Source organism: Ambystoma mexicanum, chromosome 2q (assembly GCF_040938575.1).
Source record: "Ambystoma mexicanum isolate Mex_15411 chromosome 2q, UKY_AmexF1_1, whole genome shotgun sequence".
In the NCBI taxonomy this organism is placed as follows: Eukaryota; Metazoa; Chordata; class Amphibia; order Caudata; family Ambystomatidae; genus Ambystoma; species Ambystoma mexicanum.
Genome location: NC_090924.1, coordinates 939,190,274 through 939,334,452, shown reverse-complemented (window position 1 = coordinate 939,334,452; position 144,179 = coordinate 939,190,274).

Here is a 144,179-nt window from a genome sequence, read left to right as displayed (position 1 = left end):
GTTACAACAGCTTAAAGCAAACTCTGTGCCAGAACCGGATCCTAAAGGTTTTGGATTTTTCAAAAGAGTTTCTATTACAAACGGATGCCTCTCTTACAGGGTTAGGAGCAGTTGTGTCATAAGTTTGTGATGGCTTAGAAAACCCTATCCTATTCACTGGTCGAAAGCTCTTCCCACATGAAAAAAAACGACTCTGTGTTAGAATTAAATGGCATCAATTGGGTCATCGCCCATCTGAGATACTAACTCCTAGGAAGAAAGTTCACTCTCATCATAGTTCACGCTCCATTAGTATGGATGAGCCAACAAAAGAACTCTAACCCTCGAGTCATGCGATGACTCCTAGACCTGCAACCCTACTGTTTCTCTGTGGAGCACTGAAAAGGTAAATACCAGAGGAACGTTGATTTCCTTTCCCGGTTTCCCTGAGAAACCGATGCAGCTACATCACATAGGGGAAGAGCATGTAAGAAACCAGAAGGTGTCTCACCCACTAGTCCCCTGGGATCTATAATCCAGGTGGCCAGGACACGGCCATCGCTCTTGGATCCAGTTCCTGGTGGTGGACCAGTATGGGAGGCTCACTTTGGTGCGGGGTCTTCGGGGAGTCAGAGTGGGAAACTGGATTGTGCGACGCAGTATCCCCTTCCCTGTAACACTTTAACCCCATCTTAGCTGGTAGGATATTTAGGAACTCTACACTCCACCCCTTTTTACAACATGAACACGTTCTCACTGACAGCCCTCTCTGAGGGAAAACAAACAACCACCTGAGCCATCTACCTGACATGTCCCAATAATATGGTCAGGCAAGGTCAGGCAATTATCGACAATCACTCACACTCAATCCATTACACTTCCCCACATGGATAAAAGGCGGAGCAGGAGAGCACACTCTAAGCTAAGCAAAGCACATGAGGAAATAGTTCCAAGATGGCAGTTTAACGAGAGAAGAAAGATGCCAAGATAGAAGGAGGTCACAAGGAGGGAAGTTCCCTTGACATATTCAACAAGGAACCGTTACTTCCACAAAACCTAAAGAGAAAGTTTTGGAGGTACCCAGAGCCCTCCACATCAGTAATCGAGGCAGGGAGAATCTCCAGTCACCGTGGTACTTTCCCTGGCTCCAAGAACAAAGCTGCTTCAGTGAAAGCAATGCAGCTGGTGATTTGGGGAGACCGATACAAGTCCAGTCTGTGCTGAAGCCAAGGTTGCAAGCAGCAACATTGTATGACCAGCACTGGAACGACCATTGTCTTAACGTATGTGATAAGAGACGCAAATTAAGTTAAACTGCTGATGAGTGATTGAACTTAAAAGCAAGCTACAATACCTTTGACAGAGTGGTCCAGCACCACGTGGATGCTCAATCAAAGGTCTCTGTAAGGTACCCAGCTGAGAAGTGATAAAAGTTGAGAAAGTTTGTCCGAGCCCGGCGGAGGGAGGTTGTTAAGATGGATTACTGAACTCTGTCCTGGAGGGGCAGAGGTTCAGAAGGCCATCCTAGTTTCTTGGAACAGGGTAACCTCTGGACAAGCCAGACTAATCAGGGTAGCGATGGAGGCGGTCAAGACTAGGTCTCAAGAGGGGTGAGGGTGACTGAAAGCCCGCAATGAGCACAAAAGCAAGGACGCTTACAAATTACTCCAGACAGATGTTATATTAAAAATATAGACACATTTATTACAAGGCCTTTGTAACATCAACCATAGTAAAGAATCACAATAAAACTCCAATAAACCAACACATCACAAGCAATACAATATATATACAAGACCAAGGGGTCTAAAGAGTTTGAAGCACGAAATATGCAGACTACCTAGATGGGGAGGAAAACAGGCAGTTTAAGTAATCGTTAGACCCAGTTCGACATCAGAGGCCACCTAACTAGAAGGAAGTCTGAGCCCTACAAAGAGTGGAGCCTTGTGCTCAAAAGTACCTGCACACGTGGGTGCCGACGGACAATGGAGAGTCTCTTCAGGGAGATCAGGGAGTTCAGAGAGGTGAACAAAACGATGATGAACAATTCCCCGCTACTCAAGCGTGGCCTCCACTTGTGGGCATAAGCAGGGCGCGAGTGCGGGAAAGGGTTACTGTTTACGACAGTGGTGGAGAGCCACAGGCTCCTGCGGGAGGGCAACCGGTTAGGGTATTGACTACTCACCGGTCCCCGAGGCAGGCAGACCCAGGCTTCTCCGGTTCCATTTCGGTACTGGCAGGTTCAGATGCGATCAGCAGGATGTCTCGACGCTGTGTAGATTCCGCGACAGCAGGAGTCAGGGTAGAGGGTGTCCCAAATGCAGGGAACACGCACAGGTTTGTTACCACAGCAGGGCAACTCGGCAACTGCATTTATTCCGGTCCCAAAGCACACGTCTCACTTCAGGCCTGGGAACGCCAAGTGTACGAATCGTGTGAGAGTGCCGAGGACACGGGATTAGCAGTAAGCCAGACGGCGGTGACAGAGCAAGGTTCCTGTGTAGGCTGGTCAGTCCACTGGATGGCCCAGGGACGCTTCCGACGGCTTACGTACAGGATTTGTTGAAGATGCCGAGAATAGTTGTTCCCACTATTCTAAAGGGTCGAAGCACCAGTACAGGCCTTCTCGTTCGATGAGAGGCAGAGGGGTCTAACAGGACGACAGCAGTGCAGGGTGCCAAACCTTCAGCGGATCACCAGCGATTCCTTGACTCAGCTTCTTAGTTGCAGGATAATTGGCTCCTTATCCTTTGTTCGTGAGAACTCAGGAGATCGACATGGTAGTGGTTTTTCCAGCCTCCTCTTATCCAGAGTTCCCTTCGCGCCAAAACGGAGAGGACCCAATGGGAGATCTGCTCGCAAAACACTCACACCATATGTGGACCTATCATGGACCATGGTGGTCCCAGGCATTCAAGACACTCTAGACTCTCTGGCACCCAGGATGTGCATTGGGAACAGACATCGCAGCCCACATCCTGGAGGCACACACAAGGCATGCAGAAGCCTGCGAAAGCGCTGTGTTTCGTGGGAAAGTGCATGACCAAATAAGGACTGCCCCGGGTCGGCTCGACCTGGGGGAAGGTGAAGGGGCAAGATGGTCAGCGGACAGGACAAAGAACCTTGTGGCATGGCCATTTTGGAGACCAGGCCACCCATTTGGGCCAAACGCGGGAAGCGCGATTAACATGGCAAAAACGGGTTCAAAACACAAAGAAACGATAGCTTCCACCAGTCCCCTCCGTGACACACTTGCACATTTCATGATAAGACCAGCGAGAGTTTCTAGGGCCATTGGAATGACTAGAGACCCAAGAGCGCGGTAATGTAAGTTACGGTGCACTCTTGTTTCATGTTGCTCAAAAGCTGCAACATGAGGAAAGGACTAAGGGAAACAAAGTCTCCCAGTACTGACTGTCTTAAGGGCTTGTCAGTTTCCCCGTAAGAATGGAGCGAAAGGCCAGAGGAGTGCGGTGGAAGGATGCACTTATCCGGCAAAGTCTAGATCAGAGAGTAAAACAACAGCAAAAAGTTTGGGGGTTGCCACATGGAAGGAAAATTACCTACAATTATGAAATCTTTCCTAGCACTCGCCCCTCCCAGACTCAGGACAGGGGGAACTAATTCACCCCTGGATGAGTTTCTTGTTCAGGTTGGTTAAACATTCTGGACAACCCATCAGCATTGCTATGTTGGACACCTGGCCTATGCTCAATAGTGAAGTCAAAGCCTTGCAGACTTATGGACTTATGGACCACCTAAGCAACTTTGGATTCTCTCCCTTCATGTTCATTAGCCACTTTAAGGGCTTATGGTCAGTTTGCACAGTGAGGTGGGTCCCATAGAGGTAGGGGTTCAGCTTCCGTAGGGCCCACACAACAGAGAAACATTCTTTCTCTACTGTGGACCATCTGAGCTCTCTGTCCTTAAGATGGCGACTAATGAAACCAATAGGGTGTTCCTTACCCTTCTCATCTACTTGTGATAGTACAGCTACTATCCCAGTGTCAGAGGCATCTGTCTGCACAATAAAAGGTCTTTGGTAATCAGGGGCCCTGAGAACAGGGGCTTGGCACAAATAGTCTTTTAAGTCGTTGAAGGCCTTCACATACTCGTCGGTCCAAGTTACCTTCTTGGGTTTCTTCAGAGTAGTGAGGGCAGTCAGAGGGGTAGCTATGGTACCATAGTCTGCCATGAAGTTGCGGTAATACCCCGTGAGTGCTAAGAAGGCTCTCACTTGGTTCTGTGTAGTGGGGTAGGCCAGTCTTGTGCTGCTTGTACTTTACTGGGTAGAGGCTGCATCATCCCTCCACCTACTTCATGTCCAAGGTAAACCACTGAGCCTTGTCCAATCTGGCATTTACTAGCCTTTATGGTCAAGTGTGCTTTCTGAAGAGCCTGTAGCACAATTCCGAGGTTTTTCACATGGTCTTTCCAGGTGGAGCTGAAAACTGCTATATCATCCAGATATGCAAGACAGAATTCATCCAACCCATTCAACACATGATTCACAAGCCTCTGAAAAGTGGCAGGTGCATTCTTCAACCCGAACAGCATTACCCTGAATTGATAAAGACCGTCTGAAGTGGAAAACGCTGTCTTCTCCTTGGCATGTTCTGCTAAGGCTGTTTGCCAATAGCCAGCAGTGAGGTCAAACGTACTGAGGTACTTGGAGGCACCCAAGGTATCCACCAGCTCATCTGTTCGAGGCTAGGGGTGTGCATCTGTCTTGGTGACAGCATTCAGAGCCCTGTAATCCACGCAGAACCTCAGTTCAGAAGTGCCTGCTTTTGGAACCAAAACCACAGGGCTGGACCAAGGACTACTAGAGGGTTCAATCATTTTGTTGACCACCGTCTTAATGTAAGACCGACTTTGTCTGACATTCTGTATCCTCTACTTTTGGTAGGTACGCTGTCTCCTGTGTCTATGTTATGTTTGCACCAAGGTGTCAAACCAGGGGACTGCGAAAACAGGGGGGAAAATTGCCTAAGCAAACTTTTCACCTCAGCTTGCTGATCAGAAGTCAGGTCAGGGGCCACTCGGACACCCTCAAAGGAGCTATCTGAAGGACCGCTTTGGAACAGGTCAGGGAGAGGTTCAGACTCCTCTTCCTCAACATCTGAAGCCAGTAGCAGTGCTGCAATTTCGACCCTTGGGACGAAAGCCTTCAGCCTATTTACATGGAACACTTTTGGAGCCTGTCCAGGCCTTCCAAGGTCCACTAAATAGTTGACCTCACCCAGGGGCTCCACCACTGTGTAAGGGCCTGATCATTTGTCCTATGAAGCTCTAGGCCTTATGGGATTCATGATCAATTTTGTTCAATTTTGATTGTAGTACAGTTAAGTCTTCTATATCTTCTTCATAGTGACACATGGGGGCCGATTCATGGAACAAACGTGCGCCGAAAATCCATGCGCAAGCAGGCGCAAGGGAGCGCAAGCGTGAGAAACGCAGTGCACGCGTGCGATTCCCGCTGTCCGTGCGCCCAATCCAGCCATGGCGCACGCAGGCATACACGGCGTGCACTATGCGCACAGCAAAAGCGCACATAGCGCGGCGCACACAACCAAAGTGGGCGGAACAGTGGGCGTAACACGCAGAATGGGGAACAATGCGTGAAAAAGAAGGCGTAACTGGGGAAGTACTGCAGGGAACTACACGGAACGCCCACACGCACGCGAACAACCCGTATTCATGGATCCGAATACGGGAAACCCACGCACGGCAAAAGACGCACACAGGCATCAACGCGTCCGCCACACGAAGGAAGGCGGAAGCATCCCCACGCACAGTACAAAAGTGCGCTCAAACAACAAACAAGTATATACAGCTACGATGAATGCCCCATTTGACGCAGAACTGATCGTGGGACACCGCAGGAGGAGGAGAATAGCCAGGGCACGCATTTTCGCACCACGGACAAGCCTTTTTAGGATGCCTGACGACCAGGTCTATGGCAGGTATAGGTTTCCACCCCATATCATCCTAGACCTGGTCAGGGAGTGGGAAGATGACCTTACATCCCCCACCCTTTGCTCCCAAGCATTGAGCCCCTTGGAGAAGCTGCTCAATGTCCTGCAATTTTTGGCCACTGGGTCATTTCAGCGGACTACTGCCATAGTGGGGGGGTCTCACAGGCCACGCAGTCACGCTGCCTACACCAGGTACTGGCAATAATGACAGCGCGCCCCTCAGTCCGCAGGCACATATACATGCCCAGAACACCCGCAGAAAGGCAGGCCGTTGTCCTGGATTTTTTCAGGGTGGCACACTTCCCCAAAGTGCTCGGTGCCATAGATTGCACCCATGTGGCCCTACGTCCACCTAGGGCCACTGAGCACATCTACCGAAACTGCAAGCATTGGCATTCCATCAACATACAGGTGGTATGCAATGCAAAGGGAATCAACACCTCTGTCTATGCAAACTACCCTGGCTCCACCCATGACAGTTTCATATACAGAATGTCCGCCCTGAGCCGGGCCCTGTAAGCTGGGCAGCATGGCAACACATGGCTCCTAGGTGAGTACAAATGCCCTTGCACATGCATGCAAGTCACACACAGACAAATACCCAAACCCAAATAATCTCAACTATTATCACCTCCCCAGGGGACAGTGCCTACCCTCTGAGCAACCACATGATGACTCCAATCCGGAACCCCACCACACCACCCCAGGTAAGATACAACGCCACCCATATTGCAACCAGGGCCATAGTGGAGCGCACATTCGGAGTGCTCAAGTCATGTTTCCGCTCCCTTGACCGCTCTGGCGGGCAACTACTCTATGCACCACCAGTAGTGTGCAGGATCATTGAGGCAGCATGTGTCCTGCACAATGTTGCAACACGGCAGGGCATCCCGGTGGACATGGTGGTGCCCCCACATCCCCAAACACAGGCACAGGCGCTGCCCATGGGAGGGGACAGGGCACGTGGTGAGGAAGCCCGGACCCTGCTTGTGGCCACATTTATCACCTAAACTCCCACCCCTGCGGAGTGCACACAGGCCTGGCACATACCAGGTGACAATCGATGGTGACAAAGAGACAGTCAACTGTCACAACCCTACCACCCTGAGACAGTTGCCATGGAAGTGCCACATCGTCTGCATCCCTAGCTACTTAAACACAATGGGCCTCATTACGACCCAGGCGGTAAGTTACCGCCTGGGCCGTGACTTTACCACCATGGCGTAAACTACGTTTACGCCATGGTGGTTGGCGGACTTACCGCCCCATTCCGACCTTGGCGGGGCGGTAAGTCCCCAATCCCCATTTACCCTTCCCCATTCCCATTTTTGCCCCATAGGGCATAATGGGAGTGGGGAAGGCGTTAATTACGCCACCGTAAATTACGGTGGCGTAATTAACTCCATGGTCCCTTAGCGCCATGGATTTTAACACCTGCTAAAAGCAGGTGTTAAAAGCACCATGGCGCTAGGGGACCTCGTAATTGGCGGTAAGGGGTCGGCGCAGCTAACGCTGGCGTTAACCCCTTACCGCCAGGGTCGTAATGAGGCCCAATCTATCCTGTGTGACCAAAAGGCACACATATGACATATGAAATGATATGGCCTATACACAAGTATTTCAAGGTGCGATGATGCAGGGTGGGGGGAACAAGGGAAGACAGACAATGGTACTACTAGGCCAGGTGTCATTTAGATTGTGCAAGTGCAGGGGTAGGGGGAAGGGAAAAGTGCAAGGGGAAGGGGTGGGGGGGGGTGTGCAGTACAGGGGAAGTAGACCAAAAAACAAATACATAGGTCGGCTGGTGGCAACTGCAAAGGTAAGTGCAGACAAGTGCTGGGAAATGGGGGCTGTAGGGATAGAGAGACAGTCCCGCAGTGCAGGGGGTGCCAGGGAGGCAGTGCAAGTGGAGAGTGGCTGGGCCAGGGACCGAGGTCGGTGAGAGTGGCCCAGTTGCAGCTCCAGTGCAGTTCCAGTGAAGAATTCCGCAAGGGAGAGGCAGAGAGAAAGCAGAAGCAAAGAGGAAGGTCTTGAGGTGCTTCCCGAACCGGAGATGGTTCCCCTCAAGTTCAAGTGAGGCAGGAAGGCTGTTCCAGAGGGAGGGCCCTGCTGCGGAGAGAGATCTACCCCCAGCTAGTTGCTCTGAGAAGCGGATGACCCTGACATGCAAGGTGTGCATCACACACACCTGCAAAACAGGCCATGGCCATCACTGTCATGTCACTCAAACCCTCCCAAACCACAACATGACATGGCAAGCAATACCCATACACCAACACAGTAACAATAAGGTACACATTGCCATGTGCAAAATCTACAGTGGCATCAGACAATGATGCCTAACCAGGAATCAGATGAAATGACAGACCAACAACCTCCCACCCAAAATAAGTCATTTCAAAATGCATTACAAGAGTTGTAGATGTAACATAACAATGAATGCTTGTATACATGCACATTGTGCATTGCAAAATCAACACTGCAGCTTCTGTGTGCTGTGTCCTACTCCTGCAACACACTGCTCAGCGCACAGCACAGTGAACAGCCATTGTGTGTGATGCACACCCTGAGCATCACATCTAAGTGCCAGACCACATCAAAAGGCTAATTAAGCATGTACAGGATCCATAATTGGTCACAGAACATGTGCTGCAGGGACACAGTGGCCACCAGAAGGAAAACAGTGTACACGTGGATATGCAAGGGTGGGAGTACATGTAGTGCATCAGAGTGCAAGTGTGTGGTTCTGCAAGGACATGCACTCCACATAAGCATGTGCACTCAAGTGACCATCAGTGTTCTCTACACATCACATGTGAACATTCACCATGTGTACACCCCAGCATGTCAAACCACAACTATCCCCTCACACCTGAAAGGTAAACACAACACATGAACAGGCATTGATCAGCAGAACACAACATGTACATAGGATACCACCATTACAATGTCAGAGTTCCCATCACACTGCAGGGCAAGGCAACTATCAACAACAACCCCCCCCCTCCTCCCTCACAAATGACCATGACCCACTGAACAACTGCACCTGGGTCATGGAGCCTTAAAACCCTTTGTCACCATCTCCCACCTTGTGTGTAAAAAGGTGCCTGCACCCTCAGAATCCACACTCATTTCCAAAATGACAAAATCCAAGCCAGAAAAACGAACCAGAACACCCTCCAGTAGATGACTTGATGTAGCAGTACCTCACAAAGGCCAAGCACTACCACAATGATGCAACAACCAAGGTAGCACAGTAAAACAATGTCACAACAGGATGTGAACCATGTGTGGTACATGACATAGGATGATGCACCATGAACGGATGAGTACTGTCACAGGTCCCGTGTACAGGCCCAGGAGTGTCACGAAACAACCACCCCCACCGTGTCCCGGGTGCCTGCAAGGTCAAACTCACACAGGCCCCTGAGACCCTGGTGGGGAAGGAGGTTCAGGGATATGCAGTCGGACAGGTGTTGACACACTGGATGACTGGAATGAGTGGCAGGAGAGGGGAGGAGGAATGACACATGAAACCAGGGAATGCACGGAAATGTACTACCTGCATGAAAACATACACAATCCAAACAAACTTGGACATCATTGTCATGGCCTTCTGTAGTCCAGGCTTAGGAGTGGTATGAACCAACCACCCCCTCTAGGGTTTTGGCGCCTGCAAGTTTGGGGCTTACACAGGCATCTGCAACCCCAGCGGGGAAAGAAGGTTAGGGAACGTTGCCTGGATAGGTACGGGAAGCAGGAACACCGGGTAGAGGGTACAGGGTTCAAAATTGCATAGGATTCCGGGTGATTAGGGGGAAAAAAAATACCAAATTGAACCACACATACATCCATGCATTAGTACACTCCCCAGCAAGCCTATGCAGAGCAGTTTGAAAGAAAAACAACAAGACACTGGTTTTGAGTGCTGGCCTCCTGCCTGCGCACTCTCAGGTCCGGTTACAGGAGCATTGCAATGCTGCAAAGAGAGCCACAGTCAACAACCTGTACGTGCCAATTACACAAAAACACAACACCAAACATGCCCCATAGCAACAAACTACTCTCCAAACAGACAATCTGGTGTAGATGCTTCGTACCCATATATAACATTACCCCTGTGACGGGTCATACACAGTCAATGCAGTAAGTCAGCCGCCGGTGGGTGCGTGGCAAATGGATCAACAATGTGTCACAATTCACACAACATGCAATGTTCCCTGGGTAAGCAGACAGACCCATATAGCAAGCCATGACTTCTGAGCAAGTTGCGTACCACCATGACCGAAACAAAGTTGGCAGTGCATTTATCATAAAGTACATGGAAATGATATGCACTGCACCCGAGTATGTCCCTTGCTGTATGTCCCTGTGAGCTGCCCCTTTCCATGTCTCGGAAGGCTACATGGTTGATACAAGTGCCTCAATGGACCTTGGTGTACCGGAGGGTATGTGCCACTGCCCCTGCACGTGTCCCAGATAACCTTACAATCAACAGCCATCAGTCCACCAACACATGTGAGCTGCATTGTGTGCTTTAACACCAATATTCGTCTAAGCTCACCCTCAGTGCTGTGACTAAGCCTGCATGTGCAACTCGCCTGGTGCAAGCTTTTCTGTGTTCTGGCCCCCCTGTGCTGCTCACCTTGCCTGGAGTTCCTTGGAACACGTCAGCAGGTCTAGGATGTAAGTCTGCAATCGCTGTGCCTCTGTTTGTGCACCAACAAACGTGTCCAGAATTCCGTCGTCCAATGGGCCATGTCTGCTGGCAAAGGTGCTCTGGAGGCTCATCCCCCTGCAGAAAGGGCATGAAACACATGATTAATGCTTCAAAGTCGTCTGTGTGTGTCTCATCAGGCATCTCATTACTTGACCATGTCAGAGAGTCACATCATAAATCACACCATCAGTCCATCTTCCACATCCAAAGTGTGGAACACTATCTACAGCATGAATTGCAACAAGCACGTGTACAGTAAAGATAAGAAACATACTACACAATGCATAGCAATTAATGTACACATTAATCATGACACACCCCATCTAGCAAACGCTGCACAGTGGACAATAACACCAAAATCATCCCCACTAGGGGTGTAAACACAAGTCACACAGCACCAGACATGCCACAGATATGACAGTCCAAAGCCCTTGTGTAAAAGTCTGTGACACCGAACCATCCTTGCGAGCCCATGGATAAGGGAGCAGGAGTGGCATATGTGAGTCAAGGACCCCAAGCAGCAAACACATACACAAGACAAGCCTGAAGGGCCCAGCTGGAACAGACAGTGGATGCCTTCAAAAGCCACAAAGCACCGCACCGTCACATGAAAGCACAATAGACAAGCAATTTTAAACTAAATCAACTATTAACTAATTACACTAACAATGGAAAACCTACATTACCTAATTAAACTAACTATCAAACAGAAACTTAACTAACTAAACTAAAAGAAAAATCAAAAATGGCCACATACGACCTGGGGGGAGGGGAGGCACCCAGGAGGGGGGAGGTACAGGGTGCTGCTCAACATCCACATGCGGTGATGCTGAGCCAAAAAAAAAACCTCCATGGGCTCAACGCCTGCACAGCCCGACCTATGTGGGAGATAGATGGTCGTCCGAGTCTGGCTCATCCTGGAAAGGAGGACGTGGCACAGTAGCCTGGCCACGCCTAGCCGCAGCTTGCCCCTCGTCGGCAGCAAGTCTGCCGGACGGGTGAGCCTGGTTCTGTGTGGCGATGTGACGTAGGTCTGCATGCAGAACCTCACGTGATACACGTGCTTCCTCTTGCAAGGTAGCACGTGTAACACGGAGTTCCTCCTGAAAGGCCTGGATGGACAACCGCTGCACCTCCCGGCAAGCCTGTAGCTCAGCCGAGATGGTACTCTCAAGCTGTGCAAACCTCTCCTCTGCATGCTGCCTCTGGGACATCATAAGGACACCCAGAGTGGATCTGAGGGAAGCATACTCCTCCCTCAGGGCATCCATGTGCGCCTCTGCGTGAGCAGCAATTGCTTGACGCAGAGACGACATTTCAGCCTGGCGTGCCCTGTCTGAGGCCGCCATGCCCAGCCTGAGCGAGCGGGCCGTGGACCGTGCCGCCTGCTGCTGGAGAAGCACCTGCCTAGCAGGGAGGAGCACAGATCGGGCCACGCACTCCATGCTCTCAGCGATGTTCTCCATTGCTGCCCCCTGCCGTTTGGAATTGGCAGTCATGTCTTGCTCCCACTCAGTATACTGTGGTTGCACGCGGCGACCGCGTTGCCGGGCTTGACCCCTGCGGGACCCAAGGACCGGGGGTCTTCGCTGTGTTGGCACCGCCCACGGCTGCACGACTACATGCCCCCGTCGACATGATGTCCCAGGCACATCAGTGAATGGTGTGGATGGTCACCCTGCGGCCCGATCCACCACGGGCGGAGGAACCAAGACTGTCTGATCCCTCAGTGCAGGGGTCGCAGACAGAGGAGTGTCCACATTAGAATCACTCACCCCTGACACATGGACTTGATGCTCATCCAACTCAACATGGACGTCAGAGTCGTCATCAAGGCTGGACTCATAGGCAGCCAGAGACAAGATGGACTGCAGCACTTGGGGGTTTTCGTGGCCTACCACCCCACGACCCCCACTAGTGCCGGGTTGATGTGGTGGTAACAACCCTGTGTCTGACATGACAACACCATCCTCCACCTCCATTGCGTCATCACCTGAAAAATAGAGAGAAAAAAGGTCACTACACATGTCAGAAGCACACAACACACACACACACACCGACAGCAAACGCATCCGGCAGACATGTGACACACAACACATAACCTGGCATGCATGCTGGGTCAACTTTGAATAGCTTCTGTGATCAGACCTGTTTAAAGGCGGCAGTTTCCATGGAAGTGGGTCTATGCAGTGCAGAAAATGTGTACGCCACTCACTACCTACATGTACAAGGAATCCATAGTGTGTGCCAGGAAATGTGAAGTCAGTGCATTGTCAAATTCAGACATCACTTGCATTGTGCATTCAATGTGTACCATATCTAGAAGCCAAGCACCCCTCCACCCCAGTACCAAAGCAGGGATGCCTAGAATGGTATCAAAAGGCTCACCATACACCTGTGTATTGACAGGCAGTGTTGACTGGCATCAACAGCTTAATGTGATTCAAGTGACAACACTGCAAATGATGCTGGGACAGTAAGCAGGACACATGATGAAAACTCTGGATTCCGCCCATGTGCGACGAAGACACAACAACAGTTGGACAGAGTCATTGGCCATTGAACAGGCTGAGGCCTGTGAGCCACACAGATTGTCACACCCTAAACATGTGTGCAACGCAGGACTGAGCCACAGTTGACATGGGAAGGCTGATGAGATGGCAGGCAATGTATGTAACCAAGGACTTGTATTACAGTGATCATCCAGTCAAGGACACATAGGGGCATTCGTGCAATGCACATGGAGCATGAATGGGCGCTCATGTCCCTGCGGGACATCTGTCCTATGCACAGTACAAGTGAGATACCCTGCATCGAGTACTAAGGCTGTACCACACGGCATATGTCTGGCAGATTCTACGCTGGAAGTTAGCATCTACACAGGACACATGAACAAGAAAGTACACATTGGCAAGATTGAAGCAGACCAGTGCAAAGGTGGAACTGGGGTGCAGAGTGGCGGAGGAGGAGCAAGGGAGCATGCCTACATGGAGTCCCCGCATGCAGGCAGAGGAGACATGCATGACGAAGCATTGCATTACTTACACATCAGAACCATGTACACGTCACATGTAGCGGCAATCATGCACAACACATCCCACAAGTGAAACACACACGTCCTCAACAACACGCATCAACACTCTCTGGACTGCGCATCAAAGTCCAGCATCTCTCCCACTCCTTCGACCAATTCAGGTGGTATGAACTCCGCAACAAGAGCATCATGCAGAGTGAGCTCTTCCTCCTCTGGTGCAGGCCCACCGCCAGTCACCAGAGTCAAGTTGTAATTAGAGGCACGCTTAGCCTTAGTGCTGCGTTTGATGTCATTCCAACGCTTTTTGCACTCTTGCACTGTGCGCACCTCATGGCCGAATGAACTGACATGTTCCGCAACATGCTTCCAGTGGGTGTCACGTTGGGCAGCCGTAGTCTGACTATTGGCTCCCACTAGCACGGCTGTGGCCCCGCACGCAGTCCACGAGGAAGTCCAGTTCCTGCTTACAGAAAGGCTTCTTCCTCGACGTGCAGGAGGTCGTGGCTGTGTGTGGGGTCCCAGCCTGTGCTGCAGGTGCAACCTTCCTCCTCTTGGACTGTGGCGCAGACCCTGGCTGGCTAATGCCGCCCTGACCAGTATGGCCAGTGGGTTCGGTGGATTGAGCCAAGGGAGTGGCAGGTGGAGCGATGACCAAAGGCCTGACTTGTGTCAGTGGCAGCTGGGTGCCCACTAATGGACCCTGCGCAGTAACATCAGCTGTGGCAGGGTCATTGACCGCAATGGTCCTGGTTGGCAGACTCACAACCGGGGTGCTGTTGGGTGCATCTGCCCCTGCACATGCCAACACCCGGCTGTTCGGGGCAGCAGATGACATGACTGCCCCAGGGACCCGTGATTTGGTCTGAGCAGCCTGGCCTGCCCCTATGGTTTCCCCCTTGGCCTGTTAGAGATCTACCAAGGGCTTTTCAAGTGCCAACGCAGCCTGCGCTGGCAGACCCTGAGCCTGGGTGGCGATGTCCACAGCTGCACCTGCAGCTACCACTATCCTTGGGCCCGTGGCAGTCGATGGAACGGACTGCCGGGTCAAATGGGTGCCAGTGCTGGATGCAGGAGCTGCATCCCCCGGAACCACAGGGGGTGATGGCATGACTGCGCCGACACATGGCACAACATTGTGCTCAAGTGGTGCACCCCTGCCTCTTCCCCCTCTGTGGCCGCCCTGGACACCCTGGAGTCCCCCTACTCCCTGGTCACCACGGCCACGTCCCCGACCACGCCCGCCATGAGGAGGACGCCCAGCTGAGGCGCCCCTCACCTTTGGTGGCCTCCCAACCATGGCACTGATGTAGTACCGCTGGCACAGATGGAGTGGTGCCAATGGGAGGTGTACACCACAATTGACCTAGGCAATTGGGGTGAAGGGGGTGGGAAGCAAGATGTTAATAGCCCCCCTGCACCTGCAAGGCTGTATGTGACCCCGGTGATGTGGTGACGGGTCACGCAACGCTCAGGCACCCCAAAACTGCAGTAAAACCGTGCACGCAACCCTGCAGCCTACGTGCGTGGATTCAATCTCCCGCAGTACGCGGTGGCACCCAGTAATACAAATAACGCGTACGCGTGGGACACGCAGGCTACTATGACATCGAAAATGGGTGCGATACACAGCGGAACGCGGAGTGGGAAAAAGAGCGTGTGCAGGGGGCCTTCTGTCCAATGAAATTGCGTATGCATGCAGACGCGCTTACGCGCTAAGGGCCTTTCCTCGAATTACACGCTGACGTGCCGAATTTTCACGTGCCAAATCACTCCGTATCAAGCTGGCCACGCGTAAGCACACGGAAGACCACGCTCCTGCCCAGAAGGCCCAACTACTGCCCCCCAGAGCCCCGAGCACGCTCCCATCTGCCATCTGCTGCTGCCTGACTGCCTGCTGCCCACGTGCCCTGCCATTTGCTGCCTGCACATCAGCCAGGGGTGCTGTTGCTGTGACCACCCCTGCTGGAACCGAAGACTACCGACTGGGATTCCATCGCTCCACAGCCCAGCCCCAGGACCCAGTTGCCCACCCACTTCTGCCTCTGGGGTTGTCATGTCAGGCACTGCAACATCTGGCACCACTGACAACCCCGGCCAGAGAGGCAGAGGGGCACCAGCTTCAGTGCCACCGAAGTTGGTGTCCTGGTGGAGCAAGTCCTGGGGCAGTATGATGCCCTCTTCGGAAGTTCCCGCGCCGACAAGGAAGGACGGACTCGGATCTGGACTGACATCGTAACTGCCATCAACGCCGAGGGGGTGGCAGTCCGCGACTTCCAACATGTCAAGAGGCGCTGGGAGGACTTCGGGTCCAGGACCCTGAACAAGGCCTGGCGCCTCTTGAAGGCAGCGGATGCCAAGGGGCGCCGGGGCCACTTGTCGGAAGATCAGATGAGGGTCCTGGAACGCATATCCCCAGCACTCCACGTCCAGGTCCTTGAGAGGCAGACCCGTCTGGAGTCGAGCGGTAAGTGTACATGCATCCTGATTGTGAGCTGTGCGTGTGGTGATGTTTCAGTAGTGTGCAGGTTGCACATCTGTTTGTATGGGGTCGAGTATGGGTGGGGGTGTACAGGGCCGTGGGGCTAACACATGCGAGGGCTGTAATGTGTGAGACATGGATGGTGCTTGTGTGTGTAGGCTTGCATGCCAAATGCAGTTGTGTGGGCATACATGTTTGGATGAATGTGTATGTAAGTAGACATCTCCGTGATGTCACGCATGTATGTTGTTTTCAGCTGCATGTATCAGCACTGTGTACATGTGCATTTGTGTGTATTTGACAAGGGTGCAACAGTGATGCAACATGGATGCATGTGACAGCCGGATGTGGAATCCTGATTGGCAGTTGTGACATGGATGCCCATCTGAACACTGCGACACTTGGCAGAGGTGTACACATGCATGCAAGTGTGGTGTTGTGTGTCCATGTGTGGTGCACTTCCTGTGTTGCATGTGATGTCCGGCTCAGCTTTGCCTGCTCATGCTGTTGTATGGGTATGGATGGTGCTGGCAGTTGCGATATGGCTGTGGTATGGCTCATGTGTGCGAGTTGAAATGACATGTGTGTTGGGGATTGTGATGGCATGTCTGAGGTTTGCCAATGCCACTCATGTACAACTGTCATGTGTGTATGTGTCCATTGTACAGTGCCCTGATGCCTGTGTTTTATTTTTCCCTGTCTGCAGCGTCAACTGATGAAGAGGGCGGAGAAGGTGCTGTGGAGCACAGCGGCGGGGATCCCACCGTCAGCCGGAGACGCAAGGCCCGACTCCCCTCCCATGTTGTCATCTCATCGGGGAGTGAGGAGTCCGGTGCCGCGTCCCAGGCTCCAGCTGCCGGGGAGAGGTCCAAGAGGCGGAGGTTGGAGTTAGACTCCTCGGCAGCAGAAGGGGCAGCTGGGACCCCACAGGGCCCAACGGGGGAAGATGGCACGGAGTCATCCAGGTTGGTGGGAGGTTTGGTGGAGGAGGAGGCCGTGCAAGCAACAGAGACGGGGTCTGGAGGTGGGGATCCCACTGGTGGTAGTGGTGCAGTGCAGGACCAGGGACAGGAGGCAGCACAGGCCGCCGTGGAGGTGCCTGTGTGCAATCCTGTCCCTGATCCTGGCCCTGCATCATCTTGCACCAGCAGGGATGCCTACGTCCAGACCCGTTTTCAGGCAGGGGATGAGCAAACGACAACTGGCCTTCCTCTGCCTGCGGACGTGGCTATCCGGGTCCGGGTTGAGCCTGTCCTGATTGGTGTGGCGTTGCTTCAACAGGCCATGCGAGGTGACCTGTAGTCTTTTCATGAGGAGACTACACGACATCTCGAATGGCTCGTTGACCACGTCAGCCTGCTGGGACAGGTCACCCAGTCCGGATTCCTCCGTTTGCTGGGGCTTGCTACGACCCCCTCCTCAACTGAACCCCCTGCGCACCAGTCGTCCTCCGTGCCATCTTCCCACCCATCAGTCACCTGGGTGCCCTGTGGAGCTGCCTCTGACGGTGCGGCCAGGCTGGTGGAGGAGGCATCCCTGCCACAGTCGGGAGTCGGACGTCCAGCAGGGGTGGCCCCATCAACGACTGCACCCCAGCCGGCGGAGGATGTGCAGACAGCAGGTGGCAGTGCACGGGCAGAGGCACAGCAGCAACGTGGTGGGAGCCATGAAGGCTCGGGGCCTTCAACATCGGAGGGGCAGGCATCGGCCGGAGGGCAGGAGGACCCAGGACAGAGAGTGTCTTCCGTGTGGCAGCGGTTGGGCCACGCCATAGATGCGGAGCAGCAGGGGGCAGAAGAGGCACGGCTCACAATGGTCAGGGCGGAGAACTCCATGCGGAGGGCCCTGAGGCCGGCTGAGTGCCTCGAGGCAATCCGCAGGGGGTTGGAGGTGGACATGGCGACGGCCCTGCGGACCCTCGGGGCCATGGAGGAGGACCGCCTCCGGGACATTGAGCAGGAGTTCGATGATGCCCTGGCCCGGGACATCCAAAAGTGAGCCGCCAGACTAGCTCGCTGCCCTTGTACATAGTTATGTAGGTAGTGTTAGGTTTCCTTTGTTTTTTGCTTTATTTTGGATCTTTTGGACATTGGCCACATTTTTGTATATAGTTTATTTTATTAGTTAGTGTAGTTAGATAGGTTTCATTTCTTTTGTTGGGATAATGGACCCTGGCTTGTTCGTCTGTACATAGTTCACTGTTGGATTTTACTTTTCTTTCACAATTTACCCATGGAGCAATGGCTTTCAATTATTATTTCCCATTGGATTTTCTTCTGTGGACAGTGACTTTGGATACCATTACTTTGGATTATGATTTTTGGTTTTGCTTTTTTTCACGGACATGCTTCTTTTCATTTTTGTACATTCCCATTTCTGTTTCTTTATTTTTGATTCTATTTATGTTTCCTTTAATACATATTTTTTATTGAACTTCAATGTGTAGTAACATCTCATTGGTTTCATGCATATCATGATATGGGTTTTGAGATTCACTGACACAAATTGGGTCTATGTGAGGGATATGTGTTTGTTTCGAAACTTGCAATTGGTTTTCTGTCATGTAATTGCCAATTATGAGTGGGTGGATGCAATACTCGGGTGGGTGTTTTGCATTTGGAGGCTGACCATAGGGACCAGGGATCTAGATTGTGATGACATGTTGGCTGGGGAACATGAGTTGGGGCCTGCTGGCAGGTGCCCCACAGTGCTGGGGGGTGGGAGTGGTGGGAGACATGGGTGGGGGCCTGGTGGAGGGTGCCCCTGCACTGCTGGGGGGTGGGGGTGGTGGGAGACATGGGTGGGGGCCTGGTGGAGGGTGCCCCTGCACTGCTGGGGGGTGGGGGTGGTGGGAGACATGGGTGGGGGCCTGGTGGAGGGTGCCCCTGCACTGCTGGGGGGTGGGGGTGGTGGGAGGGTACCCCTGCACTGCTGGGGGGTGGGGGTGGTGGGAGACATGAGTTGGACATGGGTGGGGGCCTGGTGGAGGGTGCCCCACAGTGCTGGGGGGTGGAGGTGGTGGGAGACATGGGTGGGGGCCTGGTGGAGGGTGACCCTGCACTGCTGGGGGGTGGGGTGGTGGGAGACATGGGTGGGGGCCTGGTGGAGGGTGACCCTGCACTGCTGGGCGGTGGGGGTGGTGGGAGACATGGGTGGGGGCCTGGTGGAGGGTGCCCCTGCACTGCTGGGGGGTGGGGGTGGTGGGAGACATGGGTGGGGGCCTGGTGGAGGGTGCCCCTGCACTGCTGGGGGGTGGGGGTGGTGGGAGACATGGGTGGGGGCCTGGTGGAGGGTGCCCCTGCACTGCTGGGAGGTGGGGGTGGTGGGAGACATGGGTGGGGGCCTGCTGGCAGGTGCCCCACAGTGCTGGGGGGTGGAGGGGGTGGGAGACATGAGTTGGACATGGGTGGGGGCCTGGTGGAGGGTGCCCCTGCACTGCTGGGGGGTGGGGGTGGTGGGGAAAATGAGTTGGACATGGGTGGGGGCCTGCTGGCAGGTGCCCCACAGTGCTGGGGGGTGGGAGTGGTAGGGAACATGAGTTGGACATGGATGGGGGCCTGCTGGCAGGTGCCCCACAGTGCTGGGGGTGGGGGTGGTGGGGAACATGAGTTGGACATGGGTGGGGGCCTGCTGGCAGGTGCCCCACAGTGCTGGGGGGTGGGGGTGGTGGGAGACATGGGTGGGGGCCTGGTGGAGGGTGCCCCTGCACTGCTGGGGGGTGGGGGTGGTGGGAGACATGGGTGGGGGCCTGCTGGCAGGTGCCCCACAGTGCTGAGGGGTGGGGGGGGTGGGGAACATGAGTTGGACATGGGTGGGGACCTGCTGGCAGGTGCCCCACAGTGCTGGGGGGTGGGGGTCGTGGGAGACATGAGTTGGACATGGTGGGGGCCTGGTGGAGGGTGCCCCTGCACTTCTGGGGGGTGGGGGTTGTGGGGAACATGAGTTGGACATGGGTGGGGGCCTGCTGGCAGGTGCCCCACAGTGCTGGGGGGTGGGGGTGGTGGGGAACATGAGTTGGACATGGGTGGGGGCCTGCTGGCAGGTGCCCCACAGTGCTGGGGGTTGGGGGTGGTGGGGAACATGAGTTGGACATGGGTGGGGGCCTGCTGGCAGGTTCCCCACAGTGCTGGGGGGTGAGGGTGGTGGGAGACATGGGTGGGGGCCTGGTGGAGGGTGCCCCTGCACTGCTGGGGGGTGGGGGTGGTGGGAGACATGAGTTGGACATGGGTGGGGGCCTGGTGGAGGGTACCCCTGCACTGCTGGGGGGTGGGGGTGGTGGGAGACATGGGTGGGGGCCTGCTGGCAGGTGCCCCACAGTGCTGGGGGGTGGAGGGGGTGGGAGACATGAGTTGGACATGGGTGGGGGCCTGGTGGAGGGTGCCCCTGCACTGCTGGGGGGTGGGGGTGGCGGGGAAAATGAGTTGGACATGGGTGGGAGCCTGCTGGCAGGTGCCCCACAGTGCTGGGGGGTGGGAGTGGTAGGGAACATGAGTTGGACATGGATGGGGGCCTGCTGGCAGGTGCCCCACAGTGCTGGGGGTGGGGGTGGTGGGGAACATGAGTTGGACATGGGTGGGGGCCTGCTGGCAGGTGCCCCACAGTGCTGTGGGGTGGGGGTGGTGGGAGACATGGGTGGGGGCCTGGTGGAGGGTGCCCCTGCACTGCTGGGGGGTGGGGGTGGGGGGAGACATGGGTGGGGGCCTGCTGGCAGGTGCCCCACAGTGCTGAGGGGTGGGGGGGTGGGTAACATGAGTTGGACATGGGTGGGGACCTGCTGGCAGGTGCCCCACAGTGCTGGGGGGTGGGGGTCGTGGGAGACATGAGTTGGACATGGTGGGGGCCTGGTGGAGGGTGCCCCTGCACTTCTGGGGGGTGGGGGTTGTGGGGAACATGAGTTGGACATGGGTGGGGGCCTGCTGGCAGGTGCCCCACAGTGCTAGGGGGTGGGGGTGGTGGGGAACATGAGTTGGACATGGGTGGGGGCCTGCTGGCAGGTTCCCCACAGTGCTGGGGGTTGGGGGTGGTGGGGAACATGAGTTGGACATGGGTGGGGGCCTGCTAGCAGGTGCCCCACAGTGCTGGGGGGTGAGGATGGTGGGAGACATGGGTGGGGGCCTGGTGGAGGGTGCCCCTGCACTGCTGGGGGGTGGGGGTGGTGGGAGACATGAGTTGGACATGGGTGGGGGCCTGGTGGAGGGTACCCCTGCACTGCTGGGGGGTGGGGGTGGTGGGAGACATGGGTGGGGGCCTGGTGGAGGGTGCCCCTGCACTGCTGGGGGGTGGGGGTGGTGGGAGACATGAGTTGGACATTGGCGGGGGCCTGCTGGCAGGTGCCCCGCAGTGCTGGGGGGTGGGGGTGGTGGGAGACATGAGTTGGACATGGGTGGGGGCCTGCTGGCAGGTGCCCCACAGTGCTGGGGGGTGAGGGGGTGGGGAACATGAGTTGGACATGGGTGGGAGCCTGCTGGCAGGTGCCCCCACAGTGCTGGGGGTGGTGGTGCAGGGAGACAGGAGTGGGGGCCTGGTGGAGGGTGCCCCTGACTGCTGGGGGGTGGGGGTGCAGGGAGACATGCATTGTTGATCAGTAGTGCAAGGTGACATGTGGCTTGGCTGGGGGGCATGCCCATGGTGGATGGTCTGCCTGCGGGACATGAGCAGGGGTGCAGGGTAGTCCCTCGTGGTGTGGGCTGCCTGCAGGGGCCGTGGAGGTTGTAGAGCGAACACCTGAGAGGACCCACACGGCCAATTCACGTTTAGTACTCCCCAGGACCCCTGAAATACACGTACCCTGATGGAATCGCGTGTGGAACTTCCCGCGCACCCCTGAAATACAGGTACCCTGCTGAAATCGCATGTGGAACTTCCCGCGCACCCCTGAAATACACGTAGCCTGCTGAAATCGTGTGTGGAACTTCCCGCGCACCCCTGAAATACACATACCCTGCTGAAATCACGTGTGGAACTTCCCACGCACCCCTGAAATACACGTACTCTGCTGAAATCGCGTGTGGAACTTCCCGCGCACCCCTGAAATACACGTACCCTGCTGAAATCGCATGTGGAACTTCCCGTGCACCCCTGATATACACGTACCCTGCTGAAATCGCATGTGGGACTTCCCGCACACCCCTGAAATACACGTACCCTGATGGAATCGCGTGTGGAACTTCCCGCGCACCCCTGAAATACACGTACCCTGCTGAAATTGCATGTGGAACTTCCCGCGACCCCTGAAATACACGTACCCTGCTGAAATCGCGTGTGGAACTTCCTGCGCACCCTTGAAATACACGTACCCTGCTGAAATCACGTGTGGAACTTCCCGCGCACCCCTGAAATATGCGTACCCTGCTCGCACGGGGCCAATCGCATGTGGAACTTCCCGCGCACCCCTGAAATACACGTACCCGGCTGAAATAGCGTGTGGAACTTCCTGCGCACCCCTGAAATACACGTACCCTGCTGAAATCGCGTGTGAAACTTCCCCGCACCCCTGAAATACACATACCCTGCTAAAATTGCGTGTGGAACTTCCCGCGCACCCCAGTGATACACATAGCCTGCTTCCCGTGCTGGTACAGGGTTAGCGCAGCCCTTTGCGCTGGATTGGGGATTTTGATGGCTTTTCCCTGCACGAGAGGCGTTCTTGGGGGTGTAACTGTCGCTGATGCAGGGTCGCTGCGCCACTGTGCGCCACGGCTGGTTTTGGTAGCTGGAATCCATGAATACGCTGTGTGCGGAAATGGATTTTAGAGCATGCGGCTGGTGCAGGGATTCGCACGCGCACACTGTGCGCCAGCCGCGTGCGCCACTTGTGCGCTGATTTCTATGAATTACCCCCATGGTGTTTTCTACTTCTGTCATAGCTAATTCTGCCTCATTTACTATTAGTGGCTCTCACAGTGGTTCTTGGCTTCCTGTTACAGAAGGTTGACTACTGTCGGGAGAGAACTCTTTTTCTAGATTTAGCAGGACCAAGACTTAGCCATACTATATTTTCAGATTTTCCATACAAAGGAGTACCGGTTAAACGATCTGCAGCTTCATAGTAGCCACATTCTCTATGAGAGAGCATTTTTATGCCTAAGCTGTACAATTTCTGAGACAGTGTTTTGTCTGATGACAGGTCATTCCAGAGGTCTTGAAGCTCTGTTTTTTCTGCTTTTGCTAAGTAGGCTGTAACATATTGTGCAACTACAGTGTAATTGTCTGCAATGTACTGCACATCTATGTTTACATTGCATAAGAGGGCAATGATTGCATTGTAATCATTGATATATTTTGCTTCTTCTCTTTTTTTATGTTACATGTGTTATTAGGTGATTTACCTTTAACACTATGTCTAACTGAAGACATGAAGTTGTTCACTTCACCTGTTTCTGTAACTGGTCTAGGGAAACCAAAGCGGCATTTGGTGTAGTATTTCCCTTTGTTTTTGTATTTGCGACGACAATATTTGCCACATTTGTGTTTTTAAAAATGTAACAATTTGTGCATGAAGATCACTATTTGTTGCTTCTGATGGAATTTCACAAGTGACATATTTTTCGATAAACTGCAAAACAGTGGCATCACTGTCTTGATCAAATTTAGGAGCATCTTTAATCCATAAAAGCATGTGGATATGTGGTTCTCCTCTGGCTTGGTATTCTTTTCTCCAAAAGAAGTGTTGCACTTCTCAGAGGGGAGGAACAGTTTTATAACAAATAAAGTGTATCATAGCAATGAAACGATGATGGAAATATCTTGAAACATTTACAGGATCTAGAGAGCAAAGTTCTCCAGGTGTTAGTATATCTATGCTTGTTTTGTTTTTGTTTGATATGCGTAAGAAATCATGTAAATCTTCCCATGCATATTCTGCACAACTTAATGTAACAAACCTAGTGGGTGGGCCAAGGTTTCTTATCATACAACGTACATCTCCGTGACATCGGAACCAGTACTCTTTAGTACCACACATGTTTGCTAATAGATTTGTAATGCTTGATTGTAAAACCTCATCTTTTTCTTGCACTTTTTGTAGTAATTGCATAGCTGACATATTTTGAAAGTGGGTTCCTGATTTCAATATGTGTGCAACTCCGTAACATAGAGTTGCTCTTTCACTTTCAGAGAGAAGGTGGAATATGTATTCCACATTTTGTCTAAATCTGCGATCTTCAGAATACATTCGTAATGAGCGGTATTCCGATGCTGTTATCTGAATAGGTCTATCATCGTATCTTCCTCCTTTGCCAGTAGGAAAGAGTAGAGGAAAAGCATGTGCTTCTATACTTTTTTCCCCATATGCTGATTGGTGACCCTTTGGTTTGTCGCATTTGGTACGTTTGTAGTGCATCATCTATGGTGTCATTAGAGTGTAATGGATGAATTGTATAATGGTCTAAAATATTGAATACTGTAGCAGGGTCTAGAAGTACTAATTGACCAGTTTCTGGTGACTCTTGAATTATTTCCGTTGTTTCCCTTAAGTTTTCTTCAATATTTATTTCTTTGTAGTATTCATTATTGTCTTTTAGATATTTCAAGGCTTGCCTAACTTTATGTAAGTCTACGAGTTATTGCCAATTGTTTTTGTCTTTTGTAGTTACTGTTATACGAGGCGTCACGAGAGCTTGAGTTACCTTTCTTTCCTGGAGAGCGCTGAGCTGAGGCTGCCAGTATGTCGATGAATCACAACCGAGGAAAGAGCAACGCTAGGAACCGACCCAACCCCCTCCTGGCGATAAACGACAGGATGGATCTGAACCAGCTCCCAACGCCACGAGGAGCTCTTCTCTGTATTAACGTGACGTTGGGACAGTGTAACCACTGACAGAGAAGGCCAAGCTGAGTCCAGTATGGTGTTCCAGAAACGGGTCTTCAGTGCTCCCATGGAGATTATTGGCACGGGTACCGGCAGGGCACAACACAAGCAGGAGGAGGCAGGACAGGTTCACAAGAAAAGAGAGTAGGAGGGATGAGTAACCCACCCAGGGAAGGTTCCCTCCAAGTAGTACGAGCAGGGCAAGATAGTAGCCCAGGCTGGCCAGTAAAACCCAGCAACTTGATCAGGGGGCAGGCAAGGGCTAAGGAGCAGGGCAGAGGGCAGGAAGTACTGGGACCCAAGGGAGGAAGCAAGTAGGCAGGGCGAGGTCTGGCAAGCAGAAACAGGAAGGGGACTGGAGGCAGAGACAAGCAAGGCTCCAGCAGCGCATACACGGGAAACCACGTTGAGACGCCATGTTCCCGTGTATGCAGAGCCTCTTTATAGTCCGGGGCCAAAGCGAGGCCTGGAACGCATGCTCCCGCTACTGCGCATGCGCAGAACGTCGGATTCTGACGATCCACGCATGCGCAGAACATTCAAGATGGCCGTCCCCATGGAGCCGGCCCGGACCGCGGGACGTCGCGAGGAAAGACGCCAGCGCGGATACAGTCTCCATGAGGGAGACCTCCACGGCCGAGGAACCGGGACCCCAGAACAGGTAAGTGGTGCGCGTGCGCGCAGCGTGACAGTTACAGCATTTACTAAGACAATTAAAGATTGCTCTATTGGATGTTGCACTCCCAGAGTGTGCACATTTTCTTTTAGATCTAATGGTAAATAAACTGCTTTGCCACGAATGCCTTTCACCAATTCAGAGGGAGGTAATTTTGCTGTTTTTGGTTGAAGACGTATTATTGCTTGAAATGGGTTCACTGTTTGAATTATGATGCTCTCATATAAATTCAGTTTTTGCAGGGGTTTCAGTGGGAATAATTCCAAATTATTTGTGATAGCACTTGAAGGAGTTTGATTGTTGTCAAGTTTTGTAGTCCAGTATCTGCAAAGTATTAAGGGGTCAGTTATTTCGTATTTGTTTTCTGCTATAAGGTAGAGAGCTAATTCAAACCATTTGGAATCTTCATTGTTTTCTATTTTGTATGTTACATCAATAGTTTTTGTGTTACTTTTATAAAAAGTTCTGCAGCAACACACACATGGTTTGGTGCTTCAGCAGATGTACTTTTAAATTTCTTTTTTGTATGTGTGTACTAGAAGGTTGCCATCTGTACAATTGTTGCAAGGCTGTTGTAAAGCTACTGCATTTTGTAAGTGGCTTTCACTTCCAAAATATTTTTTCTGGATATGCTCTATTTCTTCGAGTAGGTCTTTGGCTGTACGATGTAGAAGATTGTTATTTAAATTTGCTAGTGCAAAAGCAGGACTTTTAGCATAGTAAGTTCATAGACTAGATTTCTTATAGTTGAATGATGTGTTGATATCATTTTGGTATGATGGAAGGTGCTTTTGCAAATTGGTCCTGAAATGCAGGCTAATGAATGTCCTTGTAGTCCTGTGTATTTGCGTACTGGACAGGTATCCATATTTTGTAGCAGTTTCATTTTGATTTTGTCTTTGCCTTTCACATACTGATTGAGGAACTGGCGTAAAGATTTGAAAGATTTTTTTACAATGTTACACATTGACGTGCATGGCCATTTGTATACTGGATGTTCTGGTTCAGTCGAATGAGAGGTTTGCTAGGATTATATGTAATAGCACTTGGGGATGTCTAAAGTTTTAGCTGATGTAAAATGCGTAAAAGAATATAACCGTCTACATTTACAGTATGCTTCTCACCAACACTTTCTCACTGACAGTCCGTTTTTAAGGGAAAACAGACCAACACCCGAGTCATGTACCTGGCATGTCCCAATACTATGGTCAGGCAATTATCCACAATCACTCACAACTGACTTCCATAACACTTGGAGAAAAGGGGGAGTACGAGAGCACAATCTGAGTGAGGCAAAGCACATGAGGAAATAGCAGTTCCAAGAGGGCAGTTTAACGAGAGAAGAAAAATGGCAAGACTGAAGGGTTTGCAAGGAGGGAAGTTCTCTTGACCTTTTCAACAAGGGACCGTTACTTCCACGAAACCTCGAGAGAAAGAGTAAGACCAGGCAATCAGGCTAAAGAGTCCTGCATTGTGTGTCAGAGGTACCCGGATCCCACCCGTGTAAGTAATCAAGGTGGGGAGAATATCCAGCCTCTGTAGTACTGTCCTTGGCTCCAAGAACATAGCTGTTTCAGTGAAAGCAACACATCCAGTGAATTTGTGAGACCGATAGGAGACTGGCCCGTGTTGAAGCCAAGGTTACAAGCAGCAACATTGTTATGCAAGCGCTGGAACAGACATTGTTAAAACGTGTGTGAAAAGAGACATGAATTAAGTTAAACTGCTGATGATTGATTGATCTTTAAAGCACGCTACAATATCTTTGACAGAGTGGTCTGGCACCGAGTGGGTGCTCAATTGAAGGTCTTTGTAAGGTACCCAGCTGAGAAGTGAAAAAAGTAGATAACGATGGTCCAAGCCTGTAGAAGGGAGATCAATTGAATAAATGTGAATCCAAGAGGTCCTGCTACGGGTCAAGTCAAATCCCACGCACAATTGAAAGTCTTTGATTTCGATGAAGTAGAGAAAGTTTGGAAAAGTACATGGATTTGGTCCGAGCCCAACAGAGGGAGATCAATTGACAGCAGTGTGTTGAGGTGGGTCTGAACCTGGCATAGAGGGGGGCCCGGGGTGAATCAAAAATCACCCAAGAAGTTTTACATGAGAATCCTAAGGAGAAAGGAACATTTGAATGTTTGTTTGTTGCATCAGGCCCTCTGACATAAGAGACTTTCAATGGCAAAGAGACTTTGGCCTAGAAGGCCCTAATACTGAGATTTGAACTGCAGCCTTGTGCTAGAGAAGCCACAGACTATGCTAAACTCGAGTTGGCCGCCTTGTCCCGTGCTGAAAACATGGGAAAGGAGTCCAGTGGCTTGAATATCCTGCCATATCATTTCTTGAACACTTTCTTTTTTCATAACATTGTTTCCCACAATATTTGTATTTAGAAGTAAGGATTGGCAATAGGTGTATCAGTATAGGCCCTTTAATTTTGACAAGACACCACTAGGACTGTGTTATTATTATTTGATGATCCTAGCTTGCTCCCATCTTTAGATTTAGGATTGGATAGGCATTTTTCAAACCCAGTTGAAGTTCAATAAACACCCTTGAACTGTGATCACTTGCTGTTTGACAGCAAGCCTTTATATGGTGTCAGCGGTGGGATGCGACTCAATTGAGAACAATCGGGAACCCTAAAATTCCAGAAGCTTAGTCATAGAGCCTCAGATCCTTCTATCGCCATGAAAGAATCCATAGGCTTTGATATCTGTAGAAGCACAGAAGCTACTATCCTTCCATGAAAAAGAAGAATGATTCCCACAGATTTAGTCTTTATACCTCCCCTCCTGGGTGTTATATAAGCTTGGCTCCAAAATCTGGCCTGGCCTGGAAGTTTGGTCTGGATGTCCTAGTGGGCATCATAAATCCCGACAGGGAATTCTTGAAAGGGCTCTATTTCCCTGTTTTATTGACAGTGAATCAGAAGATACTGAGAGAGTTACCTTAGTCTTTGGGGAAGCTGATGAAACATCTACCACTGAGACAAAAAGGGAAGAAGAACCTACCATCCTTCCCAGCCTAGCCTTCACACAGCAAAATCCAGCACTTGCACTGGCTTTCTTGCAGGTGATTCCTGAAGGAGAAGGATTAGAGAAGGGAAGTCGATTTTTCTTCCTAAGGCAAGGACTACTGTACAGAAAGGAAACATCCACAGAAGGCCTAAGTAAAACTCAGTAATCCTCAAAACCCCTCGGAAGATCATGCTAGAGATTGCACATTCTCATTTGACAGGGGGGCACTTAGGATAATCTGAGACCCAGGCGCACATCAGTGGGAAGGTTTACTGGCAAGGTATCCATGCTGATATAAAGACTTCATTCAGACATATGAAACCAGTCAGAAAACCATATTCCCTTGCCTGTCCCTCTGTACCCTTTAACAATAATAGAAGTCCCTTTCTCTTGGATTGGGATGGATATCATTGGACTGTTGGAAACCTCTAGACTCGGTAACAAATATGTCCTTGTAATCATTGATTACGCTACCAGATACCCCGAGGCATTCCCTATGTGGAACAACACAACCCAGCAGATTTTAAAACATCAGATCAGGGATCCAAATTTATTAGCAAACTCATGGATGAAGTCGAGGAATTGCTCCAAACAGACATATTGGTAGAAAGATTTAATAAAACACTTAAAATGATCCTAAGAAAGTTGGTAGATTAGGACAGAAAGGACTGGGATTGCATAATCCGCTGGGCCCTATTTGCAGTAAGAAAGACCCCGGAGGCATCCCCTGGATTCTCTCCTTTCAAACTAATTTATGGTAGGGATCCTAGAGATGTCCTAGGAAATGCTCCAGGAGACCTGGGAAGAAAGAGAAGAGGCACCCATTCCACTTTTGCAAACAGCTACCTGATTGAGAGAGCATATGAAACTTGTTCGAAATCAAGTCTATACTCATATGGAAAAAGCCCAAGCACAACAAAAAGTCCACCTATGACAAAAAGGTAAACTTAAGATTGTTTTCAATAGAACAAAAGGTATTAGTCCTCTTACCTACCTCTGAAAATAAACTTGTCTCAAAGTGGCATGGGCTGTATGAAATATTAGAACAAACAGGGACATTTACCTATAAGGTAGCCTAACCTGACAGGAAACAAAAGACACATCTGTACCATGTAAATCTCTTAAAAGAGTGGACGGAAAATCCTTCTGCAGCCAGTGCCACATTACTACCTTGTTTGGTACCAGAAGAAACATACAACGTTGAATGAATTCCCCAAGATCTATCTAGTCAACAGCAAGAAAACTTAAAAGATGTAGTCACAATATTCCCTGATGTTTTCTGTGAGAAACTAGGGAGAGTGCAAGGCACCTATCATTATATCAGAACTCCCAAGGGAAAAGTGGTCCATTTGAAACCATATAGACTCCCAGAAGCCCGTAGACAGATAGTGTTGAAGTGAACAAAATGCTAAGGGTAAATATTATCGAACCGTCTTCAAGCACATGGTCCTCCCATATAGTATTGGTCACAAAACCTGATAATTTCTGGAGGTTTTGCATAGACTTCCGGCAGGTCAGTGACATCTCCCACTTCAATGTTTATCCCATGCCATGCTTCAACACATTGATTGATAAATTCGGAAATGCCACCTTCCTTTCAACCCTTGACTTAATTAAGGGGCACTGGAACGTCCCAGTACATGGACTTGATAAAGAAACGCCCCTCTGACTATTCCAGTTCAAAGTCCTCCATTTTGGCTTACACAGGGCCCCCACCACTATTCAATGGCTTATAAACAAAATATTACAGCCCTACTCCGATTTCTGTGGGGCTTATTTTGGCAACATAGTCACTTATAGTAAGACTTGAGAAGACCATCTATTCCATCTCTTTACTATTATAAGAGCACTCAGAGAAGCTGGTCTAACTGCCAATCCATCCAAATGTAAGCTGGTCCAATCAGCCATGAAATACCTCAGCTTCTTTGTAGGGAATGACAGTGTCCGGCCATAACGAGACAAAATGAAAGCCATCCTAAATATCCCCACGCCTAAAACCAAGAGAGACCTCATAGCATTCTTAGGGTTAATCGGTTATTACCATAGGTTTATCCCTAATTTCTCAGACAGAACAGCAAGGGTGACAGATTAATTAAGGAATGCCAAACCCTCTGAACATCCATTGGACTGACGAGGGCAAGGTGTGTTAAAACAGCTTAAAACAAACCCTGTGCCAGAACCGGATCCTAAAGGTTTTGGATTTTTCAAAAAAGTTTGTATTACAAATGGATGCCACTCTTACAGGGTTAGGAGCAGTTGTGTCACAAGTTTGTGATGGCTTAGAACACCCTATCCTATTCACTAGTCGAAAGCTCTTCCCACATGAAAAAAAACTGACTCTGTGTTAGAATTAAATGGCATCAAATGGGCCATCGCCCATCTGTCATGATGCCTACTCCCGGAGAACCAGCCCAGGACCAGCATCCCCGGAAGCAGACATCATGTTCCCGGGGAAAAGGCCAGCAACCCCTATTAGGGGCCCTTTGGACACTGTCCTGGCGCCTTTGGCGCCAGGCTCATTTTGGACCTCAGTCCTGGCGCCATAGGCGCCAGGCTCATAAAGGGAGTGTTTATGTGAACTTACCTGATGCAGACCGTGCTGCCAGATCGAGACCTCTTTGGGGCCTGAAGGGACTATTTTACCTGTGGGACTATTTTTCCACTCGGTCGTGGCCGAGGAAGAATACGTACCTGGAACTAATTTGGGGGCTATTTAAGCCACGCCCAGTCAGCAGCTCACGCTTCGCGTTGTTCTGCACCTAGCAGCTGGGCGCTCACCGTGTCTGCTCCTGCATCCTGACTCCAGCCACGCCCGCCTCCATCCTGGAACACCTGAAAGGAAAGAAGAGAAGGGAAAAGGTGAACAGAAGAACATTACCTGCTTCTACCCGGAATCCGGAGTCATCACGCCGGCGATCCTAAGGGAAGACATTTATTTTTAAAACGCATCGCGTTGCTCGCTGCAGCGCCACGTTCCACTCACCTGTTCACGAGGCATCTCTGTGCTCCTTAGCGACCATCTGCACGATCCGCCGCATACCTGCACCTAACGGGGAAGAGAAGAACAAAAGGTGAACAAAAGGAACATATTGAGGAAAGCCAGATTTTCGCCATAAGATTTACCTGATTATTGTTGGGAGAATCTTTCCTCATCTCGGGTCGGCGCCGCTTCTTCGGCAGTACCGTACCCCAGCCCCTATGGGGAAAAAAGACACACGCATTAGTGGGTGAATATAAGGACATTAAAGGAACCACCCATCATAAACTCACCTGAATTTACCTTTGGTGAATTGTTTCACTCAGCACCTGTGATAAAACGGATAAGAGACGGACTACTGAATATAAAGGCAAATAAAAAAGGAGGCCAACTCTTGAACTTTTACAACAGTAAACTTACGGCACCTTGCCAGGAAAGTCAAGTAAGCTTGGATCCTCACCAATCCGAACACCAGTGAAGTAACTGGATATAATTGCACGCCTGCACCAGAAGCAGGATGGAGAGCTCGTCCTTTCAAACCTTAAGGTGAGAGTTAACGGGCAATTTCGGAGGTGGTCTGAGGAGAGTGAAAGAGGGAAGTGGGAGGCCGATGCGCTACTCCGCAGGTAGTTAATCCCCTTTCTCCATCTGCAGAAGGATTCTCCTGCGAGTCAGACAAGCGAGATTTGGGGGTCCTTTCCAGTCGGTCTTCCGAGTTCTGCGCATCACCTTAGAAGAGGCCGCAGCAGTGAAGACCTGGTCAGCGTCTCCGTGGGAGTCAGGTGAGCGTTACACCATCTAAGATACTAACTCCTAGGAAGAAAGTTCACTCTCATTATAGTTCACTCTCCATTAGTATGGATGAGCCACCAAAAGGACTCTAACCCTCGAGTCATGCAATGACTCCTAGACCTGCAACCCTACTTTTTCTCTGTGGACCACCGAAAAGGTAAATACCAGGGGAACGTTGATTTCCTTTCCCGGTTTCCCTGAGAAACAAATGCAGCTACATTGCATAGGGGAAGAGCATATGAGAAACCAGAAGGTGTCTCACCCACTAGTCCCCTGGGATCTATCATCCAGGTGGCCAGGACACGGCCATCGCTCTTGGATCCAGTTCCTGGTGGTGGACCAGTATGGGAGGCTCACTTTGGTGCGGGGTCTTCGGGGAATCAGAGTGGGAAACTGGATTGTGCGACGCAGTATCCCCTTCCCTGTAAACCCTTAACCCCATCTTAGCTGGTAGGATATTTACAAACTCTACACTCCACGCCCTTTTACAACATGATCATGTTCTCACTGACAGCCCTCTCTGAGGGAAAACAGACTACCACCTGAGCCGTTTACCTGACATGGCCCAATAATATGGTCAGGCGAGGTCAGGCAATTATCGACAATAACTCACATCAATCCATTACCCTTCCCCACATGGATAAAAGGCAGAGCAGGAGAGCACACTCTGAGCTAAGCAAAGCACATGAGGAAATAGTTCCAAGATGGCAGTTTAACAAGAGAAGAAAGATGCCAAGATAGAAGGAAGTCACAAGGAGGGAAGTTCCCTTGACATATTCAACAAGGAACCGTTACTTCCACAAAACTTAAAGAGAAAGTGTTGGAGGTACCCAGAGCCCTCCACATCAGTAATCGAGGTGGGGAGAATCTCCAGCCACCGTGGTACTGTCCCTGGCTACAAGAACAAAGCTGCTTCAGTGAAAGCAATGCAGCTGGTGATTTGGGGAGACCGATACAAGTCCAGTCTGTGCTGAAGCCAAGGTTGCAAGCAGCAACATTGTATGACCAGCACTGGAACCACCATTGTCATAACGTATGTGATAAGAGACGCAAATTAAGTTAAACTGCTGATGAGTGATTGAACTTAAAAGCAAGCTACAATACCTTTGACAGAGTGGGCCAGCACCACGTGGATGCTCAAACAAAGGTCTCTGTAAGGTACCCAGCTGAGAAGTGATAAAAGTTGATAAAGTTTGTCCGAGCCCGGCGAAGGGAGGTTGTTAAGATGGATCTCTGAACTCTGTCCTGGAGGGGCAGAGGTTCAGAAGGCCATCCTAGTTTCTTGGGACAGAGTAACCTCTGGGCAAGCCAGACCAATCAGGGTAGCGATGGAGGCGGTCAAGACTAGGTCTCAAGAGGGGTGAGGGTGACTGAAAGCCCGCAATGAGCACACAAAGCAAGGATGCTTACAAATTACTCCAGACAGATGTTATATTAAAAATATAGACACATTTATTACAAGGCCTTTGTAACATCAACCATAGTAAAGAATCACGATAAAACTCCAATAAACCAACACATCACAAGCAATACAATATATATACAAGACCAAGGGGTCTAAAGAGTTAGAAGCATGAAATATGCAGACTACCTAGATGGGGAGGAAAACAGGCAGTTCAAGTAATCGTTAGACCCAGTTCGACATCAGAGGCCACCTAACTAGAAGGAAGTCTGAGCCCTACGAAGAGTGGAGCCTTGTGCTCAAAAGTACCTGCACACGTGGGTGCCGACGGGAAAAGGAGAGTCTTTTCAGGGAGATCAGGCAGTTCAGAGAGGTGAACAAAACGATGATGAACAGTTCCCCGCTACTCAAGCGCGGTCTCCACTTGTGGGCAGAAGCAGGGCGCGAGTGCGGAAAAGGGTTGCTGTTTACGATAGTGGTGGAGAGCCACAGGCTCCTGCGGGAGGGCGACCAGTTAGGGTATTGACTACTCACCGGTCCCCGAGGCAGGCAGAATAAAGCTTCTCCTGTTCCGTTTCAGTCCTGGCAGGTTCAAATGCGATCAGCAGGATGTCTCGAAGCTGTGTAGATTCCGCGACAGCAGGAGTCAGGGTCGAGGGTGTCCCAAATGCAGCGAACACGCACAGGTTTGTTACCACAGCAGGGCAACTCGGCAACTGCATTTATTCCGGTCCCAAAGCACACGTCTCACTTCAGAGCTGGGAACACCAAATGTACGAATCGTGTGAGAGTGCCGAGGACACGGGATTAGCAGTAAGCCAGACGGCGGTGACAGAGCAAGGTTCCTGTGTAGGCTGGTCAGTCCACTGGATGGCCCAGGGACGCTTCCGACGGCTTACGTACAGGATTTGGTGAAGATGCCGAGAATAGTTGTTCCCACTATTCTAAAGGGTCGAAGCGCCAGTACAGGCCTTCTCGTTCGGTCAGAGGCAGAGGGGTCTCACAGGACGACAGCATTGCAGGGTGCCAAACCTTCAGCGGGTCACCAGCGATTCCTCGACTCAGCTTCTTAGTTGCAGGATAGTTGGCTCCTTATCCTTTGTTCGTGAGAACTCAGGAGATCGACATGGTAGTGGTTTTTCCAGCCTCCTCTTATCCAGCGTTCTCTTTGCGCCAAAACAGAGAGGACCCAATGGGAGATCTGTTCACAAAACGCTCACACCATATGTGGACCTATCACGGACCACGGTGGCCCCAGGCATTCAAGACACTCTAGACTCTCTGGCACCCAGGATTTGTATTGGGAACAGACATCCCAGCCCACATCCTGGAGGCACACACAAGGCATGCAGAAGCCCGCGAAAGCGTTCTGTTTCGCGGGAAAGTGCATGACCAAATAAGGACTGCCTAGGGTCGGCTCGACCTGGGGGAAGGTGAAGGGGCAAGACGGTCAGCGGACAGGACAAAGAACCTCGTGGCATGGCCATTTTGGAGGCCAGGCCACCCATTTGGGCCAAACGTGGGAAGTGCAGTTAACATGGCAAAAATGGGTTCAAAACACAAAGAAACGATAGCTTCCACCAGTCCCGTCCGTGACAGACTTGCACATTTCATGATAAGTCCAGTGAGAGTTTCTAGGGCCATTGGAATGACTAGAGCCCCAAGAGCGCGGTAATGTAAGTTACCGTGCACTCTCGTTTCATGTTGCTCAAAAGCTGCAACATGAGGAAAGGACTAAGGGAAACAAACTCTCCCGGTACTGACTGTCTTAAGGGCATGTCAGTTTCCCCGTAAGAATGGAGCGAAAGGCCAGAGGAGTGCAGCGGAAGGCTGCACTTATCCGGCAAAGTCTAGATCAGAGTGTAAAACAACAGCAAAAAGTTTGGGGGTTGCCACATGGAAGGAAAATTACCTACAATAATGAAATCTTTCCTAACACTCGCCCCTCCCAGACTAAGGACAGGGGGAACTAATCCACCCCTGGATGAGTTTCTTGTTCACAGGTCGGTTAAACATTGTGGACAACCCATCAGCATGGCTATGTTGGACACCTGGCCTATGCTCAATAGTGAAGTCAAAGCCTTGCAGACTTATGGACCACCTAAGCAACTTTGGATTCTCTCCCTTCATGTTCATTAACCACTTTAAGGGCTTATGGGCAGTTTGCACAGTGATGTGGGTCACATAGAGGTAGGGCCTCAGCTTCCGTAGGGCCCACACTACAGAGAAACATTCTTTCTCTACTGTGGACCATATGAGCTCTCTGTCCTTAAGCTGGCGACTAATGAAACCAATAGGGTGTTCCTTACCCTTCTCATCAACTTGCGATAGTACAGCTCCTATCCCAGTGTCAGAGGCATCTGTCTGCACAATAAAAGGTATTTGGTAAACAGGGGCCCTGAGAACAGGGGCTTGGCACAAGGAGTCTTTTAAGCCGTTGAAGGCCTTCACACACAAGTCGGTCTAAGTTACCTTCTTGGGTTTCTTCAGAGTAGTGAGGGCAGTCAGAGGGGCAGCTATGGTACCATAGTCTGCCATGAAGTTGCGGTAATACCCCGTGAGTCCTAAAAAGGCTCTCACTTGGGTCTGTGTAGTGGGGTAGGCCAGTCTTGTGCTGCTTGTACTTTACTGGGTAGAGGCTGCATCCTCCCTCCACCTACTTCATGTCCAAGGTAAACCACTGAGGCTTGTCCAATCTGGCATTTACTAGCCTTTATGGTCAAGTGTGCTTTCTGAAGAGCCTGTAACACAATTCCGAGGTGTTTCACATGGTCTTCCAAGGTGGGGCTGAAAACTGCTATATCATCCAGATATGCAAGACAGAATTCATCCAACCCATTCAACACATGATTCACAAGCCTCTGAAAAATGGTAGGCGCATTCTTCAACCCAAACGGCATTACCCTGAATTGGTAAAGACCGTCTGGAGTGGAAAACGCTGTCTTCTCCTTGGCATGTTCTGCTAATGCTATTTGCCAATAGCCTGCAGTGAGGTCAAACGTGCTGAGGTACTTGGAGGCACCCAAGGTATCCACCAGCTCATCTGTTCGAGGCTAGGGGTGTGCATCTGTCTTGGTGACAGCATTCAGAGCCCTGTAATCCAGGCAGAACCTCAGTTCAGAAGTGCTTGCTTTTGGAACCAAAACCACAGGGCTGGACCAAGGACTACTAGAGGGTTCAATCATCCCAAGATCTAACATTTTGTTGACCACCGTCTTAATGTAAGACCGTACTTTGTCTGACATTCTGTATCCTCTACTTTTGGTAGGTACGCTGTCTCCTGTGTCTATGTTATGTTTGCACCAAGGTTTCAAACCAGGGGACTGCGAAAACAGGGGAGAAAATTGGTCTAAGCAAACTTTTCACCTCAGCCTGCTGATCAGAAGTCAGGTGAGGGGCCACTCAGACACCCTCAAAGGAGCTATCTGAAGGACCGCTTTGGAGCAGGTCAGGGAGAGGTTCAGACTCCTCTTCCTCAACATCTGAAGCCAGTAGCAGTGCTGCAATTTCGACCCTTGGGACGAAAGCCTTCAGCCTATTTACATGGAACACTTTTGGAGCCTGTCCAGGCCTTCCAAGGTCCACTAAATAGTTGACCTCACCCAGGGGCTCCACCAAGGGGCTCCACCACTGTGTAAGGGCCTGATCATTTGTCCTATAACGCTCTAGGCCTTATGATCAGGATTTGCTGACCAGGTATGAAGTTGAGGGAAGCTTTCTTGTCATGCCAATGTTTTACCAGGGCTTGTCCTGCCTTCAACCTGTCACTAGCTGTTTTCTGAGCCCTAACACATAGTCTACTACGTTGGTAGTAATAGGGGGAGTGGGCATCTCCCATCCCTCCATGACTATGGCTAAGGGTCCCCGCACAGGGTAACCAAACAGAAGTTCGAAGGGGCTGAAGCCAACACCCTCCTGTGGTACCTCACGGTAGGCAAACAGTAAGCATGGTAAAAGAAGATCCCATTTTCTTCTTTCTTCTTTGGGGTTCTTCCAGAGCCCCAATCATACTCTTTAACGTTCTGTTGAACCGTTCCACCAGACCATTTGTCTGGGGTGTGTATGCGGAAGAGAACTTGTAGGTAACCCCACATTCTTTCCACATAGCCTGCATGACATAAAGTTGCTGCCTCTGTCAGACACAACTTCTTTAGGGAAGCCAACCCTAGTAAAGATGCCAAGTAACGTTTTTGCAACTGACTTGGCAGTTACAGTTTTTAATGGGATGGCCTCAGGATACCTATTTGCATGGTCAACCAGCACCAGGATAAACCTATTGCCTGAGGATGTTTGCGGGTCAAGGGGGCCAACAATGTCAATCCCTACCCTTTCGAATGGTATTCCCACAACTGGGAGTGGTACCAATGGAACTTGGATTGTTGAGCCACTCTTACCAGATAACTGGCGGGAGGCACAACTCCTGCAGTGACTTTCTACTTGTACCCCCATCTTGGGCCAGTAGAAGTGCATGGATAACCTTTGCTTGGTCCTCTTAATACCAAGGTGACCAGCAAGGGGCACTTCATGCGCCAACTGCAGGAGGAAGGGTCTTACAGCAAGGAGAACCACCAACCACCTATGGACTGCTTCTGTAGACTCTGTGGGCTCACTATACATGAGTCCACCTTCCCAATAAATCCGATGCTTCACTGGAGGTTCACCCTCAAGCTGGGAGCAGGCCTGTCTCCTTAGGCCTTCCAGAGATGGGCACTCACGTTGGCCTTTACTGAATTCTTCCCTGTCAGGACCAACTTCTACTAACAAGTCTTTTAGTTCAGGATGGTCATTAGGGTCAAATACTTCAGGTATCGGGCGACTGACCAGCTTCCTCCACCGCAGTGGTAGGTGAGTTTGGGGGAATATTTTCTTTCCCTCGTTTTGGTTTTGTTACTCCTTTAGCCTTGGGTTTCCCCTTTGGCTGGGGCAGCTCACTGAGCTTGGTCAGTGCTGCCCTGGTTTGAGACCTTGTGCAGGGTCTGTCAGCAGTGTATCCCATGTTAGGGAAAAAAACATATTTTCAGACATTTGCCATCATGAAACCACTGAAACACGCCGCCAACAACACATGTTCTACCTTCCCACGTTTCCACAGGTGTTCTGGCAAAAACGGTACCTCACATGTGTGGGTGCATCTACTTAGGTGCAAAGGGAAAAGGTGAAACCTGAGGTGTCGCAGCCACCAAATGAAACAGGAAACCGCAGGCATTTCTGCAAGAAGAAACCTGTGGGAATCCACAGAGGTCTGGCTTATGCAAATCGCCCTAGAATATATTACCCACAAGGCCCGGCAAAGTACAAAATCTAGGGAAATAAACACAAATTTGTGACATTTACCACCAGGAAACCACTGAGACATGCCACCAACAACACATGTCCTACCTTGCCACAATTCCAAAGGTGTCCCGGTGAAAATGGTACCTCACATGTGTAGGTGCACCTACCTAGGCAGAAAGGGAAAAGATTAAACCACTGGTATCCCAGAGGGTTTGGAGAGAGAGTAAATTATTAGGATTTTGGTCTTGTGGACAACCTACAGATATGGGTCTGGGATGTCGCAGCCACCAAGGAAAACAGGGATCCCCATGCATTTATGAAAAGACAGCCAAGGGAATCCACAGAGGTCTGACTTAGGCAAATCTATAATTTATTACCCACAAGGCCTGGCAAAGTCCAAAATGTTAGGGGGAAAAACTATATTTTCAGACATTTGCCACCAAGTAACCACGGAAACACGGCACCAACAACACGTGTCCTATCTTCCCACATTCCCACAGGTGTTCCGACGAAAAGGGTACATCACATGTGTGGGTGCACCTGCCTGGGCGCCGAGAAAAAAGGCTAAACCACTGGTATCCCAAAGGGTTTGAGGGGAGGGTATTTTTAGGATTTTGATCTTGTGGACAACCTACAGATTTGGGCCTGGGGTGTAGCAGCTACCAAGGAAAACAGGTAACTCCATGCATTTCCAAAAAGAAGACACCTGTGGGAATCCACTGAGTTCTGGCTTGTGCGAATCGCCCTAGAATGTATTACCCACAAGGCACACCAAATCCAAAATGTAGGGGAAAAAACTAAATTTTCAAGACATTTGCCACCAGGAATCCACTGAAACTGGCTGCCAACAACACATGTCCTACCTTCCCACATTCCCACATGTATCCCAACAAAATCGGTACCTCACATGTGTGGGTGCACCTTCCTGGGAGGAAAAGAAAAAATGTCGACCGTCCACTAATTCAACGGCAGTCCTAGGGAGCACTGGCAGGGTCCCCATCCCCACCCGGAGTGAAAAGCTATAACGAAGCACAGCTAGAGCTCCACAGCCGTCAGGTGTGATGTCCACGCCATGGGCACCAGTCTCCCATGTGGATTGATTGTCCCCAAGTCCAGGGCCGGTTCCAGGGAGACCCAGCAGCGTCCCCATCCCTTCCCTGAGGAAAAAACTGTAATGCAGCCCAGCCACAGCTCCAGGATGGTCAGGGGTAATGTACCTGGCTTTGGCCGGCTGTCTCCCACATAGAGCGGCCATCCACAAGTGCTGCGTTATTCCCAGGGAGCCCCAGCAGGGTCCCAATCCCTTCCTTGTGGGAAATTCTGTAATGCAGCCCTGCCAGCACTCCAGGATTCTTGGGGGTCATTCCCTGGCAGTCTGAGGGAGCCCCGGCAGGGTCCCCATCCTTTCCCAGAGGGAGAAGATGTAATTCAGGCCAGCCAGAGCTCCAGGAGAGACAGAGGGGGGTGATGTCCCCGGCCTTGGCCAGCTGTCTCCCATGTGGGCTGACCATCCACACGCCCAGTGGTGGTTCCAGGGAGCCCGCTGGGGCTCCCTGGAACAGCCACTGGACTTGGGGACAGTTGTCCCACATGGGAGACAGGTGCACCAGGCCAGAGTCATCACTTTCGACCATCCTGGAATTCTGGCTGGCCTACGTTACAGATTTTCTCTCTGGGAAAAAAACAAGGACCCTTCCAGGGCTATCTGGAACCACTACTGGGCTTGGGGACGGTCAAACAATATGGAAGACAGCTACCCAAGGTGATGGATATCACCCCCGACCATCCTGGAGCTCTGGCTGAGCTGTGTTATAGAATTTCCCTCTGGGAAGGGATGGGGACCCTGCTGTGCCTCCCGCTGGACTTGGGGATGGTAGACCCACATGAGAAACAAATGCCCAAGGCCGGGGACATCGCCCCTAACTGTCCTGGAGTTCCGGCTGGGCTTCATTACAGCTTTTCCCACTGGGTAGGGATTGGCACACAGCCGGGGCTACCTGGTGGGAAAAAGCTGTAACGCATCCCAGCCAGAACTCCAGGCCAGTTCGGGATGATGTCCCTGGCCTTGGGCATTTGCTTCCCATGTGGGTCTACTGTCCCCAAGCTCAGCAGCAGTTCCAGGGAGCCCCAGCAGGGTCCCCATCCTTTCCAGGAGGGAGAAGCTGCAACGTAGGCCAGCCAGAGCTCCGGGATGGTGGGTGTGATGTCCCTGGCTGGGGTTGCTGTTTCCCCTGTAGGTTGACTATCCTAAAGCCCAGCAGCAGTTCCAGGGATCCCCGGCAGGGTCCCTGTCCTTTTCCGCAGCAGAAGGCTGTAACGCAGGCCAGCCAGAACTGTAGGATGGTCAGAGGTGATGCCTCCGGCCTTGGGCGTCTGTCTCCCAGGTAGGTCGACCATCCCCAAGTCCAGCGGAAGCTCAGGGGAGCAGCGGCAGGGTCCCCATTCCTCCACGGATGGAAAATCTGTAACGCAGCGCAACCAGAGGTGCAGCCTTTGCTTGCGGACATCTGACCCACATGGGAGACAGGTGCCCAAAGCTGGAGACATCCCCTATGACCATTCTGGAATTCTGGCTGGCCTGCGTTACAGCTTTTCCCTCTGGGAAAGGATCAGGACTGTGCCCGGGTTCCTTAAACCACTGCTGGGCTTGCTTTGGTCAACCCACATGAGAGGCAGATGCCCAAGGCCAGGGACATTACCCCCACTATCCTAGAACTTTGGCTTGCCTGCATTACAACTTCTCCCTCTGGGAAAGTTTGGGGACCCTGCTGGGGCTCCCTGGGACTGCTGCTGTGCTTGGGGAAGGTTGACCCACATGGAAGACAACTACCCAAGGCCGGGAACATCACGGCCAACCATCTTGGCGCTCTGGCTGGCCTGTGTTGCAGCTTTTCCCCACTAGGGAGCCCTAGCAGTGGGCCAATACCTTCCCAGAGGGAAAAGCTGTAACGCAGCCCAGACAGAATTCCAGGACAGTTGGAAGTGATGTTCCCTGCCTTGGGCATCCATCTCGGAGATCCATCCCCAAGCACAGTGACAGTCCCTGGCCCGGCAGGGTCCCCATACTTTCACAGAGGGAGAAGCTGTAGCGCAGGCCAGCCAGATCTCCAAGACAATAGGGGGGGGTGATGTCCCAGCCCTTTGGCGACTGTTTACCATGTAGGTCGACCATCCCCAAGTGAAGTGGCAGTCGCAGGAAGCCCTGGCAGTGTCCCCATCCGTTCCTGTGGAGAATTTCTATAATGCAGCCCAGCCAGAGCTCCAGGATGGTCGGGGTGATGTCCCTGGCCTTGGGCGGCTGTCCCTAATGTTGATTGACCATCCACAATCTCAGAAGCAGTTCCAGGGAGCCTCGGCAGGCTCCCCTTCCTTTCCCAAAAGGTGAAGCTGTAACGCAACCCAGCCAGAGCTCCAGGTTCAAAGGGGGTCGGGTGGTAGGGGGTCATGTCCCTGTCCTTGGGTGGCTGTCTCCCATGTGGGTTGAACATCCCAAATCCCAGTGCAGTTTCCAGGGAGGACTGGCAGGGTCCCTGTTCTTTCCTGGAGTGAAAAGCTGTAACGCTGGCCAGCCAGAGCTCCAGGAGGGTTGGGGGTGATATCCCTGGCCTTTGGCACCTGTCTTCCATGTGGGTCTACTGTCCCCAAGTCCAGCCTAGAGCTCTGGCTGTGATGCGTTTCCCTCCAGGGAGGAATGGGGACACTGCTGAGGCTCCCTGGGACTGCCGCTGCACTTTGGGATGGTCAATCCACATGGGAGACAGGGGCTACCAGGCAAACACCAATGTTCTGCTCGCATGGGGGGCAATTTGTGGCCTGACCCTGCAATTGTGTCCCAGCCCACCAAAATACCTCCCCAGTCTGCCCACTCCCGCCCACACCACCAACAACAATCCAGCCCCAGTCCCACCCGACCCATGGACAATGAGCCCTAACCTAGAATAAAATAAATAACGTAGATGCTTCTCACATAAAAAAAACTGTACATGAAAAAAAAACACATTAATTATCTGGGGTCAGCCCAGCAAAAACAAATCATAACAATCACACTTCAATCACCGCCCCCCTTTCAAGCCATCCCTGGTGGTCTAGTGACCCCCACCCCTCAGTAAAGACACATGTGCCCCTTCCTAGGGGCAGATTGACAGATTACACTACCAATCTGCCCTCAAGGAGGGCTAAATGACATGTCCCCTCCATTTGGGGCAGGGGGAGTGGGCCACTCCCCCCTTTTTTTAAAACCATCCATGGTTGTCTAGTAACCCCCACCCCAGTAAACAAAAATATACCCCTTCCTAGGGGCAGATTGTTAAATTACACTGCAAATCTGCCCCCGGGGAGGGCTACATAATATGTCCCCTATCCATTTGTGGTAGAGGGAGAGGGCCAACCCCCCCTTATATAAAAAGAAATCCCTGGTGGTCCAGTGGGCACCCACACCCCAGAACAACCCCAACAAACAAAAGTGTAGTTTTTGTTTGGTTTTTTCTGTTTGCCCTTTCCCTAGGGGCAGAGGGGCACATTAGTGTGCCCATCTTCCCCCAGGGTAGACGAAACGTACTGCTCCATGATTTAGGGGCAGGAGGGGGAGGGGCCGCTTATATACTAAGCGGCCTCCCTGTGATGCTGGAAATGCATTGGAGGGACAGGGCCTCCCTGTCCTTGTCCTGTACTCCTTTTGCATGTGTGTTCTGTGCTGTTTTCTGCACAGGAGTCCATGTAGGACTCCTGGCAGTGCAGATCTTCCTCTTTTTGGTTGTGGTGAACAGAACCTTGGGATACCCTTATGGCACCCATGGGTGAGGGTACAACCCTGTCCCCCTAGTGTATGTTGTTGGGCACCAGTGTGTGGCCCAGAGAGCAGGGTATGGGCTGGTGGCAGCTCCATGCTAATTTTCACAGGTGACCTGAGTATCCTCCATTTTGGGATTCCCAGGCCCTACCATTGGAATCAGTTGATTCCTGATAGGAGACAAGATGACCCATGTGGCCTCTTGCTTTCTATTAGCTGTTACCTTGTTTTCCCAATGTGCTGGAAGCCCTGACTCTGTCCCTTCCCCTGACTGGCTGTTGGGTGGAAGTTCCATAAATGGTATTGTGGTGAAGTCCAGGCTAGACTGGCTGGCATTCCCAATGACTGTATGTTGTGGGTACGCCCTTGGGTGGAACCTGGGTGAATGGAGTGTGTGACCAATATACATTTCATGTTATGGGTATCTGGTTTCTGGTGTGTGACACAATGACTGAGACAGCCCTGCCCAAAACTGGTATGAATGCAGTGTTGTGTGCTGAAAGGCTGGGTGCTTGCCCCAATCCATATTCCTTGTTGTGAGTGTCTGGAGGGACGTAAATGGCCTGAATGCACTGTGCGCCTGATTGGATGCCTGCCTGCTGAATACCCTTCTTTTTTTAATTGTTTTTGGTTTATTCAAACCTTTACAAATAATCAAATTAGTAAGAATCAAATACATTATATGCAATGAATAACAGTAGTAATACAAAATGTATTAATAAAACATAAAAAATATCCATGTCCATACACTTATTTTATATTTTACAAATCTACAGATTCAGTGATTTAATGAAGCCCGACAGGGCCAACCTTTCACGGATATTATGAATTTCAAGATAGCGCTTCCATACCAGATCTTTATCAAACATAATTGGGGTTCATTACTAAGGGCCCAGATACTGTGCTCTTTGGCCCTGTAATGGTACACACTCAAGTACCAAATGTCTTAAGGACTCCACTTACTCCATACAAAACCTACAGCTGACAGAGTCTGCCACAATAAGAGGTCTCCTTAATTGAATTTCCCTGGTCGGTAATAAATTCCACAAAGCCCTTAATAGGATACCTCTGTAGAAACGATATGGGAATTGAAGCAGTAATTTAGTTAGTGAGCCTCTTTGCCTGTGCTCATAAGTCAAATGACTCAGGGATGGATAAGAATGGAAGGTCAGTACTCTGGATTCAATCAGAATCAAAGAGAGCTCCCTTAGCCTACATAGGGTTTGAGATTTGAATATCCAAAGTCACTCCAATCTCATTGAGGATATATTCTGATCTCACTGTAAGGTTACTAATACTCGAGAGTGGTCCTAATTTCTTCCCATTAGTAGGTCTATAGAGTCGGGAATAGGAGACTTATTTTTGAATATAAAGAAAGATAAGCCCATTGTACCCGTCTTCAAAGGGATGCAGTCCCCAATTCAAAGCAGATAGCTTTTATCGGTACCGCATTGCGGACCCCAAGAATTCTCCTCCATATTTTACCCTCAATTCTGTTCAAGATTTTATAAATAATGTCAGATTTAAATTTTAGGCCATAAATCAGTTTAGGTGCAATTTTACATAAGAATAAGAAGAATAGCTGCAGGTTTCCTTCAACACAATCGTTCAATCTTTACAATCTGGGCTTCCAAATGTTTCGCCTTATGCATCAGGGACTAAGTAGCTATCCTAAATCCGTCATAGGCAGAAAGTTTGAAGCCCAGATACCGAACAGTGTCTGAGAGATTCAGGGGCATTCCTCCAACACGGCAGACAGGCCCATTAGTCATTACCCTCACTTTTCTAAAGGAGAGGATTTTGGTTTTAATCAGATTGATAATCAATCCATTCTCTTTGGCATAGTTCTCAAATCTGTTCAATGATCTTTGCAGCCCGACCTTAGCAAGATCAAAGATGAACAGGTCGTCTGCAAAGGCAAGCCATATTATTTTTTCTTTGCCAATCTTTGGAGCAACTAGCTCTTCTTTAGCAAGCGACAGCATAACATCGGAGAAATACCGATTAAATAACCAGGGGGCCAAGACAAATCCCTGTCTGACCCCCCTCTAGGATCATATTCTCCTCGAAATATCCCCTTTTTGACAAAGACAAACCTGTATTCCACAATTTTTGAATGATTGGCTGCCTGAGCCTGAACTCGGCAGTGTGAATGAGAGACAGAACAGTATATCTGGGGACCTCTCACTTACTGGAATTGTTCAGAAGCTGAAGTCGAAACTTGATGCTTAACCTCAAAGCCGAGCCGGAATAAGAAGAATAGCTGCAGGTTTCCTTCAACACAATGTGAAAGCTGCTGTGCCTTCAAGTACTGTTCCAAGAGGGGACCTGGCTAGGAGACCTCTTCCCGAGCTACGAGGGACCGTTGTGCACCAGTTTACCTTCACAAAGGAAGTCAGCCCTCGAAAGGCTGCTGATCGGAGACGGGGACTGCTGAGGAATCTTGAAGAAAAGCGCCAGGACGTTGAGGCCATCGACGACCACCAACGTCGACCGAGGTTCGGAGGACCGCTGTAACCACAACAATCGGAGCCGCACACTTTGAATCAAGGACTCCCTTGCTCATCACGATCGATCGATTTGTCCCGCTGGAGAAAGGCAAGGTCGTCGACGACCGAGGAGAATCCACTGGTGGGTTTCCCGCCACCCGAAGTCCTCAAAGATGCCGATGAAGATCCGAAATCCAGCCGTGCCACTTACACAATATACACACTTTGTTAATTTGAGGTCGAGTTGTGTAATAAGATAACTACATTACAAGCAATGGAATCTATTGCAAATGGTAAATTGACTAGGATGAGCATAGAGGCTCTCCAGAGTGCTTGTGAAGCCAGGGAGTTAAACTTTGAAGATAAGTCTAGGGCTGAGCTGATAGCTGCCCTGACTGATTGTGAAGCTCTTAATGAACGGGGGGATGCAACCATTGAGGACTCTGCCCCCGGGGTTGTTCTAGAATCTGTTTCTGGGAGTGCCACCACTCCTGCTGCCTCTATTCCGAAACCCAGCACTGTTTCTTCAGGGGATTCCTTGTAACTTGAATTATTGAGGATGAAATTGGCCTTTGAATATAAAAAGCTGGAAACTGAAGCTGAACTAATGAAGGAGGAGTGGGCAAGCAAGTGATACTCAAAAATAGGTATCTTGATCTCAAAGACAGGAACCTTGAACTTAAAAACAAGGACACTGAATGTCAGAGAATCCAGCTAGAGAAAGCTAGATTGGAGACTTCAGCCAAACCAGTGTCAGGTCCCCAGCCACCAAGTTTATGAAATATTTGGTTGGTGTGTATGTGGAGGGTTCTGATATCCTCCAATGGATAGAAGCATTTGTAATGGCTTGTGGAATCCACAATGTTGATAAAAGAGATTGGGCTAAGTGATTGTTAAGTAGCCTGCCTCAGACTGTTTATGACTGTATCCTGAAACTGAGTGTGGAAGAAAGGGGTCAGTATGAGTGCATGAAATCTGCTTTGATTGCCAAGTTCGGCAAGATACCTACCCAATACCTTAAAAGGTTTAGGGAAATAAGAAAAGAGAGAATGTGTCTTGGATTGACTGTGTGAGTGCTGCACATATGAATATGATGGGGTGGATTGAGGGTTACAAGGTGAACACTTTTGTTGAATTGTCCCACCTTATGTTTTTGAGCATTTTTTGGAAGCCTGTTCACCAGAGCTGTGTCAGTATGTTGCTGACCAGAAAATTTTAGATCCATATAAACTGGCCAGGCTAGCTGACAAGTGGGTCCCAGTGGGAAGGACAAGGACAAAGAAAAAGGGACCTCTCAGACGTCTGAGGAGTCCCAGAAGCAGTCACAGTCGACTAAACCAAAACCTTCCTCTCCTAAGAACCAGAAATCTAGTGGGGATTATTCCTATCTGGGTGGGAGTAAGAGTAGTGGTCCTCCTGCTATAATGCAAGCTCCCAGTGGCTCCAGTACCCTACCTCGAATTCCCGACTCTTGTTTTGACTGTGAGGCTCTGGACACAAGAAGGGTGACCGCAAGTGTAAAGGTAAGGCACTTGGAGTCCAGGCTGTCGGCCTGACCTACCCTTACTTCATGCCTGAGGTGGAGGCCACTGTCCTCCCCTCCTCTACAGGAATCACATTGGGTGCTCCTGCAGAGATTTCCCTATTGTCCCTTGACCTGGGACCAGTACTGGCTACAATCCCACAAAACACCCGCAGATTTCTGAGAAGTGTACTCCTGAATGGCCAGCCTTCTACTGGTTTGAGAGACACTTGGGCAAGTATGACAGTGGTGGACAGGCCCTGCTCATGCCAGAGGACTATGTAGGTGCTCCTCTGAGAACTACCAGGTTAGCTGGTGGGTCTCCCAACTTATCTCCTGTTGCCCTAGTCACAGTCACGATTGGAGACAAGACAGCAAAGCTTCCTGTCCTGGTTCAGGACAATGTACCTGATAAGATTTTGTTAGGGAATTATCTAATAGAGTTGGAGTTTATCTCTGATGGTCTCCCCTGACTGTTGCTGCAGTCACTAGGTCACAAGTAACACTGGGATTTGGCTCAGAGTCAGGTGACCAAGTTGAAGGGGAAACCCAAGGCAAGAAGGCCACCTCTGTGAAGGGGACTCCTTCTCTTCCTGCTGCTTCAGCAGCACCCACTGGGATTCATGCTCTGGATGGGCTGGGTCCAGTGTTAACCCGAGATCCAACTCCTGAGGGAGAAGAGCCAGAAGACCCTCCTCAACCCAGAGGATCAGCCCGACCTTCAATGCCTGCTGGCTGATTGGGGGCCCTGTAGTGGCACCTTCTGCAAGGGTAAGAGAGAGTGCCTCTCTCTCTCTCTCTCTCTCTCTCTCTCTCTCTCTCTCTCTCTCTCTCTCTCTCTCTCTCTCTCTCTCTTCTCTCTCTCTCTCTCTCTCTCTGGTCTGAGGAAATAGGCCCAGGCCCAAGGTGAAGTGACTAGGTCATTCAAGATCTATTGGGAGAGTCATCTCCTTTGTAGTGAGCCCAATGAGCCTGAACCTAGTGCCCTCAGGAGGTTTGCGGTACCCCAGTTTTACAGGCCCTTCCTACTGCAGTTGGTGCATGGGGTGCCCTTAGCTGGTCATCTTCAGACCAAGAAGACTAAGCAAAGGCTCTCCGCCCATTTCAACTGGCCCTGGATGGGATTAGAAGTGGAGTCCCACTGCAAAACCTGCCCCACATGTCATTTGTCTGGCAAGACTGGAGGCAGTGTCATTGTCCCACTGCAGCCTTTGCCAGTGGTTGGCACACCATTTGAGAAGGTGGGCATCCACATTGTCAGTCCTCTTGATCCTCCTACTTCAGGTGGACATCGGTTCATCCTGGTCTTGGTTGATCATGCCACCAGATACCCTGAGGCTATACCCCTTTGGACCATTACAGACAAGGTGGTTGCCAAGACTCTCCTGGGCATTTTTTTACCAGAGTTTGATTCCCTAATAAGGTGGTCTCTGACAGAGATCCAACTTCATGTCGAGTTACATGAAAGCGATGTGGAAAGAGTGCGGAGTAACCTACAAGTTCTCCACCTCCTACCATCCCCAGACCAATGTTCTGGATGAGAGATTTAATTAAAGTAAGGAGGAAATTGGATCTCTTCCTGCCATGCCTGCTGTTTGCTTACAGAGAAGTACATCAAGAGGGTTTTGGTTTCAGCCCCTTTCAGTTGCTCTTTGGACATCCCGTCAGGGAGCCCCTTGCCTTGATCAGAGAAGGTTTGGAAGCCACCCCTCCAAGTCCTGCCAAACAAGTGGGGGACTATATGTTAAGCCTCAGGTCGAGGATGCCACAGATGTTGGGCTAGGTGACAGCAAACCTTAATGCAAGCCAGGAGTTGAACAAATACTGCCATGACCTTAAAGCATCACAAGTGGATTGGACACCAGGAAAGGAGATCCTTGTAATGGAGCCTACCAAGCTTAGAGCTTTGCCAGACAGGTGGACTGGACCCTTCAGGATAATCTCCAAGATGGGCAAATTCAATTATCTGGTTGACATGGGAGTCCCTGGGTTAGCTCCTCAAGTATTCCACGTCAACAGGCTCAAGCCTTTCCATAGACGATGTCTCTTGGTAGCTTCAGAGCAAGAAGAGGATGGCAGTGAGCCCATTCCTAATTTGCTGCATAGCAACCCTCAGGATGGCTCAGTGGAGGGAGTACATCTCAATCCAGATCTGACCCCAGGGCAGCAGAAAGCCTGCAGGGTTTTCCCCCGGCAGTATGCCCCTCTGTTCTCACTGACATCAGGCCTCACTCCATGGTGCAGGTATGAAATTTACACTGGTGACAGTGTGCCTGTCAAGATCAGACGCTACCGAATGTCAGACACGGTTAAGAACCACATCCAGGCTGAGGTCGCCAAGATGTTGGATCTGGGTATTATTGAACCCTTAAGCAGTCCCTGGTCCAGTCCAGTGGTCCTTGTCTCCATGGCAAGTTGCAGGCAGGTACCAAGGATTGGCGGTTCTGTGTGGACTACAGAGGAGTGAATGCCGTCACTAAAACTGATGCGCACCAATTGTCTAGGGCTGATGAGCTAGTGGACACCATAGGTGCTGCCAAATTTGTGAGCACCTTTGATCTTACCTCAGGCTATTGGCAAATAGCTCTGACGGAACATGCAAAGGAAAACACTGAGTTCTCAACACCTGCACTCTACCAGTTTAGAGTCATGCATTTTGGGTTGAAAAACGCACCTGCCACCATCCAAATATTAGTCAACCATGCGCTCAGTGGGCTGAAGGCCTTTTCTGTGGCCTACTGAGACAAAATTGCTGTCTACAGTTACACCTGTGAAGAGAGTTTGACTCATTTGGATAAGGTGTTGCAGGCCTTGAAAAGGGCTAACCTCACTATCAAGGGCACCAAATGCCAGATAGCTCAGGGGAAAGTCACTTATCTTGGTCATGAGGTAGGAGGGGGTCGAATACAACCTCTCCTCAGTAAGGTACAGGATGTACATGACTGGGAGACTCACACTACTCAAACCAGGTGAGAACCTTTTTGGGCCTAAATGGGTATTACCGCAACTTCATGGCAGCCCCCTGACAGCTCTGACTTCGCCCAAACAACTGAAGAAAGTTAATTGGATGAAGACTGTCAGAGGGCCTTTATTGGCTTGAAGGAATGTCTGTGTAGGGCACCTGTGTTGTGTGGGCCTGATTCCAGCAAACCCTTTATTGTCAGACTGATGCCTGCAACGCCGGAATTGGAGCTGTCTTGTCCCAGTTAGATGACAAAGAGAGGAAACATCCTATCATATTCATCAGTCGAAAACTCAAGGGTAGAGAACTTAAGTGGTCTACCGTTGAAAAGGAATGTTTAGCATAGTTTGGAGCATTAGGCGTTTTAGGCCCTACCTTATGGGGTCTACCTTCAAGGTACAAACAGATCATAGGTCCTTAAAATGGCTTATGCAGATGAAGGGTGAAAACCTGAAACTGCTCAAGTGGTCGATTAGCCTGCAAGGGCTAGACTTCACCATTGAGCGCAGACCAGAGAAGAGTCATAATAATCCAGATGGCCTTTCCACAAGGTATTTTAAAAGTATGTTACCCTGAGACACACGACCCTAATCAAATCATACCATATACTTACCCCGCAGTGACAATAAAGACGTAGAGATAACAGCAGTGAAATATCCAAAAACTTTGCACTTCCTCAAGCAAGGAACTTCTCAGCCAATTCTTTTGGGGTGGGTGAAAATTACCATGCCAAGCATATCAATTCTGCCACATCTCCTTGGTTCTGGTCTTAAAGCGGGACACAGTGCTTTCGCCAGCGACTTGTCCTGCCATAGATCATTACTAGGGGATGTCATTGAGTAATAGAAATTGTGTCATATAGACAATCAAAGTAAACCGAGTTAAATCTTTTACATTTTAGGGAATTAATATCCCTTGAGCCAATTTGTCACAAATCTCCTGCCCTTGATACCATTGCCATTCCAGTTCAGTGAGCCAATAATTCACTGTTATTAATTGTGTTTCTAAAAACTTTGCTTCATTCCAGAACTAAAATCGATCTATTTCTATTAAAATTACAGAAAGAATATCCAGGAAATCAATACCTGAAGAAGAGCTTCACGCCTGAAATGTGTAGTATGAGATAGGCGGAGAACCATCAAAATTATGCAGATAGTAATCTCCTGTCTAGATATCAGGATATCATTCCATCAAAACACAGGACAATTTAGAAAACAAAATAATTCGGTAAACCAATGAGATTGATTACTTGTTTGTTCAAAAATTACTTTTTTAAATCATCTTTTGTTGAAAACTTGTACAATCAATGCTTTAGAAATAACAAAAATGTGATTGTATTCTATTATTTTCTGTCAAAGTATAAATTTAATGTATAAATGTATCATTTGAAGACCTTGTTCATTTGAGAATACAATTCTTTTAAACTAATGTTGAGTTAATGTTTGTATAGCAATTCTCCACGAACGTTCTTTGACAAGCTCTTGGTTGTGAATGTTGTGCCCCTGTTTGTATCCCGAGGTTTCTTGAGGTACCTTTCCTTCTCTCATATTTATGATCTGGTAGCACAGATCTTACAGGGAGCAGATGAAAATTGATTGACATATCCTTACACGTAATTATTTCCTGACTCATGGACATAACGTGTTGATTTTCTAAGAAATTATTGGGTGCACCTCTACAACCAAACTAGTTCTAGTATTTTCCTTGTTGCTATGCCAATAGTAGAGTTTTCACCACACAATACTAGATATATAACATCATGTCATTCTCTAAAATTGAGTCTTTGTCTGCCAATAGAGCTGAAACATTAGCATTTACAGAGGAAGAAGCCAACCAAATCTTGAAGCTTATTAAAACTACAAAGAAAGAACTAGGGGCCACTGCAAAACTGGAAGAACTTATATACCAACTTGAGAGGCTAATACGATGCAAGATTAACCAGAGATTACACGTGACAACATTGTCACAGTATTATAGATCCCGAGGGGTTTAAGAATAGATCTTGAACCAACTCTATGCAAAGAAAACCCAGCGTCTATTAGGAGATGGTGACTTATCCTGAACAAACACTCTCTTGATTTGATTATTCTCATCATTGAGGAACTATCAAAATCCCTCACTACTCTTGAAACAGATATAGAGACCACTAAGAAGGCATTATCAACATTTATGAATAAGGAAGAGCTGACCCAATTACTTGAAAAAGTCAATAACAAATTGGAAGACTACAAGGCTGGTACTGAAACTAAGAAGATCCGCAAATTTAGAAGGAATACTTTGGATTATAAATTACACATTGTGCACTCCTAGAAGGAGTGCTATCACCAACAGGACAATGTGAGAAGTAAGAAACAACCATACAAGAAGAATAAACAAGTTCCAAACGCATTCCCCTCTACCTCGGAAGCCTCAAGCACAGAGTTAGAAAACCCACAGGAACAAGTGGGGTTACCTCAACAATCTCAAGAACCAGAGAAAGATCCAAGAGGCACATGTCAGGTCCCCAGTAACTCTAAAGCGCCCAACAATATACCACCCACCACTTACTCTTTTTTAGTCCGACTAAAATCCGAAGAGGCAAAAAAAAAAAGTCCCCCCAAAAAAGTGAGCATTCTGCCCAAGAAGACCTAGTGGTGAATACTTCAAAATGCAAACTCACAATTTTGAACAACAGACCCTTCAGAAAGGACTCTCCTTCATACCCCACTATACCAGTACCCTATTTTTTGACTCTATTGACATTTCTGAAAGTGGAAATCAATCTGTGTTCCTCGAAATGAAACCAAAGAGTACCTTTGTACCTCCTGTGCAGAACTGCATACTGGAAGCATTTCAGAAGTCAGTGTTGAATGATCTCAAGAAAGTCAACTTCAAAAAGAGACAACGTACACATCTAACTGTGAGAGAGAAGCAGTTACTGCACAGACTATGGCAGAACCCAAAAATCATCATTAAGCCGGCCGATAAAGGTGGAGTCCTAGTTAAGTTGGATATGACAAAGTACGAGACTGAAGTGGAAAGACAACTAGCGGACAAAGACACTTATATGGAGGTACCCATTGACCTGAATGAACAAGTGAGGGCTATAATTAAGAAAACGTTGGATGAAGCTGAAGTAGAGGAGATCATTACGCATAAGACCAAAGCTTTCTTGACTAATCTACGCCCTATCATGCCAGAAATATACATCCTACCTGAAATACACAAATGTTTACAGGATCCACCTGGTTGTCCCATAATAGCAGCTACCAACAGCCTATTGGAAGCGCTAGCCCAATAGATTGACAAAATTCTACAACCGTTACTCAAGAGGGTACTACTTATATTAAGGACACCAATCATTTTTTGTCCAAATTGGAAACAATTAAATTCAATATGGAAGCAGATATTCTGTTCACAATGGACGTTACCAGCCTTTATACAAACATTACACATCAATCCGGCTTGGAAGCAGTGTAATGGGCTCTTTTGAATAAATTAGATCTAATAAGAAGTGACAGACTGTTTATAATTCAACTACTTACCATTGTACTGAACAATAAGTTCTTCATGTTTGAAGATAAATACTTCATTCAAATTTCTGGTACATCAATGGTGGCCCCAATGGCACCAAGTTATGCCAATATCTGTAGGGCATACTTGGAATAAATAAAGGTACTCAATAACCGAATTTGGAAAGACCAATGGAAATTCCTGGTCAGATATATTGATGACTTGTTCGGGGTATGGGCAGGGAGCAAAGCAGATCTACAACATTTCTTTGATTTCATGAATTCACTGACATCGAGGATCAAGCTCACTTACAAAACAAGCAAGACATCTCTTCAATTTTTAGACATACTGGTTTACTCTAATCAAGACAAATTGTCAACAACAGTCTTTACTAAGAAGACCGATAGGAACAGTTTGCTTTTAGCATCTAGCTTCCATCCCAAAACCACTATCGAGAGTATACCCCTTGGTCAAATTCTGAGGTACAGAAGAATAGTATCAGAGGATGAATTCGATAAAAAAGCTAACAAACTTACAAAAAAGATTCCTTTCAAGGGGATATGACCCGATCAAGTTACAGAGAGACACTGAGAAAGTTAAGAGTACAACTAGACTGGAAGCTTTACAACCCAGTGTTAAAAAGGAAACAAAGGATCTAGTGTATGTCACAACTTACTCACAACAAAGCGGGCAAATCAAGAAGATTGTTAAGAGAAATTGGGAAACTGTTACGCTCACCTGGCTCTCACAGGGGCGTCGATCAGACCCGGACAGCTGCGACCTCCTCCAACGTGAAGCGTAGTGCTGAGATGACAGACTGGACTGGACCACCTAATCTCGTCTGCTTGACCCGTAGAAGTATTCTCCTGCAAGTGGAGAAGGGGTTTAGCCACCCGTGGATTCTACTAATGGCACCCCATTGTTCTCCCCACTATTCACCACCGATATTCACTTTCAGTAAGCTCACCTTATGTTTTAAAATGATGAGCTCTCCATCCTGCGTGGAATGCAAGGGCGCGTAGATACCAGTTACTGCACTGGTTTGAAGGCGTTGGAAGAGTTCCGGATGAATATTGACACTGAGGTTTCAGGCGAGAACCCTTAAGTATAAAGTTCAAAGAGTTCAATATGTCCGATGTTCACTCTTGTACATTCCTTTCTTGTGTTGCAGCTGGATCCAAGGGAAGATTGTCTTGTGGCAGCTGATGGTGTTCAGGTAAGAGTCTGTATTACACATCACTGTCCGGTAAAAGGTGCGTGCGTTTAAATTGCTGGTTTCTCTCTCCTTACAGGTGCGGCGTAAGAAGTTGCGGTTTGTTACAGAATAATGCCTCCGGTTGTTAATCAGGTAAGTCTATGGTGGGAGGTTGTATTTGTTGGCTCTCTCGGCTCACCTTATGTTTCTTTTGTCCCCTAGATGGTGGAATTCAGCAGAGAAAATGATGGAGGATGCGCCGGATCGAAAAATGCTGTGAGGACTGGTGAGTATGGCGCGGCGCTGGAGCTGGCGATGCGACGCGTGAAAAATAATGTCCTTTTCAAGTTCGAAGACGTGATGGATCCGGAATTCAGGTAAGTATTGAAAATATATCTGTATTCTAACCTTTTCTTCTTCTTTCTTCTATTGCTAGGAGGTCTGGATTCGAGACGGGCGTGGCTGAAAACTGGATGCTGACTGCAGGCACGGTGAGCATTACGCTGCTGGATGCAGAATAACGCGAAGCATGTGCTGCTGTTCGTGCATGGTTTAAATAGCCTCCAAAGTAGTTCCAGGTAAGAAGTCCCTAGAACCACACCCGAGTAAAAAATAGTCCCTGTAGTAAAATAGTCCCATCCGGCCTCACGTTGGCTTGGATTCATTTGCAGCATGGTCTGCATGAGGTAAGTAAAGCCTATGAGCCTGGCGCCTATGGCGCCAGCACTGATTTCTATTATGAGCCTGGCGCCTAAGGAGCCAGGACTGAGCCCAGACAGCCCCCAGCTGGGGCTGCTGGGGTTTTATTAAATATCTGGATGCCTGCTCCCGGGGCTGATGGGCTTGATTCGGATGCCCGGGGGTAGGCATCATGACAGGAACATTATTGCTTGATCCAAAGCTAGAAAACCTTTTTCCTACACCGCCTCTTTTTGCCTACAACAAGAGTAAGTCTGTCCGAGACCATCTGATCAAATCAGACTTAAGAAAAGCCAACTTACATCATTCAAGGGTACACTTCCCTGTAACAATTGCAATTGCTGTCATAACATCATTAAAGGAAATTACATTTATCATCCATACAAAGGCAACAAGATTGAACTGAGGCATACGTCCGCTGCGACACGAAGAATGTCATCTACGGGATTAAGTGGCCCTGTCATCTCTATTATGTAGGCCTAACAAGTTAGAACCATGTGTGTGGAAAACGGAGGCAACAGTACCTGCGTGACACCTTGTCTCTCGAACAAGCGTTGTATGCACAACTAAGATCTGCTATGAATTGCTGCTTATTTCGCCTGATAGAGATGTTGGTATCTGTTTAAAAGGAAGGCATAGTCGTGTTGGTGCTCTTCCAATCTATATATGTATCAAAAAATCATGATGAGGGAATAGTATAGATTGTGATTACCTTAATTGCACTTGTCTCAGTTTATATCTGTTGTTTGGGCATCAGCGGCATCATACGCGATTGCCCCGTAAGTATGAGAAAATCCTTGACTGCATACGGATCCCACGCTGTGGATATCTGCAATAAAGTGGTCAAAGAGTGCTATGTTACACTAAATAAAATGACTGGTGCCCCACGATTGCACCCGCCCATCAAGCGGTTGCTTACCTAGAGTGTCCTGTTACTGGAAGTTCTGCCGGTCATCAAGAAAGAGTTCGTCATCATGGCGACCACTTGTATATATAGCGATCGGCCATTTTGAGACGCGGACCTTGCACAGTCCGTTTTTTCCTAAATAAATTGTGTATCTGTGCCTTTAAAATTGTGGCCGCCAAATTGTAGCTGGTATATATAAGGTAGCTAATAAAGTAATGTCAAAGAAAAGCATTGTTTTAAAATGATTGCCATGGTAACAGTTCAAGCCACGGGTGCAGGGCTCGATATATATATATACACGTGTGTGTTTTCTGATTGATGACAATGAATAGGGTGGGTTGCCGTGGTGGCAAAAGTGAGAAGCCCCTTATGAGTGAGCTAAATCTTTTGTTTGTAATCTGTGATCTCAATGTGGCCATATTGTTGTCAAAATTAAACAGACGGTAAGTACATTTTTAAAGGTAATGTCATGTAAGACCATCAGTACCCTACATGGTTAGACAAATCGATCGAGTTAAACACAAGAATGTTAGTTACCGAATTTCTCACATTTTTACACAGTGGATGTGAGAGGACCAAGCAAGTCTGTTAAATTCAAAAGAAGCCACATCAAATGATGACCGCGCTACCATAATCAGAGAATGTGTATTCATGCATTGTTGAACAGAGTACAAACATGATTTGTGATTTGGGAGCACAGACATGCATAACAGGGAAATGGACAGACTTTTAGCATCATCCATTTAGTATGACAATGCATATTAATTAACACATGTCTTGCAGTTTGGATACAGAGACATTGTACAGCACCGCATTACCTTGTGGCCATTAGCCAACATAGAAAACATGCGTCTAAATATTGTCAGTGAAAATCCAAGCAAAGGTAGTATGCAATTTAGCAGCATTGTAAGGTACCAAGTGAGACAAGGAAACACACCAGCCTTGCTACATTGCCATTTTGTGTAATTAGAGGAAAGACTTCCATTCTACTGAGATATTGAGGCCCTTGCCTATCATGTGATACTAACGATACTCTTGGGGCAATCAAATAGGCAAGACTGACCCTGGTCACTTGTTAATTGATCATAGAGCCCCCCTGGGTAGAGTAGGGTCCCCACCAGAAGCCCTTATATACTTAAATATAGACTTGTATGTCATTGCAACTGTCCGCAGTTGGTGCATTTTAATGGAGACAAGAGTTAACTGTGGTACCACATAGAGATTGTATATATTTATCATTATAGTTTTGCCTGAGCACATACTGTGTTATATTGTGTGTATATAACGTGAACCTTATTTATATAAAGAACTGTGTTATCACTAACATATTGTGTGGACATTTCTTTGTGGGGTCTTGGCGACTACACTGTACTTAAGAAACAGCTTGCATCACCTCCTGAGAGCTTAAACCTTGATTGTTCGTCCATTGCTACTGCCATATAGAGGACAGGAGTAGAGAAGCCCCCTCCAGTCTTTACACACCTCGCCCCCCACTTCAAAAAAGGATCCCTGGTGGTCATGGGACATTGCTGGCCGCGGATCAAGCAATCTGCACCAAGCAATGCTTCAAGGAAGGTGTCGTTGGAAAGGGGCGAGTCTCCCCTTTTCAACAACACCTCCCTCGATCAAAATTGCAAAGAAATGCTGGAGATCGTGGGAGGAACCTACCTTCCATTTCACTGCTGCAGCCACAGATGGCTACAGCACTGAAATTTACATTGTGTCACGTCAGCGCGCGTTATGCACACTGATGTGAAACTGAAGGAAACCCAACCCCTGGCGGTGAGGAGGAACCTCCTCTTCACATAGCCTGTGGGTTGGATTTCCAGTTTGGCCTAAAAAGGACGAGGTATCTCAGCCTCTGCACTGTAAATGTAGTGCTGAGGATGAGATACGTTGTCCTTAGCACTTAAGGGGTTAATATGTAAATATTTACTAACACTTAATTTAATATAAGCCACACACTCAGCATGTGCACAGTTTGAGTTCTAGAATCAGAATGAGAAACATGTACAAAATGGTGGCTTTTATACTTTCCAAAATCAATAACACAAAAAGAGGACTATATAGTAAGCGAAGTACTAAAATGTCTGGCACATTTTAACTGCAACCTATCACACAATTACAAAAGTAACACCAACCAATTGCAAAAACAGAAACACATACAAAGGGGGTCATTAAGACCCTGGCAGTAGCCATGCCGGAGTCATGAATTTACCAGCACCCGGCAGTGGGGACTTATTGGGACATTACAGCCCTGGTGGACCCGGTAAATCCTCATTTCTGGGTGGCAGTAATTATTACTCCCCATTCCCATTTGAGACCAACTGGAATCAATGGGAATGGGGAGGCTCGATGCACCAGCACCATTAATAAATGGTGCCGGTGCATCCGTCGTGGTCTGCTCGTGGGTGCCAATCCGCCCGCCAGGTGAGACCTGCTGGGAGGAAAGGCACCCACGAGCATAACTCGTAGTTCGTCGGTCCGGTAACAAAATCACAGGTAGCTTACTGTAAACTTGTAATGAGGCCCAAAACCTTTTTCTTACAACCATCATTTTAGAACCGCAGCTATCTAACCCACGGGTATAAGCACCGTCATGTAGCCATGGGTACACATACATTTTTTACTAATTAGAAACAGACATTGCCAACCTTTAAAATGTGGGATATTTTGACACATTCCAATGTGCCCCAATGCAGCACTTTACAAATGGTGAAAGAAACCGCCCAAAACGGATGCGCTTACTCCTGTGCGTGCCAAAATCTTCAAAACTGCGTCTGGGTCAAAACCTGAAAAGTCTGCACACCCTGCTACACACAGTCAGGGGGAGGTGAAAATGGAGTTCTCACTGCAGGAGCATGCCAGTGGCCTCTGCCACATTCAACATGAAGTAATGCAGCAGAATTCTGCTGAAAACCGAAAATGCCTTTTAAATTGTTAGCTTTGCAACCTTAAAAAGTGCTGTTTTTGGCACCAGAATCATTTATTTTCATTGAATTATTGAAATTAAAAGGGTACTGCAATGCCCAGGATCATCCAGTGTGGCTCAGAGGAACCAAGCCTAATTGACTGACAGCTCTATAAAATGTATCTAATGAGAAAGCAGTCCAGGAATCTTTGTTTTCATTTCCACAGGAAAAACGTGGCTAAAATTGCAACAAGTAACAGAATCAGCTGTGCAGAGAGAAACTCTAAACAAAGGCTGGATACATGTGTGCAGACTGCAAACGATCCCAGCACTCAAGGGAAGAACTAATGCTGAATCAAATGTGTATGTGCTGCATAGGAAAATCAGATTTAAAGAAATCAGTTGGATGTGCTTTTTTATGAATGAAGTGCAAAATCGCCTGTTGTGAAAGCATGTTTTTGTTTAAAGGTAATTCATTAAGAATGGCAAAGGATTGCTAATGTAAAAATCCACCTATAAACTGCGTTCATTTTATATGTTTAAATGAAAGATTTAGGTGAAACTTAAAGTTAAAACCCAGTCTTGAGTTAATTAACTATAGAAAAAAAACAATTCTGCCTTGACAGTCCTTAGCCTGGGAAAGGTTGACACTTCACTGCTGGCAGGAAAGGCTAATTGCTGCTGGGAGGCCTTGCATATTCAGGACCTCATTAGACTTTCGTCTGGGCCCCAGGCAAAGACAATAGAAGGCTTGGACACTCATCCTTCCAGGGGAGGGGCAGAATGCTCCATTCTCAAGGAGGAGGCTTCTCATTGAACTTCAAAGGACTTGCCATTTGCTCGCACTTGGGAAGAAAGAAAAAAAAGGACATGTGATTTTTAGATTTAAAATGCTTATTTGCCACTAAACTTCAAGACATTTAACTTGGCAGCAAGAACAAGGAAATGAATGAAAAATATATACATACAAATCTGAACTTATGCTAGCTATTAGAAAATTTGGTAGGATTTCTTACTGCGTAGGGAACTGAAGTTATGAAAAAGGACTAATTGCGCAGAAACTATTAATGCTGCAAACCTAATATTGTGTACCCATGTTCTAGGGGTGATTGCACATATATGTACTGAATAAGGAATTGTTAGGCCAAAACATTATGATGAAAATTGCCAAAATTCAATGGAAAGACAAAACCAAGTCCCACCGACTTGTGAGTTGGATGTAAATGAGTCCCACGAAATATGTAATTTATGTATCCGATTTTCTTAAAGGGCATAAGTACATATATATGTAATTGTGGGAAAGTAAAATTTTGGTCCAAATAAATATGGAAGGTTTCCAAATCACATTATGAAACATGACAGCCCTTTCTGTCATCCAACCCGCAAAGAACCAATCATAGCCTTGTGGGTGTGAGTTGTAAGTCTGCCCCTACCATAAACTGAGTGATGTCATTTGGCAGGATAAATAAGGGAACCTCACAACACACAGACACACGGATTCCTGACCCCATCCTGATTTCCACGGGGCGCCCTGTTCCTGAATTCTCCATCTTGTTCCTGAACCAGATTTCTTTGCAAAACCAGGGCCTTAGCATTGCTGAACTCTTTTTCAGCTAGGCCCAAATCCTGAAACCATCCCAAAACTAAAGGGAAGCAATTTTGATCCAGTCTGGCTTGCTACCATTCATGCTTGGCTGCTGAAACTCGCCATCCCACTGAAGCACAGTGTCCAGGAACCAGCGGGGCCAATCCAATCCAGTCCAGTCCAGTCTGAGGTGCCAGTCCAGTTGACCAGAACTGCCCAGCTGACCCCTCTCACCAGAAGTGCCCTGCTGTCTGTAGAACCGATCTGTGATGACCAGAGCCCTTGACGGTCCAAAATCTTAATTTAAAGTGATCTGTAAGTGTCAATAGGAATCATAGTAAACCATAGGATATATTGCCTTGCATTGTCTTATCCCAATCTATAACCCATCCTATCTTTAACTTAAGAACTTGTAATATTGTCACCCCAGTCTTGAAACCTTGCCTTTGATTCCTTGTGGTAGTGATAACTTCCTTAAAATCCTTTTGTCTTGTGAAATCCCAAACCCTTAAATCCTCCCTCTGGTAATCGGACTGAGTCCTCCAGGGTGGACACGGAGGTGCTGGGGTTGGTTCCGCGGATCACTCTAGAGTTTACTGTGTTTCAAACTGGTAACCAGCCTGAATGCCCTAGTGTAGAGCATAATTGTCATTGTAAAAATTGATTTCTGTTTTCTTTTTTGCGCCTTTTTTGTCCAAAAATGCCTCTCATTCAAACTTGCATAACATCCTCAATTTAATAGCTGGAGACTTAATTTTAACTCTGACTTAAATCCACGACCATTAGCTACATCCCTACATAAAACCACATCAAGAAACAGTGTATTTGACCTGTTTTTCTTAAAAACCGTTTAGTGGAAATTAGGCGGGAATTCGCATTTCTGCAAAGTTTTACACATGTGATTTCCAATTCAAAGTATTTCCAAACTTCCATTCTGATTCAAAGTGTGTACTGTTGCTCATATTATGACTTCTGTTTGTTAGGATCTTTTCGGTGTTGCTCCCATAGGAATTTATATAAATTTAAGGATGTTTGCACACCTTTTCATTGTTTTTCTAAGCCATTTTCGAATGTCATTTTAAAACTGTAACATTTCCAAAAGTTTTTCTCTCTTGTTTGGGGATGGGAGATTATATTCAAATCTTGTACACTGTTCTGTATTCCTGAATACCTGCTGTTTACTTACATCTGTGTAGAATTGCTTCTTTGTGAGTTGTGAAATTTGCAGGGGGAAATCTTAATTTAAACGCTATCTTTTCAACAAGCCAAAACTATTCTTTTATCTGTGTTTATATTCTGTGTTGCTATAAGTGAATTCAACTGCCTTCCCTATTTCTGATTTGTATTGTCACCACATTGGTGATTGCTGCCCCATATATTAAAATATATGTTTGATTTGAATTTTAAATAAATGAATATTACCTTTACAAACCAGCCTGATTCCTGGACCATGGTGACCTGAGGGTATTTTGAGAAGGGGTGTGATATGATTGGTATATCACGCAGAATATTGAACCTATAGACACAATAAATAAGTATTTCATTTGTGCATTGCATGCTAGGCTGAGACCCAGGTGTATTGCCTGACTGAAATCCTTAACAAAAAGTTCAAATGAGACAAGGGCAGAGGTGAGGACATGGAATCAAATATACATTTAGAATTATGTGGTCTAAAATCCAAAAAATAATATCATTATTGCACAGAAATGCAAGGCTTAATATTCACAACTATTTACATAGCCGTGCGTACAGCACTACCAATCAACTGAAGCAATACGTTAGCGAGCCTACGTGCACCTGGTTACATGTTGTACACCCTTGGGTACTGCAACATCCAGTGAGGGTCTTTGTTTTGTAGCCGTGAAAAAATGGCAAAAAGAAATGTTTCCTGCACTCCGATGCCCTCTACAAGTGCCCCCAAAATCTATGCCACCCCCCCCACACCCATGATGTCCTCCTTGCTTACCCAGCCCTCTCCCATGTCCTAATAACACGTGTCATTTCTGTGATGCACTTACGATCAAAATGTTGGATAACTACGGCTATGCAAGCCAGGGAAATACACAATGCACCATTGGCCTGTATATAGCCTCGATTACCCTTGCCCCCTATGTATTGCCGCAACCACATGTGCCGCGCAGTGATTGGTGCTTTCGTAGCTGCGGGTACGCCCTCCAGTCATTGCTGCGATTGACCGCACATGCAGTTCACCCAATCGCAAGACTAATTATGCATCTGCGGGTAGTAATTTAAAAATGTTTTTACATATGTATACATGTGTGTTTTGAGATATATACAGTATACAAGATGGTGGAGAAATGGTGCAGACACATTAACAGATTCTGTAGAGGTAGAGTGGCTGGAAAGGGATCAAGATGGTGGGAATCAGCTGGGTAAGGATAGAGAAAGTGTGGGTAGGGAGCATGGATGGTAAAATAGATGGTGGGGATACAATGGTGGCACAAAAGATGTAAGTAAGGTGAGTAGGTGAGGGTAAGGTGGGTGGTTGTGATAGAGAGGATGTGGGAGGTTGCGTGGATGTAGAGAAAGCTAGATGCAATGCGTACACAGAGGTAGAGACACTAGCCATGGCCACAGTAATATATAATTAGTTACAGAACATACTTTATCGAAAACAACTAGTTACAGTTGTACACATATATGTCATTTTATTTACCATCATAAGTAGTACATTGTATGCATTATCTTTCAACTTATGCTGTCCACCCACGTGGGTCCTTTGCTTATGCCCTGAAAAGCAGCCACAATCTTGGGAAAATAACTTCACCAGTGTTCAGGATTGCAAACTCACTTGCCACATCCTGGGCAAATACTCGTGAATTAAAGTGAAATATACAAATGTACAACTGTAGTTCTATTGACCTTCCCTTTCGAAGAAAGTGTGCAAGACAAAATAGCATTGGACTTTAAGAAAAGTAATAAACACCAGAAAAATAACATGAGAGAGGAAATGCTCCAATAAATATGCTGGCAAGTATAAAGGTGCTCACCTTTTAAACCCAGCAATCTGTCATGAAATATTTTCTGGAAAACATAATCCCAATACAAAACAAGTGCTTGTGGTTTTGTGGGTAAGCATCTGGTAGCAAAATACTTGAGTAAGCTTGCGAACCTCAAAGAAAAATCAAGGGGTTGTGCCTGCTCTTTGTGTCTGCCCTCTGAAATAAAGTCATGCTGTCAACCCACATGTCTACTTTACTTGTGCTCTGAAAAGCAGCCACAACCAAAGGCAAACAACTGCACCAGTGTCCAGGATTGTAAGCTCTCTTGCCACATTGTGGGCAAATACTCATGACTTACTTGCCCTTTCATCATTTCCCCTTTTCACCCCCATGTGTGGCTTCGAACAATGCTCTGCATTATAAAGATACCTTGTCAAATTTATAAATCCTTATAGAGCTATGTTAGGCAAAAAGTGTACAATTCTGGCAAAATTCCCCTTATCTTGACTGGGAGAATACAGATATCAGAATGCAATTCAGCAAAAGGTAAACAAATCATCGCTCAGTGCAATACTTTTAAGGACTGACAGTAGCACCATTTAAAAGAAATATGATGTAGATGCCATTTGTTTTCTTAGTGTGTTATGAGATATTCAAAAGTAAAAAAAAACACACACTGAGGACTGTCTCCCATCTAACCACAACCAACCCATCTTGGCTTCAGAGCAAGGAAAGGGCCGGCCTCCTCAGGCCATGTTGCTCCAAGTCTAAGTGGCCTTATAAATTGGGCTCTTAGGCAACACCCCTGACATCACTGCAGCTATAAAACCATTTGTTATATAGCCACAGGTACAGAACTACAGATACCCTCAGCTATCTGTAGTCAAATTATAGCAACAAATATCTGAAAAAATGGCTGAAGAAAGAATTGCTTCCCAGCCCCCCAGAGCCTCACCAAGTATCCCCATCCTCTGCCTCATCCCCACACACCCATGATGGTCTCCTCACCTCCCCTGCCCTCTTCCATTCCCCTCACAACAAACGCTGTTTTTGTGACACAGTTTGCTTTGGATTGTCGGCTATTTGTGGCTATTCTGTCAATAGCCGAGGCTACAGAAAAGCTTTGTGCTTCAAACTCAGTCCCTACACCCCCTCCAACCCCCAAATGTCACTCTGTGTACTCTTACCTTCCCCACCCACCTTTACACTGATGACATTTGCATATTTCTAGACCTGCAAATAGCTTATTTTTTGCGTTTCATCCTCCGATACTCTCGGCTATAGCCACGGCTATCTCTCGCATTGAGCAAAAACAAAGATTACGACTGCTTCATTTCTAAAACACCCGGTGTTGGCCATTTACCCAAGATATAGCCATCTATTTTGGAGAAAGGGCACCCCCTTATCTGTCAAATATTTAAAAACCTACTGAACGGAATAACCCAAAACCACAAGAAGGCCTTCAGTCAACGCTTCGTGCCCAACTTATTTTGGACTTGCTCCAAATCCATCCAGCATTTTGGGCTGTGCGTTCATTCAAAATATACCTTGTTTGTCTATGGGAAAATGAATGGGAAATAGGCCGGAATTTTGTTTTGTTTTTTTTTCTTAATAAACTTATAATTTTTTAGCAAATCTTTGCCAAGATTTTCAGTCTGGAAGGGTCTCATGCATCCCTAATTGACTTCAAGATTTCTGCCAAATCTGTCACACGAGTCAAACGTTATTAGTAATTCATTTTTTCAAGGTTCCTATGGGGGTCCGACTCACATTAATTATAGGGCAACAGTCGCCGCCCTATAATGCAGTCACATGGTTTACCTCCTAGTTTGCACAGAAGAGTAAGAACGTTGGAGACACAATCATTCAACAGAAATAGAAAGGCTAGATTTCTTAGACAATATGTACACTTGTTCACTGAACTGGTTTGACAGCAATTACCTTTTGCATTGAGTCTGAAAGTCACGCAACCCATTTGAGAGTTCTAAAGCATGCCTGCACAACAAACACCCTAGATATGTGTGTGTGCATAACATGGTCTACTGCAACTCTATATTTAAGGCTACATGGCACTTTAAAATCATTCCCCGCTGTAACTTATGTTTACCAGGAAATGTTATGTATTAAGGGGCAGATAGAGTCCTAAAAGCATCCTTTTTTTGATGCATTTCTCCAAATTGCCCATTTGGATTTTAGAGACTTTTATCCTGAACTCAGCCCTTTCCCTGAAAAAAATGGATGAGCCAAAATATGTGCTATTAACATTTAAGCAAAACAAAATGTACCAAAATATTCGTACATAAGCAGCAGGACATGATGGACAATACCCAATGATGGCCAACAAATCATTCACCAGAATACACTGCGGAAACATGAAAGCACCACCCCAAAAGACATACACACATATACACACACATACATACAAGCGTATGCACCCATGAACGTATGCACATACACATTTTACCTACCGTGTGGCAACCCTCATTATAGGTTTGCCGGTATCCTGCTGGTAATTCCGGTTGTATACCGGGAAACTTGACTCACTGTCTATGCCACCCAATATCCTGGTATTACCAGGATATTACTGCCAACGGTGAGCGGGTAAATTCCCATTCCCATAGACCCCAGGGGATGGGATTGCCTGAATCACTGGCACTGTTAGTAACAATGCTGGTGATTCAGGCATTTATTTGCTTGTATGGGCACGGACTCCAGGTAGGTCAGGCCTGCCGGGAAATCCACGCCCCCACTGGCAAACCTGAAATGTACTGGTCTGGAAAAAATGCCAGAACCGGAATTACCAGAATTTTTGTTCCGACATTTTGTCTGGACTGGCACACTTATAATGAGGCCCTATGTGTGGCAACCAGCCTTTTGAGGACTAATCTTTTCCAAAGTTGTAGAAATGCGTTCATAACAGGAATATATTCAGACAAATTAAAACATCGGATCCAGTTTCAAAATACTGAAAATGCCAGCTTTCTATTGTGTGTGACTTGATCACGTGTTGCCATCCTTTAGGTGACTTACCTCATTATTCATGTGTGCAATGGAAAGCACCCATGTGAAAATGACTGGATACTTGATGTAAAGTACAGTGATATAATATATACAAGTGCACTTATGTCTGAGTTACATTGTACATCTTAGAAGACCATTGCAGATGGGTGACAACGATTTTACATTTTCATGTGCACGTTAAGGCACTTCATTCTAGCATAAATACCGATTCTAAATACTTCTACCATCACATATAATACAACCGAGGCAAAGGTAGAATCTGTGATTGTCCCAGGATCACATAGTGTAGTCAAGGGAGAGAGCTGGGATTAGACCTCAGGTTTTGCAGTTAAACAGTCTGCACTTTTACTGATCGACTACATCACTTCGCTGTAAAGTGTGGGTGCAAAAATATTACTGTGTAGCTTTGGTTGGTGTAAGATAATAGTGAAGTTAATGCCCCAAAAGTTAGGGTATCGGATATCTGTACTAAGGTCCCCACGGAGAGGAAGTATGGTTATGGAAATGCTGAGGTGCTTAAAAACTAATGTCTGATGACAATGATTGAGAGCATAACCTGTAGTGTATGTGCACTTTTTTCTAGCCAACCACCCCTATCATCAAATCATTCCTCTAGGGAAAACCTTGTGCTTTGCTAAGCTTTTATATCTTCAGCTAGCACATGGTTGTTTTCACAGAAGTTTAATAAAAGGCTTGTATCTAATCGTTGATTTTTCTGCAGTTCCCGTTAAACTGCAGCAATAAATAATTGAAGTTTATTGTGCTTTCTAGAGTTAATGAAGAGAATGCAAGCAAATTGTGAGCTAATTAGTCTTGTTAACTTCGTGGCTAACGAGAGCGTCTATTTCTAATAAAGGAATATTTTTCTTGTGTTGAAAATATATATTTTTTAATAACAATATACCCTATGGCTTTGCTGCTTTAAAAAGTCACAAATGAAAGTAAACCTTTATTGGTATACAATGAAAAAACACATCTGTCTGCAATTTATGGGGATTACAATTGCAAAAACACTGATAAAAACAGAGCCCACTTTTTTGGAACACATTGGAAAACAACACCAGAATTTACAAAAGTAAACACGCTGAAAAAAAGCGAACTATGTTCTACTAAAATAGGTGAAAAGAACAATCAACAAACTAAAAATAGCAGCAATTGAAAGATATTCCTGGATGTAAAACAGGTAGGGGTTGTGAAAAGTTACAAGTAAGCAGGACAGGTGGAATACCCTGGCAGTTGACAAGATAGAAGCAAGGCATGAAGACGTGGCATATACTTGCTTAGTGCGCCTAGAGCCAGAAACAAAAGCAACTGCCTATGCCGGAAATTTGGAACAATTTGGTGGAAAAAAATAACTTTTGTAAAGTTGCTTTTGAAATTATTTTATTTAAATGTCGATATCAATTAATCATAATTTCAGGGATAACAAACATTGAGATACAATAACAGCACGAGGAACAATCAGCACATGTGTGATAATAAAAACCAAATAAATGAAAAACAAATATATAATTCATGGCAGAATGTCAACAGTTTTGTGAACAGTGATACAACACAAGTCTGAAAAAACAAATACAATCACTGTTATCCAGAAATATGGCATCATACCAGACACCTACACCTACTCACACACTATACAAACACATGACACACACTTCAAACAAACACAGAACACACACTCTAACAGTTGACATTATAGTGCAAAACCTAACTCTATTGGGCAAATATATGCAATCGAATGTGCCACGTAGCAGTTTTAACCCTGTTCAGCAATAGCGGCTTGTGCTGAATGTCAGCCCTGGGCCCATGTTTCCCATAAGGTTCCCTACTATTCAACTCACCACTCATTTGAGTGGCTGTATCTAATCTACTTGACAAACCCTCGTCCCAAACAATTTAGTTTGGAGTTGGCGAACCATTCATATCTATTTGCCCGACAGTGGGGCGATAACTGAAAAGACTGTCCTGAGTGGGCCAAAGACCTATCCAGGTTAAATGCAGCCGCATGGGCGTAGGACTTGTGGGGATGGGAACGACAAATCCACCCCACAATTCTAAGTGGGGGGATATAATAGCTTGCATCCCCCCAGATTATTTGTGTCTCTGCTGCTGTAAAATAGTGCAGGCTGCAGTTGTCATTTAAGCTTGCAAAACTTAAAGTAGAGTCTACTTTTACAGTTACAAGCTTACAGTAGACTGACTACTGGCGTAACGGGGCCCCCATGGTGCAGGGGCCCCACCAGCACATGTTCTGGGAGGGGGCCCCACTTGGAGAAAAAGAAATGAAAAAAAAATAATGTTCAACAAGAAAATATCTTTTTGATTTCACTCTGCCGTCATAAAGAAGTTATTTCTGTAACAGAAATTATTTCTTTATGAAGGCATAGTGACTACAAAAAGAAACTTTCTTTTTGAAGTCTGTGGGATCCCGCATCCATGCCATGGAAGACCTGAGAATGGAGGCCTCCATGTCATGGGGTGGAGGCAGCCCTATGGCTTTAAAAAGAAACAGTTTATTTTTGAAGTCACTCTGCATTCATAAAGAAATTATTCCCGTTAAGGTTTGCTCCTTAACGGAAATATTTTCTTTATGAAGGCAGAGTGACTTCAAAAAGAAATAATTTCTTTTTGAAGTAATTGGGCTCCCCTCAACCCCATGGTGTGTACGTGTGTGAGTGTATGGTGAAAGGGTGCACACTTAAATGTATGGGTGGGTGCCTTGGTGTGTGTGCCTGTATGGTGAAAGGGTGCACACTTAAATGTACGGCTGGCTGTCTGGGTGTGCCTGCATGGTGAAAGAGTGCACACTTAAATGTATGGATGGCTGGATGTGCATGTGTGTATATGGTGAATGGTGTGTGTGCTTGCATTCAGGGGTGCAACAAAACCTACATTTCGGGGGGCTAACCCTTCAAATGGTGAGAGAGGTGCTAACTTCATTGGCGGTGGGGGAGGGGCAAACTTATTTGTGTGGGGGCATCTCATTTCTTTATGCATTTTAATGAGACTATTCTAGTGCAGCTTCAATGTTGCAAGCAGTTAACTCTCTCCTTTAAGGTTGAAAGCCCCCACTTATGGACTGCTGCAAGAATGAGTGGTCTCCTGTTCCCTCTGTACCCTTCCAATCACTCCCCTGGCATGGAAGTACTAAACCCACATCACAATTTCAATTGCCTAAAAAATTGGCATTTGAATGCAGGTACTAACAGTGAAATGCTTTATGTTAGTAATTGTTGGGCTCTTGTTAACAGTGAAACCCAGGTGCCATTTAACATCTGTGTCCTGTTCTGTCCGGCAACTGCTCTGAAGGTCAGCCGGGTCGAGTCAACATAGCCCAACATTCCAGTCAACTCGTTTCACCACTACTTGTGTTTAATGCCTTGATTACTTATTGGTAATCTTCATTACTCCTAGCCGTATGCTTCCCCGTCCCAGTACTTGTGTATGAGGCATTCTGCCTCATACACAAGTACTGGGATGTGGTAGAAGTACATGGAGGTAATGCCTGACTTAGCTACCTATAATCTTAATTACTACAAGTCCCACTCTTCCTCAACCCATTACCTACCTATGAGGCAAGGTGTCTCATACGTAAGTTCTGGGACAAGGAAGAGGGACGTGGAGGTAATTCTGGGCCAAGGAGCTGATTTTGGAGTTTGGGGTAGGGGTGGCAGGGAGAGGGGATGTGTGTGAGGGTCAGGAGGGGGGTCAGGATTGTGCGACAAATCATAAAGTTTGTCCATGTCCAGGCTAAGCAGGCATGATATGTGGATATGTGGTATTAGTGGCTAGAGAGGCATTTTGGTGCATCCAATCGAGTTATTCCTCAGTTTGGTATGACTTTTTTATAACTGGGCATTTCTGATAAAGCAGTCCTGTTAAGTGTAATTACCTGGCTAGACTGGCATTTGGGTGCTGCCAGACTAGCCGTTTCTTACTGCGGCATTGTATATTTTTCTTGGCATCTGTGATGAAATTATATGATATAAGTCATTTATAACGCGCCTGTACACAAGTGGTTCTAGGCGCGACAAAACAAGAGAGGGAAGATAGAGGGAGGGCAAGACAAACGATCTTAGTACGCCTTTTGTCATTCAGATCGTGCAGGTGCAAGAATGAGAAGTGCAAGGGGAAAGGGAGGGGGTAAGTGCAAGGGAGAGAGGAGGGAAACACAGGGAAGCAATGCTCTGAGTAAGTGCAGCAAGGGCAGCACAGCTCTGGGTAGTGCAAGGAGAACAAGGGACTATAGGGTTACTGTTAAGTGACACGCTTCAGTCTGCTCAGGATTCAGAACGTAGTATTTATTAAGTATAACAGCATAAATAAGGACCTCCAGCTGAGAGGCTGCTTCTGTGTGAATCTCCTTTCACCAATGAACAAATATGGAATCTTATGCAAACATAAACAAGTACATCACAATCTCTCAGAAAGTTGCTTCTTCAGGTTGCACGTATAACTTCACTATCTAACTAAGCTACTGTGCACTGCACCTATAACATACCTATCAATGCAATACAAACATGACTTCCCTATATATATATATACAAATCTTAAAGATAAGATACAACTATATAACACATCTCCCTCCTTTCTTTTCCATTTACTGTTCAAACCATTTCCACCATTGCAACTTTTACCGTGGCAACACGGTTCAAATTCCATACCTGACCTCCAGTCACCCTAATTGCACCTGGTAAAACAGCCACCACTTTCATAGGGTCAGAATAGAGAGGTTCACCCTTCTTTTTTAAAACACCTTTCTTTATTCTGACTAGATCTCCACACTTGATACTTAAAGGTTTCTTTCCAATCTTCGCATTCACTCATTCCACCCATTTCTCCTTCTTTCCTTTAATTTCTCTCCTCACACCATCCGTAACATACTCACTCTCTCTACTTCTACCCAACCATGGTGGACTAACCACCGTACTAGCTTTCCGGCCTCTCATTAGTTCGAAAGGTGCTATACCTGTAACAGAGTGGGGTGCCATGCAAATACCGAATATCCGGTCCTGAATGGCAACCTTCTTATCACATCCTGTCTCATTCGCCATTCTGATGCTTTCCATAACACACCTATTCATTCTTTCAATGCAACCGTTCGTCTCTGGATGATATAGAGATATCCTCTTGTGATTGATTCCACACTCTTTAAAATATCTCTTGAAACATCCACTGGTAAATTTCGGTCCATTATCCGTCAACACACTTTCTGGAACACCCTCCCTCGATAATATTTTTAGCAAAAATGTCACCATAGCTTCCCCCGATGTGTCTCTAACCACATCAAATTCACACCACCGTGAAAATAAATCTACAATTACTACAACACATTTTCCACGTCCATATCCCAACTCAACCGGGCCCAAGCTAACCATGGCAACATCCTTCCATACTCCATTAGGTACCTTAACTTCCACAATTGGCTGTTGTTTGGCAACCTCTCCTTTTCCAACTTTCCTGCACATAACACATTCCAATAATCTTATCTCAACGTCCTTATCAAAACCTGGCCACCAGTAATCATTCCTTAAGACACCCTTTGTTTTTGTAATGCCTATGTGCCTCATGTGTGCCAAATCAACAACCCTATTTCGCAAAGACTTCGGTACAACAGCCCGTTCCCACCTAAATACAATGCTCTCCGCCACACTGAGTTCATTTCTAACTTCTCTAAATGGTTCCAAACCATTCTCCAATTCCGCTTTTCTGGGCCATACACCTGACTGTACATATGCTTTTACCAATGTTAACTTCTCATCCTTGCACAACTCATCCAGCCACTCCTCCTTAGAAATTATGCCATCTCTGTTGACAAAAACCATTTCCATTTCATTGCTCTCACAACTCGATTCCACTCCTTCCTCACTTCTTAATCTTGATAAGCAATCTGCCAATACATTTTCTTTTCCAGGTATCACCTTGACTGTAAATTCATGACCTTGCATTCGAGTAATCCAACCCGCAACTCTTCTGGAAACTTTGTCCAAACCTTTATTTTCTAGGATTTCTTTTAAGGGTTTATGATCCGTGCACAGCACAAAGTGTGTGCCCCAAATGAAATTCCTGAATCTTTCTATGGCCCAATGGTAGGCTAACGCCTCCTTTTCTAGTAGAGAATAGCAGTACTCTGCCCCTCTCAGACCTTGTGATGCATGAGCTATGATGTACTCCTTCCCACTATCGTCCACTTGTGATAATACTGCTCCAATCCCCATCCCAGATGCATCTACTGTAAGTCTACTCTGGCGACATGTATTAAAATGACCTAATGGTTTGGCTAAATTTATTTCCTCCTTTAGATTCTTGAATTCCCTCTCACATTCAGAATTCCAAACAAAATCACAACCTTTCTTTAACAATTTTCTTAACTCAATCACCTTGTCTGAATAATTTCATACAAACTTTTGATAGAATTCGGTCATTCCCAAAAATGACCTTTATTGAGCCTTATTTTCTGGACTCTTAATTTTCCTTATGGCATCCACAAAGCTTTCCTTTGGTATTACCCCTTCGGCCGTTACCTCATGTCCCAAGTATTCCACTTTCTCAACACCGAACTTACGAACTTACATTTCTCCTCTTTAAGTACAATTCCATTCTTTTCAAATGTTTTAAGTACTCTATCCAAAATGCAATCATGCTCCTCGACACTCTTCGCACATACTAACACATCATCCTGGAAACAATACTCACCATCAATGTGGCCCAACAACCTATCCATAATCTTTTGAAAAACAGCTGATGCAGATACTAAACCAAACGGCATGTGCCTGAATTAGAAAACTCCTTCATGTGAACAAAAGCTGTTAGTTTTCCGCATCATTCCTCCAGTTCCACCTGGTGGTAGGCAGATGCCATATTCAGCTTAGAAAAGATTCTGCCCTGACTAATCCTCGATAGCATTTCCGCCATGTTGGGTAAAGGATGACGATTCACCATCACACATTTATTTAGTTGTCTTAGATCCACACATAACCGTAGATCCCCTGAACTCTTTTTAACCACCACTAAGGGTGATACCCAATCTACACCCCCTTCTTTTTCAATCACGCCATCAGACAACAATTTGGACAGTTCCTCCTTAACCCTATCTCTTACGCCAGGGGTACGGGCCTTAGCTTTGCCACTGCGGGTATGCTTCCTTTTCTTAATACAATTTGATGTTGGACACCTCTAATCTTTCCAATCCCTTTCTTGAAAACCTTGGGGTGTTTGCTTACAATGGAATCAACAACTTGCAGGATTTGTTCATTCGCATTTGGGTCAAGTTTTCTTTTGAGCTTTTTCTGTTCCCTCTATTCCAACAAAGTGAGACCTTTCTTAGCCACATATATTTTTCCTTCACACACTCGATTTTTAAATTCAAACTTATTCATGCTTTATCCCAACAACTCAATAGGTTCTTGCTTGTACCCTCCTGGTTTGATGTCAGGTTTACTCAGTTTACATACATCACCCTTCACCTCTTTTTCGTATAAATCCTTTGACATCAAAGTAATTTTCGACCCCAAATCAGCCATCATGTGCACTTGCCTCCCATTCACTCTAACATCAGCATACAGGCGTTCACACTCATCAACAACATCACTCTCATCGCCCACAACATTTGTTATGGTGTTCACAATGACATTCTCTAAAGGAAAATCATTTTCATCATCCGAAGATTTGCTTGCTTCCTCTTCATTCACGTAAAGGACTTTCTTTGATAGTTTTACAACAGTTTGCAAAATGACTGCGTCTTTTGCATTTATTACAAGTCGCTCTCCTTCCGGGACAAACGATCGACGCAGTAAAATGTGAGTTTCTGGCACATCGGCAGCATAAACGTTCCTCCTTTTCTACTTTCTCCCCTTTTTCTTCACTCTACTGTTTCCATGACTTGTTATCACTGCCATAACCGCGACTCATCTTCTCTTTCTCCTTACTCTTCTTCTTTTTCTTTTGCTCATTGACATTCACTATATCTGACTTGGGCTCGGTAAACACTTTTTTAGCCAATTTGGCAATGTACGCCAAAGAATGTTCCACCCTATGGGCAATGACTAACACCTCATCCAAACTGGGCTCATCCTTTAACCATAGTTCCTCGCGTATGCGATCCGCACTACAGTGTGTCATAAACTGATCCTGTAAGTGTTCATCATGTGAGCCTTGAAATTTGCATGTAGACGCCAATTGTCAGAGGGCCGTGATATATTCTTCCACCGATTCACCTGGTTCCTGAATTCTCATGCGAATATTATATCTCTCAAGTACAGTACTGGTTTTTGGATTAAAATGTATATCCATTCTGGCTAAAGTGCTCTCCAATTCAGACATCTCATCTCCTTCACCCACATTAACAAACTGCGGAAGGGTTTCAAAAATCCTTTGTCCCTCATAGCCCAAATGATGCATCAGCACAGCAAGTTTCCTGTCAGCAGAAAATGAATTTCCCCCGACCGCCTTCAGGTAATGTAAGAAACCTTTTTCCACTGTGCCCACTTAATTTTAGCCAGGCCTGGAATTGCCATAAACATGGGAGGACCACTGAGGTTTGACATAGCCATGTTATGCAAATGCAAAGTTCAGTATTATCACGGCTGAAACTTGAGGATGTCTTCCTTCCACCACGGTTGATTCCTCTTTCTTTAATTTCTCCCTTGAAGTTCTAAAGCCTGTCTTTGCTTTCTTCACTTTCTCTCTCCTCGAGCATTGACTTATTGTCTGTGTGCTCTTGCATCCACTGCCTAATAAAGCGTTTCAAATACCACAATGCAAGCTCCGTGTGTGGCTCGGAACGCTCCCTCACTGCCGTAATCACTAACTGATCTTCCCGTAACTCGATAATCTTCACCCGACCTCCCGCAGACAGAAACCTCACTGACACTTGCACGCGTTGCAGGAGTCCTTTTGACATGCGCTCGTATCCGTATGCTTACGGTAATTCCTTGAGAGCAATGAAGCAGGCCGGAGCTCAGCTCCCTATCGAATGACGTTCGCGCAAGAGAGGTGGGGACTTCGGCAGTGCACGGGGTTACTTAACAGAACTGCCCAACACGGCTTATCATCGCTAACATAAATGAAAAGAGGTATGGCACAGGCAGGGAGCGCACAAACTTATAATAGGCAGGGCAGGTGCAGGACTTACTTCCCGGCTGCTACACCTTCCGCGGAACGGAGCGGCCGCCTCAGACAATGCTGGCTGCTGGAGGTCCTCAGTTACTGCAGATCCTCGTCGCCAATGTTAAGTGACATGCTTCAGTCTGCTCAGGATTCAGAATGTAGTATTTATTAAGTATAACAGCATAAGTAAGGACCTCCAGCTGAGAGGCTGCTTCCGTGTGAATCTCCTTTCACCAACGAACAAACATGAAATCTTATACAAACATAAACAAGTACATCACAATCTCTCAGAACGTTGCTTCTTCAGGTAGCACGTATAACTTCACTATCTAACTAAGCTACTGTGCACTGCACCTATAACATACCTATCAATGCAATACAAACATGACTTCCCTATATATATATATACAAATCTTAAACATAAGATACAACTATATAACAGTTACAGTTACAGCCCCTAAGTGATGGAAGGCCCAGAGGCAGTGCAGGGGTGACTGATCAAGAAAGAGTGTGGACTCAGTGAGACTCTGAGGGTAGCCAAGCAACCAGTCGGTACAGCAGACAGTTAGATCGGGAAGACCAGCAGGGGAGGGAGAGAGAGAAAGCAGAGGACAAGAGGAAAGTTTTGATCTACTTCCAGATCTTCAAGTGGTCGGCTCAATTTTGAGAGGGGCATGGAGGCCTTTCCAGAGGGAGGCACCTGCAGAGGAGAGAGATCTACCCTCCCATCTCTCTTCCTGGAGAAGTGTCTAACGCTTAGAGAGTTGGAGCTAGCAGAGTGAAGGGCTTGAGAAGGAAGGTATTTTGGAAGAGAGCGTTGGATCTAGTGTGGGCCCGGACCCAGAAAGCTTTGGCGACAATGCAAAGGATATTGAACTTGATCCTTGCAGCAACCGGGAGCCAGTGGAGGGATTTCAGTGCTGGAGAGATACGATCCCTGGGCTTGAGGCCAAGGATAAGTCTCGCAGTCCAGTTCTGGATGAGTTGCAGAGGGCGGAGAGTAGAGGAAGGCAGGTTGAAAAAGAGGCTGTCGCAGTTGTCGAGCTTAGAAAGAACCAGGGCTCTGGAGTCAGTGAGCTTCTGGGGGAAAGTCAGAATGGGAAGAGTCCCTTTGAGGAGGAGCAGCTGGTAGTGGGACTTCTTGGCGACATCTTAGATGTGAGGAGAGAAAGAGAGAGTGGAGTCAAAGATGACAACAACGTTTTTTGCCTCACAGGAAGGCGAAGGAAGAGGGCCTAAGGTTGGCAGCCAGAGAGTGAGAGGGAAGCAGGGGCAGGGGTCCCAAAGACAAGGATCTTCATTTTACTGGCATTAAGGGAGAGAGATTGTTGGAGGTGCACCAATCCTGAATCACGGATAGACAGTCAGGAATGAGAGAGAGAGGAGAGGAATCTGAGGGGAGCTAAGTGTCATCCGCATAAGAGGAAAAGGTAGAGATCAGGTGGGCCAAAGGAGCCAAAGGAGAGGTTGAAAACCCAGGGTGTACAGGTATAGAGATATGTGGCGGAGCGAAAGGGACCAAGTTGTATCTGGGAAGGGCTGTTCAAGAGGAAGGAAGTCAGCCACTCAAGGGCCTGATCCATGATGCTAAGGTTCTCATTAGTCGATTGATCAGGATGGTGTGGTTGACCATGTCGAAAGCAGAGGAAATATCAAGGATGAGGACAGAAAGAATGCTAATCAAGGTTAGAGAGCAGATCTTCACAAGTGTTCAGGAGAACAGTTTCCATGCCTCTGGCAGCTCTAAAGCCAGACTGATGGTCCTGGAGACAACCAACAGACTCAGTGTGGAGAGTAAGCTGGGAGATGGCCAGTTTTTTCCAACAGTTTGCCCAGGAAAGGGGTGATGGAGATTGGGCAATAGTTTTCCGGGCAGGCAGGAAAGGCACACAGCTTCTTGAGGAGTGGGTGCACAAGGGAATGCTTAAGGGGTGAGGGGAACGTTCCAGTGGTGAAACAGGCTGGAGCCAGGATGTCAATATGGTCCTTGATGGTTCTAGAGGAGCAGGGAAGCACCTGTTTGGACAACACTTTTATAGATCAGACTTGTCTAGAAACATCATCAGGTATTGTCAGAGAGAAAGAGGAGAAAGGAGGAAAAGAAGTAGAGATGGCCAAAGGGGGGCCTAAGAGAGGAAGAGGGAGAGGAAGAGGAGATGGAGGACAGGATGTCCTGAGTTTTAGCGGAAAAGTAAGAGAACAGGGCCATACAGATGGTGTGGGAGGGAACAGTAGAGGTAAAGACTGCAACAGGATTGACCAGTTACTTGCAGATTTTAAAGAATTTGGCCATGTTGTTAGAGGCCACAGAGACACAGGCTTGGATGTGTGTTCTCTTGTTGATGAGTGTTATTGCTTCGAATGGCATTTTGGTGCAATCAGTCTAGGTATGTCGAAATGTGGCCTGGCATGCTTTCCTGTAATGTTATTATGTGTCTACACTGGTCTACATTGTGCAGACAGTTGGACATGTTTTCATTGTGGCATGGCATTTTTAATAGCAAAGCATTAATGTTCCTGTGCACTGTTGGTGACTTGCACGTATTGGATTGGTGTTACCCTACAAAACCATGGAAGAAACTATGGCTTTTTAGCAAATTTTTCGCAAAGTGTGCTGTAAATTGCAAAACAAAACATATTTATATATTTTGCTGAGTGCAGTGTGCGGCATACCCCTTCAACAGCACATTGGTGTGTAATGCGCAAGCGTGATAATCTAGGCTGGTCCAGAGTGTGGCGTGACCCGTTATTTGTTGCTGAGTTGGGGGGGACCCCTCAGCATGGCTCGCAGGGGGGCCCCCACATTTTGTGTTACGCCACTGAGACTGACTGTCTGCAACTTCTGCTGCTGACCCGCGCCTGTACATAATGAACATGCCCAGGCCGGGGAACAATCTGCACGTGCCCTGCCTACGCAGTGCACTGCTGCGCATCCTCAGCCTTCGTTTTTCAGAACGAAGGAGAAGCCAGGCAGCGACGCGTGCTCCAGTGACTCTGTGCTCGTAAATGCGTGTGTGTTATCGAGGGAGACAGAGTGAGAACAGGCTGAGCAGGCAGCAGCTACCGTATGGTAAGTCAGTCAAGTGCCCCCTCTCCTCTCCCAGGTGCAAGCTGGCATGGGGAGGATTTATTGGAGGGAATGTGCCGCTGTGCCAATGTCAGATATAGTTTCTAAACTCCGGCGGCGCATTGCAAAACTGATCATGATGAAACATTACGAGGCCAGGATTCCCTGATCAGTTTGCAACATGCCGCACATGTTTATAAACTGTATGAGACGTTGGCAGTGGCACACTTTCATGAATTGAAAAACCTGAGACCCTGCCAGTGCCGCCCTCAGGTTTTTCAATTCATGAAAGTGCGCCCCAGCCCCTGACAAAGAGGAACATCCCATTTGCATACTTGCCAACATTATGTGACCAAAAAGATGTAGGATTTTTCAAGTTTGAAAAATAATAATTCCCATAACAATGACATCAGAGGAAAATACAAAACATACAAACAGCACAACATGGAAAGATGTTGAAATGTTAAAAATGTATAATTCTGAATGCTAACACCACATTGTCGGCAGATGCTGTGTGATGGTTGTGTGATGGTCTTACACTCTGCCACTTGCTTTCACTGCTGGTTCACCTAAGGGTCGTACCAGCAAGAGTGCAGCACAGAGTCACGCAGCTGTCAGGTCAGTGGATTGGCCTGAGTGCAATCAAAGTAATCACCTACCAGTCCACTGTATAGACAGACTAATTAATGTGTTGCATGCTCTGTCCTGGAGCCTGCCTTAGAATCACATAAATTACTTGCCACTGTAAAAACCAGGAGCGATCTGTCACTGAAATCTGTAGGTGGTAGGGCTGCTTCAAAAGCAGTAGCCTACTGCCTAAATCTGTAGGGTTGGCAAGTATACATTCGAACAGCTCTTTGTTCGTTCCTTACTGATGGGCAGCCAGGGCTCATATTTAAGCTCCAAGCATTGGCCAACACAGGCTTGCAAGGCCGCACAAAAAAATACAGAGGCTATTCACCTATACAGCAGAGGATCAAGGGTGCACAATGGGAGCTGGTATATATTGACATGTACATGCAGTTTCTATACAAATGCCACAACACCGTTTAATATATTATGTATTGCCTTTTTTAAGGAAAAGGGTGTGACGATTATTTTTGCTGCTTACACTATACTAGTGCCCCTAAACCGTCAGGTTACTTTGAGATTGTTTTCTAGTTTATTTCCTTAGAGTTGGATCACGCTGACTGCACCTGATACGTTGCTCTGCAAAAAGAATTACAAATTCTAAGTATCTATAACTGCTTCCCAAAATGAGACCCGGTCCCCCAGCTGGAGGTGACATCTATTGCTGTGACAATTTGTCCCTCTTCACACTCACTAAACATGCCTAGCATACTTGGAGCAACAAGAAACTATGTTAGAACATTTACGATTGTGGCATTTTGTTATAGTGTACACTGACAACTGAGTCACTTCTAGTTGATCCCAAGTAAACATATAAAGAAAACAATGCACAGTGGCAGGGGTCACACGATTCTCCCAGGATCACACAATCTGGCAAAGACTGGATTTTCTCCAAGATGCCCCTGTACCCCAGGCCTGGCTTGCAAAGTGCAGACACTGTTTGAGATATCAGCCTCACATTGTATACGAAATCCTCATGAAACTATATAAAGTAAAATGAGGATGAGCCAACCTCAAGAAGGGCCGCTAAGTGGGATGTGTGCTCTTTTCCATAGTAATGTCTAAGGTAGGCAAGGGAAATCACTTGATGGATACTCTAATATCAGTAGGCCTCACTTAAGGCACACCCCTCCACCTCTTCCCACCAACTCACACGTGCTCGAAGTTTGGAATTTAACCTGTGATATGAGGGTAACCTGCATTTCGCTAGTTCAAACGCAGCAGCAGGGCCCACTTAACCTTTTATAAATTCAGTACCGTTCAAATGAGGGTAATGATACCAGTAATTACATTGCCTAGAAGCTGAAAGCATCTAGCATAAAGCCCTGACCAAAGTGTTATTATATTCCATAAAACAAAGTATTACCAGCACAGACCTGAACTCTGTCCCTGCCCAAAATAAACCATTTGTTGGTGCCCATCCTGTGCATCTCTTAAAATAAATCAGGCGCTAATCTTCTGTAGGTCTTGTCTAACCTTCACCCTGTTTTATTCAGTCTAGCTGCTTTTGTCAGCGTACTTGAGTGGTCACAGTGCAATCAGATTTTGGGGGTAGAGCGTAGGCAGTACGTGGGTTTAGTGACTTCTGTGTCTGCCCCCCCTTCCAAATATCCATGCTCCTGACTATTTCTTAAGAGTTAATGCTTGCAAGTATCAATGGTCCCTTTAAAGTCATGGATCTGGCATGCCTGTTCCAGCTTATTCAGAGAAGCTATATGGAGAGGTTGGTCATGCAAGGTGTACAGGAGAAAACCTACGAAATGTAAGCCAGGATATCGCGGCTGTCATGATGGCTGCTCCCGGGGAGCCAGGCCAGGCCCAGCGTCCCCGGAAGCAGACCTATCACCCACATCACCGGATCCAGCAGACCGCTACTGGGGCCCTTTGGACCACGTCCTGGAGCCTTTGGCGCCAGGCTCATAAAAGGCTTCAGTCCTGGCGCCATAGGCGCCAGGCTCATTTGGTCAAAACATGTCATAATGCTTGGGTGGACTTATCTGAGGCAGGCCATGCTGCTTACTCACCCAGAGCAATCCAGTCTGGCTGAGGTCTCCAGCCATTTAGGCTGGGAGGAACTATTTTTCCTCTTCAGGAACTCTTTTTCTTACCTGGGTGGGGCCGGAGGAAGGATACTTACCTGAAGCACTCCTCTGCTATTTAAACCACGCCCGAAGGAATTCACGTGCTTTGCATTATTCTGCATCAGCAGCAGGACGCTCACCGAGACGGCTCCTGCATCCTGGCTCCTGACACGCCCGCAGCTCCTGGAACACCTGAAAGACAAAAGGAGAGAAAAGACAAGCATCCAAAGCTTTACTCACTGGAATCCTGTACTCGCGAAACCTTCTTCGGACAATCCTGCAAAAGAAAAGCACAAGGTTAGCAGCGCACCACAATGCTCGCCGCAGCGCCGCTTTCTCTTACCTTATCGTGGCCGCACCTTGTGCAGAAACGGCTACAAAGCTTGCAGCACCTCGGCACCTGCAAAAAGGGGAAAGACACGATTAGAAGTGCTCCCCTTCACCCAGTGCCACACCTATTCCACTTACCTTTACGAGGCCTTACCACGAACAACAGCGGTTTCGACGCCGGCAGCGAATCGGCTCCTGCAAAAGGGGAGAAGGTGAGCATCGGACTTGATACAGGAGGGAATACTCACCTAAGGATTTACCAGATGTTGGTTGAACTCAATCCTCCATTCGGGTCAGAAGGGCCTTTCTGCCTTTCCTAGACCCCGGCCCCGAAGGGGAAAAGACATTTAATATAATCTAAAGACTACATACTTACGGCAATCCCGAAGTGGGATCGAACAGCCAGAGGAATCGCGCCCACTAAATACCCTAGTGAAGTAACTGGAATCAACGCGCCCCTGCACCAGAAGCAGGATGGAGGGCTCATCCTTACAGAAAATAAGGTGAGAGCCCACAAAAACCAAACTAGCGACAAGGGGATTTAGAAGGGGGAGATAGGGGGGAGCAGATACTCTTTCCAGCAGATATTAACTCCCTCTTTCCCACCTAAAGAAAAATTATCCTACGAGCCAGACAGACGAGATTCGGGGGAGGGCCAGTCCAGTCCATCTTCCGGGCCCTGCGCTTTACTGTAGAAGAATTGGTAGCAGTCCAGAACGGTTCAGCGCCTCTGTGGGAATCAGGTGAGCGTTACAGCGGATGCTCTGAAGACTGAGGAGAAAGTGCTGAGTAAGTGTAGATGAGAGTTGTGGGGTGCTGGCCATTGGGGAATGGGAAGCGAGGGACTGGGGTGCAGTAGAGTGTGGGAGAGGAGCAAGGGAGGGGAGAGATGGGAACAAGAACGAAGTGCAGATGAAAGATAGGGATGGTTTGCAGCACAGGGTGACCAGTGTGTGCAGAGGAGAGAGGGGTGCAGGAACGACCAGAACACAGGGAGAGTGGTGTAGAGCAGAAAGGGCATAGGAGGTGCTTCAGGTTTTGCAAACGAGAGAGAAGTACAGACAAGTGAGAAAGTGCAGAGGGCAGTGAGTCAGAGGAATGACTTGCTGTCGGGTGCTGAGAAGGGACTTGGGAGAAAAGGGTGTACAGCAGACGAGAATGTGGAGTAGAGAAAGGTACAGAGGGGAGATCTGTACAATGAAGATTGGTGCCTCACCTCATGTTCGCAGATAAAGGGTGCAGTCACAAATGCATCTTCTTCTAACGCTTGATCCATGCTCACAAGGCCTGCACGAGGACGATTAGAAGTCGTTTGTTGAAATAATTGCAGATATATACACTATACCATAGCTGTCTGTGCATTGATTGGGCCTGATAATACACAAATTGGCCCCCTTCTCCAGGTGTTGGCCGGCATAGGGAGGATTTATTAGAGGGAATGTGGGAACTCAGGTTTGGTGCTCTCCCGCTGCCTCAGTGTCATCTGCGCTCCTGTATGGTTCCTCTCCAGAAAGAGACAGTCACAACAGGCTGTTCCTGCATCAACTCCCTTTTCACTCAATCATACCTGTAGCCTAGGTCTGAAGTCAGGACTAACCTTAAATGAGGTATATATTCACCTCTGACCTGTCCTGTAGTGGGAGCTTGTGCCAGGGTGCATGGCATCTTGCCTTGCGACACATCATCATGTTATCTGGGCTATTTTAGCAACTTTCATGGGTTTTTGGTGGATGGATGCCACGCGGGCCGCAGACTCATTTTACGCCATAACCTATTCCTTTAAAAAAACACTAGAATGATCTATAAAGGGCACATAAAGTGCCAGTTCTGGTTTAGATAAAGCCACTGATTTAGGGATGTTTATACAAAGCCCTGTGTAGTTAATAACTTAATTGGAGCTGGGAACATACTACTGGTGTAATACAAATGTCTCATCCAGGGATGCCTTCATCCACTCTTTTTCTCTTTAATTGTTCATTGCACTTGCACTATCTGAAATGTCGTCAGGCTGATTATGATAGTTACTCTTTACATTCTTAATTGTTTCAAGGGCCTGTAAGAATGTAACTGTATTTCTCCCATGCTCCCCCCCCCCGAAGCCCTTGGAAACTCATTGTGTATAGACGCTATACAAATAAACAATCAATCATTCAAAAATCTACCAATCACTCTATTAGCACTATGCATTTCCTTCACAGAAGTACTGCTAAAAAACAGCAATGGCAAGTGTTTGCCTGTCTATACGTATTGGGCATTTGCCAGGCACTGCTATTAAATGCCCAGGTACTTGCACCATTTTGCAGCTGCTACCATCAGTGGGTACCTAATACTACTATGGCGGTGCTTGGAAAGTGCCTTTTTCATGCCTACATTAAAGCCTGAACCCTTGGCGTTGCCAATGCTTGTTTTAAATTAGGGATGCAACTGCCTTTTTCTGACCCACCACCAGCTGAATAATGAGTTGTAGCCAAGTTTGAATAGAGGCCACCGTAAGTCATCTGGGTGACCCAGAAAAAAATAAAGCAGAGTCTCGAGATTCAAAACAGCACTTGTTCCGCTATCCATGTAAATCCAGTCAATACCCTGGTGCCGAAGTATGATTGCAGCCCATACACTGCTGTAAAGGGGCACATTCATGATCCATCATTGAGGGTTCAAGTGGAATAGGATAGGATGGGTTGGCGAAACTCCATAAAGCATCTGCTCTTAAAGCGCAGGTGAGAGTATTATAAAAGACCTCGCTAAAGGTTCATCGCTGGGAGGATTTTATACTCTTAACTGCTTTTCTTTTTCTTCATTTTCTTCGGTTTCCTTTTCTCTTGTTTTATACAGTGATGATATATGTAATTTAATACGTACTGCTATTTTAATTTTGTGAAAAAGTTCTATGACTAAAACACAACGAATAAAAAAAAAATCATTCCCTAAGATGTCCCCTGTCCCCTCCCAGATTTAATGGGTCTCCTACGCCTCTGTGTAGCTGCCACAATACATCTTCCGTACCTGAATGAGGGAAACCGGCACGCGAACAGGAACGTGTTCAGAGTTTTTACAACAGGCTTTAATAATCAAAAGTGGGCGTGTTCACAGGAAAGGTAATGTTGACGGTTGCCGCGCAGTAGCAATTTCACATATGCACAATATCAATGTTTGAGCACGAGTGCATCTCTGACCTGATCCCTTGGGCGTCTCTCCGGCTTTCACTGTGTACCTAGAGCAGCCACAACACTGACACTGATTGGCGATTGTAACAGCCACTGTAGTACTCAGCCTGGGAGTTCAAGCCCACCCTCTCAGAGTTCTACATGCCATCTGTGAAAAGGTCATTCAGTTCCGGGTTTATGATTCGCCTTTTGGGACTTTTAGTTTGGATTTTCTTATTTCCAGTTCGGTAGTACAAGTCCCAAAATGAAAAGAAAAATAAGAACGCTGTGTGAGAAAATCTCCTCATGAAAAAGAATGAATACATAAACATTGCATCTAAGTAGGAGTGGGACCCATGTATTATTTTATAGATGGACTTTTATAACGATTAAGTTAATGAATCTGTTTCACAGTCCCCATCATGGTCTTTAGTTTTTTCCTCTTTAGTGGATTTTATTAGGCCACCCTGTCCCATATTGACAATTGGCAATTCTTGATCAGGTGATAGACTCAATCAAGTATGTGCAAATGGATCGAGGAGGACAGGTTCCTGTCTGGCCCGGGTTACTGGTTCAAGGACCTGCTACAGTGGAAAGAACCAGTTCATGCCAGAACAAACAATAAGGCACTCAAACACCAGGAATGTCAACTCCTCTTGACTGAAGTGGAGAGACGAGTAATTGTTGAAGGGGGTGGAATTGGACTGAATGTTTAAGAAAATATGATTATTCTTTTGGCGGGAGGCAGAACGAGTGTGCCAACAAGCATGGGAGTGATGGTCTAGAATCTTCCCATGTCAGGCGACTATTGACCTATAAAGGTAAGGGGTCTGGAGGGTGGGTTAGGTTAGTCAGTAGGGTCCTGGCTAGATGCAGGAATGCTGTTTTCCTTACATTGCAAGCCAATTAATTAATCCATTCTTTTACCATCACCCAAAATTGATGTGCAAGCATGGTTCCTCTGACAGACCATAATGTATTGTATTGTACTTGTCATTTGTATAGCGCCAATATCACTATTATAGCAGCTTTATTGTACTGTTAGTGGGAACGCCCTCAGAGGACCGAAGAGTGTTGGAGGTGCTGGCACACGGTTATGATGTGTGCATGCATTTAGCTGACAAAGGCTTAGCAGGGTTGGCCTGGCTCCTGTAGAAAAGCAACCCGTATGGGCAGGCATGTGAATGGGTGCTGAGAAGAGTAGAGTTGCGTCAGTACTAGAGAACGCTATGTGTTCAGTGTGCTGAATTTATCGTAGAACTGTGCTGCATTCTGCTGTCAAAGGTGTTGCTGTGTAGCCAGGTGTGAGGCAAAGAATTTATGTGCGCAGCATGACCAAATTTTGGTCGTAATCCTTGCTGAATACTGCTGTATGTGGTTGACCATGCCGGCGGCCACTGGAGCAGTGAATTGTATGTACCTTGCCACCATGGGTGGCCCTTTGATGTTAGGGCACTTGCTCAGGTATTTTGGATTTTTTTCTGTTGGTTCTTGTGGCTGTGATACAAAAACGGTTAGCCGCAACAACAGTCTATGCTAAAACTAATAATAGCAGGAGCACTGATGGTGCTTCAAGATTCATCTAGGTGGGTCGGGTGTACGATCTCAGTGGTGGTGGTTTTGGTACTGTCACACCACTGTACTTCTAGAACTATTGTTGTGATTTGGCAAAATACCTAAATTCGAGAGTCAACAGTACACGGACAAATGCCCACAGCCGGGACATACGAGCAGTGGGATAAAAAGTCTACAATTTACAGTAAAACATTGTGTGGTGAAAATCCTACATTTGGGACACTTGAGCAGTGGTAAAACATGCCTAAATTTGAGACTCAACCGTACATGGTGAAACGTCTACATTTGGGACGCCTGAGCACTGGGAGAAAAATGCGTACATTTGAGAGTCAACAGTACATGATGAAACGTGTACATTTGGGACACCTGAGCAGTGCAAGAAAATGCCTATGTTTTAGAGTTAACAGTACATGGTGAAATGCTTACATTTTTAAAAATTGGGTATTTATAACGTGGTAAATAACAGGGGTTTCTAAGAGCGGACCCAGGGATTGAACCTGTGTTGCTCTATGTCATCTTGCTTCCAAGGTGAGCGTGTTGCCCCTGAGCCATCCTCCTCTGAGCACAGTACATAGTGAAATGCACATCTGAGATAATAGCAGTGAATGAGACTTAATTACTAGCAGACTAAAATGGGTGTACTAGGATAGGTAAGGTAATAAGAATGGCAGGGCTCCACTTTACTCCTGACCCAGAACACACTTACCTTATCAGTCGCTGCAGGTTGATGGAAGCATGCTTCATAGGCAAACACAGGCAGGACCTGCTTCTTCAAGAGTTTCCCTTTGCCTTGGGGCTCTAGCCGATGGGGTTGCACGGGAATGGGACATATAAGAAATGCATGAGAAAAGCTTGGGAGCTCTTCTCTGTTCACTACACTCACTACATGGTCCATAGGCTATGCCCCCCACACAACTGAAGAATGGAAATTGTAGCTGCATAAGTTTGAAAATAGACGTAACTATATACTGATTGTCTGTTCATACTGAAACTGTTCAATGGCTATGGATTCTTAAAACACAACTAAGTAGATTTCTATTTTCAAACCAAAACATGTGCCGGTATCCAAGAAATGGCATGCAACAGTCATGAACAGCTGAACTATTTAAAACCCCTGCTAAGTTAGGAATGTGCATGCCCAACTCTCTTGGATTCTTTTACTGTAAATCTGGATTTACTTATCTCAAATATTATAATGAATTGCACAAGAAATATGTCTGCTGAAGAGTCCCTTAGATGGGCATGTCTAATACAGTGGGCAATAATAACTGCTACTTCAGGAGTTATTGTGAATAAATGGTACGATGTTCATTCATCGCCAGATTATTTTTCGATGATTTGTTTTGCAAATTCTTTTTTTGAAAAAACGCATTGAAAAAAATAAGGGGGTGACTAAGGGTGTATAAGGGGTGGGAGGGTTGGGAATAGTCTAAACTATAGGTGAAGGAGGTAAGGAAGGACCTACCCCCATAAACATTTTTTGCTGAGTTTTCAAGAAAATAAAATTCAGCAAAAAAACTCAGATGCAGTCCTTAGCTGTATTTTGAATACAAAATGACTCTCACACAAACACCTACAACAACAAAGCCACCCAATAGTCTTTGTGTATCTGTCTCATGATGAGGGGAGACAGAAAACACAGGCAACCAGGGTGTAAACTCAATAGATTTGTATTTAGAGTGTTTAAAGAAAAGGAGGGGAAAGGAAGTGTGTGGTTTTTAACATGACACTCATTTGCCTCTTCTAGGAGGTCTACTTCTTTACAGGCAAATGACCCATGGGGTGCATTTAAAGTCCGCAAACAGAAGCCCTTTTCACCTAAACAGTAGCATTTAAACATTGCCACCAAAAACAGCCTTGCTTTGCTTTCCCTGTCACATGAGTGGCAAGCATTTGAACACTGCAAGCAAAAACGGCCTTGCTTTGCATTTATTTCACATAAATGACAAGAAGTTATACACTGCAACTAAAAGCATCCTTGCTTTCCTTTATTTCACATGAGGGGCAAGAATTTCAACACTACAACCAAAAACGGTTTTTGCATTCCCTTTCATCCGTCCAGAGCCCTTTCAACACTGCAACCAAAAAACAGCCTGGCTTTTTCTTTTTGTTCATATCAAACTAAAGAACCATGTGGAAGGGGGCTTACCCATCATCATCTATGGACAAACAGCAAATGTAAATTCACCCAAGAAGGAGAAATCAAAGAATTGGCCTCGCTTTGCTTTCTCTGTCTCATGAGTGGCAAGCATTTAAACACTGCAAGAAAAAACAGCCTTGCTTTGCATTTATTTCACATAAATTACACTGCAACCAAAAAGAGCCTTGCTTTTCTTTTTGTTCATGTCAAACTAAAGAACCATGTGGAAGGGGGCTTACCCATCATCATCTATGGACAAACAGCAAAAGTAAATTCACCGAAGAAGGAGAAATCAAAGAATCCGGTGACCTGCCAGGCATGATTTTAAACAGTAAAAGCAAAAACGACCTGCACATGTGTGAAAAGAAAACGGTTTTAAAAAGCCACAGTGGAAAAAAGATAGCACTGCTCACACCGAAAATGTCAGAGAAATATGATGTGGGGGGTGACCAAAGCAAATGTATATTATGTTTCAACCCATAAAACCCAGCCACCTTTGAAGAGACAATTACTGCAGGAAAAAACAGTTAGGGCTGAAGCAGGAACTTCATAAAGACAAAGCCCCACTTCCCGCTGGATATCACACATGTCTTCTAACAATCCCGCAATAAAATGTGATGCTGCTGAGGCTGTCATAATTCCCTGTTCTGCAGAAATGAAGGCAGTAGCCCAGAGATTTCAAAGAAGGCAAAATGTGGCTGAGGTATGACAAGAAGGTAAGAGCCCTTCCTGCACCCACTTCAAAAGAGCAAACTGACAATTTCAAAGGGACTCATATCTCTGTGGTCACCAGATGAGCCCAGAGAAAGACAGATGACTGTGAGGGATGAAGCGGTCCTCCCACAGGTTGAACAGACACTCCTAATGACATTAAAAGACTGATTTCATTTTAGGCATTTTTTGCAGCCGCAATCAGAATGAGGATTAATTTTGTTTTAATGCCATTTTGTCATGTAAATTCCAGGCGGTTTTGGGGATATAAATTGCATTTACCTGGTACTTTGGGGACTGAAATGGCCAGTTAGATGAGTGTTCTGGCTGATCTGAACATGTGACAAATGTGACAGTTGGTGAAAAGATGGAAAACGAAAATAGGAACATTCTTGATAATTTGCGTATTCATAACTGTTGTACATTGTGTGAAAAAGACAAAAATGTGCCACAGAGCCATGCTACATCGTCGTACGGAGTTGGCGATCGGCTTACCTAGTTCTCTATGACCAGCTAAAACCGACTATAGGTTTCATATGGCAGTGGCTAGTATAATCATAAAGTTATGATACATAATACATTGTTGCTAAAATGTGTAATGAGAACAAATAATGGTAATAAATGCAAACAGACAGATGGTGCTTTCCTCCCCACAACCAATCTTGCCAAGCGGCAGAGAGAGGGATGGTAACTGTCCTGTCTGAGCGGCAGGGATAATTACAGGGTACTCCCCCTAGATTGTAAAATTAGTGATGTAATTTCTGCTAAATAAGGGGGACTGTACTAGGACATAGGGGTACACAAAAACTGGGGAGGAAGAAAAGGAGAACAGAGAGAAGACTATTCAACCTTACTATCTTTGAGAGTGCAGTGACCAAACCCTTACCCTTTCTTTCCAGGGTGTCCCGAGATCCATCTGGCTTTCCTGAATCCTAAACCAAGGCTTGCTTTGTAAGTAGCATATAACCCCAGCCCTAAATTGCATAAAACCTTCATTTTTGTAGTAGTACATTTAATCCAATACCTCATTGAAAACCCCAAATGGTCAGTGTAATCCAGTCATATCCCCATAGAAGAATCTCTTGATTGCTTGTGTATGTCAGCATATTTTCTTTGAAAAACCTCTCAGTTGTCTATGTAAATCCTTAGTATTTTCTTTAAGTAAATAAATTCATTCCCCCATTGAAATTAACGGCACAAGATTGTTGCAATTGGAAATCAACCATCTTCTTCCTGGTGTTTTTATTTAACTGTTATAGTCATTAAAGTGGTGTCTCAAAAGAATTATTTTCCTTGTAACTAACAACCGAAAATATCTGTGTATTGTGCGCATTACCAAACTAACTCCGATTTGCATCTGTCATATTAAACCCAAACCGTTGTTCCCACTGTGAACAGTCCCTTTTGCCTAGTAGTCTACCTGTTATATGCCTATGTCCTTGTCATTGAAAAACGATTTTCCTACTGTAAGCTAAATCCCTTCCCAGAGATGCCTGTCATTGTAAGCCCCAGTGTAAACGAATTTCCATTTGCCACTGTATTTTCCCTTTGCATTTGTTTCCTCCCAAAACCGATTTTCCCACTTCATTTCTATTTTGCCCTGGTGTGCTGATTAGTATTCTCTAAACTTTCCCTATCTCCTAAGTGAAAGCAATACTAATTCCCTTCTATTCTGTCCCCTAGCTGTTGTGAGAAATAACCAAAACCCCATTCTTGCCTTTTGCTCCCAAAACAGGTTTTCCTTTTCTTTGATAGCTTCCCATCTTTGGTGGTGGGCTTTACCCCAAAACCGATTTTCCCTCTATATTCCTACTCCTTGCCACTGCCTTACATTCAAAGGAATCAAGTTTAATTGATGTTTGGGGGTGAGTGTTTCACGGGGCAGTGCGAAACCGTTGGTGCTATCACTTTGTGAAAATGGTTCTTTTTCTGTTTTGCCCTTAAAGACCTGAGTGAACTGTAGTAGGATATGTTAACCAGGTTGTTCTGTAGAGATCATTGCATTTTGTCTTGCCACACCATTGGTGGCTGCTGTATTCTGAGTATTTTCCTTTTTTCATTAATAATAAATTAATAAATATCTTATTGATACACTGGCCTGGTTCCTAGTCCATTGTGACACAGGGTGTTTTGGAGGTTGGGTGCGAGACGAGTTGGAGGCTTACTCAAGAAAAGAATCTGCAGTAGATTAAAATAAAAAGCGCTTTATTGTGCGCTACATCCATTGTAGGGGAAGAAGTTCCCTATTTGGTGTGTGCCATGTAATAAACTACGACGGACCCACCACCCACCCCACCCCCCACTGACAATTCACCTGGGATTCAAAATCTAGAAAAGCGATGGCACAGTTCTCTGCAAGGCGTAGCGGTTTCCTCTAGACCAGTGAGATTTCAAGCAGGAGCTCAAATATCCTTTTATTCCTGGTCACAAATGTCTCAAAATTGTGTTTTTTCACTACATTTTGCACTTTGCTGGTCATTGTGGGTAATACATTGTAGTGTGATTCATGCAAGTGCGACCTCTTTGGATTCCCACGGGTGTCTTCTTTTCAGAAATGCATGGGTTTCCTTGTTTTCGTCTGTGGCTGCGACACCACAGGCCCAAAGGTGTGGGTTGTCCACAAGGCCAAATCCTGTTTTCCCCAGGGCATTTGATGTACCGACCATGTGCAGTACTATTTTATCGGGGCAGCGGTGGAAATGTGGAAAGGTAGGACATTTGTTGTTTTGTCTTGGTTATGATAACATTTTCATACATTTCCTACTGCGGTTTGTTACACAATCCTTTAATTTCTCAAATGTGCCCTGCATGTCACTGCTTTAGGCAATGTATGCTTTTGTGACCTGTGCATATTACCTATCCTTGAAAAGGTCAGCCTGTGCTCTTTCAAAAAATGTATGCTTACACTTTTTCACTGCATTGGTTTTCGGTATTTTCAAATGCTAAGTACGTGGGTTTAGGCCATTAGCATAAAAACAGTTACATGGCTTGGTTTTTGGCTTGTGATGCTTGATTTGTTATGCTATGTTATTAAAATGTATATAGAGCACGTTCACCCGAAAGCATCATGGTGCTTACCTAACAGATAAAAAACTAGAAATGCAAGAGGTTTCTAACTCAAAAAGAAAAGTGTTCAGAGCCCGGCGGAAGGGCAAATTGTTAGAAGTAGCCCGCAAGAACAGGGGGAGAGAATTCCAAGCCCTTGCAACAGCCACAGAAGAGGCACGACCACCCATGCCGGAAAGTCTCACCTGAGGTATTTGATTCATCAGAGATAATTGGGAGTGAAGAGCTTTAGAAATCACATACAGGGGGAACTTGGCTTAAAGATAGTCAGAACCAAGTTTATAAAAAGGCTCTGTGAACGATGCACAGCGACTTGAACAGCACTCACTTCTCAACGTGGAGCCAGTGAAGCTGACAAAGAAGAGGTGATATATGGGCACTGAAGGAAGGTCGAATTACTGCTCGGGCTGCTGCATTTTTCAGTAGGTGCAGGCGGTGCAGAAGGTAAGCCGGTTGAGAGAGATGGAGCGCCTTGCAGTAATCAATACTGCTTAGCACCAGAGCAGCCAACACAGGAGCATGACATTTAAAGGGGATAAAGGGTAGGACTTTTCGAAGAATTCTGAGCTTAAAATGTCCAACTTGGCAGACTGAAGAGACGTGATTGTGCATCGACAGGGAGGGAGATAGTTAGATCTCCAGGTCTCCAACACAGACAACAGGAGAGGGAAAAGAGCCAAGAATGGAGGGCCAGAAGTCAGGGGTCCAGACAGAGGACAGCATGAGCCAACAACAACACCTCAGTCTTCACACCATTCAGCTTCAGCCAGTTCTCACCCATCCACCCACCAACCTCCTCAAGGCACTCCCCAAGCCGCGCAGCAGTATCAGGTCTGGCAAGATTCAGACGAAGAATAATCTGCATATCACTGGCATAGGAGTAGCACACAAAGCCATGGGAATGGATAAGGCCGAGAAGTGGCTGAATATAAATGTTGAACAGAGTGGAAGAAAGTACAGAGCCTTGAGGGACTCCACAAGACAAGGGAATAGACTTAAAACAAAAAGGGGAAAGATAGACGGACTGAGAACAATCAGCCGAAAAGACAGTGAACCATGCAAGAACCTGGCCTGAAAGACCTTCAGAAGACAGCTGGGCAATCAGGGTGGGGTGGTCAATTGTGTCAAATGCAGCCAATAAGTCTAATAGTATCAGCGCTCCCACCCTGCCAAGAACTACCAGGTGAGTAAGATTATTGAACACGGACACTGAGACCGACGCAGTCCCCATAACCGGACGGAAACCCAACTGGAAGGGGTCAAAGAATTTGGATGATTCAAGAAAGGAACCAAGCAAGGGAGAAACCAAAGACTCAAGCAGCTTCATAAAGAATGGTAGAAGCGAAATAGGACGGTAATTAGATAAAGTACAGTGGTCAAGAGAGGGTTTCTGAAGAAGGGGTATTACCAAGGCATGTTTCAGGTCACTAGGAATTTGGCCAGAGGAGAGAGAAGTATTAATTGCCATTGTAATCCATGGTATGATCTCAGCTGAGATCTCCCTAAGTAGAGAAAGAATAATCGGATCAAGAGGTGAAGCAGATTCCCGTTTATGAATAGCAGCAAGAACATTGTCATCAGAGAAAATGGGGAAAGTAGACCAGTTTGCAGTGGACAAAGAGTCCAAAGAGGGATCTGTAGAAAGTGAAGGATGGGAACAGGCAGAAGCAATTTTACGATGAATGTTAACAATTTTATCTAAGCACTTGGACAGGGATTCGCAAAACACCTGAGAGGGCACAATCCCAGAATTGGCCTTGGTAGGAGAGGACAGAGAATGCCCCAAGTGAAATAGTGCTTTAGGCTGATTGATTGCAGTCTCAACCTTAGCACTAAAAAAGGATTGTTTTCTGGTAAGTAGCAGCGGCTTTGTAATATTGAATTCTATTTGCAACACAGTAGCCAACTCTCCATTTCCCTTCAGCATGCCTGCACAATAATTTGTACAACTTCAACTTGTCAGTAAACCAGTGCTCCGAATGGTGTGTTTTTTTTTGTGCAAAGTTTAAGAGGGGTAAAAGAGTTGGTTATACTACTAAAAACTGCCGACAAGATCGCCAGAAAGCAGGGAATAGTGTCATCACAATGAGAGACAATATTAGCCACAAGATCTGACCGAGGAACACAATTCCAGCTCCGTTTCAGAGTATACTGTTTCCGAGCAGGGAGAGTAGGCTCTGAGAGTGGAATAGAGAACAGTACAACATCATGGTCAGACCAGATGACGGGAAAGGGGGGGCAATAGAGAAAAGAATCCCAGGGGCGAAAACAAGATCAAGAGTGTTACCCAGCTAGCGTGTGGAGTCGGTATCCTGTTGGGGAAAACCAAAATCTGCCATAGAGTTAAGAAAAAGAGAGATTGGTAGTTCACTAGCTTTATTGGCCGAAAGATTGAAGTCAACAGGTTTTGTGAAACATTATCAAAAATGTATGATTTCCTAACTAGAAGAGGCATGGGAATGTAGCGGTGCATTGCTTTTCTGAATACACATGGAAGCCATGACCGTACAAGTGCAAACATGTCCAGCACATACAATTTTTTCTGTCACTTTTCCAATATTTAGCCAATTATTGGAATTATGGGTACACAGTTGTTGCCTGACATGCGCAAATGACCCCTTCCTGAACTTGGAATTGTATCTACATTTCAGAAATGTATGCCTTTCTGTTTTCCCATTGATCTTTGCTACCCTCTTTTTCCATTCCATGCAAGCATGTCCTATTAAAATAAGGGAAACATTGCCTACCTCCCACAAAACTGAATGTACTGTGAGGAGTCAGACATGGGAGATTGGCACCAGGGTGGAGTTTTCTCGCATGTTGGCATTAATCAAATGATAAAGGGTAAGACAAATGCCTATCTTTGGTAGGGATCCAAAGGAGGTTCTTAAGACTGGACTTAATGTTCGAGAAGGGCAAAGTCAGATCTTGGTTGGCTTTTAGTATTAAGGTTATGTTACTATTGTGCTTTAAATTATTATCTAAAAACTCCTTTTAAATTTGACAAAGGTTTTTGATGGAAACTTTCTTTTGTTGTACAGAAAAAGCATACTTAGTTAGAATGTGTTGTTTAATTCTTTGAATTGTATCATGGGGGGTGACTTCAAGAGCAAACTCAATCTCCCTCTGATGGTCGTGTAATAAGTTCCATGAGGGGAAATTAAAAGTAATTATTGGATTCCAAGTGTGTTTCAACTGAGCCAAATCCACCAGGACACCATATGGTGTGAGGGGGATAGCTCAGGACTAACATGTTTGTCTTGGAAGCAAGACAACGCAGCGCAACCCAGGTTTGAATCCTGATCCCGCACTTAGAAACCAATCTCTGGTATTAAGCACATTATAAAAGAACATTTATGATTATAATTATATGTAAGTAGTCAGACGTGGGAGACGGACACAGACACATAGGTGGAGTTTTCTCACAAGTTGCCATTTATTAAATGATAAAGGGTGAGAGAAACGCCTATCCTTCCCTAACCTAGCAAGGAGCTTCCTACCTATCAAACTAAGGTTAAAGGAAAGTGACCTAATGTCCAAACGCATCCGTCCTTCACACTGATACACACAACAAAATCATGCAAGTATTATTTGGCTTTTCAAACTGCACACAATAACATATTCATTCAAACATAAAAAGTATCAACTGAAATCCTTGGGACCAGGGTTGGATACCCCTTGCCCTGGATCAACTCAGGATATTTCAAGCCAAAGTTCAAATTCAAGAAAGTTCTTTTCATTCGACAAGTTCCACTTCTGGGTAAAATACACAGGTCTTTGCATCCAATATGTCCTTGTTTGTTTGTTTAGTATTTATTATGCGCACCGGACCCTGGAGTATAAGGGCGCAAAAGGTAAGAAGATGTACAGCTTAAAGCACGGTTACAGGTTACAAAGGTTATCGGTTACAGGCATGTAATACATGTGACAGGCAACAGGACGGTGGGAGCAAGTTCCTGCATTCATTTAACATTTGTTGTCGTCAACCAGTTGATCACATTTTGCCTGAATTTGGTAAAAGATTGTTCTAGCCTCACAGTGATGGGTAGTTAATTCCACAATTGAGTAGCTTTGACTGGGAAGCTAGCTCCGCCTATGGTGGCAAGTTTAAATCGGGGTACTTGGAGGCGATTGGTGTTGGCTAGTCTTGTTTGTCTTGTGGAGTGTGTTCTGGTGAATCTGTCCTTTAAGTATTGTGGGGCTTTATTATAAAGTGATTTGTATGCGAGGGATTGTTATGGTGATTATAACAAATTTCTTTACTTGGCTCAAGCATCAACTAGGAAGCACCTACCTTGTCTTCTGTCCTGTAATTCCACTCCTCCCGGTCGGATGGAAGTAGGGAACTACCTAGAAATCCTTCCACATGCCGGTACAAGAAAGACCAGTCTGTGGTGAGACCTCCAGGGAAAACCCCAAAGGGGAAAAAACCCTGAGAAGAGCTGCTAGGGTTCAAGGGCTCCGGAATGCAACTCCCCGGATGTTGTCGGGATGTGAGGTCCCTCAAAGGCGATTGAGTACTTCTCCAGGTCAATGATGAACAGGAATATGCCAAAAAATAAGAAGTGAGAGGTCAGAAATTAGCGACCATATAACTCTAAAGGAGAGAGAGAGAGAAATTGAGTTGGAGAAGGCTTACCGCGATTTCTGGAGAGAGGGGAGATCTCTCTGAATGTCGAATATAGAAAGTCCTGCTATGAAAGAGAGGGAGTTGATCGAGGATAAAGGCAAGCGGACTGAAAGAATGGACAAAAATGGAAAGGTAGATATCAGGGTTTCCTAGGTATCTATATCTGGGTTCCTTACATTTCGAATGAGACAGTCGTGGATCGTCGCCCGCAGAAGTCCTCCCAAAGAAAGAGCTATGAGAATCAAGGCGTCTCTTGTGGTCGTCTTGGAATAATCGCCTAATAACAATACAGGGAAAATTAGCTCTGCGTGTTAAAGATACAAATATCCTGACCCTGAAAGAATGGAACCCGCCTAAGCCTACCAGACAGGATCGCTGCTAGCGAAGGATTCTGTTCCTCTGTGCTGCTCGCATGTATTTACCCAAGAGCAATGGCGAGTCCCTGAAGCTGAAGAGGAGCGCGGCTGGTCTCGAAAGAGAGTAGCAACGCATTGGACTGCATTCCGCGTCTCCGGATATACGTTGGACGCATCAGGAGGTGTGGCCACCGGCACGTTAGCACTGGCCCAAGACACTAGACCGCTGACACCGATGCTCGAGTCCTCCATATTATGGGGAAAAAATGGATGCCGTGCTGCCAATCCGTTGTGCAACGGCTCCAACTCAACAGCGTTTATTGCAGGGATGCGGTTTTGAGTCTGATTGTCTCGTGGGTGGAGAGCCATTTATGTTTCCTTCTTGTTTCTGAGATGTGTTCTCTCTTGGGAATGTTCAATGCAGCTCGGAGGGCATTGTTTTGCTGTATCTGAATTTTGTTAATGGTGGATTTAGTGGCTCCTATGTACAATGCGTTACAGTAGTCTAGTTTGGAGATGATTAGGGCTCTGGCTAATGTTAGACAACTGTGCTGAGATAAGAATTGTTTTCCTGCTCTGATTAGTTTACATGTGTAAGCTGTTGATGAGGCTAGGGAATTTACCTGTTTGGAGAATGATAAGGTGGAGTCAAGATAAATACCTAACGTTTTTACTTCTTTGGCTACTTGTATGCAGGTCTCATCGATGATGAAGGAGGAGTAGTTTGTACTTAGTTTATTAATGAGGGAAGCGGTACCTAGGATAATGAAGTGTTCAATTACACGCAGGAAGACGTGATATATAGGCAAGCTGTTTATTTACATTAACAGCTAAGTGAAAGTCAATCGGCCCCACCGACCGTGGAAAGCAACTGACATGAGACCATTTGAATCTCGCATTCAGAACATACGTCTTTATGTTCTATTCACCCTTCCATCACGGGAGCTCGCGAAAGGTCCCGTGATGAAATGATGAAAGGACATTACACATCTCCCCTCCTTAGTCTTTTGCTGTTTATGGAACATAGTCTAGTAGTCTTCTTCTACATCTCCCTTCCTTAGTCTCTTGCCATTCATGAAATACAGTCTGTTAGGCTTCTTCTGTATCCCCAGTAATATCAAACAAAATCCTTCATGTGGTTTGGTTTGCGGATCACTCTTCCTGTTCTTGACATATGCAGAGGATCTGGTTTAGATGTTGGCAAGGAAATTTTTGACATTTCATTTCTATTCGACCTAGATCTCACATGCTGAACATTCCTTATCATGCTTTCATTGTCACCCCTACTGAGTTGTTCCTTGTGTTCCATTTCACCAGTATTTACATCCTTACTCGACTCCATCACACATACTCTCTCCATATTCCAAACTCTGCCATCTTGCACTCTCACCGCATGTCTAAAAACCTCAATCACACTCACTGGTCTGGACCATTTGCAAGGTCCATCTCTTAGTACAGGGGGTAGTTTAATTCTTACCAGACCCCCCACTCTGGGAACCTTGTTTCTTTTCCTCTTGCTCATTAAACTATCGTGAGCTACCTTGTTCCTAAATTGGATTTTCCTAATGTTCTCTACCGCCTCTCCAAAATCTTTTCTTACTATGGTCTCCCTCTCCAACCAAGATGGTGTCAGTTTGGTGTTTGCTCTGCGCCCTCTACTTAACTCAAAAGGTGATAGACCAGTAGTACTATGGGGAGTAAAACGGTGAGCAATTATTTTCCTTTTCACTGCTTCTTCCCAGTTGAGCCCATTTGACCAAGCCCACCGAATAGCATCCTTGAGCACCTTATTGAATCTCTCAACCACTCCATTGGTTTGTGGGTGATATATTGCACTAGTTTTGTGCACAATGGAATTATTGGTACAGAACATTTCCATCTCTTTTGACCTGAATTGGGCACCATTATCAGTTAATATGCTTCTTGGGAAACCTTCTCTAGTGCATATCTCTGACAAAAAATCTATCACTATTTTAGCACTCATATGAGGTTTGATTAGAACTTCTACCCATCTGGTCAGAAGGTCAATGACCACCAAGCAAAACTGTTGTTTACCATCACAATGAATAGGCCCTAGTATGTCCATGCCTACTTCATCCCATACTTTCCCTGGAATATTCGTTATCACCATAGGGTAATTCTCACTCACACACGCCCTGTCACTCTGATTACAAAGGATACATTCTCTGATGGTTCTCTCGATTTGTAGGTCACATCCTGGCCACCAGAAATCATCACGTATTCTCTGTTTGGTCTTCACAATTCCTTGATGACCTTCGTGGCCCAGATCGATGATTCTTTGTCTTAAACTTGTAGGTGGAATTATCCGATCTCCTCTCATAATTCTGTCACTCGCTACGTTGAGTTCATCTGCAACTCTCCAGTATTCGATGAGACCGGACTCCTCAAACATAACTCTCTTTAAACTTCCATTGTTTCGTATAATTTGTTTCAACTGTATTATACTATCATCTTGTCTTTCCGCTTCTTCCCACTCAGTTTTGGATATGGAAAACGCTTCGACGTTCAAAACAACCTCAGGATTGTCTTCACTTTCATTATCTACTTCAGAATTGTTGGTAAACCGCGACAGACAATCAGCAGCACGATTCTTCACTCCTGGTACATATCGTACTGTACAGTTGTACTCCTGCAGAAGTATTACCCATCTTTTAATTCTGTTAGATACATTGTCCAAACCTTTATTCATAATGACATGTATCAATGGTTTGTGGTCAGTGCGAATCTCCACCTCCACTCCCCAGATGAAATTCCTAATCTTTTCTGTTGCCCACTTGATGGCCAGTATTTCCTTTTCTATTGCAGCATACGACCTTTCTGCACCCTTTAACAATCTGGATGCAAATGCTATAAGAACTTCTTTTCCTTCAATTTCTTGCGTGACAACAGCTCCTAACCCTAGGTTGCTTGCATCTGTTGTTATTATAGTCTTCCTCCCACTCTTGAAATTCTTCAGTGATGGTGCTCTGTTTAATTCTGATTTGATATTTTCAAATTCTTCTTCGCACTCCCTGTTCCATTCAAATGACTTCTTCTTTAGGAGTTCACGTAGCGGAACAGTATGTATGGCAAAATCCTTTATAAACTTAGAATAGTACTCTGCCATTCCAATGAACGTACGCACGCCCTCCTTTGACTCTGGTCTTGGCATGTTCATTATGGCATCCGCAAGTTGTTTCCTTGGTTTTATGCCGCTAGCAGATATGGTATGTCCTAGATATTCGATCTCGCTACGATTTATATTACATTTATCTCTACTAAGGGTCATACCTGCTTCATATAACTTCTTGTAGACATGTTGTAATCTTTCATTATGCACTTTCTGATTGACAGCGTGTACTAGTATGTCATCTTGAAAACAAATAATTCCTTCGTCACCTTCAAATAGTTTGTGCATGATTCTCTGAAACACTGAAGCAGCTGACACCAACCCAAATGGCAATCTTCGGTATTGATACAGCCCATCAGGCGTGATAAAGGCTGTCATTTTCTTAGAATCCCTATGAAGTTTAACTTGATGGTATGCTGATGTTAGATCCAGAGTGGAAAAATACTTTGAGGGTCCAATAGTGGATACAATCTCTTGAATATTGGGGAGTGGATGTCTGTCCGGGATCACGCACTTATTTAATTCTCTCATGTCTACGCATATTCTCAATTTTCCGGATTTTTTTCTTAATACAACTAATGGCGAGACCCATTCACTGGCATCTATTCTCTCGATGATTTTCTGATCCTCCAATAACTTAATTTCCTTTCTTACTTCTTCTCTCATTGAAAGTGGAATGTTGCGTAACTTCTGCGCAACAGGAACATGTCCTGGCTTCATTTTGATCTCATGAACAAATCCACGCAGACATCCGATTTCTTTCCTGAAAATTTCTTTCATCATATCAGCTTCCTTGGTGACTTCTTTGTTTCCCTGAAGTTTTCCAGCGTTACTTTCAACCGCATATACAGACTCATCCGACGCAGCATCCAACTTCACTTTGAGTTTACATTGATGAGTCCAACTTAACAAGGGCGTTCTCCCCTTCTTTGTTATGTATATTTTCCCATTTGCTTTCCTCTCCTTGAATTTGAGTGCTCCCCAAAACCATCCAATGACATCTATTTTAACTTTGCCATATGCTCTGGGATTTATGTCTGATTCATGCAGGTATTCATGTTTCTTCCTGTCCCAGAAATTTTGTGGTATCAAGGTATATTTTGCACCTGAATCAATCATCATGTGCATGTTGGCTCCATCAACACAAACTACGGCCTTGGGACTCTCAATTTCTTGTTCATTTTCTTCGTCCGTCACGACAAACACACATTCTTCTTCACCTTCATCACTATTTTCATCGCTCCCTATCCAGTTAGTGGAAGTGTTTTGCCTTCTGCAACATCGTGCGTAATGCCCCTTGCCTTTGCATTTCCCACATATAATTTTCAGAGCAGGACATTCTGGGTTATCCGCCCAATGATCCATGCTATCACATCTAAAACATCTCCCTGTGTTCTTCCTTCTGGGGTCGTCTCCATGTCTGTGCGGACTTTTCTTTCTCACATCACTGTTATAATTTCTGGAGCTTGGTTTTTTTCTTTTATCATTCCACGGTAATCTCCCGTTTCTTTCTGATTTGTATCTCCTGTCGGAATTTCCTGAAATTTGGCCAATGGGTTCATTCTCTTTACCTGTAGTAAGTGCATTATGCTTCTCTTTTGAAATGTCATGTTTAATATCAGTATTTTGCATCCTGCTTTCTAATTCCTTAACACATTTCTCAGTGTGCTCCACTTCCTTAGCCACACGCAAAACTGTGTCCAAGTTGGGGTCGTCCTCAGCCCATAATCTTTCTCTTACTTTGCTACTCCTACACTCCAGCATGAATTGATCTCTCAACCTCTCGTCCAACTGAGTATTGAAATTGCATGTCTTGGCTAGCTTTCTCAAACTAGTGATGTACTGTTCTATGCTCTCACCCTCTCCTTGAGTTCTTTTTCCAAATTTATAACGTTCCAAAATAGTGCTCAGTTTCTTTTCATAATGTTTCCCCATCTTCTTCACCGACCGCTCATATTCATTTAAGTCATTATCTTCATCAGAAAGTAATTCTGGTAGATCTTCGAATTTTTCCTGCCCCGCCGGGCCTAAACAATGCATTAAAAGAGATTTCCTCCTCTCCACGCTGCAATTCTGACCACATACAACGCCAGCGTAATGTTCAAATGATTTAATCCATCTTTTCCATGGAATAGTTGGTTCACCAACATCCGAAAGGAAAAACATTGGCGGTGGTACACTATTGAAAGACATGCTGACCACTCAGTATATGTGTCACAAAATTGAAAAGTGTTGACCAAAATATGTGAAATCTGGTCTCCTTAATGTCTTTTCTAAATTCACTTACAGGAAGTTGCTGCAGTGCATTAATGTATCACATTAATTCTCTGTTTCCATTGTACTGCACACTGTGTAGAGAATATGGGTGGAGGGCTTGAAATGGTTAATTATCAGCTAAACAATATGACATACTGCAATGTTAAATTGCAATTTTTAACGCTTATAAGTTCAATGTACCTCCTCTTTCCATGTGATTGCGCCTTTATACTGAGGATTACGGTAGATGGAAGACTTGTGACAGACAGAAAATACACTTCTATTCTGTGCAATACGGTAATCCTAGCAGCACAGGCCAAAAGGCGTGTCCGGACGGCATATACATTAAAGGTAAACACAAGCAGGAATAAAGAAAACCACTCACATAATTGACCTTGACTGGCCGTCGCTGGAAGTCGAGTGGAGCGGAGCGGCCACAGCTTTTATGACAGCTGCAGGGCCAGCTCACGCAATCATCACGGCTGGCAAACCGAGCATAGAAGATGGTAAACAATTCAGGATAAGATGAAAGCCTGGGGCACACAAAGGGGCGGTGGGGCCTGAAGATCCTCGTCGCCACTTGAAGTGTTCAATTACACGCAGGAAGATGTGATATATAGGCAAGCTGTTTATTTACATTAACAGCTAAGTGAAAGTCAATCGGCCCCACCGACCGTGGAAAGCAAATGACATGAGACCATTTGAATCACGCATTCAGAACATACGTCTTTATGTTCTATTCACCCTTCCATCACGGGAGCTCGCGAAAGGTCCCGTGATGAAATGATGAAAGGACATTACAGATAAGAAGCTCAGTTTTATCATCGTTCAGGCATAAGCCATGGGTTGCCATCCTTGTCTGAACGATGCTGTAAATTTTGTTCACCAGTGCTAAGTCCTTTTCGTAATTCCCTGTGAGTGGGAGGAGGATCTGGGTATCGTCAGCGTAATTAGTATACGTGATACACAGATGGTCCAGGTCATCAAACTGTTATATAGCGTTGGTGAAACGCAAGATCCCTGTGGCACGCTGCAGGTGATGATGATGGGGTCTGCAGCTGCTGTAGGTGAGAAGACCCTCAAGGTGCGGTCATTAAGGATCTCACACTTAAGACAATTGGCATCTCAATTCAAAAACCTTTCTCACACTTAAGACAATTGTTAAAGTTGTCACAACCTTCTGCTTGACAAACCAAAAAGACTCTTTTCATACGTCAAATCAAATTCCAATATAAAAGTTATATTCTCTGAAAAACCAATCACTTGTTATTGCATTGCCGTTCTTCTTTATAAGCGACACCTTAGTCAGGATGGTTATTTAAGAAAGTTACACTTTAGCCATGCTGATGTATAACAGTTCACCAATTTCTCCTTCTTAAGCACCCCTAAATCAGGGTGTTACCTTTCTTCTTCATAAGCAACACCTTAGTCGGAATGGTTCATTAAGAAAGTTGCACTTTAGGCAGGTTGATTTTATAACAGTTCACCAACTTCTTCTTCATAAGCAACCCCTTAGTCAGGGTGGTTATACAACAGTTCTTCAAACACAATAATGAAATTGCCACTTCTTTCCCACCACCACCTTCCTCCACATTTTTTTTATAAAAAAAAAAATATTTTATTGGTTTTATTCAAACAACACAAACAAACAACACAAACCAAACTTACAGTGAATGTCTAGTTTGCTCACATATACACATACATTATTATGTTCTCGTTCACTGTATTTCCCTCAACTCCCCCCTCCCAAGCCTATATTCCTACATTGTTAGTTTCCACCTCAAGCGGTGGGGAGTCCTCTTCCGCCGCACTCATTGAGTCACCATCACTTGGTCCATCATACGAGGGCCCGAATAGATCTGCTATCAGTTGCGTCCAACCCGACAGACCTCCCGCTTCTCCCTCTATATCCCCTTTGCACGCTTCCTGCCATGCCACCGTTTCTGCCTCCGCCCACTTCTGCAAGTCCCTCCACCACGTTTCCACTTTGGGCCTCTGACATGCTTTCCAACCAATTGCAATCCTTCTCTTTGCCAAAACATACGCTAGATCTTTTAATTTACTTACATGTTTAAGCTTACGCGGTCTCGGGAACCCTCCCAACAAACAAGCCCACGCAGTATCCACCTTCATACAGATCCCCTTATCTTACATTTTCTGTGCTATTTCCCCCCAATATCTCGCTATCAGTGGGCATGCCCAGAACATATGTACCATTCCTGCATTTTCCTCATTACATTTGGGGCACACTTGGCTTCCAGCGTTCTTAAATTTAGCTATCTGTAGTGGCGTCAGGTATGCTCTGTGAGTTATATACAACTGTATCTGCTGCAGCCTAGCATTTCTCAATACTTTTAATGATATCCTTGTGCCCTCTCCCACAGCCCATCACTCATTGGGTCCCCTACCTCTTCTTCCCAGTCCAGTCTAAGTTGCACCACCTCCTTGCCCACTCGAGTCATTGGGCCTCATTACGACCCAGGCGCTAATGGGTTAACGGCGCCGTAAAAGGCTGCAGCACTGTTAACCTATAAGCCCCTAATTATGAGGTCCCTTTGCGGGACCGACGTTAATGGCTGGTGTAGACCAGCCGTTAAAGTAGGGACCCGCAAAGGGACCTTGGTGCTAATTACGGTGCCGCAATTTGCGGCATCGTACTTAGCGCCTTCCCCATTCCCATTGAGCCCTATGGGGCAAAAATGGGAATGGGGAAGGGCCATGGTGGAAGGGGGAATTACCGCCCCGCCAACCTTGTAATGGGGTGATAATTCCCCCTTTCTCCATGGCGGAGTCGGTAACTTACCAGCATGGACCATGGTCGTAATGAGGCCCATTATCATCTCATACACTCTAGACGTTTCGTGCCCCCCTTCCGCTATATCATATATCATATCCAGTATGGTTTCCGGTTCCTCTGCCAGTTCGACCTCGGACCAGGTTTCTTTAATTCGCTGCACCATCCCATGATACGTAATATATACTGCCCGGCACTTAACCCCGTTTGCTCCACCAGCTCCTAAAATTCTAGTATCTTCCCCACCTGCCACACATCTCCCATGGTTGCTATTCCCACCGGTTCCCAGTGCTTCCTAATCATTAACCTTAGTTGCCTTTCTGTTCCTACCACTGTGGCCAGTGGGATCTGCGAGGAGCACGTGGATGGCATGTCCATCATCTGGCATGCTCTTTGCCACATTCCCCACCCAAGACCCAACATCCTTGGGCGTCCTCTCAACTCCCGTTTGGGCAATCATATCATCTCTTTCAGGAACTATGGGGCACAGTCCCCCTGATGCAGCCTATGTTCCAAAGTAGCCTCCTCAGAAAGCCATTTAGCTACATGTTGTAATTGGCTTGCTAAATAATAAACCTCCCAGTTTGGTAATTTAATGCCTCCTTTCTCATACGTATTTCATAATTTCCATAGGGCTACCCTATTCCTCATCCCGTGCCTTAGAAATTCCCTAATGTGCTGTCCAGCCTGATAAAGAATTTCCGAGGTATGGAGTATGGGATGTTCGCGAAGCAATGCAGCAATCTGGGCAGTGCCACCATCTTGAGCATCGCCCCCTGCCCCATCATTGCCAAGGGGAGTTTCGCCCAGAACCTCATGCTATTCTCCAGTTTCTTAACCGCTCTTTCAGTATTATGCTTATGTTCGGCTTCTACCGTATGGTATATGTCCACCCCAAGATATCTGAAGGTTGTGACCTCCCACGGTACCTGTAAAACCAGCAGATTCTCCACCGAGAGCCCTCTATATCGCACCAGCGGAAACACACAGGACTTACTGGGGTTTACAGCTATACCTCATAGTTCTGCAAACCTCTCCATCACTTCCAGTATATATTGAAGTTTCACTTCTGGGTACCGCACATACAATAACATGTCGTCTGCATATAATGAAATTAGATTCGATGTCCCTCCAACGACAATGCCTATGGAATCATATTGCTGCCTTAAATAAATCGCCAGTGGTTCCAACGCTAAGATATACAGCATGGGGGACCAAGGGCATCCCTGCCTAGTGCCCCTACCAAGTTGCCACCTTTCAGAGATCACCGTTCCTGTCTTCACTCTCGCTAGTGGTGCACTATATAGTAGCTCCATCCAATGAAGATATCCTGGCCCCATACCGTAATTGGCTAGGGCCGCTTTTAACCAGGGCCACTTGACCGAGTCAAATGCCTTGACTACATCGAGTGACACTATCACTATCTCGCCTGTGTCCCCGTCTGTGTGTTCGACCACTCGATGGAGTCATCTCAAAGTACTCGAGATGTTTCTGTTCGGGTCATATCCCGTCTGGTCAGGATGTATTAACTTGCTGATGACCTTCTTTAGTCTATTTGTCAGGACCGCCGTTAAGATCTTACTATCTTGGTTCAACATCTACAGAGACCTACAGGATCCACAGTCACTACCAGGCTTATTGGGCTTGGGAAGTGGTATGATGATCGCTTTGCGCAAGGAGTCCGGTAATTTCCCAGCTTCGTATGCTTCATTAAGCATCTCCAGCAACGGGGGGAGTACCTCTGTTTTGTATGCCTTATAAAATTCGCTTGGGTGACCATCGGTTCCCGGGGCTTTACACGTGGGCAGCTGCCTCACTACTTCCTCTAGTTCCTCTAGGGTGATCGGGCCGTCTAGCTCCTCCCTTTCCTCTGCACTAATCTGGGGCAACCCAATATCTTCCAGTGTGTCCCCTATCTCCTCTCTGTTGCTCTCTGTCACATCCTCATACAGGCGTCTGTAATATTCTATAAATTCCTGATTAACCCCCTCTTGCGTATCCGCTATGTCGCCATCGTCTTTCACTATTGTTCTGATTGGGGGCCTAGGGGTCTCGTTTTCGTAGAGCCACGCCATGACTCTCCCTGGTTTGTCTCCTTCAGCATGTTGTATCTCTATATACTTTTTATAGTTGAGATTGCATAACCTCATAACCTCTCCCAATACCCTGGACATTTCTGCTGCAGGCCCAGTGCCATATCTGTATCTTCCTTGGTAATACATCCCGTGCCAGTACCCTTTCTAGCTCCTTTTCGGAGTCCTGTAATGCGGCAAGGATCCCATTCTGCAACCCTTTTGACTTGGCTATGGCGATTCCCCTCACTTCTACTTTAAAGGCCTCCCAGAGCGTACCCGCTGTTTTGACACTACCAGCATTTATCTCAAAATAACTTATTATTTCCTCCCGCATATCCTCCCTGAATACACTATCTTTAAGCGCCTCTGAACGCAATCGGCATGTGGGTATCCTTCCCTGCAGGGGTCGGTATTGCCACACTAGCATCAGTGGCGAGTGGTCTGAGAGGACTCTGGCTTTATATTCCACCTGCGGTATGTCAGTCATTAGTTCCTGCATGACAAACACGTAGTCTAATCTAGTTTAAAGGGCCTGTGGGGCTGCACAGTGTGAATATTGTCTGTTCTGCGGATGACATGACCTCCATGCACCTATCAGCCCAAAATCCGCCAACAATGCACGCAGTGCCTTTGCGGCCAGAGTGGGTCTATCCACTTTAGTGTCTGATCTATCCTGATTGGGGTTTAGTACACAATTGAAATCTCCCCCCCACAATACCGCCCCCCCTACACTACCACTAAGTTTACTATACAGGGTCCTAAAGTACGCAGCCATGTCCTGGTTCGGGGCATAAGTGTTCACAATGCAGATCTCTCTGTTTTCCACCAACCCCTTCATCACCACCATCTGCCATCTGCCTCTGCCACAGAGCTCAGCAGCTGGAACGGGACATGTGGGGCCACCCATGTAATTACCCCTCTCACATAGGCAGAATATGCTGCTCCTACTACTGTCCCCCTCCACTTCTTCCGTATCACTTCCAGTTTATCTTGTGTTAGATGAGTTTCTTGTAATAAGGCTATGTCCACTTTCTGTCTGCGCAGGTACATCATGACCTTGTTCCACTTCAAATAGCTGTTGAGCCCCCTGACGTTCCAAGTCACTATATAAAGGTCTCCCATGGTTCATTCTGTTTTCCTTGGGGTGTAGGCTTACCCCATAACACCTCCCTAACTACAACAAAGCACTGCACTCAACCGCTTCCCTCCCCCCCCCACCTTACCCCAAGCCCAACAAATGCCCAGCTCCATCCCTGGATCTCAGGCTCCCCCGCTTTTGGATCTACCCCGGATTCCCAGGCCAAGACCCCAGCAGGGTGTCACAGCACTAACAGCGACCTAATTACACTCTAAATGGGGGTATGAAGATTGGCCCTGCGAGGCTCCCTAACTAAAGCATAATCATAGTGCTAACAGATCATGTTTGTCCCCAGCCTGGCACTACCAGTCGCCGAGCCGCTTCAGCCACTATAATGAAGTCCCATAGTCTTAAGTCCCGACACCCTCCGGCGCCCCCCATGCTCTTTACTTATCCTCTCCACCTCCTTCTCCCATCCGAACTTCCGACTCCTTGGGGCAACCATGCGCATCGAGCCATCCCATAGCATCTTCCGGAGTTTCAAAAAACAAAGTCTGTGTTTGTGGAAAACTTTCAACTTCGCCGGGTATATCAACATGTATTTGTGTCCCGCTTCTCGTAGTCTTCTCTTGACTGCCCCAAAGTTAATTCGGCTCTGCTGCACCATCAGGGTATAATCCGGATAAGCTGTTTTGTTTGCCGTCCCTCTCTGCATTGTCCCACCTTTACGCAAGTGTTCCAGGATTCTTTCTCGGTCTCTGTAGTTAAGGATCTTGGCAATCACTGGTCTAGGTGGATTGCCTGGCGGTGGTTTCCTTGTTAAGGCCCTGTGCGCCCTTTCCACCACGAACCCCTGAGGCAACACTCCTCCAGTTATCTCCTTTAGCAACATACTCTCAATGAACTCCGTAGGGTTGTGGCCTTCTTCTCCTTCCGGCAGGCCAATGATGCAGATATTATTCCTTCGGGCTCGCCCTTCGGCCTCCTCCGCCCTGTTCTCTAGATTGCCCACACGCTGCACCAAGGTGTGAAGTTCCGACCCGTGGGAAGCACAGTCTGCCGTGTTCGGGCCCATCTCCTTCTCAAGGGTCTCAGTGCGCTCCGCCAGTGACCTGACATCTTGCCGGAGTCGATTCACGTCCTCTTGCACCGCCCCAACCTTAAGCTCCAGCGCTGTTTTGAGTTTGGTCACTGCCAGTTGGAGCTTTGTCTCCCAGGCCACCTTCAAATCAGCGATCGCTGCTTACCCTTCAGTCTTGGAGGTTTGTTAGACATGGTGCTATGACCCCAAGTCGCAGGTCAGCCCTATCACCTCTAGTATTCAGTCCCAGCGAGGGCGGGTTCCCACTAACACCCATGCTACAGGGGGGCTGCCCCAGGAGCATCTCCAAGTCAACTCTTGGTCACCGGGATGGAGTGTGCCCTCCCACGTGGCCGCATTCAGCTATGCATCCAAGGGAGCACCCTGGGATATTTGCTTATCTCGCCAACAGGTGATTGCTGCTATTTAATGTCCTCGGCCTCGGGTGTCAGGCCTTATCCGTGGACCCCTCAGCATGCTCTCCCACGCCTCTCACAGGGGATGCCAGCTGGCCAGTGCACTCGTCTCCTCACCCCCGGCTGGGGTAGCGCCCATTTAATTCCGATGCCTCCAGCCCCTCTCAGGCACAGGGTGCCAGTAGCTTACAGGCCCTTCCAGCCTCCCCCCATCCTGTTCAGGGCTATCCGTGTCAGCCAGCCAGCTCGCCCTTTGTCTCTTCCTCCACTTTCCGATTATTGGGGCGGTATCAGAGTGCCAGCACTATTTCTGCAATTGGCCAGTGCAGTGTCCTGTGTCAGGATACCTATGGTGTGCTGTGGATTGCTGTGCAATCTTCAATCCGGGCCTTCTGCCCTTGTTGCCTTATGTTTAATATTATATGCTGGTGCCACCTTAGCACTTCGTTTCAGCTTCCAGTCACTCGCATGCATTCATTGCAGCCCTGTCCTTTGAATCACACAGCCGCTCCAACATCGCGGCCCGCGGCTACAATGTTGATTGAAAAGCCTTGTACTCAGGCTTTTCGTTACTTTGTATCAGCGCCCCTCGCCGCGTACGAGGGGCGCTTCAGCAGCTTCTTTGCAAGGCCTCCCACGCCTGCCAGCACGGGCAGGTCCTAGCGCCGGCCGCTCACCGCCTCGTGTTCACCTGCGCTCCCGTACACATGTAAACGGGGCCAGCGACCCCGAGCTGCGGTCTCCCCAGAGTTGCGTGGCCCCCCACACGTCCCGCACTGTGGCCGCTCACCGCATGGGTGCCCTGACCATTCTTCATTCTTTTCCTCCCATTGTCATTTTAGCCGCCATTTTGCCTTCTTCAAGTCTGCAATTCTGGGAACTTTGCATGCCCCAATCCACCGTTCCCAGGATTACTATGGCACTGGATTAACAGTAACTGCTCCGCCAGAATTCATAGTCCAGAGCCCATATTTCTGGCATTGGCAGGCCAGTGCAACTGCACTATTTTGCAGGATGTCTGCCGGATCATGAGGAGCTCTCCCCAGAGCACTGCTCCTCACATGGCCTCCAAGCCACGCCCCCCCCACTCCCCCACATTCACAGTACTTCAAATCATCTTCTTCCTGGTCCACTCACCTGCCAGGACTAACCACTACTTGTCCCTTTCCTGGTGTACTCACCTGCCAGTATAAAACTCCTACTTATACAATTAGCACTCTGTGGGAAGGCTTTTTACAAACTTTCCAACCTTAAATCCTGAAAAGGGAAAGTTTAGCCAACAACGATGTCTGGGGTAGGTTCTTTGGCTTGCAACACAATTGGCTTACAGCTTTTTCCACAAACATGCTGTACAAAATAATAATGATTCTCACATTAATCTGTTTGCCATCGGCAATGCAGGTTACAGTTCTCTCCCCCTTGATCCTTTCTACAAGCAGGGCTTTTCTCCTGCAGTCTCTGATTTCTTTCTATGCAATCTATTGGCTGTTGGCTATGTGGTTTACAACTTCTGATATGACTCTATTCAAATTGCCTTGATGTTTCTTGGCTGTGGCAATGCAGGTTATAATGTCCCCTGTTTGGATATCCCTCTTTTGGACAATTGTATCCCTTTGCTGGATTATTACCCCCTTTTGTCTTGGGCAAAGCGGGTTACAGTGTTATTCTATTCAACATCTCCCTTTTGGGAGGTTACATTCAATCTGCTTTACTTTAAAGGTTCGGTATTCATAAAATGCTTTCTTGTGCAGTGGTCTACTTCAGATTGCCCCGGGGTCACATAGATCAAGCCAAGCAAGCCCCAAGCCAAGCTTACCCCAACACTGTCACCTACCTTCTCAGACATCCGACCCATGAAACGTGTGTCAGTTGAGGCTTTTGCTGACACTTTCTCTCCCCCCCTCCACCTTTGGCTGTCTCTCATCCTGATACAGCCCTGTCTCTGCTCTACTCTTCAATTTCTGATCCGCTTGATGTTCTTGCCATGATGTTCCTGTCATGAGGATCCGTTTGAAGTCCAAAGCCAAGTTCAATTCCTGGTATGACTCTGACCTAGCTACACTTAAACGTAAGTGTAGGGGAGCTGAGAGGAAATGGAAGACTTCCTGTTCATCCTCTGACAAACTGGACTGTTGCCTGCTACAAAGGCAGTACCGACTCCCTGTCCTCAACAAGAAGAGAGTCCACATTCAAGCTTGTGTCTCTGCGGCATCTAACAACTCGGCCAAACTCTTTAAAATCTGCAAGGAGCTGGCCAACCCTGCTGCAGTCTCTACCCCTCTTGTTGCCTCCCAGGCTCTTTGCAATGCCCTTGCCTCTCACTTCATATCAAAAACTCAGGAAATCCTGTCCACCGTCTCCACCCACACTCCTCCTCTTCCCTCTCCATCTGTGCTTGCTGACCCTCCTTTAGCCACCCTCCCACCATCCTTTCTCGTCCTTCTCGTCCTTTCCTCTTTTCACCCCTGACGAGGTTGCTAGACAAGTCCGATCTATGAAACCCTCTTCAAAACAGGTTCATCCCTGTTCCTCTAAAACCATCAAGGACCACATTGACACCCTCGCTCCTGCCCTTGCTAATTTTTTCACCCACTCCTTTGCCTCTGGATCCTTCCCCTCCCCTCTGAATCACTCTTTTGTGCATCCTCTTCTCAAGAAACCCACAGCTGATCCTTCTTGTCCAGCTAACTATCGCCCAATTTCCATTACTCCCTTTCTTGGCAAACTCCTGGAAGAGTTGGCCATCTCTCAGCTTAACCTCCATTCCAATTCTGTTGGCTGTCTCCATGACCACCATTCTGGCTTCAGAGCTGCCAGAAGCACAGAAACTGCTCTCCTAAACATCCGTGAAGCTCTGCTCACCAACCTTGACTCTAACATTCCCTCTGTCCTCATCCTCCTCAATCTCTCTTCTGCCTTCGACACGGTGAACCATACCATCCTGCTCAACCTTCTCCGTGAAAACTTGGGTATCACTGATCAAGCTCTGGCCTGGCTGACCTCTTTCCTCTCAGATCGACCCTCCCAGGTCCAACTTGGGTCCTTCCTTTCATCTATCTTCCTCTCTACCTGTGGTGTTCCCCAGGGGTCTAACCTCTCGCCCTGTCTTTTCAACCAATACCTAGCAACTCTCGCCCACTGCATTGCCATTTTCTGCTCAGATTTCCAGTGCAACGCTGACGACACTCAACTCATTTTCAGGCTGCCCTCTGCCACCTCCTCTCCCTCTCTCATCTCTGATTGCCTAACTGCCATTCAAGATTGGTGTGCCACCAATGATCTTTGTCTGAATGCCAGCAAGACGGAGATCCTCCTCATCGGCACACCTTCACCATCCTTTCCCCGCACTCTCTGGCTGGCCTCCTTTGGCCCTCCTACTACCCCCACCTGCAAGGCTGAGAACCTCGGGGTCATCTTTGACTCCACCCTTTCCTTCTCCGCCCACATCTCTGAGGTCTCTAAAAAGTCAAACTTCCGACTGCACCTCCTCAGAAGTACTCTGCCTTTCCTCTACTTTCCCCAGAAGATCATGGTATATCAAGCTCTGGTTCTCTCTAACTTGGACTATTGTAACAGTCTCTTTCTTAATCTACCTGCCTCTACTCTCCGCCCTCTGCAACTAATCCAGAACAGGACTGCAAGACTTGTCCTTGGCCTCAAGCCCTGGGATCGTATCTCTCCAGCTCTGAAATATCATCACTGGCTCCCAGTGGATGCAAGGATTAAATTCAAAACCCTCTGTATTGTCCACAAGGCTTTCTGGGGCCTGGGTCCAAAATACCTTCAGTTATCCCTCCACAAATACCTCCCCTCTCGAGCTCTTCGCTCCTCTACCTCCAACTCACTCAGGGTCAGTCGTTTTTCTAAGAAACGAGCTGGGGGTAGATCTCTGACTTCGGCTGGGGCCTCCCTCTGGAACAGCCTCCCCGCCACTCTAAAACTTGAGGAGAACCATATCTGGTTCCGGAAGCACCTCAAGACCTTCCTCTTTTCTTCTGCCTTCGCTCCCCCTCTCCCCTGCTGATATGTTCTCTCTTGGCACTGTGCACCTGGACACCCTCTGTCTTTTGGGCCCAGGTACCTGCTCATCCTGTCACCCTCCCGCACTGCCTCCGGGCCACCCCTTGCACTGGGGTATGTATCTGTACCCATACAGCCCCCCCTTTTTTCTTCCTGCACTTATCGGACCTACCCTGTCTGCTGCCTTAAACCTAGCACTTGCAAATTGCTGGCTGCATTACCACTGTTTGTTGCCTTTATTATTTATTTATTGTTATTCATCTGTTTCTCCTCTGCTTCGCACTTTCCACCTCTCCCCCCTTCCATGCACTTTTCCCCTCCCCCCTCTCCCATGCACTTGCGCGTTCTCAATGTCACTGGGCCTAGTAAGATCGCTGTTTTGTTCTCCCCTGTTCCCCTCCCTTGCCTTGTCGCGCTCTGAAACACTTGTGTACGAGCGCGATACAAATAAAATATCAAACAATCAATCAATCAATCAATCAACTCACTGGTGCATCCAGGCATCTCCTTCTGACTCACTGCTTCAGCACGCGTCAGGTCTTTCCTGGCATTTGACAGCTCCGGTCAGCCTTCTGCTGTACGCACTGTCTATCAAAGGAGCACACAATGCTCCACTCGTGTTCTGGTGAAAACCCCACACCAGAGCGAGATGCAGGACACAGAGCGATTCTCTCTCCTTCAGGACTCTGGCATCAATACCGCTTCCTTCAGCATGTCCTCTGCTTCGCCCAGGCACCATGACCTCAGCCACATTCCCTGCACGGCGTCCCGCTATTGGCAAAGCGGAAGTGCCAACCTGAGATTCCTACTGCTGCTGCTTCTACTTTATGGCCCGCACCTGAAGGGCCTTTAAATGTTTAAAGGTCTCTCTCAGGTGTGGGTCATTACAACCACTAAAGCACACACTAGAGTCTGGTAACTCTGGACTCCTCTTCCTCATCTCCGAAGTAAGATCATTATGGGGCTTGAAGTCCATAATGATGCTGCATAGACCTGGTAAGCCCAGGGAGAGTGAGCTGCTTAAGTGATTAATAAGATGTATTTTTAAAGGAAGATTTTAAGGGGAGTAATGTTTTTCTCTTGGATTTATAATCCCAGCATAATGTAGAATCATAGCTACTAAGAGTAGTTGTATTAACTCTCTTTCCATAATAGTCATTTTTATGGTTACAAAAAGGGATCTCATATTTGGCGTCTTGAATAAGCATGGGAGGGGGGGTCCTACTGTGGTAACATGCCATTGAATACTCAGGCATCACAAGACCCTCATCCTCAGGAGAGGATGAATACTGCGTCCCTTGATAGCCTAGATCTGCTAGAAAGCTCCTGCTTGAGGAGTGGAGACTAGGATTAGAGGAACAGAAACTGCAGGACAAGGGCACCATAGAGCCGAACAGGGCCACCATAGAGCTGCGCACGCTGGCGCTTGAAGAGAAAAAGGAGGCCAACAGATCCACCTTTAGCGAACGTAGCAGTAGTGGTTCAAATCAGAGTGCCCAGGATAAGCCCCGATGGCACATCCCCAAAAACTTAGTGGAGGCTTATGGAGTGGGGAAAGATATTTTTGATTGGTTTGAAGCAGTCAAGCTGCAGGAGGTGGATGAGGTACTCTGGGGTGCAGCCCTGATGAGTCGCTTACCACCACTGACGCAATTCTTCAGTTAACTCCTGAGGGAAGGCCCGTTTATGAGAGCATGAAGCCAGCCTGCCCTCCCCATGAAGTTATGTAAAAACCCAGAACTGTATCTCAAGAGCTTCAGAGAGCTCGTAAAGAAAGGTGGGCACACATTTGAAGCATTCACACACTTGTCATTGAAATATCTGAGTGGGTGGGTTGCTGGTAACACATTCAAACATTTAAAGGGATCTACAATTTGATTGTGTGTGAGATTATATTGAACAATAGCGAGGTTGACCTACACCAGCATCTTGTGGACAAGATTACCACGGACCCTAGGGAGCTTGCAAAGGCTGCCGACAGGTTTCTGAGTACTCGAGTCCAAAACGGAACAGAAATCTTCAGACAAAATGTAAACAAGGATGGGACGGACAAATGTCCAACCCACTCCTCTTCGAAGTCAGGTCCCCAATAGAAAGAAGGGAAATCCCAAAACTCGAGTTCATCCATGCACACCAAAAAGAAGAGCACAGGCACCCCTGACACTGGGATACATGCGTTCTCACCACTGAAAGTTTGTTTTGTGTATGGAGCTGGGCCATAGCAAAGGGAATCCTGCCTGCAAGGGCTTCCCCAAACAAGCCATAGTGAATGTTTGATTTGTGGAAGAGGCCATCATTACTGTGGGCCTGTTAGAGCAGGACTTCCCACTAGGCCAGGGAGTGGCCGAATATGGATTGGTTACACTGAGTGGGAATGGTACCAGGTCTCCAGAAGAGACCCCAGTTCCCAACAATACTCAACTCTATTTGGAATATGTGTATAGCAATGGGCACAAATCTCCTGCGGCACAAGACTGTCACCCAGAAGTGGGTCCAGCCAGGCCAGTATTTTGATGGGCCTGATATGTGTGTCAGTTGGTTTGATGGCAAGAGTAAGTGCCCCTTGGTGACAGTAGAGTTCAACTGGCGAGGTGAAATGACCCAGCACTGTGTAGTGGTGAAAGTCTCCATCCCTGCCCCATGTCTGTTGGGTAATGATCTTCCTGATCCCGAAATAGTTGCAGTGGCTATCCGATTGAAGGCCAAAGAGAGCACCAGATTGTACACTCTGAGAGCCTTAGGGCCTGGAGTTCTTCCAGAGAGCTTGTTGGTAGAACAGGTGTGGGCTGGTAGCCCCTGGACTTGGTGCAGGAGGTGAGCTTGGGTGTGAAGCCCTCAGAGTTCATGGTTGATAGCCAGGTCTGTATGTCTGGGTGTTTGGTGTTGGTGCGGAATAGTAAGAATTCAGTCTTGGAGGGGTTGAGCTTCAAGTATGCACTGGACATCCAAGATTGCATCATCAAGAGGCAGGTTTTGAGTCAATGGATGTCCTTGATGGAGTCGATCTTGAGGTATAGCTGTGTGTTGTCTGTGCATTGGTGTATGCGGATGGTGTGTGTGGCTAGGAGGGCTCTCAGCGGCTGCATGCATAGATTGAAGATCAATGGGGAGAGGATGGAACCCTGTGGGACTACACAGGTGACAGGTATTATTGGCGATCTAGAGGGGTCCCATTTGAACAAACTGCTTGTGGTTGGCAGGGTAGGACAACCAGCATAGGACAAGGTTTCTGATTCCCATGCGCTGATGTATGGTGTCCATGAACACCTAGTGGTCTACCGAGAGGTCAAGGGGAACCAGGAGGCAGGGATGTTAAGGGTGTTGTTGACCACCTGTTTGGTTGCTGTCTCTGTGCTGCATCTGGGTCTAAATCCGGATTTGTAGGTTTGGAGGAGATTGTTGGTGTCGATGTGTTGCTGCAATTGTGCAGCTATCACTTTTCTCTATGATCTTTCCTAGGAAGGGAAGATGGGAGATGGGTAGATGGTTACCTAGGTTGTTGGGATCCAGAGTCTGTTCCATTAGTAGAGGGAGGATTTGTCCTGTTTTTATGGTCGATGGGAATGTGCCTTGAGTTAGGGAGTTGTTGGTGATCTCCAGGTAGGGAAGGAGAGCTTCTGTGGGGAGGGTCTTGAGGATGGGTGCTGGGAGGGGATCTACCTAATTACTACTGTAAGGAAGTAATTATATGGCATCAAAGTAAGACAGACACAAGTAATCACAGTTCAAGGGTGTTTATTCAACTGCAAAATGGGTGAGATAAACGCCTAATCTAAGCCTAAATCTATCTAAGATGGGGGCACGCTACTACAATCAAATAATAATACAGCCCTAGTGTAGTCTAGTCAAATAAAAAAGGCCTATACTGAAAAAAGCCTTTTGTCAGTCCTTACCACTTTGCTACAAAGTAGTGTGGGATAATGTTCACCAAAAGGAAGAAGTGTCCACAAAATGATAGCTCAGGATATTAGGCCATTGGCCTCCCTTCCCCATGTTTTTAGCAAGGGACAAGGTGGGTCACTCCAGCACAGCACACTCCTGGGCTTCTCTGGCACAAGGACACAGTTCCTTTCACCAATATTAGGGCCTTCTCTGTCCAAGTCTCTTGTATGCAAAGTCTCTTCCCTCAGTCGACCTGATGTAACATAAACAACAAATAATGTTCCTTTCTCAATAGTCACGTCAGGCGATTTACTCTTCACCCAGTATCCCCCTCTTCCGGGCTTAAACCCCTATTATTACAATTAGTCCCCCTCATCCGGGCACAGACCAATTTCAGTTCACAGACAACTGAAGACTTTCAAGTGTGCACAGGATTTAACGTAACACGCTGCAGGACCACTTCGATTTCACAATTCAATAATTCTTACCCGTTCAAGGGGTGGGCGCACCAAACAGAGACTTTCGTATGAGCACCCACGTAGTGCTGGACCACTCTGTATCTGGTACCTATCTCGCGTTCACAATGTTCACTGGTATTCACATTCTCTTCATACAATGTTGCCGCTTGCAACCTTGAGCATAACACAGTCTGGTCGGCTATCAGTTTCTCCAACTCACTGGCTTTGCTGAACTCGTTAGCGTTGCCTTGCGGTTGGAGTCAAGGACAGTACCATGGTGGAAATCGCTTCTCCCCACCTTGGCTATCAATGCAAGAGGGTCCCGTGTGCCTTTGACACACGATACAATGTTCGTCAGCTGCAATCACTGGTCTTAAGTTTCTTTTCCTTGAGGCTTCTTGAAAGTCACGGTTCTGTGTTGGAATGGGCAAATGCATTTCCCTCTTTGTTGTTCTCTCCGATCTCGCCGCCTTTCTCCTCAGTTTAACCTGCCATTCCTGAATTGCTGCTTCCTCATGCATTTTGCCTTTCTCGGAGTGTGCTTTTGTGATCCGCCTTTTATCCCTATGAGGAAGAGAAAAGGAGGTAAGGTGTGTGTTGTGAAGGTGTGGTGCCTGGCTCTGCCTGACCATATTAGCGGGACAAGACCTAAGGGTGAAACCAGAAGTACTTCTTTGCTTGGGTTTAATACCTGGGCCATATACTGAATATCAGGGATTTCTGGAACCGTAGTTTTTGGGAGTCTAAAGGAAAATAGTCAGAGGCACAGGGAGAGAAACGGAAAGGGTTTTGGGAGGTGCAGTATTCTTGAGTAGGTAGAAAAGTAGTTGCATCAGAGAGACAAGGGAAGGTATATTGAGCAAAGAGGGGTCCATGTTTTTATCCCTCACCTTGATCGATCTCCCTCCCTTCCAGTGGATGTTAATTTCAACGGGCAGATGTCTGGAAGATTATTGCCAAGAGGCCTGGTAGGGATGGTTGAGGTAGAGTGACAGCATCCTATAGAAGCTATGGGGACATTGTGTGAGGACATAAATAGAGGAGCAGGAACGCTCTCTCTCGCCTAATGATGTAATCCCCTTTTGGAATTCTTCCCCAAGCTTTTCACTCATCTCGGCCGAAATGGGGAAAAGGCCCATGGGTTTTTCACACTTGGCCCCGTGAAATTGGGAATCTGAAATTACAAAATTTCAAAATCGTGCAGTGAACTTTCCCAGCATCTGAATTCCCCTACCACCCACTTACCTATTTGTCAGCACACACAGAAGTGTGCCGTTGACTCTCTGCTATCCCTGCAACATCAGTTCCCTTCCACTAACGTGGGCCGGAGCTGGTGCCACAGGGTCCCGTTTTCTGTTTTTTAACTTCTTTATTGTCCTCTGCTTCCAATATCATGGAAGCACGGAACACCCCTGCAACCCCTGAAACCCATAATGCCTAACAGTGGGTGCGGGGGGCAACCAACGCTCCCTTTGTTCGACATGAATGTGCAGTAAATGGCATTTATCATTTATTTTTATTTTTTTTCATATGAAATGGCTGGGAGGATATCATCTGTATATGACGTGGCTTCGAGGGCAGCCAGGCTTTCTACCAGGTCCTCTATCGAGAGTGTCTTGAATGTTGTCCACGGTGTGAAGATTTTGCAAGAAGGTACGTGAGGTGGGTCTGTGGATGCAGAGCTGGCATCTATGTGCTGGGGAATCTAGCTGATTTTGTCAATGAAGACGGTGTTGATGGTGGTGGATTTTTCAATGGAGTGTTGAATGGCAGAGTTGGGTAGTGGGTTGATACACTGCTTGACTGCTTTGAAGAGGGCTCTACTTTTGTTGTCGTCTTCTGCTATGGTATTCTGATAGTAGGAGGCCTTGGCTGTGTTGATTAGTTGTCGGCGGGTCGCTCAGAGTTCCTTGACGAGTGCCAGGCCAGATTCAATCAAGGAGCAGTGCCAGGTTGTCTCTTGTGTCCTGATGACTCTTTTGCAGAGGTTGAGTTCTTGCATGTATAAGGGTGCTGATGGTTTCAGTTTGCAGGTGCATTGTTTCAGAGGCACGTGTTGGTCAATGGAGGCTGAGAGGGTAGCATTCAGTGCTTCCAGTATAGAGTCATAGTTCAGTTGGGGGTGTTCCGTCCATGTAAGGTGTAGGTTGGTGAGGGCTTCTGTGAAGGATTTCACTGGGAAGTTCTTGATGGACCTGAAGGTTTGTCTGCTGGGTTTCTGCTAAGAGTGCTTGACTGGGGTGGCAAGCAGGATGTGAAAGGCATGGCTAGGTGGTTAGACCAGTCAATGGCTATGGAGGAGGTGGAAGCTCCTCTATTAACGTTCCACCAAGTTTCCTCCAAACGCACCTCAGCATTCTAGTCTTCCGGAGTTGAATCATCTCACTCGGATTTATGTGTGCCTCTCCCACTCCACCCTGCGTTGCAACCATACATAGAGCTTTGCTTGTTTTATTTTGGTACACACGCTAGTTTCCTATTTCGCTCATGCTCTCTCTCTCCTCTTCTGCCCTCACCTCACCATTTCTTTCCCACAGTTCTCCCGCTGCTCATTCCGGTCTCCCACGCGATTTCCAGGATCGCTGTTTCCTTTGCCTTTCTGGCTACCTTTCTCCTGAGTACCTCTTCCGCTATACCCCCACTTTCCTTCTCTCTCTATGCGTCTGATTGTCTTCCTGCTAAACGTGAAGACCTTATTTCACTACCCACCGGACATCTACTTTGTCATCCTTGGATCTGTGAAGTCTACACTTCAGGACAGAAAAAAAATATTTTTCTTTCCTCTTCTCAAACCTACAATTGATATCATTTCAAAACAAGGAATAGAGAGCATAAAACATGTTTAACTTTCTAGGTTAATACTCCGTAAGAAGGGTTCAGATCTTTGAACACTGTGTAACTGTTTCATTCTTGTTACTATCTGTACAAAGGGTTCATATCTTTAAGCAGTGTGCTACTTTTTCATTCTTGTTACTATCCAATCAGATTTAATTCTTTCAATATCTTTGCTACTTCAGACGTCAAAGAACCATACATTATATAGAAATCTTTGTAGCTTGTGTACCCTCAAGTCCCATGATCTGGGGCATGCAATTAGTAGGTGTTCTATGGACTGTTTTTCAGCCTTATCACATTTTTAGCAGATATTAGTTGGAGTCTCTACATCGTCTCTAATGTGTTGTATTTCCAATGTGGGTAGGAGATTTAGTCGGAATCTTGAAATGTACTATCTACTCGCGGGATCTGGTGACTTCCGTAGTTAAATGGGTAAAAAGGACCTCGCTTTATCAGTTGGAGTCATGGATGCAGATATTTTTTGCAGATCTCATCCTCTCAATGGTCCTAATCCAATCCAGTGTATTTTGCATCAGTATTTCTACTGTACTGTCCGACTGTGTCAGTATGTTAGTGCACTTTTCTCTCAACTTATTCAGAAAAATATTAGCAGACCCCTGTAGTAGAACTGCCACATCTTCAAATAGGGATGATGAAGGTGAATCAAGAATCGATCTATACAGGGATATCTATTTGCACTCCAACCATGCTCTAAGCGAGGTGAGGCCAAGTTCATAATGTACACAGGCAATAGTCACACAATTAGGGAGACCCAATTTTCGTCTCCATATTTTTCGTTCAATTCTGTCCCATTCAATAGAAAATGATTGAAAAATAGTATCCAGACCATAAAGCCGAATTGGAACTATTTTGCCAATATAGAATCTCATGACCGGGACAATAGAGAATTTACAGAATTTAGTTAACATTTTCTTCATTTGCGAACCCAGGTTCAAGATTTGTGCATCTAAGGCCGATATCAACTAGCCTTTTGTTGGAAATGCTCTGACCTGTGAGCCTAAATAGGTCACGTCCTTAGCAATTGGAATTATCTGACTGTTCAAATGCCAAATGAATGATTTAGTGACTTTTAGAGGATGTTTGAAAATCACAATTTTACGACTTCTCAGGATCTATTTTAAGATCATTTAGGTTTGCATATTCTTTCAAGGCATCGAGAAGCTGCAGTAGACCTATCTGCGTGTGGTCCAGTATCACAATATCATCGGCGTATGCCAACCAATTTATCCGAGTGGTTTTGGGGCTCACCAAGGCCACATTTTGAAACGTTTTGTGCCAGGTCCGATAGATTTAAGTTGAACAAAAATGTGGCCACCAGGCATTACTGTCGATCTCCTCTTTCTAGTTGGATGGTTTTCGATAATTCCCCAGATCTACTCATTCTAACCTGTAGTTCCGAATTATTATGAAGTTCTATAAGAATGGCTAGGAGATTGTCTGGTAGACCTCATTGTTTCAATTTTCCCCAGAGGCGGTCCCTCTTTTCTTTTTGGCTCAAGCCGTTTACAAATTAGGAAACCTTTAGCCAATTTACCTTAAACACATACAAACATGGAAAAAAACAGTCCAAAACAATGAAGAAAATGAGAGAACAGGAGGAGAAGCAATCAAGGGAAGAATACCCAGAAAAAAAGCAACGATAAATTCATTATCATTTTGCAGTTAGTTAAAAAAGAGAAAAACAGAAAATCAGAAGATCAGAAAATAAAGTGCATTTCTTTAAAACTTGTCCTCATTTATACTTTCATTTATACTTTCAATTAAAAGCTCAGAAGATCCACTTTGTGTCTAACTCTTAATTCTAAAATTATCCACCTGGACTGAACATTCAGGCAGTAGTCCACTTGTCACTGTTTTATCGAGTTTTGCAAAAATTAACAGAAGAAATTTCGTTAATGCCAAGATGATGTGTGTTTTCTCTCCCTCAATTAGTATCCTCCACCAATCGTTGACAGACCTTGCACCATATTTTGTCATTATGCCTCCCATCTCGAGTTCTCTTTCCACTCTCAGCATTGGGCACAACAGTACCAGATGCTGGAGGGATTCATCCACGTTTTCTTTTTGGCAAGGTATTCATGTGGGATCACTGTGTTATCCATTTCTTTTACTTAGGACCAGACTTCTCGGGAAGATGTTAAAACGGAAGCACATATACTTCGATCTAAGACATCAATTTGGAAAGATTCGAAGAGTGCACCAGACCCTAAGGTACCAGGGCCCGAGAACAAGAATACTTTAAGCTTACATGGTTACAGGGTTACATAGACACAAAGATACAGGTCAGTACAACAATACAGCACGTAGTACATATGCATTTACATGTGGGGATCCACGGCTGAAGAGTGGAGTCCAGTTGGGTTTGCAGGTCAGTACTGGGAGGAGCAGGTAGTGCTGGTGCTACAGATCATTTTCTTTAAGCCACTTGATGAGGTTTAATCTAAAGTGTGAGAAGGATTGGTCAGTCCTTAAGATGGGTGGGAGGGAATTCCACAGTTGGGCCACTTTGACGGGAAGCGATTCGCTCCAGTTGTAGTCATTTTAAATGGGGGAACTGTTAGGCAGTTTGTGTAGGCAACTCTGGTGGGTCTGGATGAGACTCTTTTTTTTAACCTCTCTGTCAGGTAGCTGGGTGCTAAATTGTTGAGGCATTTGAATGTTATAGATGCAGTTTTCAGTTTTATTTTGTGAGCAGTAGAGAGCCGGTTAGATTGTCTTCTGTTCGTTGATATATGTTCTCTTTTGGAGATTCCTAGGGCTGCTCTTAGGGCATATTTGAATTTTCTTATTAATGTATGTATTGCTGATTTTTTGCCCTTTTAGAAACCAAGAAGGCCTCCTTCTGCATCTGCCGCTATTTGGTTCTCCAAAAACCATAATCTGAGATTTTAATGGATTGATTATCAAGGTGTTTAGATCCAATTATGATTGTGGAGAGTCGAGCTGGCGCTGTAACCCTGTAGGGTCCCTATTGATGGTATCGAACGCTTGGGACAAATCGACCCAAGCCCCAAATAACTGCCCCTGGAGAAAGCACCACAGCTGACACAACTGAGGACCAAACCATTAAGTGAGTTTGAGAGGCCTCTTCTAAATCCTGTTTGTTGTTTAGGAATAAATCCCTGGGTTTTCAGGTTCCACCCAAAAAGACTGAATCCAAATGATCTACCCATCTAAAAGTTCGAAAATAGGTGCCACCAAATGTTCTACCTACCAAAAGTTTGACTTTTGATTGGGTTGGTCATTTGGATTCGGTCTAGGGCTGCGGGAGCTGCAGGGGTGTCCCCCAACTCCCGCTTACTACACTGTGAGCAGGGGTTGCAGGGGTGTCCACTGCAGCTGTTCCACAGTCCCCCCAAAAAAAAAGAAAAAGAAAAAAAAAGGCTGTGGGGGCTGCAGAGCTGTCCCCTGCAACACCCCGCTCCCCATACTATACAGTATAGTTTAGTGAGCAGGGTTTGTAAGGGACACCCCTGCAGCTGTCCCGCAGTCCTGAAAAAAGGGCTGTGGGGTCTGCAGGGGTGTCCCCCGCAGCTGTCATGCAATAATGAAAAAAAAGGAAAGGACCCTGTGGGGCCCGTTCCTGATCACGAAAGTGAAAGGGAACCATCGTTGCAGGGACACAGCTCGCCGGAATGAAAGGTAAGTAGGGGGTGGAGGTGTCTTGGGGGTGTGGGTAGCAGTGGGGGTGTCAGCGGGAGATTAGTGTTTCTATAGATTTGGGGTTGATTTACCGTGGATGTCCGAAATGGAAATGTACAAACAATTTTGTATAACGTACATTTCTCATGCAGTCATTTCTGTTGCGGACATTTCATCTGCGGTAAAACAAACCCAAATCTGTTTTTGCCCATTGTTCCAAATCCCGCAATACCAATCCGGCATAGATCTTACCATCTGCGTCCAAGAGTGAGATTGGGCGATAGTTCGAAGCAGCTAAACAATCTCCCCTCTTGTATATTGGAATGATAATCGATCTTCTCCAGGATTCTGGGATTTGTAGTGTCTCAATTATTCTGCCAAAAAGGAATTTTAGGACCCTGGCCCAGAGATCTGCATTTAATTTGAGGATCTCATTACTTAGACCGTGTGGCCCTGGCGATCTAGATGAGGAGGACTTTTTTATTAGGGTAGTCACATCTTCCAATGAGATGTAAGACCATTCTGACTCTATTTTGATCTTGGAATTAGGAGAACCTGTGGCACCATATAAAGTAGAAAAGTGATCCATCCAGACTTGTTCCTGGATGAAAACATCCTGTGCGGTATTAGTGTTTCCCTCCATCGATCCAATGACTGACCAGAAGTTCTGGGTATTCTTCTGACAGACCGTTCTCAGCTTCTCTTCACCCTCTCTTTGGAGTCTAAGGGATTTGTGGGACCTAGCCCAATTCCTATAATTAATGTTCACCAATCATACTTCCCTTTTATACTCTTCAGCGTCTTTTTTAGGATTTTTACTTGTCTTATACTTCTCTTCTTATCTCTTTTTTTAAAGAATCTGTGCATCAAATAGATGTTTATGTTTGTCAATTCGAGGAGCATAGGTCCTATCTGGTGGATTGAGATCCCAAAGAAAATCTACAAAGTGACTAGGTTGGCAACATTTCAAAACTTCCCCATCTTTCATATGACCTATAGTATTTCCCAGTTTTTTAACAAGGTCACGTCCCCCCTTTTTTTTACCTTCGCCAGTCTATTGCCAGCATTTTTCAAAACCAGCTCTTGGGTAAATCTGGGTACCCTATTTTCTTGTTTTATGTTAAAGATGGGTTCCAAGGTGGCATGGTCACTTGGATCCCCATTATTTACAGAGAAATGGACACACCTATAAAAGAGGCTCTTGGAAACAAAAATATAGTCAATTATCGAGGAGCTTGTATCCCTTGTCCAAGTAGAGGCTGGAGGAATATCTCCAGTAATGTTCCCATTAAGAATTGTTAGGTCCCATCCCATTAGGAAGATATGCCATACATTCCCACTGTATGTGGGAGGTTTACATCTCTCAGGGCCTAAGGGGGCACCTTTTATACAATACGAGTTCGGATCTCCCATGATCAAAAGTTCATCACTTGGAAATTGAGATGTGTAATGGAGAAGCAAATCTGATAGCTTCTGGAGAAAATCCAACAAAGGGTACTTAAGGGGATTCTAGTAAATGCTTATTGCTATCCAGCTTGAATTACGACCTCCCTGACCACATTCAGCTCCGACGGCCAGTATACCGGAAGCCCCATCTGAGAGCAGGGATGAGTGCCGAAAACCCTCATTTCTTCAGGTAATGCACAATCCCCCTGCTGGCCGTCATTCCCCTTCCCCTAAGGCCAATTGATGAAATGTAGAAAAGCCATCCAGCCCAAAAGAATCCTTTAACCATGTTTCCTGGAACATTCAAATTTATCAAAGAAGTAAGCCCTCTTAATTTCACCACAAAACAATGTGTGCCCCCTCGTGTTCCAGGATAACACTTAAATCATGTCCCTGACTAGAGAGACTGCTCTGAGAATCCTAGTTTAAGGAAGATTTGAGAAACTATTTCGGGTACCATGGCCCACACATTCGGGGAGGTAATTGATGTTTTCATATTTTCCGACCTATTTTGTGGTACATCATGTTTAGGTAAATGTATATTTCCTGTATTTGGTATAACTGGCAGACCTCGCAATACTGTATAGCCCCTCTTTGACCATTCTGCATCAGTTCTCAGGATGACTTCCACCCGAGTCTTGACTTCAAGTCTAGCTCAACAATATCTGTAGCTGGGTTAAGTGGAAATCTAACATGGTCTATGTCTGGCGAAGTAAAAAATTGCAAGTCAGGCATTTCTTTCATCAATGAGAGTAGCAGAGCTCTTGTTCTATTGTCCAAGACTGTCCTTGAGATGAAAACTTTTAAACCCCCTTTCTGCGGCATGCCCTGGGTTTTGTTCTCTTTTGGTCGATCCAAGCAAACGTTAGCACATGAGGAATGTGCCGACATGACCTGGATTTCCGAGGATGGCTGTATTTCCATAAATTCTACCTCAGTATTTAGAGACTTTTTTCCATGTACAGTTGAAAACCCCTGATTGAGCAGCGATGAGTCACTTGGGCTGGTCGGATGTGAATTCAATTGTGGCCTGATTTGCACATGTCCAGCTTGTGACTTTTGTTCTGGCTGGCCCCCCAATGATTCAACCCCTTTCACCCCCTTTAAATCAACCCATTGTTTGGCCCTTAGAAAAATCAGTGCGATCTTTAAGAATCTGAGTGATTTGCCCGTGGCTGAAATTACAGCGGGCAAATAGTTCGCATGAGAAAGTTGCGAACTACCAAAAGTTTGCACCTTCCTCATGCGAACACACATACAAACTCACCCCCACACACAGAACACACCCATGACACTCCCCCCCCACACCCTCAGCACACCCCCACCCACACCCCCAACATAAACAAACCACACTTACCTCATCTTCACGCTGGGTTCCTGCAGCACCAGTTCCCTTTCACTTCCGTGATCGGGAATCGGCGCTGCAGGGGCCTTTTCTTCTTTTTTTTTTTTGAAACGGAAAGCTGCGGGTTGTCCCCCTCATCCCCTCTCATTATACCATAAAGTATAGTGAGTGGGGTAATGCGGGGGGCACCTCCGCAGCCCTTGTTTTTTTTTTATAAGGCTACCACCAAAGGTTCAAACTTTTGGTGTTCAAACCTTTGGTGGTAGCATTTTTAGAACAAAAGGTTCATGCAAACCTTTTGATACGGGCACATCGTCCTAAACCATCTTTAATGGTTATTGATACAATTCCGTTTGGATCCCCAGAGTGACTTTAGAGGTTTTAAGTCCACTGGTTTGTTTGCTTGCCATTTTAACCATATCTTGGTTAGGTTTCTTGCTTCTTGCCAGGTTGGAAAAGGGATGTCCCCGGCTTTTTTATCTTTTTTGTTTCATCTGGGCCACCCCTTTTAAATTCCGAATTAATTGGTTAGTATCAGCACTACTATTTCTTTTTCTTATGTTTCTGAGTGTAGGTTCCCTTCAGTTCTCCAGAGACAATTGGAGAGGCCTCCTTCAAATCCAGAGTATGTTTCTTTCTCCTCTTTTTAGTTTCCCATTAGATATTTTATTTGCTTCTTCCTTATTTCCCTTGTTTTCTGATTAGGCTTCTCCGGGGCAACACCAATATTGGAGATAACATTGTCCACTTCCTTGGCCAATTGAGCCAGACAAATACATTATTTTAGTGTGGATGTGGATAATGGAGTGCCATCCATAGTAGCACTCAGACAATTAGAGGGCAGAGATTGCAAACAACGATGGCATCTTCCCTGTTGAACACCATTCACACCTTCTCCCAAGTTTGAGTTCAATAACGTCAGCTCCTCCTTAGTTGCCTCTCCTTGCTGTATAGGAACATCTATCTTTCCAGATTGTTTCTTCGCTATGGAGAGGGTCTCTGCCAGGGTTTTGACTAGTGAGTAATTTACTGCAGACTTAAGGGCTACCAGTGAGGATTTGTTGATCTCTAGGTCCTTTGTTATTTAAAGAAGTATGCCTGAATGTTGCTGCACCTCTGTTTTCAAGTTTTTCAAATACTTTTACAAGTGAGGAGAGGACAAGGTTTAGTGCTGTTATTGTCAGTGTTGTAGTCTCTTGTGTCTGGTCGGTCACCAGGACATTGGGTTTTAGCACAAGGTGTTATTTCTCTTTGTGTTGATTTAGTCCAAAGCTACCTTAGATACTTCCAAGAGAGTTGAGATTGCATTCAGCTCAAAGAATGAGTCCAGTGCTATATAAGGTTCTGAGGTCCCCACTTCCCCACCTGTCATCTGGTTGTTATTTCCATAGATCCCATTCTGAGAGTCACCCACCCTGGAACTCAGCTGGTGACACGTAGATTGACATGGTGAGGCTGCCTTTTCATGGGGTTCCTCTCCCATTGGAAAAAAACTCCAATATTGTGTTTTTTATTGTTGTAGCTGTGAGAGTGTATTCCAGGTTTGGCACAAGAGTATCTCTTACCATCTGATGTGATGGTGTTGATTCAGCGGATACTCTTGGTTCCACATTTCTTGCACCCCAGTTCCCAATCCTGTAGCTAATTGGTTATCCCTGTGGAATATGCTTTTCGGCTGGTAAAACCTCCCACCGCCCGCCAAATATGGCTTAAATATTGTTCTTTTGACGGTGATTGGATTTTTGTCACACCCGGCGGGTTCGTCAGGTTCTGGGGCCCTAAAGTCATCTCCCAGGGCAGTACTACATAAATTGTAGGAGCGTGACAAGATATTGTGTTCAGCATGTATTTGACTTGTATTCTTTACTAGTTATATCAAATCACGTACTCTACAACACTCTCAAGTTTGCCTCGACTTCACACTTTCCACTTTTCATTTTCATGTTTGCACTTTCCATATGGTCAAGGCCTATGCCAGACACTGTCACAGTCTCCACAATCTAGAATACTCTGGCACTGAAAGAATACACCCCAGCACGGGTGAAAGGCCCTGGGCCCACTGTCCCCGCCTGGTAGAAAGTGTCCGGCAATTTGTATATTTGTTTGTGTATTGGCTAAATCAGACAGTGCCCCAGAGGTGTTGTGTCCTAATTTGTGAACACAATTCCACAAGGTTACCAATGGGTTACCAATAGGTATTATGGATGTTGAAATTCTGGGTGGAGCGGTATTCACGCGCTTTACAACATTTAACTTTCTTTAGGGCAATATCATGAGGGAATTAATCCATCAGCATGTTTTACCTGATAGATGCAGCGTGACCGTCCTGGGCTTCACTGCCCGCACTAACTGCACAGATTGCAGGTATACTCAAGTAAACTCTGCAGCCACTCTGCAGCCACACTCCGCGCCAGGACCAGATCCGAGAATCACCGAGCACAAGGAGGCTCGCCTTCCCTTCTCTTCCCTCCTGAACCGAACAGGAGCACAGGACACGGGACACCAACATCACCGACAACGTTGTACCCGCTACACCTGCGCCTGATCCAAGGAATGGACTTCAAAGTATGAGCGTGCAAAGGTGAGTAAGCCACACCTTTGAGACAACATAACAGCGTTTACAGAGGCCGCTTCAGACTCATATATGTGTGAGCCCCATGTTTTTTTTTGCAGCAAGATTTTTCCCATTGTTACTGGCTGCTCCTGGGGGGGAGGTGGCTTGCCTCAGCACGTATCGCAGCAGGCACAGTGGCTCCTGGGGTCGGCCATTCCTCTACAAAGAATGAAAAAATTACCAAGAAGAGACCCCCTCTGTGAAGTCTGCCGAGGAAATTGAACTCTCATCTGAAGATGACTTGGGTGAGGATGTCTCCCCTATTGAGGACAGTTTGCAATGCCAAGGACATTGACAGCCATGGCTACTGCTGAACAGATCCAGGAACCTATATCAGCAGTAGAATGGCTCTCTCTGGAACTCCATGTTGTTAAAGCAGAGAATGCTGTATTAAAACAACTTGTTACTTCGAGAGACAACTGTGCATCAGAACTTGCCCGTAGAGAGACCCATCGGTCTCTCTACGGGCAAGTATGATGGCTTGCCTAAGAGGCCAAAAGAGTTCATTTATGCTTGTTTTGTCCATTTCACCTTTCGAACCAATTCTTAGGGTACTGACCAGACTTGAGTGGGCTTTATGCTCTCCAATATGGTGGGTAATGCCCTTACTTGGGTCACAACCCTGGTAATTTAGGCAAACCCAGCTCTACAGGATTTTCAGGTTTTCTTAGCCCTCTTACAGAGGACCTTCGAAAAGGTCTGAAGTAGCTTATTCTGCCTGTGAGCCTCTGTTTATTCGCCAGGGATCAGCTGAGTTGATGACATATATAAGCGATTTCAAATGCATACCTCCGGAGGCTGGTTGGCCGGAAGAGACACAGTATGTCATTTTTAGGAGAGGATTACAGGAAGAGCTGAAGGATGAGTTGGCTAGAATCGCAGGCCCGGCTACCTTTTCTGACTTTATTGCATTTACTCTTCCGATTGAATATCGTCTTAAGGAAAGAAGGGCCGAGTGTAAGATGCTCCAGAATGAACTTAATTCCAGTCCTCCCCCAGTTCTACCTCATCAGTCTTCGGCTGATACCCCAAGAGAAGAACCCATGCAAATCGGCACAGCCCGAGGTCCATTGTCCTCTGCTAAGAGGAGACAGAGGTGCAAACATAGCCTGTACATGTATTGTGGGGCTGATAGCCATTTGCTTTGAGATTGTCCAGAAGTACCACCTAGAAGAATGGAAAACAAAAGACCCCAGTCCTAGGAGGACTCCAGGACCGGGACGTCAAGAACGATTCCCTGTCAACAACTCACATTGGGGAAAAAGACCTGGATTTCTGATTACTGGTTGTGCAAGTCTGCCTTCTCCTACCCCACAAGATTGAAGTACTGGCACTTATTGATAGTGGGGCGGTGGTAATTTTCTGGATGACATTGGGCCCAGAAATAGGGAATTCTTCATCAAAAAAGAAGGGAGAATCAAGCTGTAGAAGGTTTCCACAGAAGACCTCTGATTTCAGGTCCCATTACTCATACTTCAGTGCCCATGACATTCACCATCTTTGTCCATCAGGAGTCTATCTGTTTTGATCTCATCCGGGCTGCTCATTTCCTGGTTATTCTGGGGATTCCCTGGAATAATCCAGGAAATTAATGAGGCTGCATAATCTCTACATCAATTGGAGCCTGAATTAATTACACTTTCCGTCGGATTACTGTTCCTCTCATTGCTTCCATCCACCTGAGTCTCAGACTACTTTAGCAGAATGCACCAAGGTTGAGTCTCCCGTCGTAGGAGTCCATTGTGTTCTGGGCTGTTTTATCCACTTTAAAGAGGGCTTTCTCAATTAGATCCCCAAAGCTCTACCCCCACATTACCCTGAAGACTGCAACATAGACCCCAAGCAGGATGCTTTAGTGCCTTTTGGAGGCATGTGTCATGCCTGCGCCATGGGCGCATACATTGGACATCAATATGGACCTTATTTCCCATTTGCGAGACTTTGGTGCTTTTCTATTTTCCCAACAAACTACACTTATCACAATGCACTTGGCTATAACCATCTATTCCTGGCTATTCCTATTCGTCATCTTCGAAACTACAATCCCCAGAAGCCCTGGGGATCTGCAATGCTTCCACCAGCTCAGGAACAGAGAGGGAGGTGGCCGATTGTCTGCAGGTGTGCTGATCCAGGTGCGACCAATTAGCCTGCCTCTGTGCTGGGCAGGGCGGTATAAAAGCCACTGCCTGCAGGGGCTCAGTCTCTTGCATTAAGAGTCATTCCGGCACCTTTTTGCTTCGAGCTACGGATCTTGTATGCGTTTCCTCCTTACTCCTGCTTTGGATCCAGTGCCCTGCCAGGCTCTCTACATTGCAGCTGATCACGGTCTGCTGCTTTCTAGCCTCCGCCCTTGCCCTTCCGGGTTTCTGCCTTGCAGCCGATCACGCTCAGCTGCTACTTTCCGCCCTGGTCTTCCAGGCTCCTGCCCTGCAGCCTGCCTCACTCCAGCTGCCTACAGCCCTTGTCCTCTGGGCTCCCTGCTCTGCAGCCTGCCTCACTCCGGCTGCCTACAGCCCTTGTCCTCTGGGCTCCCTACCTTGCAGCTTACAGTCCTCTGCAGCCTTCTACAGTCAGCGGCCCTGCTCCTCTGGGTTTACTCCTTGCTGCCAGTCCTTCTGGCTCCTTGCCGCGCAGCCCGCTTCTCTCCTCTGCCAACAGCCCTTGTACTCGGGCCTTCCTACCTTGCAGCCGATCACGCTCTGCTGCTTGCTACCTACAGCCTTTGTCCGCTGGGTTCTCAGCCTAGCAGCCCTCTAAAGTCCTCTACAGCCTGCTACAGTCAGCGGCCCTGCCCCCCAGGGCTCACTCCTTGCTGCCCGGCCCTTTTGGGCTCCGTGTCGTGCAGCCTGCTTTACTCCACTGCCTTAACTTTACTTTCCCTCTGGGCTCCCTACCTTACAGCCCTGCTCCTGTGGGCTTGCTCATTGCTTTCCTGCTTCTTTGAGCTCTCAATCTTGTTCCTTACTGTCCTCTGCTATCCAATCCTGTTACATGACTTTCCCTTCATTTCCTTCTGCTAGTTTGATATCGACTTCCTTTTTCCTGGATTTGTCTGTTAGTATCTTCTCTTGTACTGTTTGTAGACCCTTCTGTACAGAGCTTGTCTGTTGGTTTCCATCAGGCAACCTCTGCCCCTTCCCTTGTCTCGTTTCTACGTTACAGACACCCATAGCAGTTGTTCCACGCCATGACCAAACAGCGAGGGCCTCTGTTATAGCAAACTGTGCAGAAGGCTAGAGTTTTTCCTAAGTTCAGTGGAATACTCTTTTCCTATATCTGCATACACCCCTAGAGGGATTCCATTCTGTTGTACCTTATTCCTTGCTACACTTGCCTACTCTTCGTTCTCATTACTTTCAGCTGTGTGTGTACTTATCTGTCCACCTTACTTCGGCACAACCACCCAAAACCCTTCCTGGGTGTCCTGTGCGACTCTTAACAGAGTGCCATCCGTGAAAGCATGTTTTCACTCACTATTCTTGAAAAACAAGCCCTGAAGGAATATTTGGAGGATAACCTACATAATGGACTCATCAACCCCTCTAAGTCCCCGGCCGGGGCTTCTTTGTTTTTTATCCCCAAGAAGGACACCAATGAGCTCTGACCGTAAATTGACTATCGCGTCTCAACTGAGTGACCATTAGAGACAGGTATCCCATGCCCCTCATAAGGGATATTTTGCAAGCTGTTCAAGGGTCGAAGATTTTCTCTAAACTGGACCTCTGGGGTGGGGGGGTCTATCATTTATTACGGATCAAACAGGGTGATGAATGGAAGACTGCCATCAGAACTCCTTATGGCCACTTTGAGTATCAGGTGATGCCCTTCGGACTAGTGAACGCCCCTGCCATTTTTCAGCGTTTGATTGATTGCATGTTTTCTGACCATTTGTATCAGACGGTTATAATATACCTTGATGATATCTTGTTTTTTTTCTAAAACAGTGAAGTCACACCATGACCATGTGTCGGAGGTCCTTGACAGGCTGCAGAAGAACCATATGTTGATAACACCGGAAACATTCCTGTTTGAGGTGTCTTCAGTCCCTTACTTAGGGTTCATATTATCCATCAAAGGCATCGAGATGGACCAACGCAAGGTAGTGGCTGTGCGGCAATGGCCGACCCCTACCAATGTGAAGGACATTCAGAAGTTTTTGGGATTAGCTAATTTTTATCACAAATGTATTTCCAACTTCTCACTGGATGTCTTACCCATCACTAACCTGTTCAAGAAAACAGTACCTTTTTTCTGGAACCCGCAGGCTGACAACACATTCCGGTTTCTCAAGGACTTGTTCTGCTCTGCACTAGTACTGAAACAACCAGATCAGTCACTCCCCTTCACTGTCAAGCACGACGCCTCTGCGGGAGCCAAGCCATAGGGGCTGTCCTCAAACAATGCTATGGTATCCTCTAACATTCCATAGCATGCTTCCAAGTCCCTCAAACCGTCTGAGCTTAACTACTCAGTAATAGAGAAATAACTGATTGCCCGGAAATGGGTATGTACCGAATGGCAACACCTGTTTGCAAGAATCTACTCACCCCTTTCAAGATCAGGAACGACCACAGGAACCTTAAGGTACTCCAACAGATGGACTGTGTCAATGCCCATCAAGCCAGATAACTTACATACCGGGTTCTGACAACCTAGTAGTGGATGGCCTGTCCCGAAAATGGATCACCCCTTCCTCTAATGGCCAAGAGATAGAACCCCTCTTCTGAAGTAATTGTTTTCTAGGAGTAGTTTCAGCCTTTCTGCAAGAAGTCAAGGAAGCTTCTGCCGAGTTCCCATATAATCATCTGGATCCTGCTTATCAGAAGACCAAGGACCTCATCTGCCATCAGGATCGATTAGTAGTACCCAAACCCTCTTTGCAAAGAAAGGTCCTATCCTGGTGCCATGAAGGGAAAACTGCAGGCCACAAGGGGGTTAAGGCCACCCTGGACCTCATCAAATGATCATTCTGGTGGCCTACTTTGTACAGGGACGTCAAGACCTTTGTCCACTCTTGTCCCACGTGTGCCCAATGTAAGCACAATACTGGCAAACCTTTTGGACTACTGGAACAAAGTCTGACTCCCAACAGATCCTGGAGCCAGATTTCCACCGATTTTGTGGTCGATTTGCCTCTTTCGAGGGGTTATTCTGCCATCATGGTTACAATAGATACCTACAGTAAAATGGCTCATTTTGTTCCTCTGCCTGGTTTACCTACTGCTTTGTAAACTGCCATGGTTTTCTTTAGAGAGATCTTCTTGCTGCATGGTTTGCCTAAATTGGTCACCTCGGACTGGGGCTCTCAATTCTCTTCAAAATTCTGGAAAACATTGTGCAATTTATTGGGGATTGACAGAGCACTCCCATCTGAATACTATTCACAGTCAGACTGAAAGACTCAACTGCACAACGGAACAGTATCTCATATGTTTCATAAACATCCACAAGGACAACTGGGTGGAGTTACTTCCAATAGTGGAATTGGTGTATAACAACACTGTGCATACTGCCATTGGAATGAGCCCGTTTTATTGTACCTAGGTCTCCATCCTCGATTCCTCCTTTGCTTGGCTTGTCCCACCTCTGCTATTCCATCTATTGATGCCCTCCTTAAAGACAACTCTCAAGCCCACAAGGATGCGTTGGAGAACCTGAAGCAGGGTAGACATGGATACAAGATAGAAGCTGACTTACACAGAAGAAAGGTTCCAGAATGGGACGATGGAACTCTGGTATGGCTCTAGCTCTCCACCAAATACCTACCCAGATGGATTCACCCTTCCAAATTCTCTCCAAGGTACATTGGTCCCTTTGAGATATGTACCAAGATCAACCCGGTGGCCTTTAGGCTAAGGTTGCCACCCTTTTCAAGCAGGTTACACCCGGTTTTTCACTCCTCCCTTTTATTCACTTGTTCTCAAGATCCATACAATCGCAAGAGGAAGGCCTTCCAGACCTCACCCCCCCCCCCCCCCAAGATACTGAGGAATGTGAGGTCTCTAGGATATGGGACTCATGGTATCAAAAAGGGAACCTTCAATACTTGGTGCAATGGAATGGATACCCACTTTTTTGAAAAGACCTGGGAGCCAATCTCTTTTATTAACACTCCCAGACTTGTCAGAAAATTCCATCGGATGCATCCGGGAAAACCTGTAACCACAGGACACAGAAGGGGACATACTGTCATTGGGCGGCGCCCCTGTAGGCTATGGAGGAGGTGGACCTTGCTTGCCTGCTACTATGTCCTTGTTAGTTCATTCAGCATTTAGCATTTACTGGAAGACAATTGTCTTTTCATACATGGTTTTTCATCATGTTAATGTTTACTTGCAACATATGTGAAAGTCAAGAACATGTTTTATATTAATCAGTCAGGTGGGTTTGTAACCAGGCCGAGGTCAGAAATCCCTGTTTTTAGTTAATGTATGCCAGCTATCACTGAGGGTTTGTGAACCCGGGCAAGTCGTTTTCGCCTCCTCCCATTGAAGCAAGGTTTCAAAACGTGGCATAGCAGGCTACTTCTGTTGCTGACTGCTATTAGGAATTCTATACTGATATACATTCTCTGCTGACTTGTCGAAAGTATTCCTTTGGCCTGCTAAGTCATCGATCCATTAAACAAGAAGTGTAAAACGGCAGGGTGTATTAAGAAGAGGAGAGTCCTTTACATGGCATCTCAGAAGCCTACATATGTACTACAAATGTAGTTTATAGTGATATTCAACACAGAGAGGCTATGCTCTCAGTTGTCAGCGTGACTCTAGTATTTATGAATACTTTTCTTACTCTGAACCTTGACAACTCAGGCTGGCAAGTGGAAAATGGGAACAATGTTACCTCTTGATCCTGGTACAACTCATCTGGTGCTACAAATTGGCAACCTCTGCATACACTCATCTGCTTACATATAATTTTTGCATAAGAACAAGAAAAGGAGTGTGCCATTATCCTGTAAGATTGGCAGACTGTGTGCCATGTACACTTCTTTGCAATGTAGACATATTTAGGGTGGTGAGCTATAAATGTCCTTAACCAGGCTAGGGTAATATGTTCAAAATAATGACTGAAGAAATAGTGAGGTTTCCTAAAATGTAAAAGAGAAAACAGTAAAAGAGAGTGTTTTCTTTGCAGAAGACATATCAGTCTTTGGACTTCCCCTGTACGAACAGTCATATAAAACATAAGCATATAAGAATGAAATAAATGTTAAATTCAGTTGCCTTCCAGTCACTGCAGAGGTGTGTTCTCGATATCCCTCATTCCAGATTGCTAGCGCATTTATTCTCTGGTATAATACAACCAGATGTTAACGTCGTTTCACCAGCAAGTAGTGGAACTATTGCATGAATCCTCCTGCATGAGCCAGGCTAAGATTCTTGTTCACTGAAACCTTAGGGGTCGGCGTAGTCTATTAACCAGTCGACAAGCAATGTTGACGCTTAGATTCATCTCAAAACTGTATCCAGCCCTCAACAAAGGACTGGCGTATCCCCGGGGGACAAGGAGTGCCCCTAGGGAAAGGTATTGTGCTGCCTATTCAACAGGGATAGAAAAAGGAGAATATATCCCTCCACTAAACTCAAGTACATGAATCATACAAGCATCCTTAGTGATGTGCTGGGAAGCAAACCATCTCCAGAGCTGCGTGGGGGGAGGTGGAAATCCGCCCCTCAATACAGAATGGATCTGCCCTGCGACAATGAGCCCGTTAGGTGTGTTTAGGTGTGTTTTGATGTTATTGTGTGTTCTATGACTAACTTTTGTTCTGCATCTTTTTGTTGAGTGCTGACTGAATAGAGCATGGTATTTGCTCGCTTCTAATGCAGTCTGCGTTTTAGGAGACGGGCAGTGGAAAAACAGAGTACGCCCTCACCGTGACCAGGCATTAAGGATGCTTGTATGATTCATTTACTTGAATTTAGTGGAGGGATTTATTCCTCTTTTTCTATCCCTGTTACAAAGGCATTGCAGCACCTACCCTTGGGTCACTCCTTGTCCCCCATGGCATGGATAGTTTAGTCCTTCGTTGGGGGCTAGAGACAGTTTACCTAGTGTTTTGATTGTATCCAGGCATTAAAAGTGTCGACTTTTGCCACCCTTGTGTGTTACATTATTGATCTCTATTGACAGATATACTAAAGCCTATGTGCTATAGGTTCCCCGTATATCGTTGCCTATTAAACAGTGACACAGGTTGCATCAGGATGTTCCTGAATTACCACAACCAACCAAACATTCCAAAACAATAATAAAGCACAGCTGGAACGCCACCTACCTGATTCATACCAACAGCCCAGGATCTACCCTTTAAGCCGCACCTCCAAGAAACAAAAACCTTTCAGATTGGCCTAGCCCATAAACTATGGACATATGAATCCTCTGATAATTCTGAGCCTAGCCCCCCAGCAAACTAACATACTCCCAATTTAAATGCCTTATCGCCATATGCTACATTTACAAATCCCCATGCACACTACAGTCTAAAGCCTGATAGGGTGTCCAATCAAAGGGTCAAATTCAAAAGGGTCGAGTACAATTCATTCAACTCAAAAGGACTGGAAAAAAAATGATCGAATGCCTTTTTTTAAATGTATTTTTTTTTTGGCCTTGGTATAGGTTAAATTTATGGTTTTGCCCAAAAATTCTGTCCTTTTGATTCGAAACAATTGCATTTCGAAACTTTGTTTTCGATCCTTTCACCCTAAACCGCCTGATAGCACGTTTAACACGTTTACCAGCACAGTAACTAGTTCAGGTCTATTGCTCTCTCTCTCTCTCAGCACTCCCCTTGCCACCTCTAACCCTATCACATACCATCCCGAAGCCAGATGAGTGGTTCTACGGGAATCTCCACACTGACCGCTAGTATTATCTTGGGCTCTCCACCCTGGATAGACAAACTACCAACACACATGACTAAGGTATTTCCAGCCTTCACGCAACACTGTAAGTGTACCACGTGCCTTTCATTCACCACCTCCCCTTCCAGCCTGCCCTTCTCACCAACACCATGCACCAAGAAGCAGTGTTATATAAAACCACTTCAGTAAAACCCTGCCAAAGGATTAATTTGCTTAATGTATTAGACCTCTGGGGAAAGCTTTGCGCAGTATGACTTCCACTGTTGTCAGAACCACATGGGGAATTGAAAGAGCAGGTCATCTCCTCTTCTACCAAAGGGGCACATACATTCAGGGGCAGTCTGGCAAGCAGTAAAAGGGGAATTTGGCTTGCAAGTAAGTATGGTGTTCCCTAGGCTAGGGCTGCAATATGTCAAAGAAATAAAAGGAGAACATCCTTGTTAGGCAAGATTGAATGCAGTACCCTGTGGGAAACTGCTGCCGCCTTGTCCTCTTGGCAATAGTTAACCCAATCTTTGGTATAAGCATGTACTACACACGTTGGTAGAGTGACTGAGCAGCTAGGCTTATCTCAAGAGGGGTCAATGTGAGCTGTAGGGTTGTAACATAGAGTTTCAAAATTACAAGTACTCATGGTATATTGATTAAACAATTATTTATTTATTTAATAGTCAGTTAAATAAGCCTTTGTTAGAAGGGAGCAAATATGTAACACAAACATATATTTCAATAAATACACACTCTCAGTTTCAATAAATCAGTAGATACCCATTTGGGATGGCACACAGACGCTTCCTTCACTCACGAGGTGAATTAAATAACTAAGACTCATTCTACATATTTCACTAGCACATTTAGAGTGATACTGAGTTTGCTGTCAAAATGAAAGGTTTAGGGAATAAAACAATTCTTAAGCAGTTAAGTACTTTTGAACCCCCCAATGCAAGTTATAGAATGTGTGACTCTTTAGAGGGATAGTTAAAGCACAAAGTCAGACGTTAGAAGACTCTTTCAGGGAGCCAGGACAGCCAATGTCAATTGATGAAAAGTCTGTAGGAGCTGAAGTAATTCTTGAAGGTAAGTAAAACGTCTTTCACAATGTTTTAGAAATCTTAGTAGAAAATGAAATCACTGTTGGGCCACAAGCTGGGAGGCTTGTAATGGGCAAATCTGCAAGCAACTCTGCAAGAGCAACCAAGACAAGTTTCAACTGAGAGCTAGCAAGGCTACATGACAAGAGGTAAGTACCCCTTAGTTTTACAGTACCTTAGGTCTGAAGAAATTGGTTGCAGCTGGCTTATGTTCCAGTTATAGTATGGCAGATCCTGTTGTTCTTGGGCCTCAGTTGTGGGGACAAGAGGGAGGACATCTGGGGATTCCTGCACTACAGATTGAAGGTCGGCAGCAGCAATGAGCAAACTTCAGATCAGCGGCACTTCGCGGTTTCAGCTTCTCGCGAATAGCACCACCGCGGTTCTCGGATACCTCATGGACTTTCCTCGCATCTGGGGTCCAGCACTCTGCTGAGGAGGCTCAGGCTTGGTCAGTCCTGCTTCATGGGAGTGCAGAGGATCTTCCTGGAGCTCGGGCCCGACTTAAAGACAACGCACTCGATTGTGGTATTCCTCTCTCTGGCAATCGGTTCCTGCAGCAGCAATGGAAGTACAGCCAGCTCTGAGAGGATTTCCAGATGAGTTTATCTTGGGGTCGATTGGTCGCACCAACCCAGGGGGAGAAGTCGTCCTTTGCAGGGCTTCTCTAGTCGAGGCAAATTTGGAGCTTCAGCAATGCAGCAGGGCTTCACCGGGCAAACAAACGGATCAGGTGTTACAGCAAGCATCTCTTCCAATTTCTTCTTCACATTCCTTCTTCCATTGGTTGACTCTGCCTTCCAAGCCAAAAGACCTTGCCATTTATGAAGGTTTCTCCCAATCATTTGCAGCCTAGCTGTCAATCACACAGCAGGGTGGCTATCTTCCAAGGACAGCCAGCCAATCACCTTTGGGTGCATTCCTGTAACCAAGGAGACTAAACACAGGGAGTTTCGGACACTTCCCCACTTCCTGCCCTGCCAGACACACTGGATCCAGAGGCGGCCTCCACCAATGAATCCCGCCAAAGACAAAATGAAAAAAGGCACCAAACCTAGTTTGGCGCGCAGAGTAAATCTCAAGAAGCACCTTTCCAACAAGAAATGGCAAAAAAGAAGACTGGGGCCATTTTGACAAAATGGCACCCATGGGTGCTTTACTGCAGCTGCAATTGCAGCCCCCAGTAGAAACACACAATGGTAGGGAACATGTAAACCACTGCCACCAGCCATTAACTGTAGAAAGGGTAACATAAAAATGTTACATGAGAAACTAGACAAAGGGGATACTAAGTAACCCGTCCAGCACCCTATTGTAAGATAGTGTGTGCTGGGACCAGAAAGTTACAAATGTAAGTAAAGTCCATTTCAATTCACTGCTCTTGGAAACAGTAGTTTAACCAAGAGAAGGTATTTAAACCTTTGGGAAATCTGAGAGACTTTCTTGTACCACTGCATTGAAGGTGCTGTGTGTCACAATGTAAAAAGATGATGCCTGTGGAGTTTGTCAGACTCCAAAGTCAAAAGAAACACAGGGCCTCATTAGGACCCTGGCGCTAAGTGTTTAATGGCGCCGTAAAAGGCTGCGACGCCGTTAAACACTTAGCACCTTACTACGAGGTCCCTTTGCGGGACCCGACCTGAACGGCTGGTCTAGACCAGCGTTAAAGTAGGGACCCGCAAAGGGACCTTGGTGCTAAGTACGGTACCGCAATTTACGGTACCGTACTTAGCGCCTTCCCCATTCCCATAGAGCCCTATGGGGCGAAAATGGGAATGGGGAAGGGCCATGGTTCAATGGGGAATTACCACCCCGCCAACCTTGGAATGGGGTGGTAATTCCCCATTGAACCATGGCGGACCCGTTACAACACCGGCACCAACCATGGTGCTAATAGCGCCATGGTTTAGCGCCGGTGTTGTAATGAGGGCCACAGTGTTTAAATCAATGTAAAATACATGAGAGAGTGGTAAAAAGGTCTCACTCTCTCCAGAATAAAAATTAAAAGTCCTAAAGTCCAGCAAAAAGAGTTGGGGGTCTCTAAGGTAGAAGGGAATTAGCACATTTCTGAGAATTCTGGCTAACAATCCTTCATAATCTAGTCTGCCTGGATAGAACCAATTGCTGCAAGGCATGTTCGGTTTCTGTGTATATGGGGCAAGGCTGGTTGAGTTCAACAATGTTGCAAATGTTCCTAGGTGCTCTCAAGAAGTAGGTCTCCACAACGAGTGAGTGTGAGGGGCAAGAACCTAGGAGGTGGGTCCTTCTTCATATTTCCCATAGGCAATGTAAGCATTTCAATGATAGACATAGGGTAATGTTTTCACCTCTGAGGCCTATTCACCAATGGTCTGTTACAAACCTCAGCAGATTACCACAATTCCTTGTTGCCGAGGATGAAAAAGTCCAAATCTTCTTAGAGTTTGTGCTTGCTTTCCCTTTGTAAGAAATCTTCACTGATGTCATGGTTAATTTCACGGTGAGTTCATTATGAAAATAGTTTAATAACACACAGAACGGAACCAATGGATGTTACTATATAGTGGTTGTAATATTGGCAAATGGATTGATTGTTGTCCTGACTTTTGAGTACAGTTGGAAAACACGTACCAACAT